This window comes from Lagopus leucura, unplaced genomic scaffold, assembly GCF_019238085.1.
Source record: "Lagopus leucura isolate 7727_CA_CO unplaced genomic scaffold, USGS_WTPT01 Super-Scaffold_797, whole genome shotgun sequence".
Lineage (NCBI taxonomy): Eukaryota > Metazoa > Chordata > Aves > Galliformes > Phasianidae > Lagopus > Lagopus leucura.
Window position 1 is genome coordinate 2,369,164 of NW_024962259.1, and position 141,636 is coordinate 2,510,799.

Sequence of the window (141,636 nt, forward strand, 5' to 3'; positions counted from 1 at the left end):
CATTGAGCAATTACAGGAATTACCTGCTTTGCTTTTGTACATAAACACTTTGAAGACTTTTTTAACTTACTTGAGACAATCAGTCATTTGTGGTTACCTTTCACAAGGCTTTAAATCTCAGACAGGTGCTTTTTTTGATTTTTCATCCGTACTTTTCTATCAGTGCTTGATAACAAAGGAAAGATTGGAAAGTAACTCAATATATTAACAGACATTGCTACGGGAAGAAACTCTTGTTTCTGTTAATGCAGTTCTATTTCAGTGTCAAGGCTGTCTGACACTGTCAGGGCTATCTGAATAAATGGTGCCATCTGCCCAATCCTTCATCCCTTCTTCCTCCTCTGCCTCCCTTTTTTCCTTTGGAAAATGTGTATGAACGTTTTCTGATCAGAAAGATTATCCCCCCTCAGTGTTGGCATCCTTAAATTATTTTGATCTACTCTTAAAACAGTTTTAACTCTGAAGACCACTGTGCAATGATCTAAAAGGTCTCTTTAGCTGTTTTGTTATTTCTGATGATCTCACCCTTACTTCATTACCGTAAAGAGGAAAAGTGTATGTATGCTTCTATTTGAGTTCTTGTGTTTTGTTCTTATACAGGATTAGAAAATTGATGGAAAAGAGTAATTTGGGTTAGTCAGTACTCTCTCTAGTATGAGGTCTTTGTGTGTCAGTGCCCTGGTCTTTGGGAGCTGTGTATATTTCTCAGGTGGAATCTGAGGACAGTGGCATTCTTCTGGTGTGCTTTCACAGAAAAGAAAACAGTCATTAATCAATTGACAAAGGGTATTACTTCTACGTCAGTCAATACTAAACAGTATTTGCCTTTAATTGCTTCCAAATAAAAGTGGGGAGCACATCTGATGTGCTAGATACCGATAAGGCATGTTGTGTGCAGCTGTGATGTCCAGACAAGAAAAAATTGTCATCTGTGCTTAGTGGCATCTGAATTCTCATCTCTGGATGGCAAATACCCAACAGCTTTTTCATTCAGTAGGACTGCAGGTGTCATTTAAGAGGTGGCATGTAATGTTGCAGTGGTTCCTTAAGATGAATTTTTGGGTGATACTGTGAGTGAGCGGTTTGCCAGACAATAGGATTTACTTAACCCTACACATCCAGGACTGTTCTCAGTAATGACCTGTGAGAAGTTGAGTTACTGAGAGAAGGTTTTCATGCTGCTTCAATAAGCCATTGTTGAAAGCAAAGCCAAACAGCATGTTGTGTAATGAAAGACCTTGTTCTGGGATTTCAGCTTTGTTTGGAGGGTGTAATACCAAGGGGTGTCCTGATTGCAGTTTGGCTTGGAGCAGTGCTGCAGATAGTATTTGAAGTGGATCCCTGATTGTATTCTATGTTCTTTATCTTGATTCAGATCTCTTAAGCGGTTTAGGTGTGCGCAAATCACATCATGCTCCTTTTGTAGGTCATTAGCCTATATTACCAGACTGATCTGTCTTTCTCCTTGCCTTTGATGCATATTTTAACCTTTAACTTCCTGTATTCACATTCAGCTTATAAAACAACTAGCTTTCATAAGCTTGTAATTCATTCTGAATTAATGATATAATCAGTTGGCAAAGAAGTGTTTTTTCTCTTTGGGTGAAGTGTGATGAGTGGATATATATATATATATATATATATATATATATTTTTAAAGTTTTGTCTTGACATTAAAATAAAATTATTATGACTGAAAAACTACAGCCTGTTGTTAATTTTTTAGGGCTTTGGATTGATTTGGAAATGTCTTACAATGGATCTTTTCTAATGACCCTGGAGACCAAGATGAATTTGACCAAACTTGGTAAAGAGCCTCTTGGCGAAGCACTGAAGGTTGGAGAGATTGGCAAGGAAGGGTAAGATATTGTAGTGATGGTGCAACTTGACTTTTCCTGGTGAAAAAGTTGAAATTTCTTTGTGCATAAGCAACTCAGACTCTGTAATAGATTGAAAGGAGATGGAGGGAGGTGTGTATGTATGAGTGCAGAGCTTCTTGTCTTTCTATGTAACTTTAATGTTGGACTACACTATTGATAACTGTCTTAATAGACAGCTTCTGTAGAGGAATCCTATTTTTTATAGTTCAGTAGGAATTTAAAATGTTGTGTGATTAAACATTGACCTTTGCCTTACACTTAATTTGGGATCCTAGCCAGTAAGAATGTCAGATGTACACACGTGCCAATACTACTGAACACTGCTATTATAAAGCATGTAACAGTAAATAACAGTAAATATTATGTGAAGACTTACACAGTACCTTTATTGTATCATGAGAAATAATCACACCCATTCTTTAGTCACTATTTTTCTCAACTTTCCGCTTCCTATTTACCTGTTACAGTTTTTCAAAAGATCCCTTTAATTATGTCCTCCAAAACGCTGGATTTAAAGATGGAAATATCTTTTCAAGTGGAATTCTTGTTTTTGTTCTCATCTCTACAGAATTTTCTTTGTGTATTTTTTTATACCTGTCCCTAATAGTGAACAGATGGATTTCATATTTAAAAATGACCATAATTTCTAAGTGAGCAATAGGCCTACAGCAAAGCAAATGTAAATGTCTGTAGCTAAGCAACCAATTACGTTAAGGTGGAACCATTCACTAATGCTGTATTGCATGTTTCATGCTCCCTCTTCTGATTCAAATGCCCAAGGCCAAATATCATGTCAGCTTTACCAGAAAAGAAGTTGGTTCTTTTTACTGGTTTTTAATTATCAATTGACAATTGTTTTGATAAACCAAACTGTTACAGATGGGTTTGTGTCTTGTACTGTCTATCCCACATGTTTGCTTTTGCTCAATTCTGTTACTCAAGAGCAGAACAAACAAAACTCAGGTAAGAAAGGCGTCTATTTCTCCAGAAAGAGAGGAGTAGAGGAGACTTGGCACTGAGTTTTTACTGTCCTTTCATATTGTCAGTATGAAATGAAACCAATGGTTCTGTATTGTAGTCCATTCTATCATTGCTGCTGCATTTCTGTTTGAAATAAAGTGTGCTGCAATACAGTTTAATAATTCTGTGGTGTGTGCTCTCAGGCAAATGCAGCTGTCACAAAGAAACACAAGAGAGGAGATTTAATTGCTAACTTTATAAAATGGATACAGTAGCAGGTTCTAACAAACCAGAGAGAAGGCAAGCACAGGCAGGCTAACCCAAAGTTACTGCAGTTTCATACCTTGTAAGTCCTTTCTTGCCTTAGTGTACCATGTGGAAAAAGAACTGCAAGTGGTAATTCAGAAAATATTGGGCAGTCTGCTCAGGAAAATTATTGCAGCTTCAAAGTGGTTTTCTGCTAGCATCTGTCTTGTATGGACAGTCCATTGTATGGATGGATGCCTTGAAATCTTACTAAAGCATATTTGTTGTTGCTTTGTTTAATGCGAGGAGACCTGTTCTCAGCCAGCAGGTATATGTGCTTCTGGAGTCACTTCAGAGGATCCTACACCTAGGCAAATAAGGTGCCTTCTTGTAAGAGTGGTATCACATGGACAGGAAAAGGAAGTCGGGTCGCACCCAGGTAGAAAATACATTGTTTGACCTAAAAACATGAGAAATAGCTCCAGCATTGCTATGTGAGCCAGTGACAGGACTCCCCTTTCTCCTTCCCAAGTCCTCAGGGAGGTGGTTCAGTTTGCTGTGCTGTTTTTCTTTTGCAGATCCAAATGCATCTCAGGGTAGAAGAGGCTTATTCCATTGCAGTTAGCTTAGGCATCACATCCTGTGCTGCAGAGAGGTCATGGGATTGCTGCTCTCATTCTTAAGTAGGCAGTTAGAAGGGAGTGCTGTGCACTGGTGAGCTGCATTTGATCTGTCCTTTTACATTAGGACTTCATGCAGTAACTGTTTGTTCTGTGCAAAGAATAGCAGACAGCAGCTTTGGTCCATGCATGCTCTGTGTGAGGTTATTAAACGTTTTAAGTCTCCTAGAGCATGCAAAAAAACCCAAACACACACACACAAAAATCCCCCAAAACTGAAAAACAACAAGATGCAGCAACACCTTGTATTCTGGGCAGGTTGTAGAGAATTTGAATGCTGAGTATAGTCCCTAGGGCCAAAAATGTGCTTTTGAAGCTTGTGTAACAGTTACAAGCTTTTGCATTAAGTGGAGATCTGTGAATACTGCATTCACTGTATCCTTCCTGGATTTTAATCCGTTTAAAAGATTTGAATTTGTGTGATTGTGTGCATAAATTCTTCCATAGCTGAAGCTCAGGAATTAGTTGCTACTGTGCTGTATTTTGTACCCTAAGAGCAGAACTTCTTTATTACTTACTTTACTACTTCCCTCTTCTCAATGTGACGTGGATGGCCTTATTCAATCTTGGATTCTATTCAAGAATAACTAATTTTTAATCCCACCTTAAATGAATAATAACAAATAAAAAAAGATGGGATTGGGTTGTGCTCTGCATGTGATACTGTTGCTGGAAGTGTGTCTACACTGCAAGAGCTGTGTGTGACTCGACAAAATGGAACTGATGAGCTTGGGTTGAAGGCGCTGTGACGATGAGGTGTGTGTGAGCAGCTCAGGTGGCATCTGAGAGATGCTGGGATTCGCTTGGTAGACATTGGCATGGGAAGCCAGAACCCTAGGTTTGCTTTTTGTAAGTGACAGACTTTCGTTCCCACCTTTCAGCTTATAAACATCTGTCAGTTTAAAAACAACCACCAAAAAACCACAGCCTGTCTGACCTACATACTGCGCCCCGTTTGTGGAAAGGCACAAGTAGCAGCAGAAATGTTTTCAGATGTATTTAAATAATTTCAAAACATTTAATTTGAATATGTAGATGTTCCCCTGCCATCTTTTTTTTTTTTTTTTTTAATGCAGGATTATATTCTGCTGGAAGAAAACAATTTTTTGTGTTTTGAAGCTAGTTAAGGCACTCTGCTTTCAGAGCATTTTACATTTTTTGATAGAGTTCATAGAAAGAAGAAAAGATATTTCAGAATCTGAGTATGCATAATAGCAGTCAGAGCTGTGCATGATGAATAGCTATTTAAGAATATTGGATTTGACCTGGAAATTGCATTCTTTCAGTTTCAGGCCAAGGGCATACTGTCTTGCAGACAGTGATGAGGAATCCTCCAGTGCTGGGTCATCAGAAGAGGACGATGCTCCTGAATTGGCAGGAGAGAAGCAGGTGACTCCTGGAGCAGAAGGGTGAGCTGTCTTCATAGTGTTTCTTGTTAATCCTTTTATTGCCCCTGCTCTGTTTCCAGATGCTTTACTATAACTATTGTCATGGTCCAGTCCCATAACATTCCTTGTGACAGAGGATGTCAGAGTGAGTGTATCCAAGCAATGAAACAAACAAAACTCAGCCATTTCTAGAGTAAAGAGCAGCAATCAAGCCATGTACACATCACAAATAAAAGCTGCTCTTGCCATGTGTTTTATCCTGCTGGGAGCCTTGTTCTCAATTCAGCACTTCTGCAGCATAAGCTGTGTGCTGTTCTGACACCTCCTGATTCCTTCACTGTTTGAATACAGAGAGAGCCAAGTCTTTGGTTCAGAGATCCTACAGGAAACTTCCCCAGCCTGTCCTGCTTGGAAGCAGAGTCTGAAATAGAATTTTGTTTATTAACTTGAAACACTTTTTGTGTACAGTGTCATATCCATACTGATCCTGTTGATGCCTTGTTTCCAGTGTCTTTTCTTTAAAAAGATATCAAACAATTGTTGTTCAAGCCAGGCTTTCTTGTTCCCTCCCACCTTCCCTTGTTGAATAGCATTAAGTATCTTCAGCTATGCAATGCTGCCCTCTAATGCTGCACAGGAGTTCTAAAGAAAATTTCCTCAAGTCAGTTTTGCCACGTCATCCCTTGCTTTGGTTGCTGTTCTGATTATTTTTTGATTATTATTTTTTTTTCTTTTTACATCTGATTGAAACAGTGGCTGCAGTGAGAAATCAGCAGCATGCCTGAAACGTCTGATAACCACATTTCCTACGTCTGAACACATCTCACTGATCTTTACAGTGAATATTCCAGGAGATTCCATGAGGCATTCAGAATGTTCTGAGCAGTTTTCTGAGTTTTGCTCATTAAACGTTTTGAAAAACTGCATGATGAATTACTGGGATGATTTCTGTGATCCATTTCATGGCTTTTAAAAATACGTAGATCATATGAAGAACTCTATATCAAAAAGTCAAAGGAGAACAACAAAAAACTCAAGTATGATGTTGAAGGAATTTCTTTACACCTTTCAGAAATCTGTATTATGTCTGCTATAGAATCTGGTGAGAGTGTAACCACTCTCTAGTTAGGAGGAGTGTGATTTTTATTTTTTGCAGGGCAGGGCTTTAGCAAGGCTCTCTCTGCTACGCAAGAGCCACAGTCAGGTATAATATAATATGGGAAAATACTACATCTTACTAGGACGTGTTTCAGAAATGCGATAGGTATGAAAAAAGACACTCAGTCCTTAAAGCATCTGTTCTAAAAAAAAACTAGGTTGCTGCATGGCATTGCCAGGAAAACTAGCAGGCATGGTTAACCATTTTGGAATATCATTCTGCACGCTGCCAGAATTGCCCTCCCTTTTTTCCAGCACCTTTATACTCCAGTGATTTCATAGGAAATCCTTTGACTCTAGCAAACAGTAGTTTGCCAAACTACCTTGGTGTAATTTTTTGTTTTCTATCTAAAGGTATGTTGGAGGACATCGGACAAGTAAGATCATGAGAATTGTGGATAAAATAACCAAGTCAAAATACTTTCAAAAGGCGACAGAGACTGAGTTTATAAAGAAGAAAATTGAAGAGGTCTCAAATACTCCATTGCTGCTAACAGTTGAAGTACAAGAGTGCAGAGGAACGCTAGTAATTAACATTCCACCTCCACCTACTGACAGAATATGGTAAGAGGAACTTAGCTGCAAGGTCTGTGCAGTGTTTCAGGTGTGTGCTACCTAAAGCTAAAATATAGCTGAAATGGGTTCTGGAAGATGTACAGTACAAGCTAGTATGAACTGCTGTTAGGAGTGTGTATTTAACACACTCAAGTGTGTTTTGTTGGAGTGTTGGTAATAAAACTGTCCTGTATACTGTCTCAAGGTATGGCTTTCGAAGACCTCCCTACCTGGAGTTAAAAGCTCGGCCAAAACTTGGTGAGAGAGAAGTCACTCTGGTTCATGTAACTGAATGGATAGAGAGGAAACTGGAACAAGAGTTTCAGGTGTGTTTCCTTAACGTTTTCCCTTCATTAATTATAGCTTTGGTGGGTTCTTAATTTTTCCCATGTTCCCTATTTTGTTCATGACTAGCAGGCACTGCTCCTGTTCAGTGGAATGCACTTTAAAAATTAATCTGACTTCTGGGGTAGTCCTAAGATTCTGTATAGGCCTGGATGGAAATCTGGTCAGCACTTGTCAGAATTATGTTAATCTGAACGTGACGTTTCTGTGAAATAGATGGCATGTCAGATTTTGTAACGTTGAAACAGAAGCATGGTGTGAGTTCTTAGCGGATGGAGGGTCAAGCTGTTTAAAATTAACACCTGAGGCAGTAAGGGCTCTCTTTACTACTTTCTTGAAGATGAAATAATACATTTCAAAGTAGCATATGAAATGTAACTTGATTTAACTGCATCTCTTTCACAGAAAATCTTTGTCATGCCAAACATGGATGATGTTTATATTCCTTTAATGCACTCAGCCATGGATCCCCGCTCCTCTACATACACTCCTAAAGATCTGGTCACGGAGGCCCCTGATCAGCCATGATGTGAAGACTTGCAGTTTACAGTATTATAAAGGTTATTCTCATGGTTTTATAAACTGTGCTGTAGTTATCATCAATTTGTGCCACTTTCCCCTCCCCAGGGTCTGCCTATAACCATACCTTTGTGCTCACTTGCCTGGTTATTGTTCTGTGTACTTCAGCGACATGGTTTCATTCCATTAAGCAGCTGATTTGTTTTTGTACTGGCTACCATCAGGATTTTAACTTGGAGGCTGAGATGACCTGTTCTTCGGGGGAGGGAGGGAGAACCTAACTATAACAGATCAAGGAGCTTGTTGACACAGCTGATGTTTTCATGCTATGTTGGTGTGCGTTAACACATTGAAAGGTTGTTTGGCAGCAAAGAAACTGCGTGCCAAATGAAAAAAAAATCCTAAATAAGGAACGAATTTATAAAAACTGGAAGAATATTTTTCTTTCTCAGGCAGTTGGAGGTGTAGAATGAACTGTTTTATGTTCTTTCACTTCTGCAGTCAATAGCTTGTGTCAAGCAATCAAAATATGAAATGCTTTCAGGATTAAAGAATGTAAATTGGGTGTATAGGTAATATTGTGATTCAGTGTGGTATATACATGTTACTTTTTTCATATAGGACTTGTGCTTTTTTTGGGGAAGCAACTAGCCATAAAACACAGTTATCAGTGAAAGTGGGACTGTTGTATTTTTGTAAATGAGGAGAAAAAAGTTGGTAAAGCCATGAGACCAAACTATAGCAAGCAGCCTTACAGTGAGGTACAATCACCTTGATTCATGATTAATTCTGAATGTTTATAAAGACGTGAGCACACACAGGAAATGTTTAATACTGCACATTACCAGAAGTACTTAGTTACCCTACTGTGTATAGAGCCTCTTGCTATGATGAAACAGTTCTTTCTTATAGGAGAATTTGTTGCTGTGACTCTTCCATTGCACTGTGTTTACATGCAAAGCACAGGACCAAATTTTCACATTACAGCTGTGCAAATCAGTCTCTTGATGTTTGTGAAACAGCTGTAATGGAAAGATTTGACCCCTATGCATTGTTCTTTTGGACTCTGAAATAGGAATTCAAGCTGATCGTGATCTAAAAGACTGTTTCTGCTACTTAACGGCCAAAACTAAGTGGGGGTGTGGGAAACTGCCTTTTATTTCTATCTGGTGTGATGACTCGAGTAAATGTACGCAGTAAATTCGGTATTTGAACACTACATATCCACTACTTAACACACACAATATTTTTCTGATACTTATTGTTGCCAACAGTTCATGGATGTCAGAAAACATTTTAGTTTACACAGGGTGAGTTCCAGCTCTCCTTTTATAACATGATTTGCTTTTTTTTTTTTTTTTTTAAGTAATTTTTTAAGAACTTTTTTGTACTTTGTGTTGTCACATTTGATGTAAATCAAAATTTCCATGTGTAACTTGATGATTTACCATCTTTAAATGAAGCTATTATATTGAAGGTTTTTTAAACAGCACCTTGCCTGAAACATAAAAGAAAACTAGCATTTAATATATTCAAAATTAATTCTATATTTGAACACCTATTTTGGTTACCTTTAATTAAAATATTAGTAGGTTATATTTGTTACCTGAACTCCTCCTTGACCATTCCAGGCTGTGTATATTCTGGGTTCTGCTCTGATTATGTAGGCACTATCTGCCTCTCATGAAGTCTGCATGTCTTGTACGCAGGTCTTTTATATGATTTAATTTTTATGTGCAATAACTAAAGTCAAAGGACTAGATGCACTAATGTGTAAACAGATTTAGATTATTATACGAGACTGTCATATTGCACTTCATAAACTGTGGGTAACTACAGTCTGCTTGCTTTGTTTTATTAAATAAATTTATCTCATCAATTATTCAGTTAATTTCCCACAGTGCTTGCCCCCTCCTTCTGCAGGCTTTCAAAAGTCATTAGAATGCAATTCACTACACTGACTTTTGTTTTTACACCCAAGTTGAGTATCTGAACAGGATAACTACAGCTTATGATTGGAGGGCTGACCCACTTGGAGCCTGCCTTTAGAAGCAGAAACTTGTTTTATCCTCTTGAAGTTCAGCACATCTCAACAGTCTCCTTCCCCCCCCCCCCCTCTTTCTTCACTCCCTGCTGTCAGCATTTACACCAAGACCACACCTTCACAATTTTGTTCTGCACTGAAAAGCCTGAACTGGCTCAGAATCGCAGGAGAGCAGGGGCAGGCGATACCCGCTGCAGTAATCTTGGTGTGTGACCTTAAGCTTCACCTTGTAGCCTTCTGTACCTCAGCAGCTCCTCAGCCTCCCGTGCTGCCCTCAGTGTGGCTGCACACATCGTTCTCCATCCTGCAGCCATGGCTCCAGCCTTGCTGCCTGCAGGACACCAAGCCCCCAGCTGTAACGCAGGGTAAGATGCAGGCCCTGAGAACAGCCGCAGCTTGGATCAAGGGATTCAAGTCTCCCTTTTGCTGTACGCGTAAAAAGAGACTCCAACAATCGGCTGCAGAGCACACAGAGCTGCGTCTTTCCAACTCGAGCGCTCGCCTTGGCTGCGGTGCTCTATTCCTGCTGCTGCAGGGGCTGGGCTCCCTGCTCTCATCACCGATCCGGACGCCATATCCTCCGTTCTCACCCCACCCCTCGCCCCCCCTTCGCGCATGCGCGCTGTGCATTGCTGTTAAAAGCGTCGCGCGGGGTGCGCCGCGCAGCGCCAGTTATGGAACAAGGGCTTCGCTCTGGCACTGCTGCTTGGCCGGCGGCGCCGCGCGAGGGCACTCCGCCGGGTCAAAGGCAGTGCGGGGAGAGGAGCGCGCACGAATTAGCAGGCAGACACATCTGAGGGGTCGCACAGCTTTATTGACCGCGCCGCTCGTCGTTCGGCCCCTGTAAGACACAGAGCGGAAAGGAGAGGTTACACGAGTGGTGCGGGGCAGCCGCGCCGCGGGATGCGCAACAGCCTGGGCGCTCAGATATCGGTTTACTTCATCCGTATCAGAAGTCTAACACGCGTCTAGAGACATCAGCGCCGCCCAGCCCCGGCCGCCCCGTCCCGTCCCCGTCCCCCTCCCCCTCCCCCTCCCCGACCGGCACTGGCAGCCAGCAGCGCTCACCTCCATGCCCTGCGCAGACGGAAAGGCCGCGCTGCCGCCTCGCGCCTCTTTATAGTGCTCCCATTTCGCCACGCCCGCCCCTTGCTCGTCTCGGCCAATAGGATTCAGAGCTCAGGGCACGTGCCGGGCCGGAGGAGGTGAGTGTCCAATAGGATTCAAACCCGGGGTCACGTGCGGAGCCGTTGGCGCTGAGTCGGCGGCGGGCGGAGCGGCGCTGCGCCACATGGCGGCCGAAGAGGGAGGCGCGGTGAGAAGGTAAGGCTCTGAGCGAGCCTGTGTTCGGTGCCCTGACCGCCGCCTGGGGACGTTCCGGAGAAGCAGAGCGCTTCTATCGAATGCAATCGTTTGGAGTTCTGGTGCTCGAACGCTTCGCTGTAGCTAAGCAGCAGCGCTTACCAGTGTAGGCCCCGCTCGGAGCCCCGGCGGTGGTTCCTCCGTCCCCGGAACCCCCGGCCGTACCCCCGTACCCCGCCCCGCCCCGGTCCTGGGTCTCCCCATGTAAATAACTGTGTTTCGTGGTGGTGCGAGCGCTGCGTGCGCGACGGGAGAAAAGCAGAGCCCTCATCCTTTAGCGCAGCGCTGTGCACGCCGCGCTTTGCGCTCACAGTGCCTTGCGGTTCTCCCATCCGCTGCGCGCGTGCAGGTCTGCTCATAGCAGCTCGGGCAGCGCTAATGGCCGAGGGAAGCGCGTCGTTGTATTGACTTCGGGCGCTACGCTACGCAGCAGCGACTGCCGGAGCCGTGCTGATAGCCGGGGCTCGATCTGCTCCACGGGGAAGGAGCACCGGGCTGAGACGCCGGCGGCCGCACGGCCCCGTCGAGCGCTCCTCCGGCGGCACGAGCCCTGCGCCAAAGCCGGCACCACCTGGGCGCGCCCCCGGCTGACGTCGTCGGCCCGAAGCCGGCGGCCCCGCCCCGCCGCGCGGGGAGCGCCGGACACGCCGCGGCCGGCAGGCAGCGCCGCGCTGGGGGAGCGGCCGCGGTGGCAGCCATGGAGCCGCTGCGCCGCCCGCCGCTCGGCCTGGCCGCGGTGCTGCTGCTGCTGGTACTCTCGCCGAGCCCCGGGGTAAGCGCGGCGCGGGCTGGGGCTGATGCCGGGCTTGGGAGGGCGGGCGGCTCGGCTCGCTGCGGGGCCGGCTGGGGAAAGGCCTTTTTCGGGCGGACCGGGCCCCGTCCCGGGCGGCAGGCGGAGTGACCCGCTGGGCTGCGACAAAAGTTGGCCGGAGCTGCCGCGGGTCCGAGCTTGGCCGCCTTCGGGAGGGACTGAGCTCGGCGCCGTGTGCCCGCCTCGCCCGCGGTGGCCGTCAGCGCTCCGTGCGGCTGTGCGCTGTGTGCGCGGACCTGAACGCCTAGCGCGTAAAATCCCTCGAAATATCCAAATGTGGTTAATTTTCTTTAAAGTTGCCGCTGACAGTAGGGTGAGTAAACTTTTGCATGCTGAAGCTTTGTAGGTGGGTAGTGGAACTTGGGAGGGTTCACTTCGTTGCTCCAATTGATACGGCTGTAACCGCACGGGTGGAGGGCCTTGTTTGCTTTGTGAGCAGAGCCCACCTGTGCTCGGGTTCAAATGCAAACGCCGGGGGAATGTGGCCCAATCCCAGCTTGGACACTTTGATCGTTCTCCTTCCAGAACAAAGGTAGCAGCGCGTGCTGAATTTGCAGGTGGTTGGTTGGTATTCAGCGGAGGCTGTAGTTCAGAATTCAGAGGTGAAAGACAAGCGTGCAAGTTGCTGCAACGCAGAACGTTTTAAGAAGTAACCAGTTTAGTTATAAGCTATTGCATGAAGCAGAAAGAGAAGGACCCGTAGCGAAGCCAACCCAAAGTGAATGGAACACTGAGCAGATTGCTGCGATGATTGTAAGCAGCGTACCTTAAAATGGGGGCTGTCTGTTGCATATAAAATCAGATGGTGTCCCACAGTACTGGTCTGAAAGATGTTTTGCTTTGTAAGTTCTTAGGATGGGGTCACAGCATGGAAGGCCAGCTGGCATTTACTGCTTCCATTGTATCTGAGCGCAGCCAGGTTTTACACTATGTTCCTTCCACTGTGTTCCTTGCTTATTGTTACTTGAACATACAGGTGTAATGCATGGGGTTACAGTTCTGGTTAAGCAAAGCTGCAGGCTTTGTTTTTCATCTAGGATATAGTAGCTCCACTCCCATTCTTTAGAAGTAAACACCCGTGGGTAATGGAGCTGTGTAATAGAGTTGTTACTTGAGCAAGAAACTGGGAAAAAAAAAAGTGTCAACAAAAATGACATGAAAATTGTTAGTGAAGAATGCTAATGGTTCTAGGTTACAATATTTTGCAGTGGGAACTCTCGTGCAATCCACAGTTTTAAAAATCGTACTCAATAAGAGTACTAAAAAGTATTTTAAAACTAACAATAATTTAAAAATCAACAGATTAAAACTAGGTTCTGTGTAGTTTTTATTTGCAGACACAAAAGCCTGGGTTTGGGCCCAGGCAGAGCTCTGCACTCCTGCTCTCTGGGTTTCCCTCCTCTCCCTGTCCCTCAGTCTGGTATCTGATCTGGGGTTCTCCTCTTCTCGCACGAGTCCTCGCCTTCATCCCTGGCTGAGATCGATTTCTGTCTGAATACATTTTCATTTCTTTGATTCTAGTCTCAGTTACTCATCATTAACACATTTCACTGGATCTGCTCATGTCACATGAGAGATAAATGCCCATGAAATAGGCTGACATACAATTCTTGGTATTGAGGGAGCGTGAAAAGCACGAGGCTGCCTAAAGATCTGTGCAGCTCGTGCTTTCTATTAATTTCTTTCAAGGCTACAGATGATGGTTTGCTGCTGCGTATTTTCTTTGATCAATGTACTTTATATCCTGGCTTTAATAGTGCTTTCTTTTACCTTACATGTTCCTTTAAGGGCTTTCTTTCCCATCTTTTCCTTGCAGTATGAAATCCCATCCCTTGCTATTGAAACGACAGACTGAACAGCTCTTGGAATTGCCCTGGCAATACGTGGGAACACGTTATAAAAGTGTGAAATCTCAGATGCAGCAATGAGAAGTGCAGTAGAGCCATTAGGAAATAAGCAGTCAGTATAAATGTTATATACTGCTGATTTACTGCTCTCTGTAATTTGGAAAAAAAAAACCAACAAACTTATTTCTGAGCCATGGAGTAATCATGATAGAAATGTTCACTCTTTCCTCATGGGTTGTGTTGCAGCCAGACATCCCAGACTTTTCCCATTTTCCAGCATGGAGTTGCTGCTGATCAGAAGTAGTAAACTCTCTGGAATGAATCTGTCACTTAGAGCACAGTGCTGCTCTGCCTTGCTGCCTCTGGGCTGGTGTCAGTGCTGTTACATGGGGAGGACAGGCAGCACGTGGGGCTGTGCTCAACATGGGAATAACCCCAGCCTTACCCAGGTGTCGTTTCTTCTAATGTGTTCCTTATCTCAGCCGGCGTTTGGCCAGTTAGCTGAAAGGTGTGAAAATCTATGCAGGACTACAGAAGGTTTCACTGAGGACATCTTCAAGAGTTAATTAATTCACATTAATATGTTCTGAATTGTGGGTCTCCTTGGTTGCTCACTAAAACCACTCGCATGCTGGGGTCGGTTGGTAGGTGGTTGAGGAATACAAACTCGCCTTGCACACCTAAAGCTCCAATGGCCAGCTCTGTCTTGAAGTAACAGATTAATATATTTATAGCCCTGTTCTACTCATTCTGATTGGTAGCATCTTGTGAAACTGAACTAAGCTTTGCTTTTACAGACTGATCCTTGTGTGAGCTTGGAGCTTACAGCGCAGGGCATCACTCAAGGTTCCGTCAAGTCAGAGGGCAGTTGTGAAGGACATCCCATAGTTCTGCATTTCCTCTTGTAGTTTCTTTGTTGGCAGCTTTCTTTCATACATTAACTATTTTACTGGAGAGCTTCCCCCGACAGTTCACTGACGGGGATGGTTTCTCCCTGGTGTGGTTTGTTATGCCTGCTGAGCTGCAGCCCGTAGGCTGGCAGTGCTGTCACAGGGTGGCTGTCCAGGGCTGATGGATCTTGGGCTGTCCCTGATGAATATGGCCATTGCGTGTGCCGTGCTGAGCTTGATAAGGGATTTACTGTGCCTCCGTGCTGGTTTGTCTGCTGTGCTTCCAGCAGCACAGCTGGTCTGGACCTCGTCTTGGAGAGGAGAGCATCTGGTGCTGTTCGTGCTGAAGCTGTTCCTTAGTAATTTTTTTAGTAAAATGCAAATGCACTGACTGATATATATTAGACTAATTATATATTGAGGAGTGTAGGCATTTTTTTCTTGAGAGAGTGCATACATCTCAGCTCTTTTGTTTGGTAGGCCAGGCATTAATGAGGAAGTTAGTAGAATTGAAATGGTGGGTAGCAAGTAATTGCATCCTTCATCTTCCATCAGACCAGACAAATTACACGTGGTGTGTATGTACTCCTTTAAGACTCAGAGAAGAACAACACTACCTGGTAACAGCACCCTGCTTTGTTTACTGGCAAGCACCGAAGTGTTCCTGTGAAATCAGTGTCAGTTCCCAGAGTTAGAAATCGAGCATCACATCCACTGTCGATGCAGTGTTTTTCTGTTCTGTGTTTGTGTGTGAGAAGCAGCCTCCTGTGCTGTCAGCCCCGGAGCAGACGTATTTCTGGGTTACACAGCGATCCCCTCCAGGAGCCCAGCAGCCTGCTTTTCTATCTGCTCTTACCCACAGGCTTCAGGGGAGGTTGTGCAAACTCAGTAACCTGCATTTCAGAAGGGCTGTTTTTAAGAAGATAAATTAATGGAAGAAATGACTCCTGTGGGGATCTGTTTTCTTCTGGCACAATAAAACAAATTAGGGCACTGCTGTGGTAAGCCTTGAAAACATGTGAAGTGCTGCAGTGAGTTCAGATACCATCTCTGACACTGAACTGTACCACAGGCCTACAAACACAGCCAAACTTGTTCTGCAGCTTTTGCTGTCCTTCGTTTCGCTCTTGGGTCATTCCGACTTGTTTGGAGTCATTTTGTTTCTTTGATTTCTAAACCACCATTTTATCTGAAGATGTGGTAGGCTTGGAGAGAGGGGAAGATCCTTGCTGTAGTCAGTTAGCTGGTATCTGTAGATAAATGCCCTCGTCAGTCCCGTGCTTCAGGCTCTTACAGATTCTTAGCAAACAGCGCTTTGGAACATTTGTCAAAGTTTAACTCAGTGAGCGCATAACTGTTATTAGAAATGTGTTCTGAATTAATTTATTTTAAAAAATCATTGAAAAGCAGTCTGCAGATAGTCTGAAAATCCTGCAAGTCCTTCTGATGTCACTGCTGTGGTGGAAGATTCTTATGAATACGGAATGTCAGAGCTCTGGAACTCACTGAATGCCAGAGAGGCTCCTCGGTACGGTTTCACACACAGTAACAGAAGAACTAAAAGAGGTTTTGTTTCTGCTTTGTGTTCTGTGCCCATGAAGTTGAGCTCTTTTTACTCAGCAAACTCACACCCTGCCACGTTCTTGCATTGAGCTGCATCTCCTCGGTGTAAAACAGCAATGTAAAGTCATTGCTCTCAAGGATTTGCACTGCAGCCCAAGTCAGACCCCATCTGCTGGGAGCACCAAGTCACAATGTCTGCACACTGGTATTTGTAAAGACTCTATCCCAGGACTGAGATTATTATGGGTTTTTTGGTTTTGGTTTGAAATGGTTCACACAAAAATGGCAGTTGGTTTGGCTTTTTACATACACATTTTTGTTGTTTTTCGTAATGGTGCTAAGTCCAGACTTCAGTTAATCCATTAATCAATCAATTGCAAAGTTTATCCTAAAAATAAAATCCATTCCATATTTGCAACCTTGGTACTGCAGTCTGATAAAAGAAAAGCCTGCTTTTATTCCCAAGTGAAATACAGGTAATTGCCTGTTCATTTTTGAGTTTTGTTTTATGCCACTTGTGTGAATAAAGCCTTGTTTCCATTCTATTGTGCTGGTTCCCTAAGTCTTTCTCAGGTGCTACTGGAGATATTTGACAGAAGAGATCAGCAATATTGCACTGAAAAGACCAAAAAAAGCCGTGATTTCAGATCTCAGTCCTACCTGGAAGGCTGCTGTGTGGCTCTGTTACGTGGGCAGCACTCAGGTGTTCATCTTGCTTTCTGCTGAAACTGAAAGGGAGAGCTGGCTGTGCTTGGCTGCAGCGTTCAGCGTGTTGATGTGCTGGAGGGGATTCCTGTGCCTGCAGAATGCACTCTGCACGTCCAGTGCATTGCCCTCAATCCCCAGAACCAGCAGCCTTTCCAAACATCGGTCATCTGGACAATAGTATTGATTACTGGTGTTTTGATGGGAGTTTCAGAGCTCACATTTAGTTCCATCGTCTTTATAACCTTGGTTCCAGCACAAGCAGCAATTCATATGCTCCCATGTTGAGTATTAGGACTGTGGAGCTGCAGCCAGTAGCGTGCCATACCTGCGTATGCACTAGATTTGGGATCTAACTGCACTCATTAGGGTCTTTGTTCTACAGATGGGTTTATTTGTGAAGAGGATGCAGACTTGTATTCTGTTCTCAATAGGAGAAAGGAAGTGAAAATGCTGAGAATATATTGATTCTGTAAGATAAAGAGACTTGTGCAGAGAGTACATGTTTTGCAAGTACCTCTGCAGTGAAAACAGGCATTTGTTTGGAAGGAGGGAGGTGCAGTGTGCTTTGTCAGAGGCCTGAGTAAAAAGCTGCATGCATTTTTTCTCCCAAATTTTGCATTTTGTTGTGATTTCTTCCTTGCACTCATGCAGATATGTAGTGAGCATTTTAACCAGCTGCCTTCTGTCTGGCATTGAACAACATCTGGCTGCTGTGGATGATGGTTAATTAGCTGTAATTAACCTGATGGGCCAATTTGTGCAAGTTGTTAAAGCAGAGCTGGAATATTCATTCAGTGGCTTTGGTTCATGTTCTTGTTCAGTTCCCATTTTGTAAGCAGTCAGCTTTGCTCAACTGTGGCTGTTGTTCCATTTCTTGCTTTCTGCCAACGGAAGAAATTAAACGTGTTACATCGTATCTAAACTGTGTGTGAGTTTAAAAGTGAGCCAGCTTTTCAACATTCTTAGGGATAGGATGAAGGAATTCCTTGTCTGTCATCAGTCACTGCTAACTGGGATTGTTTGGGATTGTTTCTAGTAAAATATGTTGCGATCTTCAGCTGCAAATTAATACGCAAGTCCAGAATGTTACTGCACAAAGGCTGATTTCCAACTAATTTTGAATACAGTCCATTCCTTCTGATTTTCATCATGATGCTGTTATCAGCACGTGTTGGAAATTCTGCTCTTCATTAATTGCTTGAATCCAGGATGATTAGGAATGAATGTGAATGTTTCTAGGAAGGCATTCAGCATTTATGCCTTCTTTCTTTCTGCCCTGTGTGCCCAGTTTCCACTCCAGCCTTTTCATTGTGGCTGGGAAGAATTGTGTGTAATGTTTGTAGGTGATTCTTCTAGTTCTGTGCTTTCCCTCAGTCTGATGCTTTAGCTGCAGTTTTCCAAAGAGGCTGTTACTGCAATACCCAGGAATCTTAATTTGCATTTTCTTTGCAATAATTCTAGCATGACTAGTAGTTTTTTTCAAAAATTTAAGTCATTTAAGACATTGCTGGTTATGTAAAATGCATACACTGTCATTTCATGAGCTACAGTGGGTTAAGAGTTATATTTAACAGTGAAACTTTCTAGTGGTGGCAGGTGGCACACAGACGAGCAGTGCACAAATTACTGCTTATTTGAGCAGTAACCTGGGACTCAGTAAATGGGAATGTGTCGGCCTTAGGGTGTGTAAGATCATCTTTAGGCAGGAAAAGCAAGCATGTGATTAATGTGGGTTTTTTTCCTGCTCTGTGTACTGAAACACCTTGGAGTTATCCTCACTGATCTCGCAACAGCTTCATAGTTCTGAGTCCTCAGTGTTGGGGTGATGTCCTTGTAATAAAATGGCATGCAATGTCCAGGCTCAAAAGCTGCCTGTGCTGTAGAAATAACAGCAGGCACCTAACAGCACTGTGCCTCAGTGTGAAGAATGGAGAGGCATTTCCCCAGTGGCAGAGCGATCAGAATGCCAGGTTAAGGCTTGAGTCCTGTAGCATGAATTACTTTCTAGGGCCTACAGATGTGATCATAGACGTGGATTTGCTTAATGCTGTTTGGGGCAGAAATGCATTAATTGGAGACCTGAGATGCAGTAACACGCTGAAGAGACCTTACTCCTCCTACCTTTATGCTTCAGTCCTAAGTGCTTAGTCCTTGCTCAGAGCTGGTCATGCAGCTCCAGCTCGTCCCTCGGCTGTTGCCAACCCTGCAGAGCAGTCTTGTTGTTTCCTATCCCACCTTTTACCCAGCCACGTTTTTCTTATCTTCTGGGGACTAAATCTTGGCAAAAATACGTTCTGTTAGCTTTGTAGTAGCATGGTTGTGACTTGAACACTTGCATTCCCTGTGCTGCTTTGGAGTTCCTTACCCTGGGTCTCTTCTCACATGGGCTTTGCTTTCTGTTTGTTTCCTAAGTTGTCCCTATCTGTGTTTTCTCCACAGCCTAGTGCAAGAAGGCTTTGATATCATATTGAATATGGAGTTGGGGATAGGTTACTCACTGCACGTTTGTCTGGGGGAGCAGAGTGCAGTTAGCAGTCCTGTGGTGGTCACAGAAAAAAATCCCTGAATTCAGAAGGACAGATTGTCCAGTCTGTGTGATGAAAATAAAGATGATGTTCTACAGAATTTACTGTCTGACAAGGCAGTAGTAAAAAACTGTAGTAAGCAGTGACATTCAGTGTATGGGTTTTTCTTTTCTAGAATACCAGCTCAGTAACTGTGCCTGAAACACTCTTGTTTGTTTCAACTCTTGATGGAAGTTTGCATGCTGTCAGCAAGCGGACGGGAGCGATCAAGTGGACTTTAAAAGAAGGTGAGGAGATGTCCTGGTGCTCTCTCTTTTCAGTGCTAGAATTGACAACTCAAACTGTTGTAGAGCCTGGTAAATACTGAAATACTGTTTGTTTATTTGCTTGTTTTTTCTTTCCTTTTTTTTTTTTTTTTTGCTTTTGCTCTTTCTCCAGACTCTGAATGAAGCTGGTGTTTCTGAAGTCGTGCTGAGCTTCGTATTTTGACTTGCAGGTCTTTTTCCACATTTGTGGTTTTCTTGTGCATGGTTTTGTTGTTTTTTTCCCCAGAACACTTCAGCTGTAGTGCTGTCACTGGCTAAGTAGGAATCACGTTATGCTATGTGAGAGTGAGTGCCGTGTAAGAATGCATAGAGAGAGCAGATGTCATCTCGTGGGACTGTCGGCAGAGGAAGCTTGATTTTTATCCCTGAAATCTCCAGCATGCAGTGGATGGGGTACACACATCGCATCCTTTTGTCTAGAAACAGCACAGGGTTTTACATGAAAGAGCTGCACTCGGGTACAGAAATTTAACATTGCTCAGAGACTGGAGGCGATTTTGTAATTTCAGTTATTTTGTAGAGAGCTCCTTTTGTCTGTGACAAATTCAGTGTTTAATACGAACTTGTTTTAGTGGGAATCTGATTACATTTAGTAGAAATGATAGCAGAACTTTCTCTTCGTGTCTGGAAATGAATGAGAAAGCAGGTCAGGTGGAAAGGAATCGCAGTGATTGCATAGTTCTGACCTGATGAAACCTCGTGTCAATTTAGTAGGTGAACTGAAATGGTGTGAAATGAATTGTGCATACTGGATGTATGCAATACAAACCAGTTATTCTTAGTTCTGAGACCACTGATATCTAGATACAATGTGGCTAGACAAAAAGTTAACTTCACTAAGGAGCAAAAATTGGTTTTGTAGCTATTCTTGGGGTAAAAAGGGGTAAGCACGTTCTTTCTTAAAGGATCTTTGTTGCTGGATGTGATTATATTTTCTCCCTGCTGTCTCCCCTTTTAAATTTAGACCTATCCTCCTCCTTTATTGTTGCTGTATAGGCTATTGTGGTTTTAACAGAAGCATTAGCTGGCTCTTACTTCTGCATTGGATGTACAGTGCATTGTCCTAAATCAGAAGGGTGTTGTAAGCAGCTTTTTTTTTTTTTTTTTGGCAGACAGCTTAGGAAGTGGCAGGAGATTTCTTGAGGAAGAAATAAAGGCACTTTTGTAGTGAGAAGGGCTTCAATCAAAGTGTGTTGCTCAAGGAAATTTTTTCTTTGAAGTGTTGCAAGGCTATTGTTCGTACAGTGGAATGACAAGACTGGATAATCTAGTTTTATAGGACTACCTGTTCTCTCTGTCACTGTGTTAAGTTCTGTACGCTGCCCACATCAGGTGTGTTAGGGTGCTTCATCACGTTATGTCCCTGGAGAAATGTAACAGTGCAGAATTCCATGTTAATGCCTGCACGCAGCCTCTGTGCGTCTCTTTGCCAGCAGCAGGAGCGCACTGTTGCATGGAATTAACAGAAGGGAAGCAGCACACACTGCAGGCCGAGTTCTTGCAGGTGCTGCTGTCCCTGGGCTGTCGGTGAGCCATGTGCTGTGCATCTCACGTGTGCAGAGGAGTTGTGGAGGTCACTGCAGGAAGAGGTTTTTATCAGCGCGCTTAGCAGCGGTATTTAACAAAGGGCAATTGTATGCATTTTGTTTTGATTGGGAGAAAAACCAAGGTGGTGCTCTTTATCAGACAGTGCTTAAACAAACACGGCAATCTTGCCATGTATGGTTAGTTTTAATGTAAGGCTGGAACTTATCATAGGTATGCAGAGCAAATGAACCGCTGGTTATCAGCACGATAATGTGTTTGGGTTTCCTGCCTTTGTGTAGTGCTGCCAAGAAGGGCAGTCAGAATGCTTGTTCTCCCCATAATGCAGGCAAAAATGGATTCAGTCAGTAGTTCAGAAGTACAGCTGTATTCCTTGCAGGGATATATAGGCAGGTTGTGGACTTGTTTGCTGAGGGTACAGGTATGAATGCCTTCATTTCCTGTTGGCTTCTGTGGGCCTTGCAGTCTGTCAGCTGTCAGGGCGTTGGTGGCTGCGTAACCAACTCATCCCTTGAGCTGTGGAATGGAGCTGGAGAATCTCCTCCTCCTTCATGTCAGATTTCATTTACAATTCTGGCATCAGTGGGAGTTTCAAGAATGTAATCTTAAGTCTGTACTTTTCTTTTGTGTCTTCTTAAAAATCATCCTGTGCTACTCTTTGTACTTCTGTACTTCGTTAACTCCAGAGTTAAGTTAATGAGCAGAATATTGAAATATGGTATTCAAAGTATGTAATATTTCAAACTGTACTTTCAGACCAAATATTTCTCTGTTCTTCTGTCAATCACAAACGTGTCTTTCTGAACTCTTCAGTTACCTGCTTCTTAAAAGGTTTTTCTCTAGGAACTGGTTCAAGGAAGAGCATAAAGTACATACAGATTTGGGTCTGGATTTAGAGTCTGCAGAAGCCTTATTATGAACTGCAGTTATCTTTAGCAATCAAAAAAATCTGTAGGCAACAAAAGTTGATTTAAAAGGTTTTGATCGGTGATACCTCACAACTTATTGACAACAGTGGACTGGTCACAGTAAGTCAGAGGTATAAAACCTTTATTCATCAATAGATGATATCCAATATGTAAATTTGAAAGGACTGCTCTGAGATCTGTAGGTCCTCTCTATTAGAAGAGCTTATTCCCAGCTGGGAAGAAATACTTTGTGCGTGACTGCTGACTAATAGTGACTGTCAGAACGATTGTAGAACGGTTCTCTTTCTATCACATTTCAGGATGGTGGGTTACTGTCTCTAACCTCATTTTCTGTAATTGCAACAGCAAGCAGAGATGACACGATTTTAAATTGGCCCGTTAGCCCAAATGCTATGGAAGGGCCTCAGGTCAGGAAATCGTTTCCTCCAGCTCATTCCACTGGGGCAGGAGTTTACTCGCTTGCTATTTCAGAATCTTCCACTTCTCCTTTTTCAGTTATTGGTTTTGCATGTTCTATCTAAGGCACATCACAGCGATGAAGATGTGCTGCTCTGTCTTGTGCATTAAAAAAGGCCCGTTCTTGACCTGGGTGAGGAGCAGATTTTGACTTGATCACGTTTGTGAAATATGGAACAAAGTCAAAGGGCCGTTGTTTCATGTTGTGGTTTCAAAAATTGTCTCTCTGGCTTTTTTCCATATATGTATGCAAAATATGGTTAGAATTGCAAGCAAGTAATATAGGCACAAATAATTTCTGGTCATAATGCAACCATGATTTTATAGGGGCATCTACTTGCCCAGGTCAGAATGTTCAGTTCAGTGGAGTATAGCTGAGCCCAGTAATTACCAAAACGTCTCTGACATAAATTACACCATCAAGTTTCCAGTAACTGCTTTGCTTTTGAACACAGTCTTAGAGCTCTAGAATAAATCTTTACAATTTAGAACCAGTCCTTTTGCTTTTTTTGAGTCTGTTTTTTTCAGTCTAACAATTTAAAATCGAAGCCTTTCAATTCTTAGCGAATAGTGACTTTGTAGTTTCATAATGACACAGAAAAAGGTACCAGCCATCTTAACAGTGCTGTTATTCTTCGCGTGCCCTTGAACTTCCTGTGCTTGGGGGGTGCTAATCTGCTAAATGAATTTGCTGAGTACTGCGTGGCAGTAATTTCACAAATGCATGTGTGCATTACCAGGTCTGAATGCCAAACCTAGGGTGTGTTGGTAGGATGTCAGTGCCGGAGTGGTTCACGTGCTCTGCCTTAGTGGAGTCTGCAGGGAAAAACAATTGGAAAACCATGGAAGTATCTGTAGAAATGTCAGTCTTTCATTGAGCACTGGAACACGTGCAGGATGGTGTCTTGCTTGCTACCTCATGGTTCCATACTTCATTTTGGTTTTGATGACTTTTTGTTGGGAAACAGAAAGCTTTGGGGTAAGTTGTGCCAAATGATTTATGTAGGTTATTGCAAGAAATTTGGTTTTCCTCTGTACAGGGAGTGGAACTGTAGGGAGGGGCAGATGGGTTTAATCAGTTTTATCACATTTTCTCTGTGAAGTTTTTGTTCTCATGTTGAATACTTGCCACCTTGTTGAGTGGCTGTTATCGTTTGTTGGTATTGGAACAGATTGGGGCAATTAGAATGAGTTACATAATTACAGGGTGCAGTTGTTGAGGGAGATTTGGAAAGCAGGGTATGTGATTCCAGTCTCAGCATGTTAACTCTTGATTGCTGAGCTGCTGAAGAGAAAAGAAGGCCTCTGAGTTCTGCAAGAGTGTCTTCCATTTGACTCAGTGTGGAGCAGAAGATGAGCTCAGTTCAAAGATGATTCACTGTGGCTTTTCACCAGTTGGTATTCAGGTGGATGAAAGCTATTGCAGGACCTGACAAAAAGTAAATTCACAAGTTTCTTTTATCTCTGAGTGAAATCTTATTTCAAAACAAACTTTGAAATAAAAGTGGAATAAGTCCCAGACCATGTGAAGGTGAACACGAGGACAGACATGAACTCCTCAGTGTCTCTGTAGGCCCCCACCCCGACTTCAAGATAATGTAAATGTGAAGAAAGTGAGAAAATGTGCATCACCCCTATAGCTGGGGCTGTAGGGAGGTGTCTTTCCAGTGAGCCTTTCCAGGTGGAAAGTGCCACTAGTGAAAATTTCAGTAACTTCAGAGAAAAAACTTCCTCCATCTGTGCTCATTCATTGCAAATTGTCCCTTCAGTGGAAATGAATCAGGACTGCGTGCCTGGATACAAAATGCTTTCCAGCAGTTCATATACAGCACTTAAATGTTGCAGGGAACCACAAGAGTCATCAGTGTTCTGAGTCCTGTGCCAGTAAATACTGCAGAATTGTTCTGCTGCTTCGTAGCAGTGGCTTAATCTGTTCCGTCTACACTTTATCGCTGCTGCTACATCCGGTTTCAGTTACTGAGAAAACAAAAAGGAAGATTTCAATTTTATTCCACTTCTGATGAAGCACCATTCTCGATACTGAAAACATGATACTAGAGAAGAAAAATGTAAGGACTGAAGTGAGCGTGATGCTTCTGTATGGGCACTCATTGAGCAGCTTGGAAGCCTTCATTTCATGTATTCTGATACACAGGAGTGTTCTGGGAAAGCTCGCTGCAGAAGCTGAAAAGACACCTGTGGATTTCTCTTATGATCACGTAGAACGCATTTGTTGGTGAAATTGTTGTGACTGACAATAAGCTATCTTCTTTTGCTTCGCCTAGGCTGACTGGAGGGCAGTGTATAAAGCAGTCTGCGTTTCTGTACTTGCAGAGTGCACACGTAGCCAGTTATCACTTCAGAAACAAGTTGTGCAGCTTTGTTATCGTGAGTGATCGCTGGCGATAGACCAAGTTGTGGAGGCACAGTTGGTGACGACTGTTGTTGTCATCCTCACCACAGGCAGTGGGTTACTTTTTCCAAGTGAGACATTCTCTGTGTAATCAGTTCATCGAGAGACTTGCAAAGTTTATTTGGCTTTTTACCTTTTGCAGCATCTGCAGCACTGGCATTAAATGTTACCCTAACTGAGGCAGGTGCCGTTTTCTGCTGATGTGTGGTGCTGTTTCTTTCAGGAAGCAGAGGATTTAACTTCCTATGAAGCACTTACGGTTACGAAACCCCTACCCTGTGGTCGTTAAGGTGTCTTTCTCACTTCAGCTCATTTCAGCTGGACTCATGGGTACTTGCTTCGGGTACTTGGACTGGGCTCATCTCCAGAGCTGAGCCCCTTTATGTAATGGTCATCTAATGCTTTTTCTTTCTTGCATTTCTTTAGTAGAGGAGAGATGATGCAAGTCACCATTTGCATTGCATTAGATATCCTAAAGCTTGTGGAATGCTTGAAGCAAACACAGAGAAATAATTGGCATATGATCAGCTGTAAGTTTGGATCCTCCAGCATACCCTGAAAACAGTTTCTTCCTGCAAGGGCTAGTAATGAATTGCGTGATGTAGATCAGTGGAGTAGTGTGATCTGTAGGGTAGATACAGGATGATAAACCCCTCAGCTTCTCTGAATGTTGGTAGTTGTTTGTAAGGACTTTTGATGTTTGCTTCTGTTTTCAATAAATTAAGTGGATTTCTTGATGTGATTTGGAGCTGTACACTTGCATATCATTCCCATCTTACATCAATAAACAGTGATAGCAGTAATAATTCATTATTGAAAGAAAAACTGTTCAAGATAGGTTGTGTGAATAGATATCAGGGCCTGGGATTGGTGATTGTACCAACTGGATTGTTTCAGCTTTTTGCTGCCCTATGCATGAGGCTTGGGTACAGCTGATGTGAGCAGGCTGTTTCTTCTGCCTCTTTTGGGGCCCACTGTAGGATTGGGGAAATGGTCCAAAGTCCACATGCACTGCTGAGGTGTGTGTTCTCCAGCACCAGAGGGCATTGGTTGGGATGTGGGGAGGGACTGCGCAGTATGCACAGCCTGTCTGCTAACTGTAGCTTGTGTTTAAGTAAAATAGGTTGCTGAAGGCTGTGTAATGACAGCAGTTTCTGCAAATTATGGTGAGCTGCCTCCTGGGCAACCAGTGCCCAGAAATCACACGTTGCTGACAGCAAGAGCTCTCATGAGTATTTATGCAAGCAGTTCTAACAGACTGTGCTCCAGCCAGGAGTGAAATAAGAAAGCTCAAAGTACGGCAGAGAACTGCTGTCTCATCTGCGTTTCCTTCCATCGGTAGCTGGGAAGTGGTGTGGATAAAAGTAAGCAAAGAACTTCAGGAGCTGTAAGCACTTCTCAGATGCTGGGCACTTTCCCATTTTACAAATGTGGTTACAACCAGGTTACAACCTCACTGAGGCTGCTGGGATGCTCCTTGCAAACTCAGTGCGTCAGCCATTCGACAAGCAGCAGAGTTGAAGGAACCAAATATCCAGTATTACGACTTTTCTTTCTTCTGTTTATGCAGATCCTGTCCTGCAGGTGCCAATACATGTGGAAGAGTAAGTCTGTTTCTTTTCTGTCATTTATTGCTTGTGGCATGTTGAGATTGGGTTTATTTTGAAACAAAATCCTGTGCGTTCTTGGAAGGTGTCATACCTTGTGCATGTGAACTTTAAGTTGTTGAAAGAGCTGATGCTGAAAGAATGTAATTAGCAGCATGCAGTTCTCATAACACTAAGGTGAAACCTCCTGTCTGTACATTGTTCTCTCTCAAGTCTTTGATCAGGTTTAGCAATTACGTGTCATCACTGCCAGAGTCTTACTGAGCAGCTTTGAAAGTGATAGAGACAGACAGCGAGCGATCTCTGGGTTTTGCACTTAATCTCTCCAAATAAAAGACTAAAAATAGTGAAGCACTGGAAACCCAAACCACAGCTGCTACCAGAATCTTCAGATGAAACCCTCGCACTGCTGCTTCACTCATTCCTCCAGCACAGCCGTCACGTTGCGATAGAAAATTTGATTTTATGTCTTTAATTTTATGTCTCTGTAGCGTGTGGTAAAATCCTTTTTATGTGTGTGTGGTTTTGTTTTTGAGTTTGCTCTTTTGGGTTGGTTTTTTTTTTGGTTTTTTTTTTGGGGGGGGGGGGGGGGGTGGGTGGGGGGGGAGTTTGCTATTTGGGTGAAGACTTTCATTTCCCTCTTAAAGTTACTGAGTTCTGACAGCTGTTCCGTATCCTTTATGCTCCCTGGTTTTGTTTGATTAGGTAATACGAAGTCAAAACATACAGTGTTAGAAGGAGTTAGATGAACTTCTCTGGAAAGCTGGTACTGACCACAGTTGCTTTCCTGTTCTCTGAGAAGAGCAGTACTTCTTTTTTTAATCATTTTTAATTGCTGCTTGAATCCTAGGCCAGCATTTCTTCCAGACCCAAACGATGGCAGTTTGTATACGCTTGGTGGCAAGAATAATGAAGGCCTGACTGTAAGTGTGTCCTTTGGAGATTCTCTCACAGTTCTCAGAGCAGTGCCAGTCAGACTCACACAAACCATCAGTCTCTGAAGGAACTTTCTGCTTCCTCAGCAGCGCTGGTTTTTATTGTTCAGTGGAGTTGTACCAGTCTTTTGGAAAACCTGGATCACAGCAAAGCCAAACGTCTGTCATATGTGCGAGTTTTTAGGCTGATCATACTCTCACGTTGTTTTGCTGTTGCTTTTGCTGAGCAGTAACATGCTTTCTGAGAATGGAACGTTCCCACCTTCCTTGTGACCGTCAGGAAATCCCTGTCACTTGAAAATACCAACAGCAGACATGTTTGTTTTGTCCACTCGTCCTGTTTAATTGAAACTTGCTAATGATGGTGACAGTTTACATGTCTGTGGTGTTATCCAAATAACAGGCCATCTCTTTACAGCCAGATGGGAAAGGTGTGCCCAAAGTGATACAAACTGGGTACAACTCTTTCACCTTAATACTTAATTTTCTAGAACCATCCAGCAGATAGGATTAATGTATGTTCTTTGCTGACACCTATAGAAGATGTGTTTTAGTAAGCAGACAAAAATGCTGACCCTTTCAGACACTCACCAATCTGTGTGACTCACAGATGTTGGCAAACCTTGGGCTTTTATTTTTAAATCTTGTGATGAAACTCATAAAATGTTTGGCTTTCCAGAGTTTTCCTTTCTCTGGAAGCTGATACAATTTCCTCTAAGAATTTAAATATTGTTAAATACTTTAGTATTTACTCACCACTCTCACTCCCCATAGTACAGCCAAATCATAACTTGCAGAATGAGCCCTGATTCTTTTCCTGGGCGAATCCAGGAAGCATCTTAACAAAGTTTCCTTTGTTCTGTTAATCTCCCTTCTTGAACTGAAGTAATCAAACTTCTATTTGGAATCACTGTTGTTACAAGTTTCACAAGCAAAAAAGGACTGATCTTTGTTATTAGTGTAGCTTGTCCATTACTCTTGTAGCCTCATCCTTATAAAAGTCTGTTAACAATAAGAATCTTCACCCATCTTCTGCCTGCAGTGCAGCCTTGGCAGTATCTCAGGAACTCTCTGGTCAGAGATTACTGCCTCACCCTGACGACAGTTTCACCTGTATGAAGTTATCTAGCCTTTACAGTTGTTACTGTAAGAGAAACATCTCACACCCCTTACATGTGAGGCAATTAGGCATAGTGTGCTGATGGTAGGCCTTAAAAAGAGTCTTTGCCTCCAAATCCCTCTGCTGCAGGTGGTCTCTTCATGCATTTCTCCTGCTGTAAGTCGCTGAGCCAGGCCTCTGGCTGTCGTGAGTTCTCAGAGGAGGGCCTTGACCTGAACTTTTGGGATATCACTGCAATAATACAAGCAAATAATTAAAAACTGTCATTTGAGATTTCCAAAGTTTTCCGGCTGCTCTTTTCTATGAACAAGAGCAAAGACTTACCACAGCGATGTAAAGAAGCTTTTATTGTTTTTCTCTTCCCCAGAAACTTCCATTTACCATCCCAGAGTTAGTGCAGGCATCTCCCTGCCGCAGTTCAGATGGGATCCTTTACATGGGTGAGCTCAAGTTAAAGCTTTTTTAAAATTGTCACATGTTCAGCAACCACAAAGTCCCCGGCAGACTACATGGGAATCTTTGACTCTGGGTATTAATTGTAGTTTTTCACAAACGTTTCTGATGACAGAAAATTGATTTGATATAAATTGAATTGCTGCAAATTGAAAAAACAACTTTTCCTGAGGGGGAGAACAGCTGTTCTGAGCAGTGAGCAGCCGATATGGTTGGGTTGTTTTTCCTCACTTCTATAGGTGCTCTCACAACAAAAAGGGATTTCTGCTTAGAGTCTTATGTTTGCAAATGTTATTGATTGTTTATAGTACAGTGATTGCATTAGGAATCTTACTGCAACAGGGTTGGACACATTCCACTACCCAAGATACAGTCAGGTCACTTGTATGTAATAACAATTTTGTGTCTGACTTGGCCTGTGTCATTCTAACTGCAGGTGGATTTGGGTTGAGGAAGGGAGGAGGAAGGGCAGTTTGTGTATGACAGCAGTAGATGTGTGAAGGATCAGGATGAACTCAGTGTTGCTTTTTAATTTGAAGATCCAGTGCCTACTTCTGGCTCTCCACTTTATGTTGCTCCATTAAAAGGGTGAAGAACGTCCACCTGAGCTTCTAAGCTAGACATGTCTGTGTTAAAGTTGAAGAACTACTTGTTGTTGTTCTTGTGTCTTAATAGGATTACAGTCCTTAATCAATTTGGAACATGTGGTCCCTCATCATTTCTTTCATCTGCTGTCCTTCCACCATAGCACCTCAGTGTCCTCTGCCAGCTCAGAGGGTTTTTTGCACTGAGAATTATCTTAGGAATTACATGGCCAGTTGTACTTACCTTTCTGAATACTGGATTCAGTTGTTGATGTCAGTGTTTGGAATTGGCCATCAGCTCTAAAAGCTGAACTGAAGCCTGACTGAAAGACACCGTTTTATTTAAATGCTCATTCATGCTGAGCTCATGAGCCTCCTAAAGAAAAAAGAATGAAAAACTTAACAGAAGTGCAGTTTTCCAACTGAAGAGTAACACTTAAATTGTGATTTCAGGCAAGAAGCAGGATATTTGGTATGTGATTGACCTCATGACTGGGGAGAAACAGCAAACCTTGACTTCTTCGTTTGCAGAAAGTCTTTGTCCATCAACATCCCTGCTGTATCTTGGGAGAACAGGTCAGATGCTGCTCTTTTCTGCAGCTCAGAATTTTTCCTTGTTGTTTTTGTTGCAATTTTTGACGATCAGAATGATAACAAATTACTTGTGATCGTGTTTTGAAGTTTACATCTTGAAATAAAGTCTGTAAATTACAATTTTAGATGATACTATCATTTATGATTTTAGACTGACATGAGTGTGTGCATGGATCGGGTGTTGTCTTCAGCCACTGTGGCTTCATGGTTCTTTATTAGGAGTGTGGGGAAAATGAAATGCAGAACACAGTGAGCAGCATGTGGTGTTCTGAGCTGTGTCTTGCATTTGCAATGATTGCTGCTATGCTCCAGAGGCTTTTTGGTTCACAAACTATGTATTTTTTAACAGAGTACACAATCACAATGTATGACACCAAGAAGAAGGAGCTGAGATGGAATGCCACCTATTTTGATTATGCAGCTACTATGCCTGATGAAGATGTAAAATATAGTAAGAATTTAACTGCAGTCTTTTCTTTTTCAGATATTGGCCACAGGCAATGTATACAGACAAAGCTTTTTTTTTTTTTCCATAATGAATAAGTTGACTGAATTTTGGAATTCATATCTATCAGTTTTTAGCCTTTGGCTTAATGTCTCAAGCCTGTTAGTTTCATGTCAACGCAACCTTTGAAGATATGACTCTTAAAGTGCAGTGGGAAATGGCAGGAGAGGAAGCAAACCTGAACTGCAGTGCACAGCCACTGAACAACTCTGTTGTTTTTGCCCAGAGTGTGGGACACTCACAGTTAGTTTGTCTTCCACAGTCGAGTTTACATTGAGGTTAATCAAATTGGAGTCTGCAAGGACTGCCTGTTTGCTCTCAGTCACAGAGCAGCTCTGCAGGGCTGTCTTCAGAATCCTGACACAGAACAAAGGATGGCAGAGCTTTCAGTCATTCAGTAAGAGACTTCTCAGTCGCTTCTCACCCATGAAAGCTCCCCTTTCGGCATATGCTGAAGACATGACCTGTGTGTTAGTTAATCTGCAGGTTTAGTGGTGAGGTCTAGGAGACTCGCTGTTGTACATGCTGAGGTGAGCTAAATGTGCTTTTCCTGCTGTCTGACTGAACCAAGCTTTTATCAGTGTACGTTTGACAGCTTTTCATTTCCAAGATGCAGTGAACTCCACAGTTATGCGAGGCTTGTTAATATGTGTTACTGAAATTGCATGTAAGCAGCAATCCAGATAATCTCCTATACATTTGTATATTGTAGAAATGTCCCACTTTGTGTCTAATGGAGATGGACTGGTGGTGACTGTAGACAGTGAGTCTGGGGACGTGCTGTGGATTCAGAATTACGCTTCTCCTGTGGTAGCTTTTTACATCTGGCAACGTGAAGGATTGCGGAAAGTTATGCACACAAATGTGGGGATAGAAACTCTGCGATACTTGACATTCATGTCTGGGGAGGTCGGACACATTACCAAGTGGAAATATCCTTTTCCAAAGGAAACAGAGACCAAGAGCAAATTAACGTGAGCATGAGTATTCCTGTTGTTCTCATTATCTATCAGTCAGGTTTTGACAGCGGCCCTCGCTCTCCAGCAGTGATTGTCTTTCATATTTGATCTTCTACTGTCTAAAGGCAGAGACACACAAAAAATCATCTACTTAGTAAATGTGTTCCTTATTTTTATCAGATGTTTAATGTTGACTTAATATTTTTGGATGTGGAGCCTTTCGTTTAGATGCTGAGCATTTGGCAAATATCGATTTCAGTAATTATAACAAATAAGAAATGAATAATTATGACAACTTTCATAAGTAAAATGGGTTGATCACAGCACTTCTGTCTATGAATCCGGGGTTTTCAAGAAGTAAATATTGATGATTTTGGAAATGGATGCATTGGTTGTGAATTAGGCTTTAGCTAACATGGTAAAACATCCATCTGTCTATTTCATTTTTACACACTACTTTCTTTCCAGACCAACTCTTTATGTAGGGAAATACTCCACGAGTTTGTATGCATCGCCATCGATGGTGCACGAAGGAGTAACGGTTGTGGTAAGTTGAGAGCTGCCAGAGATGAATGGCACCTGCTGGAAATTGCCTTTGCAGAATTAGTATTGCTCTAGGATGTAAAAAAACCAATTAAGTTGAAATTCAGTGCTTTGAGTAGAAAGACACTAGAGCATAATTTCAACAAAATGTACAGAAGTATTTTAAAGTGTGTTTTTCTCATTTTAAATGAGAAATAGCCTCCATATGTCTAAAACAAAGATATTTTGAATGGATCTGGAATTCTGAGATTGCTTCCATTAAAGCATGATGCACGTTCCTACATAAAATGGTTCTGCAAGAACCATTCTGTCCTGTAATGGAAGATCATGTGAACTGATGAAGTTTGTTCCAATATTGAAAAGGGCTCCATATTAAAATAAAAAATAATACTGATGGTTGTATGTTTGCAGAAATTAGGTTTTAAATTGCAAATTTGAATCGGTAAATACATGGCAAATTGAATATTTAATGAAACAATGGTAATAGGTGTTAGAATGCACGGCTGTCTTTCCAGAATAAGTTCAGATGCTGCAGAGATGTGACTGTAGTCATTGGGTCGTGTGCCAGGAGTCGGGCAGGAGTGAACCAGGGCCTGCTGTGCAGTATTGGTGCATCGTGGTTACTGTTAAAATTGTTGATTTTTTTTCTTCATCAAAATTACTCCCTCTTGATAGGAAGCTGCTCACAATGGCTGTCCAAACAGCAGATAAGGCTCCTGTTTCACTTTTCTAAAAAGAGAATAATCTCATCTCCTAGGCAACGTGTAGCTTAGAAGGTCTAATGTCCAAGGCTGCTGAAGCATTTGCTGAGGGCGTAAGGGGCAGTGTTTGCTCACGGCGACTTTGTGGCCAGTTTTTGCTTTCCCACCAATTCTGACCCTCCATTCTTTAATTTGCCTGCTGAAATATTCTGGAGATTCACTGCATTATTAATTGTAATGATAATCTCTCTTTCTAGCCCCGTGGCAGTGCCATACCCTTATTAGAGGGTCCAAAAACAGAAGGAGTCACAATTGAAGACAATGGCGAATGTGTTATCACTCCCAGTACGGATTTAAAGTTCTCAGGCAGACTGAAAGGAAAGAACAAACTCAGCTATTGGAACGACTTGCTGTTAATAGGTGAGGTCCCTAAGCCGTGTCTGCCTTTCAGGCAGGATCCACTGCCATCTGCTGGTGGCTGTCCTACTCCAAACCTTAGAGCTGTTCTCAACTGCTGTACTTCAGTCATGACTGCCTAAACTGAGACAGTTACTGAATTCTAGTAATAATTGGCACTTTGTTAGATATTTAGATGTTAGATGTTGCTTTGTGCCCTTAGAATATGCGTTGATGTTTTTAAGTAGACGTCTGGTTGTTGTTTTTTACAAGGCATCTGATCTGCTTCATTCAGTAAAGTGAACGAGGAGTGATCAGAAAGTTGTTTATTGCTTATTTTGCCCCTCATCCAGAGAGGGGTATAAGGCAGTTTATTGTCCCCATTGCTGTAAGTGCTGCATTCTGGTTCCTTCACATTTCTGTTCTCTTGTGCACAGTATTACTTTAATTCTCATTGTAGCCATCAGAGCATTGTCTGTCCCCCATTTCACAACTGTAAGACGTTGACGATCAGAATAACGAAGTGTCAGCCTATTTTGTGTGGCCCAGGTTCCAAAATTTCGGAGTTGACTTTCCAGGACACTTAAGAATTTTGCTTCAAAAAAAAAAAGCAAGCTGAATGGCAGAGTTCTTGAAGTGATACATGATTATAATCTGTAAATGCCGTAACTGACCTCTATGACAGGGACAGGAATGCAACTTCCAGCTGCCTTACCTGCTGCCTTTTCTTTCTGTGATGCTGTCCACTTCTCAGAGTATGTGAAGCAGCTCTTGTTGAACAGCTCTCATTTCTCCACTATGCTCTGCAGTGAATGATTTGTGCCCTCCATCTTTTCCCTTTCCTGCTCTATACATTATGAGGAATCTTCCTCTGTCTAATTGCAGATGTTAGCTCAGTAGATTCTTCCTCTTTGTACTTGGCTAACACGAGCCAAAGGAGTGTGAAGAGCAGTTGCAGTTGAGCACAGGATCAGTTCTTCTTCCCTTTTTCTGCAGTGTCATCCTTGGAACCATTTTAAATCTCAAATGTGATCTTTGCTCCAAGGCCAAATCACGAAGCAAAGCTAACTTGGGAAGGAGCCAGCTACGAGGCATTGTAATGTGTATTCCAGTTATGGTCACAGAGAAGCTCGTGAACTAAATGCACAGTCAGTGTTTGAGTAGAGACCTCTTAGTGACTGCATTCCTGTGCCTGTGACTGCAGGGGCAGAGCAGAGGAAAAAATGAGTTTTAAGCTCATCTTGTACTTTGATGTTCTCAGGTGTTTTGTATATCATCTTCCATCTACGGTCTTCATCAACATTTGAACACGTGTGTTTTATTTTAAGGGCACCATGAAACTCCTTTATCTGCCCCTACAAAGATCCTGGAGAAATTCCCAAGCAACTTACCTAGGAGGCCTGAAAATGTGATTCCAGCTGACTCTGATAAAGTCACTATTGAGAAGGTCTGTGATGAGGATAATCATCTTACTTTATGATTAAAGAATGTAGAGGAATAGAAGCCGTGGAGGGGCTTAGCAAAAAAGCATGTCAGTGTCCCAGTACCCACGAAGACACTGAACTAAAAGACCACTCTCTGCCTCGTAGGTTATTGACATCGTTGAAGGTTCTGCACCAGAAGTGCCTCCTGCTGTTCCAAAGGATATTGAGGAGAAACCTGCTCAGCCTGTTGCTCGGCCAGAAGCTCCTGTGGACTCTATGTTGAAAGACATGGCCACGATCATTCTCAGCACTTTCCTGCTCGTGGGCTGGGTGGCATTTATCATCGCCTATCCAATGGTAATGCTGACTTGTCTTGATGGGGTTTTCTGCTTTGGGAGGAGCAGTCGCATTTGAGAGCTAACCCCAAGAAGAGATACAGGAGTTAGGAAATACTGTAATTCTTTTTTTTTCCCCTCCTCACTTTAACTCCCAGATGTGCTGGGGGTTGCAAAGGCTAAATATCTGACAGAACAGTCTTTCCACTGCCATATGTGCCAATGCTGGAGATTATTTTTTTTCATTCTACAAATTCTGTTTTTTTGCATCTGTTAACTCTTTTTCACAGATATCGTCTTAACATCAGAGGCTTTACTCCCCATTTGCTCACTTGAACCTCTGTCATGTTTTCTGACTTGCACCTGCAGCAGGATAAAGGTGTTAAAAGACACCTAGTTAGCCTAAGTCAGCTTTTGCCACATTAACCAATCTGTTGTGATTGCGCAGCTTTGCTGTGAAAGCTGAGAGTGAAGATGAGAACATGAGGAAAAGCCCCTTTATTTCTCCAGCTCACTTAGCTGGCAGTGTTATAAGAAAGTTTTCCCCTGTCTCTTGGATGTATGTACTCTAATAGCTGAAGCGTTCCTTTTAAGTAAGGAATTTCAGTCTCTCACTTATGAACTGAGATCCTCTTTCAGAGTGTACATCAGCAGCAGCAAAGGCAGCATCAGCTGGAAGAGAAGATACAGCTCTTGCAACAACAGAAGCTGCCCTTCCGTGCTCCCAGTGATCTGCCACCAGAAGATTTCTTGGACACCTCCTATGGACAGACAGACAGCTCTGCTACCAGCACACCAAATATGTCGCCCAAAGCATCAAACCATTCTGCATATTCCAGCATCTCCACATCTGATGTTGGGAGCTGCCTTTCTACAGAGCAAGAAGAGGGAGGTAACGTAAATCTAGTGCGTTTGATTGTGAATGTCTGTGCTTCATATATAAAACAGCTGAAAAACGCCATCACCCTCATTTAGTCTGCCTGTGGCAAAACATCAGGCAGGTGTCCACGACTGACTTGGAGCAGAAATACTTGCTTTAGAAAAACATCCCGTTCAGAGTTGTCACTGGAGGGATTTTTGTTGTGCATGAGGATATATTATAAGCTGGAAGTGTTTCATATGAATAAAAATTATGTATGAACAATAGTCAAGGAATGAGTTCTGCAGTGTGCTCTGCCACCCCTGCCTCATCTTTCTACACAGTCTTTAGTCCCTCTGGAGGGCTGTGCAGGGAAACAACTACTAAATCCACTTCCTTTAATTATCACTGTGCAAATTCAACAGAACTTTCTAGAAAGATTTTATCTGCTGTCCAAGACATGATCTTTTCAGACTTACGTCAGGTGTTTTGTACTGAGTATGTTTGAAACTGTGAGTTGAATCACACACCAGGATTTCCCTACTCAGCACGAGTACCAAAATGCAGCTGTTCATTTCTTTTGATCATCTGTGTTGTGAATTTAATGTTTTTTTACTTCCAGCATTCTTCCAGCACAGTGCACAGTAGTACAGGGCTGGCTTGATCCATCCTAAAGCAGTCTTTCTGCTTCTTGTTTTCGTTTAGATGACGATACCAACAGAGTGATGGTTGGCAAGATTTCATTTAACCCAAAAGATGTACTGGGGCATGGAGCTGAAGGAACAATTGTTTACAGGTAAATGACTTGCATTCAGTATTTAACAGACCAATTTTTTATTGCATTATTTTTTAAAAAGCAAACAAACCCAACACCTATGGTGAACAAAAATACTTTAAAGTATTTTGCATGGTGTGTTTTCATGGTGTTTCTGCTCTAGCAAAAACTACTCCTCTCAGATATGTTTAAATGACCAAACGTATCTGCGTCCAGCGTGAAAAATACTTCAGTATGCCTTTGTGAAATGCCCTGTGTTGTCATTCGTTTTGTACCTTGTCCACGTTAGCCTTGTTCTAATAATTGGTTGAGGTGGCTTTCCTGTCTGCAGGGGGACGTTTGATAACCGTGATGTTGCAGTGAAAAGAATTCTTCCCGAGTGCTTCAGCTTTGCAGACCGTGAAGTGCAGCTGCTGCGAGAGTCGGATGAGCACCCGAATGTGATCCGCTATTTCTGCACGGAGAAGGACCGGCAGTTCCAGTACATCGCTATCGAGCTGTGCGCCGCCACCTTGCAGGAGGTGCTGAGTCTCCTGCAAACCTAAATGACTTTGAGTCTTCTCGCTGGAAGGCCTTCAGTTTCCCTTAGCTTCTGCAGCAGATGTCCCAGTTATTCTTGCCATCTGTGAAAGTTAAACGTTCCTAAAACAGGAATATTCTTAGAACTCCAGGAGTATCTCCAACCTGTACTGACCTAAGGGAAGTTGTTGTCCTTTGATACTCCTGCAAATCACTCTGTTTTAGGCATCCCTCTCCTACCATCTGGACCCTCAAAACTTGCTCCTGGAAAAACAGTGCTGTGCAGAATTCTAAGTCTGAATGATTTTATACAGCTCATCACCTTCAGACAGAAAGGCTAGTGCATGTGTATTCCCAGCTAGCATTAGACTGCCCACAGTTTCCTGTTGGTTTTTTTTTTTTGCATATTATCTATGCAGAAACTTACTGATTTGATGGCTCTATCTTCCATTTTTCTGTTGTCATGTACAGTATGTTGAACAAAAGGCCTTCAGTCACCATGGCTTACAACCTATTACCCTCCTGCAACAGACGACATCTGGTCTCGCTTACCTGCACTCCCTCAGTATTGGTAAGAATGACTTTATTTTCAGTACGGGATACAGACTGATACATTTTCTTAACTATGAAGAAGGAACTGGTCTGGTGCTGACCTGTGAAGTGATTGGCTTCCCCTAGTGCTGGCAGCACGCAGTATGGTCTGTCCTAGCACTAGACTGATTCTTATGTTCTGCCTTCAAAATTCTGCTGCATTTAGGGTAGCCATTACCTTTTGTTCAGAGCACTGCATGTTTTTGGAGAGAAGACATGCAAAGTGTGTCTGCAGAACAGTGACTTGTGATGGAATTAAAAAACGTGCCATTGACAGTAGTTTGATGTAATAAGCAGTGGTTCAGCCTTGTGAAAAATGTACAGTGCAAATTTACAAATTGTGTTGGGATTGCCTGGAGTGCATCAACAGGTGTCTGTTACAGTGCACAGGGACCTGAAGCCCCATAACATCCTCATCTCAATGCCTAATGCCCATGGGAAAGTCAAAGCGATGATCTCAGACTTTGGCCTGTGCAAGAAGCTGGCAGTGGGCAGACACAGCTTTAGCAGACGGTCGGGGGTGCCGGGAACAGAAGGGTGGATTGCCCCAGAGATGCTGAGTGAAGACTGCAAAGAGAACCCTGTAAGTGTTTGTCTTCCCTTCAGACCTCCCTGCGAGAAGGCAGCACAACCAGCAGGTTGCACAGCTGCAGACAGACCTTAAGATGTGCAGTGCTGGATGCCTCAGCACTCATGCTGACGTACATTAGCACTACCTTTTTTAAACTCTACTTCTCTCTCTCACCGTATGTCTGTAAGTATTTATTTATATGTAGCCATTTCTTTCAATTAGTAACAAGTCTTAAATAGCAAGATGTGATTCTGAGTTGTATGCAAATAACCACCTGATGATGAGACTCACATTCTCCACAGGAAAAATCTTGTTGCTTTTAATTAAATAATAAACAATTATTATTAATTAAATAATAAATTATTGCTTATTTGCAGACGTACACCGTGGACATCTTTTCAGCAGGCTGTGTCTTTTACTATGTGGTATCTGAGGGCAGCCACCCCTTTGGCAAATCTCTACAGCGACAAGCCAACATTCTGCTGGGTGCATACAGCCTGGAATTGTTGGATGCAGGGAGGCACGGTAAGAAAGGCAAACAAAGATCACTGCTGAACTCAGTGAGTATCCAGTGGGTGCTAAAATTGTCATAGAAAAGGCAAAACTGAAACCCACAGTGAAACCCACTTGGCAATGGTGAAAGCTGTACTCCTGCAGTGAAGCTCCTGAAGTTCTTAGTATTCTTCTCCAAAAGCATCTCAGTTAGTTGGAAAAATCTAGATTCCTGCAAGCTTGACAGTAGAGTTTAAAGGGTAGGAAAGATCTTCCTAATTGCATTGATGCAATGTAACCTTCTGTTGGTTGCCTACAGTATCTGTGAGGGTGTCATTTGAGCTCTTGCTTGGGATTGCATAGGAGGAAATAGGAAATTTAACCATTTTCATACAGAATATTAGCTTTCCCTGCAGCTTCTGAATGCTCACCCTTTTCCTTGCAGAAGACATAGTGGCTCGTGATTTAATAGAGCAAATGATAAACATGGACCCTCAGAAACGTCCATCTGCCAGCTGTGTGCTAAAACACCCATTCTTTTGGAGTTTAGAAAAGCAGCTCCGGTTTTTTCAGGTTTGTCTCGACCATCAGATCTTGAATTCACTGTTCTCATCCCTATTTTGTGCATGTTTGAGGTGACACAATGCAGGATAACATGTTGCCAAGCCAGTTTTTATGAACAGAGTAGACTGCTGTGGTGAATGTGTGTATTAAGCATGGGGTGGGAACTGCGTGAGGACTTGAGGTTCTTTCCAGTCTTTTCTATTCAGTGATTAAAAAGAAATACAGCTTTTGGCAGATAGTCCTCTGTGACTGTATTTCACCATCTTCATCCCAAGCATTATTCCTTGCATAGTATTTGTCCCAAAGTAGAATCACCTCCAATAGCAGGAGGCCAGAAGCTGTAATTTGAAATAACTGGGAAATGCTTAGGAATACCACTGAAAATAACTGGAGTGTCTCTTCCAGGATGTCAGTGACCGGATAGAGAAAGAAGCTTTAGATGGTCCAATAGTCAAGCAGTTAGAAAGAGGAGGAAGAGAGGTGGTGAAGATGGACTGGAGGGAGCACATCACTGTTCCTCTTCAGACAGGTAACAAATGGTGTCTTGTCAGAACGGCAGGGAGTTCTCTGTTATCCCCGGTTTGCACGGACAAGAAAGTAAGGACAGGGTCTCAGTTCTGGCAGTTTTTCCTTGTCACCACAGCATTTATTCAAATCATGTGATGTGTCTCACTCAGTATATGAACATCTCATAAACATACATTTCTTTTGAGGCCAGCAACTACAACTGCCAGCATCAAAACAAACGTTAATTTCTTTGGCAGATCTTCGAAAATTCAGATCGTATAAAGGAGGCTCAGTTCGGGACCTTCTGAGGGCGATGAGAAATAAGGTAAACAGTTTCTGCATATGTAAACCCAACAGACTAACAGGTTACTTGTGCATGAAAATACACCTTGTACAGGCAGACTGGAAGACTCCACCTGAGCTTTTCCCTGTTGCTTTGTTTCTTACAGAAGCACCATTACAGAGAACTGCCTCCTGAGGTGCAGGAGACCCTGGGCTCCATCCCAGATGATTTTGTACATTACTTCACAGCTCGTTTCCCTCACCTGCTCTTACATACCTACCATGCAATGCATATCTGCTGCCACGAAAGACTGTTTCAGCACTACTATGATCAGGACTCTGCAGAGAAGAGCATTGCAGGAGATGCTGTTTGAGAGCAGAGCAAGCTTTCTTCTCTGGAACCAACATTCCAAGCACAAGGCTTTGAAACAGGCCTACCTTTTGCAGGGAAAAGCAGGATCAAAGAGCTGATTGTCTCTTTGAGGAAACCAAGCTTCCAAGAAGTGCCTTGTACTGTGCCTGCACTGGATCAGGAGATAGTAGGAGACCAAGGAGCAATGAAGCTGCAAAAGCAATGAACCCTGGTGCTGGAGTTATCCCAAGGAAGGTCTCAGGATAAGCGAAGAGGGAGAGCAAAAGCTAGATATAACCATCATCCACTATCCCTATACTGTACTTGATGTTATGTTTTACTGCAAAGAATCAAAATACAGTAACTGAAATTATAGAATTACTAGGGGGTGGGACCCGCAAAAGGAACCTTTTAGTTGCAGCAAATCAGAGCCTGCCATTGCACTACTGCCACACTGCATTAGGCACACTGCAGTGAGGGGAGAGGGAATTGTTTTTAGTGAGGCAAAACCTCTAAAAAGACTCACCCTTGTTAAATCAGCATTACCTGGAAACAGAACCTCCTATTGGAGCAGATGAAGTTAGAAAACTTGAAAAAAGTTAAAGGCTTCGCAAACCTCACTGTTTTAATGTCAGCCAGTATTCACAGGAGAGCTAGAGCAGTACTTGACTTAAACCAGCATCTGCGCAAGTAACTTCAGGAGATACGCTGATGTCAGCAAGGAACTGCTCCTGAAATGGTAATGATTCACCCACTGCAAGCATTCCTTCCTTTCTTCTAAGGAAAAGGAGTGGCAGCTGCAGAGCCAGAGGTAAGAAATGAGTCCTGGGTAAAAGAAGCTGAATGGGAACTGAGACGTATCAAGCAGTGAATTGATAGGAGGAAGAAAGCTGCAAAGTTACCTCATTTTCTGCTTTATGTCCATGGGAACCTGTGTTTCTAAAGATGCAGTATTTCTCTTCTTTGGCCCTAAAGCTGTGACACAAAGCATCAAATGTGTGCGAAGAAATGCTGATTTCTAATTTGACAGAGGTGGGTGTGTGGTGTGCAATGTATTTATTTAACATATTTATATTTATTTAATAACTGTTTTGATACCACTTCCTAGTAAAAAGTGGTACGAGTACAAAGCATGCCAAATCTTCCTTAATCATTTTTGTGTTTATATTTAATCATATTATAACAACTGGAAAAGTTATACTGCATCTTTCAAAAAATTCATTAGCTAGAGGAAAAGTGGAGATTGATCTGGTTGTGCCATTGTGTCTCCAACTAATAAATCATGGACTGTTCTGTGTGTGAGCGATTGGGCACTTACAGTGACTGTACTGGAACACTTCACTGTAAGGTTTTTCCTAGTTTTACAGTGTATGAGAGCAATTTACTATTTCTACAGCCTAAAGAAAAAAAGTACTTTTAACTAAGGAGATTTAAAGCCTATTTCCTATTTTTGTATTTCTCATGTAAAGATCTTTTATAATTCTACTAAATAAAGACTTGTACTCTCATAAAATGACTTCAGTGATGATGTGTGCCTGGGGAAGTGAGCTACACTGCTAGCACACATGGATTAATGCAGGTTTCAGAACCAGGGCTGGAGAAGGTGCAAGGGAAGGGGAGCAGCACAGTCACACCAACCTCAGGTTCATATTTCAGCATAAAAAACCCCCCTTCCTGCAATTCAAAGCTACAGCTGTGGTGCAGGACAGGAGGAAGGGGGGCAGGGGGGAGAAGCAACAAGAAATAAAGGAATGCATATAAACATATATATACATATATAAATGTCCACACCACTACAGACTTGAAAGTCTTCCTTCTAACACACAAGGAGTCTTTCTTTTCAAAGGCACTCATCCTTACCTCTTAGAAACACAAGGGCCTTGATTCAAACTCTGCTTCACTGTATTACAAAGATAAATTACTATCTGACTTCCTCCAAACTAACAAACAGAAAAGCCAAGAGAGAAAAACCATACACCTGCACTCAGGGTGGCCCTGCTTTATTTACAAAACAGGAGTCATGGGGCAGATTAAATCCAGGCTCATCCTTTACATGCTCACAGTCAAATACCCCAACAATCTGACTACTGAATCAAATTTGGGAGAGCTTTAACAAGCCAGGTGACAAAGCTCCTGTCTTGGCCCCCCTGTAGGCCATCAGAGCACACCTGAAATAGTCTCAGACACTGCTGAAATGGCCTGAGGACAAACACTGCATCATGTCACACAGTACTGAAAATCCAGGATTTAATATTTCAGTATCTCAAGAAATTAACCTGTGAGTCCAATGAGTACGATTAAATGAGACCAACCTGCCTAGCAGTTATCCATGCAGGAGAGCTGCAAGGACAAACATCCTCATTTCTCCAGTGCTTTGCTGTTTAGAACAGACAGACCACTTAATGTCCCCTCCACTAGGTTTCATGAAAATGCTATTAGACACTTTCCCCCCAACATTCCCCTCCCTCTCCAACGTAATCTAATTTCTCTGTACAATCAGTTCAGAAAAAGGACAGTGGATAAACACCAAAAGTTAAATATTAAAAAAGATTCACTTACTTCTCATCTCCAGGTACAGACTGCTAAGTTCCTGAATGGTTTACAGAGAACGAGTCAAGAGTTATGGTTTAAATAACATGAGGGAAAGTGGGTTTCATAAACACTGTGAAACAGCTAACATTTCTTGCATTAATTTAAATAGGTCTCAAGATGAGAAAGAAAAATACACAGAAGCAGTGTTTTACTTATATTTAATCAGAGACTGTTTCAAAGCAGTTTGTATACATACATACGCGCAGTTATCTATGCCTGAAATACAGTTCACAGAAGGTTCCCAAGGGATGCCAATGATGTTTGCTCCATATTTTCTTTGAATCTTCTTTGTAAACTGAATGCTATAAAAATTAAGCTACAATTATTGGTGCCTGCATGCACTAAAGCAATGCACATACTTACCAGTCCTTCTGAAATCAAATTCAACATCAATATTTTGCCCTTGATCAAAGATCACTGATCGCATCCCCTTCATACCACTTACACAAGAGCTGCATCAAGTTACAAGAACATTCCTGACATACTGGCATCTGTAGCTGGGCTACTGCAGAGAGGGACACATTTCAATAATGTGCTTCACCTGAGGAAGGTAAACAGGAGGTCTGAGTTTGCTGCACAGTAACTAAAGTCTCCGAATGGGCAACCTGAAGTCATTAAGCAGAAGTCTGAATCAAAGTGTGAACTGGCTCCCTGTTCCCCACTTACTGCTTCAGAACTGCATCAGACTGTACAGCTGCTGTAACTGCATCAGAAGGTGAGCTACGTCTTAAGACTGCCCACTTGAATATGAAAGCTCAGATTCCTCCTGTTTTGTCCCATCTCAAAAGAAAATAAACTTAATTCTACCAAAAAATACTTCAACTGCCATAAAGTTTCACAGAGAGATAACACTGCAGTTCACACTAGGATCTATCCCAAAGAAATACAGTTTGTTGATGAAAAAGTAAAGAACCTCATTCATTGCCAAGCTGGGGTGCAAGTAGTGCAGGTCAGCATTCACCCATGGGCAGAACTGAGTTTTCAAATAGTAATCCAGCAGCCAAAAGCAATCCGTTACTTATTCTTACTTACAATAATTATTACAGTGCTCAGTAAATGAGGATCAACTACACAAGGCAGAAGGAAGAGGCACAGTCTGTTAAGATAACAGCCTCACAGCGAGGAATTCCTATTAAACATGCCATGAAGTTGTAGGAGACAGAGGCAAAGATAAGCTACAAAATTTATTATGCAACTCTTGTTTTCCTCTAGGGAAAAACACCCAAGCAAAATTATTGAAGTTTACACATCACTACTTTTGCAAAGCAATTCAGTGCGAATGCCTGAAAACCAACACAAAGATGCTGGGAGATGGGCTGTGTCCAACTATTACAAGCACTGGGAATCCCCTTGAAACCTCACCTTTCTTTGATGAGACCTGCAACATTACATACAAGTTCAAAACCCCCAAACAAGCAATACTGCTGAAGTGTCACTTCACTCTTAACTAGTGAAAAGCATTACGTGAGCCAGTGAAACGTCTGTCTGGGTTCTGCACTGCTACATCCTTGTGTAATTATCCACCAATGGTTTCCAAGAGCCCCTCAAATTCACTGTGTGATAATTCACTTACCAAGTGTAAGTTAAGGCACAGAGTTTCACAGCTTATCCAGCAGTGAACCTATCCTATGTGCCACAGCACAGAAGACTTTCATCTCCCACAGTGATGTGTGGAGATGAAGCATACGAGGCTTAACTAGAAGTGGGCCATAAGTGAAAGAACAAGCAGCTCCTGGCATACCAACTATACAGAGCAAAATTCTATTGGTAGCAACAATAATTAACAACTAAAGAAAAGTTACAGTACAGCTACAAATTCTTACAAACTGAACTGCTTATTCCCCAGCACAAGTATCCTGTAATTGGCTCACTGATAAAACTGCCTTCTGCAATAGGCAATGAATGGAGAACTGGCTGACTTTAAAACACCAAAGGCAGCCTGGCTTGCACATAGTACCTAATCCACAGGCACAGTTAAAATCATTAGAGACCTTCAAAAGATTATCTAGGTATTCACTCACTACTGAGCACAGCAGTAGGTAACAAAGACACAGTGACATTACAGAGATCAAAATTCCCTTTGTATTTAAAAGGTATCATTTGAACATATTATTTCAAATAGGAACATCAGGTACTTACAGATTAAACTAACCTGTACTGGCAGTGCTGTAGGATATTTCTTCTCTACCAGTAAGTAGCAAATGCTGAAATTCTGCTGCTAGTTGACAAAAACACAAATTGTATTAAACCAAGGAGTTCAACCCGTAATTTAGTTTTTCAATTAAAAAAGCTGCCGAACTTCAATTACTACAATTTGTCACTTATGAAAAGCATATGAAGCGAAGGCAACTATAAAATTACTTTCAATTTGCCTTTACGTTTCTGTTATTTTGATAACAAGCCAGAAGTTTAACAAGGTAACCCCACTGCCTAACACAAATAGAAAGGAAATCACAATACTTACATTGCCAGGGTCCTTCATTAAATACTCTCATAAAGTGTTTTCTTATTCTAGACTTTACAAATGAAAGAGCAAAATGTATTTTCTTCGACTAGAAGCTAAAGAAGTCAGTGCCTGCATGTATCACACACTTCTACAACACAATGGGGGGACAAAGAGAAAGAAAGAAGCTTTGCATGACATCTTTATTTCACAGCATTATATACTTCCCTAAGCTGGGACACTGAAACAGTTTCCATAGTTGTATGGCATAGTTTTTGGGTAATTCTAAGTTGCTACCATCCAAAACCATTTATAGATACCGATTACTTAAGGCAGCGGAAGTTGAAATTCAACACCTACCCTCTTTGAAAAGAACCTGGGAATGTGGTTAAGATGTAGGGAAGATTTAAGATAAAATTTGAGACGTGAGAAACCTGGATCTGCTGCAATGTAGTTACCTAACACACTGTAATGCCAACATGTGGATCATCTGCTTGTGGTTAACATGCTGCTTGCACTCAATCTCTACTGTTTTCTCAGGATGTTTCAGCTTCCCTGAGAAACACGAGCATTAAGGTATGCTCAGGACTTATCTGCAGAGAAGCTCAGTTCATCGTTATGAAGCGGCAGTGCTGCTGCCTGGTACTACTGCAGGTGAGCCTAAAGCAATAGAACAAGTCAGCATAAACTTGTTCAGAAGAGACAAGGTGCGTTATTACTCACAACAGAGGTCCGGTGCACAAATGTAAGTCCTCACCGACAGCCAGCACAGACTCATCAGGACGCTGAGAGCAAAGGAGTGAAGGAACCAGCCAGGAGCACACAGCTCAGGACGGGATGCTGCTGGCTGCAGAGGCGGCACGCCGAGGCGCCTGGCTCCCTCACACCTCCCAAGAACTTCCACGGAGCAAAAGAGCATTCACTATACAACAGAATCTCTGAGTTCTGCACTAGAACTGTATTTTCTTCCAGTAGAGCCTGAATAAAAATCTGCATTTCTCTGATAATCAAAAGATTGCATAAAGCTGCTGTTTAAAGGAGAATACAAGAAAATTATCAGAAAGTTTTTTTCAGAACTTCCCAAACAAATCAGCTCCATACGTAACACTTCAGCCACTCAATGAACACTCACTCCATCCCCTGCAGGGCTGCCTCTGAGACTTCTCACTCCCAAACTCCTGTTTACCTCACTTAGTTCTGACTGAAAATCGCAGCAGTCACTGTCACTGCATTTCTGAAGCAACTGCCAGCATTTCCTGGTAATGCTGCCTTGACTGCAGGTACATATGTACTTTTAAAAGGTAAGTTTGGAGATGGCCTGCCCTCACAGTACTACGGCTCACAGCAGTTATCAGGCATGGCACAGAATAGTTCTAAAGCCAGCCAGAACTCCTGCTGTGCTACGTACTTTTCTACGTCTCTCCTTCACTCCTCAGCACCAGTGGGCATTCCTAATGTTTAAGAAGAGTTATGTAGCACTCCACAATCTTAAAAACCAAGCTCTCCAAAACCTGCCTCCACTACTGCCTATGAAAGTCAATTCACTAAAATATGACAGTCATTAGAAATGAAATTCCACAGTGCATTATACAGCTTTATGACACTGCTGCAATACTGACAGCACGCACTGGAGTGCCAGTAAAAATGCTGCCAACCTTCCAAATCAATAAATTCCATTTACAGTGTAAGTTTCTTTTGGTACTACCCTCCTTAGATCCACGAGGCATGAAGGAGGTCACCAACAAAGATCCACCAAAAGAATAAGATGTGAACCCTTTGCCATCTATGGGAACTTTTCAGGTTGTTTTAAAGAGACGACAGGGCAGCTATTCTGACAGCTGAGCAGATACCTGCACCTTGTCAGCATGCCATCCTTTGGACTAGAAAGACAGCAGTACTCTGCACACATACCTTTTAGGACGAGGCACAAAGCAAACGGAAAATGCACATCATTAGTTGCTGTAAATTTAAGCACAAACATTAGTCTGTGGTAACAGGTCAGAGTAACACGGATATAGCCTGCTAAAAACACCAACACCCAAACAGGGAACAGGTTGGTCCTGTCCAATCCATGGAGACTTAAAGAAAAGGACAGCGATGTAAAGGGTAGAAGCAAAGAATGTTTGAACAACAGGAAAAACCTGGAGCAAAAAGCCTCAGTTCATAAGGTATTGTCATGGAATAGCAGTACATGGAATTATCCTGGAGTCAAATGCATCTTTCAGAAGCAGTGTGAAATTCATTTTCTTGAAATTTTCCAAAAGCTTTAAGAAAAAAAAAAAAAAAAAAAAAATCCATAGCATTGTGATGCTATGAAGTGTCACGTGGTGTGTGAAATCATGCAAAAAATACAAAGAAATGGCTCATCTGCTTTGAAGCATCAGTACACACAGCTTGATCAACAACAAGGGAGACAGGAACTGCATCCCTGGCACATACTTTCCATGAACATGTAAACCTACTTAGCTCCAATAAAAACAGAAGTTTGCTTTGAGAATGTTCAGCTCTCACCAGAATATCAATGTACTGAGGTAGCCCAAGTGGATTTAAGTAGGGCACTTCATTTACAGACAATGAAGCACTTGTGTGAACTTCAGCTACATGTTTGTGACACAAGCTAAATACAAGTAGCTGCATAAAAACTACCCCATGCTGCATCATTCTTACATGAAAACTGATGACAAAATTCAACACAATCCATCCAAAATTTGTTGGTTTTTTTTCCCCATCTGGAGTCTTTCAGAGATTCAGCTACTTAAAGAAGTACAAGTCATGCTGAATACTTAGTTAAATGGCTTCTTTAGATACTCTGGGGAAATAAGAACTAAGCCAAATGCTCCTAGAGACTGAGTAAGTGAAATAATGACCAGTTGTGCTGGTGTATCTTAAAGCACTGTTCCTAAGTGTAGCACCACAGTAAGGAAATGAGCAATTACTCTGAAACAGTAAGCAGAGGACACGGCAACTTCCAGTCAGAGACTACTTGGGCCCCCCATGAGAAATCCACTCCTTATCCTTCAATGCCACTTACTGAAAATCTCCAAGTGCGTCATTACTGATCCCACTCCTGGAGAAATGAAATACAGATTGTGCTCCACAAAAACATTAACAACTTCCTTGGACAAAACTTGCTCTTCTGAAGCTCTCTTTAAGCCACCTCAAGCATTCAAAATCAGCATACTCCAAGTGAGCAGCACCAGTTTGTCTTCACAAAGGGTGGAAGCTATTCTGCAAAAGTAGTAAATTCAGATAGCCATAACCTTCAGCAAATTTTGGATATGCAACAAGCCCACGTGGTTTCAAGAAAGTAAGATGATTTTTTTCCCAGTACACTGATGCAACAAATTACTGTGAAGTTCAGTGTATTTAAGTGATCAATGAAAAGGTTTTCCTGAAAGTGACAAGCTGAAAGAACTTCAGCTTTCTTTTCTCATTCTTCCATCGACTGGAATCTCTAGTTCTTTACAGGGCACTACACCAACATTTGCTGTGGGGCAGCTTACAAATACAGCAGTCAATGTCCTCCTCCATAGCAACTGTAATTTAGGCTGCAAGTCTGTGTGACAAGGGATGTCACTTAGTTAAAGCCTAAGTATTTCAAGCACTTTGTTAAATACATCTTCCCAGAAGAAAAATTAGTAATTAATCTGTAGTTTTTGAACCAGCAGCATGTATAAAAAGTCACATTGTCAAAAGCAGAACAAATACAGCACAAATAAAACACAGGGGAAGGGGGCAGGGGTACAGTGTGGCTGAAGGACTCCCTGACCAGTCACAAAGGAAATGTTCCATAAGTGAAACAGTACCCAAACCTCTCAAAACACGTTCCCTCCCCGAGACTCTTAAAAAAAAACAGTGATAATAAAAAGATTAATATTAATATAGAGCCCATCTACCAAAAGAGAATTAAAAACCTAAATTAAAATAAAAGTAGGGGCCTTCACCAAACTTGCTGCAAGTTTGGGGACATAAATATCCAACAGCCATAAAGCTGTGAAAGCCCCCAGAACGAATAAAATAAATCCCACTTGCCTCAGACTGAACAGGGCAACACTGAGACTCTGCCTCAGCCTGTCCTATGGCAGGGCTATAGGAAGAAGAAAAATTGGAGTTTTAGAAAAAACATGACCCAATTAAGTGAAAGACATGCATTCAAAGTTAACAAAATTCCAGTGATCAAGCAAACCAAAGGAAATGACTGCTACATCACCTATTTTGGCAGGCTCACGCAACCGTTTGTAGCTATTTCTCACCTGGACAGTTTGTTTTGTTTTGTAACTTGATCAGTGGAACAAAGCCAATTGTTTTGGGGCGATTCTCCCCTAACTGACAGTACTGAGTGCTCCAGTTCACCAAAAGAAGAGGGAAAGACTCCATCAGCCACTGAATGTGTTCACACTCACCTTAATTTTTATGTAGAAGCTAGACCAGTACAATTATTAAGACATTTACTATTATTTTTAAATAGTATTAATTTTTAAATTGCAGCCCCAGCTCACAGACCAGATATCAGTCTCAGCTTAACTGAAGAGCCAGAATGCCCTTCTTGCTGTTTAGAAAACTGAGTATTTAATTTTCCATCTCGTATTCCGAATGCTTTGATTCTGCAAAGTAACTCCAGGTTACAGATTCAATTTTAGCCAAGCTTTAAGAGAGCAAGTGACATAGCTGTATTTAGGTATCACTCAGTAAGTCCATATGGAAAACAACAGCAGAAACCATAGAAGGCAGATGCAGCTGAATGTCCTTCTAGAAGCTTGCTTTTGTTCTCTTATGCATGCACAGAGCAAGGAACAGTAATCCACTGAAATTATTATATATACATCCCAGCCTCAAATGTATTATCAGCACCTAAAAATCTCATCTCTAGAAGGAAAAAAACAAACTCCAAGCATTTTACAAAATAAAGACTTTCTGGTCCATATACACAAGATCAATTTTCAGGAATTTATTTAAAGCAGACTTTGTCAAAGTAGAAAGGTATCCTAAGGACAGAAGAAAACAATCCCAGCAAGCCTTCTGATGAACTAGTCTGAACTCCTCTGAGATTTCCTCATGTCAGTATCAGACATCCAGCTCTAAAATTCAGCAAATGTAACAAGATAAGCCTCTCTCTCATAATGGTATTGAGAGACCATGTATAAACTGTTCAGAACTTCAAGATATTCCTACCTTGCCTTAACATCTTTTACATCTTTTCCCCACTTTGTTCAGAGCTTTTTCCTTTTTTTTTTCCCCTCTAATTCAACACTGGCACAGCGTTCAAATTTAACTGAAGATTTTGACCCAACTGCAACATCTCGTTTTGCTATGAGAGCTGCGACAAGTTCAGACAACAAGGAAAAAACAAAGCTTCTGCCTATAGTTCTGTCATCACGGTTCCGTAACACAAGATATGTAGTCCTGAACACTGCTGCAATCTCCTTCTAGGGAAAGATGAACTAAAGCAAAAAAACTGCATGCTTGCGCTCTATCAGCAATTTTGCATGCACAGCTTTGTTGTAACTTTGTACTGTAGAGTTTTTATACAAGCAATTATTCAAAGCTGTTTTACCCTTTTTGGGAAGGGCACCATAAATCCAACTCTCTGAACGTTAAGAAGCAGTATCCAAAGAAATGAAGGCAGGGACCAACAGACAACAAACGCACAGAAGTACCTGCCTGTTTTCAAAGAGTACACCAGAGACACAACAGTAACTGCAGACAGCTACATTGCAGCTCTTACAGCACAGAAAGGACAGGAGCAAAGGGAGTATCCAAGGGAAGATCACAAAGAAAAAAACTTTCAACTGCTTGTTGCATATTATTAGGGTACAACATGAGTAATACATGGCAGAGCTCAGCTGAGGGTTTGTAACAGCATTACTACTGAGGAAAGCTCCATTTTAAGATGTGTTCACACTCTAAGCCTAGGTACTATTAGCTACTGAATGATTCTATTATTGGAAAAAATAACACATTTATTATTTGATGGGGGGAACTCCTGGTGAAGACAACTTGCAGAATAAGCTACGTTCACAGTACATGCAGTACTCCTCTCAACTACATTCCCAGGAAAAGTAGGAATCTGAAAATAACATACCAAAGGGTTACAGAAAGCCACCAGAGGGAGAAGGCATTTACTTTACTAGGGGCAGGAAGGCTAAGCATTCTTACAACAGCAATACAACCTTCAGAAAAAGCAAGAATTTGCAAAGTTCTAAAAGCAGAAGTTAAGATCAACGTATAATGTAAGAATTCTATGTGCAATATTACAAGAGATAAATAAAACACATTAAAGATCTCTCTAGTGCTTTGCTCCAGGTATCCCTATTAGATAAACAGAAGAAAACCAAGTAGTAAACTAAGGTAAACCAGAATATAAAAGTACTGTGTAAGCGTAAGTTCTGTTAGACTTATGCATAAAGCAAGATGAAAAGCTAACAGAAGATCAGACATCAAGGCCCACTCAGCACATCTGCAAGCCAAATGCTGCACATCTGACAGGTGAGCGGCAGGCAGCAGTGATCAGAGAGAACTGCTTCTCAACAGAGGCTTGGAGTTATGGGCTGAAAACAACACTTCAGGAAAAGCATGACAATTCTTCATGGTTCTACAAAGGCCGTTAGCTGGCATCAGTACTGGATGTGTCAGTGCCTTTATGACGTGTTGTGACACAAAAAATTTGATGCTGAGAGACTATGTAGTATTCTAACCACACTGTACTTCTGAATGACTGCAGGAAGCACTCATTAAAGCCACGTGGAGTACTTAAGTTTAGATAAAAATCCCTCAAGTCTTTCAAGTAAAAGAGCCACAATGCTCAGGATTGAGTGGGAAAAAAATATCCATCAATAACAGAAACACTGTGGAACTTACACTGACACAAAAATGCTGACATTCCTTCTAGCACACCCTAACAGAGACAATCCCACAAATTAAATTGCACGGATAAGGCTTGAGGCTGGAACATGTATTTAAAGTTGACCTGCAAATGGAAAATTCACCACTCTCTACTTGCTGTGAAGAGACCAGGAACGCTCTTCTCACTTCTCTTCCCTCCAGAACATCGCCCTCTGCCTTCTCCTTCTCATCAGAAACACAAAATGCTAACACAGCCATGTCAAACATGCAGAGAACTACAATCTGGGTGGCCTTCTATAACTTTACTTATAAACAGATAAATAATTTTTATGGATAAGACTTCTCTTTTATAACTGTAAGTAGGAGCACTGATGAGGAGGCCACTTCCATTAATTGCCTCAGGAAACTTGCGTTGTATCACATCAGAGTACAAAATGGACAGTTCATCCCAAGGAATGATGAAATTTGAAGTTCTGAGTATTGTGGAAGTGGAAATACAGCACACATTATTCTAGACCCCCCTGTCTCCTTCACACACCCTGAGATGAAGCTCTTTTTTCTCTTTTGCAGGTCAACTTCAATACAAAAACTGGAAGTCACTCACCCATGTGACATGCACCTAAGCTTCTAGAAATCTCCACCTAAAAGGCTCTTGAAACGGGTATCCTTTTGAACATTAAAAAGCATCAGATGAAGAATGACCTAACAGGACAAGTCTGGCACTAGGATGCACCTTGCAGCAACTGCTTTTACATCCTGCAAGTAAACGCCAGGCTAGAAATCATTTAAAATTTACTGAGGACAAGAAAGCACGGCTAACGAGACATATGCCATTGGGAGAAATTACAACCAAGATCGAAGATGTGCCTCCTGCACTCTCATTTTTCAATAGTCAGTTAATAAGTGTACAGGTCTTGCCTACTCAGACGTGCACCTAAACAACTTTTGTAACAACAAATTCAGCTTCATGAAAACAGCACCAGTGTGTTCAGTACACCAACAGCTACCATGGCATGCATCTGTACAAACCTTTCAGGCAGTTGTCCGCAGCTGGTCATGAATAAAAAGGCATATAAATTTTTATCTTCTTTTATTACAATGAAGTTTATAACAGTACAGAAAAGTCACACGACCTTAGTGGGTCAGTTTACTTGAACCCTGAAACAGGAGGAATTCTAAATACATTAAATATCGTTACATGTTCAGACTTAAATGTACAAGTAGTTGGGAACAGTTACAGCCCTCACCAAACTATGTTGGGGACACGAAGTCCAACAGCACCTGAAGTGCTGTGAAGGCATCATTTCACAAATAGCAACATAATGTTACAGAACTTGCCTTTAAGGTGGTATGTTCATGTAATTCCAGCGCCTTCACAATTTAACGAACCATATTTACTATACTTCACTTCTAAAAACCTAGATGAAACATGAAAAAGAAGCCATACAGTATAAATTGCAACATCAGGAAAAGTTCCTGTTAATATTCCAAATAAATTTTCCCATGTAAAATAAGAATGTCCAATAGTTCCTAGTTGCCTTGCATGTGGGGAAGATACTTTTTTTTTTTTTTTTTTTTTTTTTTTTTTAAGTCACAATGAAGCTTTAATTGACGGAAGCTTGGCTATATTAACAGCACTAGATGAGAAAAGGTTTAATCTCCAAACCTATTAGAGCGTGTGTAGTAGCATCAGTAGCGGCCACCTTGCGACATGACAGGAGGTCTCATTCCCATTGGAGGTCGAGGAGGTCCACTTTGGTACGGGGGCACCATCGGAGGTCCCTGACCATAAGGAGGCATTGCTCCAGGAAGGTAGCCTGGCATGCCCTGGTGATGAGCACCATACTGACCTACAAACAAAACATTTAAGATGCAAAGTATTCTTTTTTTTTTTTTTTTTTTTTTTTTTTAAATGGGCACAGCTGCATTTGTGAAAAGCTGTTTTTCACAGCACCTGACATTTCAAAATTAAAAAAAAGATGGCAAATAAATCTTTCAAAGAGAAGAAAATGCAGAGATGTCTAATTACCGTGTGGTGGCATTGGAGGCCTCATTCCTTGTTGCTGCGGAGGAATTCCAGGCTGTGGTGGCATCATACCTCCAATTGGTCCAACAGGTGGATTACCCAGGGAAGCTTGTCCCGGACGAGGAAGATTACGCTGATACTTGGGCAACTGAGCCCTTCTCTCTTCCTAAAATGAGGACAGACAAGCATAACACACTCTAAGACTAAAACTCTGCAAAAACAAAGTGAATAAATGTAATAAAGTAGATTAAAGGCACTGAATTATCATCATTTTAGAAATTTAAGATTGCTACTAGTGAACATTCCATGGTAACATCTGGATTTTTAACATCTCCCTTCCCTCAAAGTTACTGCACTAACACTGATCATTCAAGTACGTAACACAAGTTCTCTGAAGACTGTCCTTTCCTCACAACGTGAGACAAAAGCAAATCTGGAGATACATGAACTGAATTGAAGGTTTGCTTGTTTTACCCATAGTCTTGATTCCTGACTGCTGTAATAGCATCAAGATAACTTCAAAACGTTAAGCCTTTTGTTTGACACTCACCAGCTGTACTTAGCTAAATTCAAGCTTAAGCCACATGAAATGAAGTCCAAGTTACATTTTGGGTTAAGCAATTCCTTATCACCAGAAGTAAGACTTCTGACTGCAGGATCAATGCAATATACCAGTCACTACTTGTCAACCAAGGATGTTTCATCAAAGCATAATTCTTTTAATTCTGCACGTTTTGTTGTCTCACCTTTACTAAAACCGTTGCACAGAGTATATTCTAATTAAGTCAACCATATCAGCATAAATAGCATTTTCAGCAAGATAATGAAAATATGTTGACTTACCAGTGATATATCCTCATCTGGATGGATCAACTTACTGGTTGCACTGGTTGTGGTAAGGGTAGCAGGCTTACTTGTTATAGATGTAGCTGGTTTAGCTGCAGTACTGTTTGTGGTGCTAGTGGTTGAGGTTGTAGACTGTGTGTAAGCAGGGAATGTAGGTTTGGGGGGCTCTGTTGTTGCTGCTGTAGAATTCAAAGGTTTGAAATCAGTACCAACCGGACCTTGAACAGCTGCTGCAGCCTGTGAAGCACAGAGATGGATCAATATTTATTTCCTAAAGCATAAGAAAACTTAAATTACATCTGTTAGACCTTTGAAACCTTCCAGTGAAATACATATTTAAAATAAGCTTGACAAAAGTAAAGTTCAGCCTTATCACATACTAAAGCAACTGAAAACAAGACAAAATAAAACCCAGTATATACATACATACAAACATACACACACAGGAAAGTCTAGAATTCGCAGGTCAAAAGCCACAACTAGAAAAAAGGAACAACAAAAAATCCTACCAAAGTTTTCACCTCAAGTACTGAGGTCGGTAAATGCCTAAATCCTTCCTAAATTACAGTTTTATTAACAGCTGTAAGCATAAAAATCACAATTTTCTCAATAAACTAGCATACTTTAGCAACCATTAGTTTAGAGTACAGCTCAGAGTGTTAGCATTCATTAAAATTAGGTACTTAAAAATGTTGTTATTGAACATTAAGAAAACTACTGTGTCAGGTCTTTCGTTGTAAGCATTCTCTCTGAAAGTACTGCAGTGTTCTTTAAAGAACTATGTCTCTCTACAGATCTTCAATATCATTTCTAAGTAAAGAATCAACTCAAAGCACACAAGGTCCACTAAGATCACAGCATCTACGCTTTCCTACGTTGCTCTTAATTGAAAGTTTTAGAAGAAAAATCGGCTTTATCAGGCTGAAGATGCAACAATCCTCAAAACAAGCCTTAGTTACGAGAGAATGCTTTTGCTTCTGGTCACTGGATGCTTACAATACTTTGCTGAACTTTCTAATAAAAATAACTCCATTTTTGCACATAATGCATCTCACAAAATCCCCTACATTCTGACATACTGTATTAAACATCGAACTAAAAAGCCTTCACCATGCATCAAGCTAACCACTGCCACTAAAATGCATTTAACTGCTTTCATGCTTTTTTAACCCTTTAGAACCAGGACATAGCATTTCATACTTGCACGCTGTCTAAGAAAAATTGGGCACTTCAACATGCTTATTTCCACTAAGATGCAACTCACAGTTAAGGACTCTGCAATTTTACCAGCTAAACATAATCAGGAATGTAAGAAATGATCTGAAGATGTTTAGTCCATTTTAGATTTTACAGAACGGTCCAAAGGGTTAAGTTGCAAAGCAATTTGTTTTTAACTGTGACTTCCTGCGTACTTGTGCTGTGCTAGGAAACAGAGCGTTAGAAGACGCTGACAGACTTTCTGAATTGGAGGAAGCTGTACTTGAGCTTGTGACAGGTGTCCCCATCTGTAGCATAAAAGAAAGGAAACAGTGAAAAGTCTCCAAACAAATGGGTGGAAAGTATCCAGATGAAAGGGTTTCTTATGCTAAGGGCTGTGTTTTTGTAAATGAGTACCTTCCCTGTAGAAGTCCAAAATGCAAATAGGACACCATGAAGGTTAAATACTTAAGGACTTACACATAGCAAGAGAAACCAAAATACAGAGGTCACAAGCCATTCTGTCAATTCCCACTTCCCTTCCCAAAACATTTAAACAGCATTACTGCCTTAGTTAAATCATTCAGACAATGCTTAATCCAGTCTGAACAGAATGATAGAATTAATTACGCCTTCTGCTAGCAAATAACCCCTTATTATGAGAACAAAAGAGACGAAGTCTTGTCAAGATTTACACTTAAGCAGTTTTAGGTTAAGTTCTAAGCAATCAGATTCCTACAGCTGACTGATGCCTCCCTTCACCCACCCAAAGAGCCCAAATAAAATGCAAACTAAAGGGATTAATGAAAGAACTGTTTTGCCTACTACTTTCTTCCCCACTGCTTACAGAACTTCTGTCTGGTTTCATGGCTGTTGCAAGACAAACAAAACAATCTTTTAAAATTCATTCAAACGCTACAGTGGATTAAACTTAATAATCAACACAAGCAAGAAGTGTAACCAGTCATTTCTTGTCTCCTAATAACAGAGGAAACTGACACACAGTAATTTGAAAACTATACCCATCGATTCCAGGCTGAAACACCTTACCTGCCCTGCACTTGGGAAGAGTGGTTTAGTAACTGGAGGCTGCGGGGTGGGTGCTGATGCAGCAGGAGCTGGAGGTCTGTTAAGAATGCCCGGTGCTGTAGCAGGCTGTGCTTGTGTCATAGGAGGCATCCCAGGACGAGGACCAACAGGTGGTGGCATACCTACAAACCACAAAGAACCTGTAAGGTCTCAGGCTCAAGAACAGAAGCATCCCGTTACAGGATTCTGTTCCAAGTATTCCTTATGACAAAGCCTTCCTAGGGAGATACACTTTTAAGCCAACAGGTCTAGCCTGCACTCACCATACACAGCAACTAGATCAGAGCTCACAGGCTCATGTCAAGACTGTTAATTCTCCATGTCCCTCTCTAGAACATTCAAACAAAGCTTTACTACCTTAATTTACTGTTGGTCACCAACAAAGGTCCATGTGTAGGCAGTTACCTGAAACACTTCAGAGCAATACTGAATCAAGTTGTACGTTTCCATTACAGCTTCAATAAGAGAAGCTTACACTCCCAAATAAATCAATGCAATCAGCACAGCCTCTGCTTCCAGAACACTGTCTCTATGCTATTGTGACTGTAGCTAAGATTGTTACAAAATCTAAAAAAGGGAGCTGCTGTGAATGGTATCAGTACTTTGAAACACTCTGCTGGGGACCTTCAGCACAGCAGACGGTGACACAGGAATTAGCATTCCTCATTCCTTTGACTAAAAGGCCCTCAAGCTAGCATGCGAGTTAGCTGAAAATAAGTTAAAATTTTTGTGTAGCCTATCATTGCAAAACATGTACTTTGTATGTGGGGGGGTCTAGGAGAGGTCCAGAGACAGAACTTAACAGCACACAAAGGTTCCATCACACACTGTACAGCAGAACCAGCACGACTGTCCCACTGGCTCGTCTTCTCCAGTGAGAAAATTGGGCAAACCAGTGACTCAAGTCATCACTACCAGAACATAAGGCTGCTCAACAAGTTGAGAAGCTCAAGAAGTAGCTCTGTTGTAGCTACATAAGCAATCAGAAGTCAAGACATCTTTATCTGAGCGTCATCAAGACTGTTTCTCATTCTCCACAATATTTTCTATTTTTGTATTATATGCATTATATATGTATTTACATTATAAAACAGACACTAGAATAAGCGAGTGGAGATGGACCAGGCAATAAAAAAGCCAGATGAACAACAATAGGAAGAATAAATTTGCATTCAATTTTTTTTTTTAACCTGCACAGCAGTATGCATAACAATGACTTATCGTAGTCAAAAGCCAGAAATAACCACTTCACCTCTGCACAAGAGTGGCTTCTGCAGCAACTGAACTGCAAAAAGCTGGCAGTGAACATCTGCACACTCTTTACATAAATCCTAAATCTCAGCGTAAGTAAACATCATTTAGCTCTCACCACAATATCTGTCTGACAGCCCTGACTTACCTGGTGGCATACCAGGCATAAGAGGTGGTATTCCTGGCCCAGGAGGCATCATTCCACCCATTGGCATCATCCTATTGAGTAAAGTGTTCATTAGAACAAACACACGCAATAGACCACTAAAACAATGGCACATTACCTGTATTAGATAAATAACACAGCAAATAATTTCAGGAAGCAATCAATAACCAGCTCACTGCAGCTATGTGTTTTTCAACAAAGAAATAAAAACATTTAAACTCCAAATACATCTCACTTGAATTTTCATTCCCCAAGCATTCACTTCCTCTGCTATCAGATTCCAGAACTAGTGTTCCTCGTGATATACACTTCAGAATACTTCCAGACACTTGAAGCTGGATTACAGGAAGCAGAACGAAGGAACATCTATTATCTTATTTTGGAAACTGAACAGTTTTGTAGCAGCCAATATGTGCCAAATCATCACTATGAAGCAATTTCTATTCTACATAGCAAAACCAAGAAACATTTACTGTTCCCGTTTCAAAATCAAAATGAATCATCAGGAGGTGAGTCTTCATTCTCCTATCTTCTCAACCTGCCTACTAAGGGAACAACAGTGCAGAAGCACAGCTGGGAACACACTACTACCACTCCATTTCTGGATTAAAGTCTGGACAAGGCAGTCAGTCTTGCTATCTGTTTGGACAACTGTCAAACCTAGAAGTTGCTGCTGCTGCCACCAGAAATGTAACTGCCTGAAAAACTGCAGATAGCGAGTTGTTGGCAAATTGATTTGCTTCTTTTACTACACATTACATTCATCTGCAATTAACAAAGACCTTAAGGAGAACTAAACACCAGCAAGCTTGATAAAATTCTGTTCAGTTTCCACCCAGAAAAGCTGCAATCATGAACATCCACAAAGATGTCTGACAAAGACGTTATTTTTACATTTGAAGACTGTTAAAAGAATACCAGTGTTTCAGAAAAGAACAGCTTTACACAAAAACAAATCTCCTGCATTAAGTCCTACAAGTAAAGGACTAAGCACATGGAGCTGTTTGCACTCTGACACAAGGAAGGATATAAATCCCAAAGTTCCTATTTAATTAATATTCTGCAGGATGTGCTTCCTGCAACGTGTAGTTTTGTAACAAGCAATTAGATAAAGAATAAAAGCTTCATGATACAACAAAACATAGCTAGACATTTTCCCCAAATGCTTCAGCAAAATTCAGATGCTTTCAAGTAAGACAACTTTCAATCTTATCAAATATACAACATAAAATGGCATAATGAATGTACCTATAATTACATTAATGAGATGCTTACATGTTTCCACCACAAAATGACTGCATGTATTTTCTTTGTTGATGTAATCTGTGAAAATTTATGACAAAATCAAAAATCTAACTGTGATTTTTCCAAACACATTATGATAGGGTACGGTGTAAATCCCAAACAAACATCAATACCAACAACTTACTCTTGCCCAAAACACAAGAATTTTATTCTCATATTTAAAGAACTTTAAACTATCCAGTATTTTTTCTGGATAGGTTGGATGACTGACAGCCAGATGGTACAAGATGTGCCATACACAAACCAGAGCTTCACATAAGGCTTTAAACCAACACAACACATTTTAAAACCATTATGAAATTACTAAATAAGATCAAGAAAAAGGCAACATACTTTACACATAGATTCAGAGTTGGGCTGTATTTTTAATGTTGGTTTATAGCCATCCAGATTTTTGCTGTATCTTAACATTAAGGTTACAGAGTTCACAGGTTCCTGCACGTTATTTCCAATTAGCTTTACTCTTTCTGTGACAGTTTAAAACACAAAGCATGGAAACATCACTGTAAATCTTTCTAGCTACTCACCCAGGTGGCATTCCAGGCATAACGGGAGGCATTCCAGGCATCATAGGTGGGACACCTGCCATTAATGGTGGTATACCTTAAAAAAAGGAAAATAAATTTTAAGCACCAACAACGTATATTCATCACCAAACCTATTCAATGCAGGAAACTGTAAAATACTTGTTTTTGAAATAATGCCACTTACAAATAATGAGATATAAAAGGTAATCTACAAATCTGACTTTGATCCACTGCTCCCAAACTCTGCAAGACACCCATTGTAACCTTTCTTAGCAGAATCTCTAAAGAGCATGCCTCAACACTGCAGAAAACATCAGAAAGGGCAGTTTTCACTGCCACTAATTGGAATGCTTTTTGCAAGTTTAGTTGCAATTAAAAAAATAATAAAGTTGTATGTATTCTGCGCATAAACTCTCCATCCTCTGTTAGCACAAACCCAGGGTATCCCTTCAGCCTTCTATTTCTAAAACCTTGTTACGAAGTATCACAAAGTAGATCTATGTTTAAACTGCTGATCTGTCTTAGTATCACACTGACAGTTTTTCTACTCAGATGCAAACATTAGCTATTTTCATCTGCTTTACTGAGGAACATGTGCACCCCCTGCATCAGGGGCAGGAAGAACCTGAAGAACTGTTCACATGCACTTCACTAAACTATTTTCAGAGCACAAATCCACTGCACTGGAGAATACCAATTAGCAGATGATAATTCCAAGTAGAGATCTGTATTCCTACTCAGCCTTTCAATAACTAGTTCAAAAACAGCACCCTTACCAGGAGGCATCCCTGGAGCACCCGGCACAGGAGGCAAACCTGGTTGTGCCATTGGGGGAATGTACCCCTGCTGTGGCTGAACTTGTTGGGGCTGAAATGAAGTGGAAGCTGCAGATTCATCATCTTCATATTCATCAGAATCATCCTGTTGCTTCTTCTTCTGGCTCTCTGCTGAATCATACAATGCACATGGTCAGAAGAAAGTAAACAATTTCTATGAAATTAATTTTTATCTGGAGTATTGTAGCTGGAATGACAATCAAGTCTTATCAGCATGTTCAAAAATTCACATGATTAGAGAAGAGAAACTGTGTGTCTACTATTATATGTACAGAAAATAAAGGGAAGTGACTCACACTACAGCAACTCTCAGTGTAACAGGGGTCTACCTTCACGTAAGCCTCTGGCTGGAGAGAATAAGCCAGAACAACTCAAAGGCATAATTCCAGAACAAAGAAGATTTAAGTATTCCTACCCTGTCAGACCAACGTAATTCCTGGTCAATACAAAACAAACAAACAAAACCCTAAATTCATCATCCCCGTAAGCTGAATGCTTTCTTTCTGAACAGGAAAAAAAAAGAAGCATCATCACTTGTCTTTCTACATGATAGGCCATGTCAAGGGTTGCAGTTAGGGCAATGTAGTCAGTTCTTACTCTCTTAAGGAGGGAGATCTGTATCACACAGGGCCAAAACACCACAAATCAATTTTCAAATCCAAAAACAGACGAGGGAAACTCCCCTACTCCTCAAAAAAGCACTCATCCCAAAACATCAATACAGCTTTCTTCCCAAAGCCTACAAATAACGTCCTGAGAGGCAGGCAAAACACATCAGAACAATAAAAATATCGACCTGTGATTTCAAGACAAAGCAATACTGTGTGCTGAAGACACACTATTCAACGTGGACAGTGCATGCAAAGAATACAGATCAAACAATTTAAGCAAAGCGCCATGGAGATGACAGATAACCAGCTAGATCACACTTTACCCTGAGTTTTTTGTTCAAGTAACCTCCTCCGTTCCTCCATGTCTTTTTCTGGAATGCCCTCCATGCCATAGATTTCCAGTTCAATATCTGTTCTCCCAGGAATAGCATTTGGAACAGCGTCTATTGTTTCTTTATGTACCTAAGAAGGGAAGGAAAAAAACCTCCTGATCAAAACTCAGGTTAGATTTAGGTTTGCCTGCACTAGTTTAATTTCAAAAGACAAACAAAACATCCTTAAAGGGAAGCATATCTCTAGTCAGCCATTTTCTGGATACTCCTCTAGTCGCTGTAACTACTATTAACTTCTAAAACTAGTTTCTAAACTCTGATCACCAAGACAACGCAATTCATCCACTCCTACATTCAAAAACTGACCACACATTTCTCTGCTGCATACCCACCACACAAACTGCTGGCACATCAGGAGACCTGCTCGTGAAGCTTAACACTACTGACTTTCTCTTATCATTTTCCAGGGTTGTGGAAACCCCAAGAGAACACATTTTTTTAAGCTGATTATTCCAATTTTAGACACTGTCAAAAAAGTTTTCTGCAAGACAACAAGGCTTCTTACCTGCATGCAATGTATAGCTAAACCAGGTCCCGTATACAATTTCTTATGACATATATGGCATTTAAAGTGCTTTGCTTTTTGATGCTGTATAAGGATTTTTTCATCATCAAAATCCCTGTTACAATACCTATTGAGGATGTTAAGGAAATATTTTCACGCTGAAAGTGAGCTAATTAGTATTGTTGCTTTTTTCTTCCTAAAGGAAACTGAAAGCACAGAAAGCAACCCTGAGTTTTCAGAGCACCAGTATTTCATCCATATCTGAAACCAAACCTCCCTCCACACATCACCCAGTAACAACAACCAGAGAACAGCAAGATGTGCCCATGCAACCATAATCATAGCATTCTGATAGATGCTTTTTTAAGTCACAGTTTTTTCTAAGTGGATTCCTCTTCCTCCTTTACATATTTTCAAATGTAAATTTTAAATATTATTAAAACGTTGCTAGAGCAGCAAAGGAGAAAGGTGAGAGATCCACAAATGGGAAGCAACACCAAATACTCTGAAACACCCAACTAATAACATATTAGCAGCTAACGTTTATGGAAGAAAAAAAATACAGTTTTAATGGAGAACTCCCTTTTCAGCCACCCAACTGACCAAAACCTTAAGACATCACAAGATTCACTGCAATCATAACAGAACTTTATGTTTCTAAACTGAAACATCTGAAGAACTTTTCGAGCTGTTGCGTAATGAGAGGCAAATGGCCGTTTCTTTTGTGCAGCTCAGCTCGAAGGCTTCAGCAGGCACTGCAGCCATCCTGCTAAGCAGGAGAGCTACACTGGGTACAACCTGCTCCTCGTTAACAGCGTGTCCTTCACTTTCAACAAAGCCTGGTAAACAAATTCCAAGCGGATTATAAATTCCTTTATTAAAGACTAATAAAAAAAACAGGAGAGAAGTATGCTTGCAATCACTCTTCGACAAAAAGCAGATTACAAAAGGGCTAACTCGTGAAAAACCCATTGGTATTTTTACATGCCGAGATGTTTTGACGCAGCAAATACAAGTTTTATATTCTAAAATGAGCTTTCCAACAGCTCTCACTCCTGCAGCCACTCCTGCCTCGCTGATTAGCGCCCAGCACGGCGCTGCTCACAGAGATGCGATGCCCTCGTGGGGAACAACGGCCGCTCCGGGCCCAGCGCAGGGCGAGCGGGCAGGCCGGGCCAGCGGGGGGTGGGGAAGGATTAGATAGGAAGGACACGGAGTAGGCCGGGCCAGGATGAGAGCACAGAGAGGGAGTGAGCACGAAGCCAACGGGAAAAAGAAGAAAAAAAGAAGAAAAAAACCCACAAAATTAACAACAAAAAGATCGGCGCTCACAGGGCAGCGCGGAGCTCCGCAGACACCGGAGGAAAACCCTGCGCCCCTCCCCCACCCCGCCCCACACAGTGCAAGGATACCAGCACCAAGGCTTCAGCTGCTTCTTCTTCTTACGGCCCATAACGACGGAAGACGCGACCTACGCAGAAAAAAAAAAAATTAATAATAAAAATAATTAAAAAAAAAAGACCAGCCGACCTTCTTCCCCGCCGAGCCGCAGCGCCCGCAACTGCCGCCGCGCAGACCGAGGCAGGCACAAAATGGCCGCCACGCACCTCCTGGCACTGCCGCCCCCGAGCTCCCAGAGCGCACCGCGCGGCGGCGGGAAGGGGGGCCGCTCACGTGACCAGCTCCGTCCCGGCATGCCTGTGGGCGGGAGCGGCCATTTTGTGTAAGCCTGAGGGGCGGGCTGCAGGCGGTGCTGTGGGTTGAGCGGTGCGGATTCTGTAACGTCCATCGCGTCTTTCAATAAATCACGTGAGCGGTGGTTGCGGCTGCGCGAGCTGTCTCGCTTTGCTCACTTGCTCCTTCAGTCCTGCACTGGGTACCGCTGCGCGCACCGATAGATCCGGCCCGCCCCCGAGCTGCGGGCTCTGCACCGCCCTCACCCCGCGAGGGGGCGGCGCGCACCGCACAGTCGCGGGAGGCGCTGAGGCGCAGCCTGCCCGGCCCTCGGGGCTGAGAACCGGGTGGGGGCATAGCGGCGCGGCTGGGCGGCGGGGGCGGTGATGCTGGCGGCGCTGCCGGACGGCGATGAGCGGGAGCTGGAAAGCAGCGAGGAGGGCGGCGGCGGTGCGGGAGACGAGCGGCGGCCGGAGCGGCACGGCAGCACCTACCACAGCCTGTACGGCTACTGGAGCCGCAGGTGAGGGGCCTCGTGGGCGGACGTTCCGAGGCCCTGCGCGTTGCCAGCCGCTCGATTCTTCTTTTATTTTCACCTTTCTGTAAAGACTCTTGTTTTTTTTTTTTTCTCCTGTAACGTTCTGATTTCCTGCTCTATATCACCCTTGGGCCGTACCTTTTCCCAGCGCCCGTTCTGCCTGCAAACAAAGGCGTGCTAAGAGCTCCTTGCCTTCAGGTCATCGCGGCGGGGAGCGGATGGCGGCGATGGCGGCGCGGCGCCTGGGAGCCCCCCCGGCCGGGACTTCAGGTACGGCGCTCCGCTCCGCGCCCCGTCCCCTCAGGACGCCGTTGCTGCAGCACAACTGCAGGCTCTGCTGTGGTGGGCAAACTGCTGACTGCACTGATGGGCCTGAAGGCACAGGGAGAAACCACAGTGCTCCTCCTTTCAGAGCGTGACGGCATGCAGGCGTTTCTGCTCTTCTTCAGAAGCAAAACATTTGTTACTTGCTAATGCTTTCATCTTGCTTTTTAAAGCCTCTCTTTGCTGGACACAAACTTACCAGCTGAAGCAGAAACCGAACTGCGTGGTTTTATTGCTAAACGCCTGGCCAAAGGAGCTGTTTTCGAAGGGATGGGGAATGTAGCAACTGTGGATTTGAGGTAAGATACGCTTTTAAAAATTACTTGTGAATGAAAAGGTCTGAGAAACATTGGTAGCATGGCACACCTTGCCATCACCTAGCTTTAAACCTGCTGTGATTGCATGCTCCCGGTCTGTTGCTGCTGTTAATAACAGCTGTAAGTGAACAACACTTTCCACGTTAACTTACAGTAATATCTTTAACAACTTTTTTCTTTTTTGCACAGTATACCAGAATGTAAAGTTGGTTGTTATTACTGTCTTTTCCAACAAGAAAGTCTTCTAGAAACAGCAACGCTGGAATCGGAAATCAGTGCTCCAGAATATGTAGTTTGTTTCCTAGGTGGCTCAGAGAAAGGTCTGGAACTATATCCTTACCTTTATCTTTCCATATCTGTATGGAGAGGGAGATGATGGAAAAACGATACTCTCTTTTTGTCCGTGTTCTCCTTGAAATCAGCGCACTTATGCATATGTTCCACTATGTATGTAACTTAAAATATCAGAAACAAGCATATACTGAAAGCACAAAATGTGGATCTTAATTGATGCATCTTATTTTCCTTAAGAAGATACTTTCAGACTTGAATTGGACAAATACGTTCAAAGTCTGAAGCTAAGCCTTGACTTGGAGGTAAGATCTAACTTTTTACATTTGTTAAGTGGTGAAAATGACATTTTAAACACGCGTGTTACTCAAGCAAACCAGAAGATTTAGTGTATAGAAAACAAACACTCAGAGATGGATACTGGCTTCGCTGTAGAGACAGTAAATGTCTAGAGTACTGTTAACCACAAAAGTCAAGAGGGAAAAAAAGGGGGACTTCTTTGTGCCAGTCATGAATCTCTTAGAGGTTACTTGCAGTTAGCTTCAAAGAGAAAAATGACTAAGAAAATGTAATAATCTGCAGGAAGGGTCTCTGTGTCTACCAAGAGCCCTGCCAGTTCTGAACAGCAAGGAAGGATTTCTACTGGTGGCCCTGTCACCAGTATATTTTATGTTTCTGTTTCATCTTGCATGCTACAGCAGACTCTTTGCTGAGTATGCATCATAATGTGATATAATGTTTTGTATCATATATTACAGTTCTTTCCCTTCATAGCTTACACTTCAAAAAGCATGGCTTTAAATGTCAAACTCATTATTTTGATCTAGCATGGTTTGCAATGAAAAACTACTTGACATCTAAATATTTTAGGTTTCTATTTGTGTAGAAATTAAACCTGTGGCTAAAAGGTTTCATGTTTTAATGTTTTACAGCAGAAAACGTTGGAGACTTGTGTTAACCCCTACTTAAGAAGCTGGTTTGAGAATTCCATATGCCCAATTCAGAGAGTAGTACAGCTCTTCCAGGAGAAACTGGCCTTCTTGTTACACGCTGTATGTGTATTCTTAACTAACTAAATAGAAGAGCTTCAGCAGCTATTTCCACAACTCTAATATGTTTAAAATGCTGCTTACGTTTCCTTTCTCAAACAGGTGTAAATTAGAAACATCTTCTGCAATATTTTTGTTTGTTTATTGTTGCTTGTTTTGGCTTTGGATGGAATAGCTAGTTAAGTATAATCACTGTATTCTGAATGCAAAGCCAGCTGCAATGTCTATAATGTGGAATATTCCCTTGGCTTCTTCTCTTACTCTGAAAAGAGCAAAATTAATATGCTTTGTATTTCTTGCTAGTAAGTACAGTACAGCAATAGAAGTAATATCCTAACTTCTAAACTTTTTTGTTTGTTTTAAGGCACTGAGTTATACTCCTGTGGAAGTAAAAAATGCAGATGAAAGAACAGAAAAAGACATTAGCAGGTAAGGATGTTATGAGACAGAGGAACCTGAGAGTAACTGCTTTTGTGTGTGATACCTTCCTCTTCTCACTCAGGCACTATGTAGAAACAGCAGCTCACAATAGTTTTTGTGTTAGGTTTCTGGCAGCTGCTAGCCTCCAAGGCCTTGTTCAGGAAGGCACAATGACCTCCTTGTGCATTGCCATGACTGAGGAACAGCACAAGTCAATGGTTGTAGACTGTACTGGAGCCCAGCTTCAGCTGCACAATGCAGGTGAGATTACAGTTGTTAACACCCCTGTATTCCTCAGGGCTGCTGAGACTCCTTGGTTTTAGAGGTATTTGAGGATGTTCAGCAGCTCATAGGTTCATGCCCATGTAGTCTGGATTCTGTTTGGAAACTAAAACGCTGCTTTTCCTATCAGGTAGTAATTTGTTTTACCAGTTCTAGTTTGTGGACTCTAAAACTATAATGTATACACTTCTGGGAAGCTGAATTTTTTTTTTCTCCCCAATTGGATTTTTGACAATTGTGAATTCAACAATCAGAGCAGGATTTCATGCAACCACTGTAGCTGTGTTCGCTTTTCCATGTGTATTTTTTTCCTTTAGGCTTAATTCCTGGCTCAGATATTACCAGCTGTATGAAACAAGGTGAATGCAGCTGTGTATCCATATTGAGCTGGTTTACTTTTTGCTCACGCCTTCTCTGTGTTCCTGAACACTTAACAGGAAGCAACAGATTCTGTGAGGACTGGATGCATGCTTTTGTAAATGGTGCTGAAGGTGGAAATCCATTTCTGTTCCGGCAAGTTTTGGAAAACTTTAAATTGAAGGTAATGGTTGGTGTGTGGTAAAGACACATCACTCAATTCTTACGTCAATTCATTTGTCTCTATTCTTCCTTCACTTTTCCACATCATATTTCCTTTCCACGTACAAAGATAAGAAAATGTTCTATAACTGTCATTCCAGGCAATACAGGACATTAACAACCTGAAGAGGTTTATTCGACAGGCTGAAATGAACCACTACGCCTTGTTCAAGTGTTACATGTTCTTAAAGAACTGCGGCAGTGGAGACATCCTTTTGAAGATAGTTAAAGTAGAACATGCAGAAATGCCAGAAGCCAGAAACGTAGTGACTGTCCTTGAGGAATTCATGAAAGAAACAGCAGTGGCTTAAAATTATCTTAATTATCCTACAGTTGTTGGAGAGTATTGTATAAATCATTAATTTCTTCTGCGCAGCTTAGTTTCAGTACTGCAGAAAGTTTTCTTTTAAAAGCATTACCTGAGTCAAACCTAAGTGGCAATTTCAGCTCCTTCTCTCCCTTTAGAGAGAAAGCAGCATGAGCTTTTTTTAATGTGTAAATATCAGATCTTAAACACTACTTTCACTGCTTAACATTCTCCAACTGATGTGTTCATCTTGTGAGAAAATCATTACATTTGTGGGTTTTGTTTTGTTTTGCTTTTTTAAAGCGTTGGCATGACAAAGAGAAGTATTTTAAATATTTTAAGTATATTTAAAATTATCATGTCTAATAATTAAGATCCGTTTACTTGTTTTAGTAGAAAAAGAAGCACAAACATTTAGATAAATGACAGTAAATGAGTTCATCTTTCTTCATGTGAGAGAACATGTCTGTAGCTAGTTTCTACTTCCTACTTTCAAATCAACAGTTTTGTTCTTCTATGATTGAAGAAACAAGTTGTTTACTGACAGGAGATAGAAAGCCTGGGCAGGGTTTTAGGACTCAACTTGTACGTGCTTCAGTCTGTTCATATATGTGCTGGGCAGGCATGTTAAATTCCCAGACTAGATTATGAATCCAATCCATTTGTTTATATTCTTGTGACCAAGATCTTCTTTGTACATTCCTAACATCGCTTTTGTATAATGAAAATAATTGTATGTAGTGAAGAATTAATCGTGAAGATTTTCTAGAGTCAATATTAACTTCATAAAACTTCTTCATAAATTGAAATAAACTGTCCAAAAAAAGAATTGAAAACACTTCCTTGTGTTGGCATAATCCTAGTAAAAATCATACTTTAAATAGAAAAGAAGAAACAAAAAGCCTAATAAATAACACACAAGCAGCTAGTTTAGTTGGATACATGCCTGGAGGGTGTGACACACAACTGTCTCCAGCAATCAACTATGGAAAGCTGAGGAAGAAGCGCACCCATGCTTAGAAGATGCTGAGATGTGCGCTTAGTCTGCAGCCCTTCCGTCCCAGGGAAAAGTTTTAAGCAGTCTGATGTAATTGGTCTTCGTTCCCCTCAGTTCTGAGATCACTGCTGCCGTGGAGCTTCAGCTGTTACGTGGTGGGACAAGATGTGTGTCTGAATGCCACTCAGAAGCCATGTCTGTCCTTGTTTAACTCGTGGAGAAATACAGCAGCGATTCACTTTCTCCTTTATCAGACAGCTTTCGAAACATAAAAATGAACCATCGATGTCATTATTAGAAGATGACATCTCGGCTCTCACAACCGACTGCCCTTTGGTTAAATACTGTAATTGTAGACAAACTTACAAAACTGACTGTGGAAGATTTTCCTTGGATGATTTTTGGCGTGTGATGGAAGACAGCTCTGTTTCATAGGGGGAAAAAAATCCACCAACAAAAATTTAATGGATTCTGCGCTCAAATAATATTGTTACAACAAAAATATACAGAATGTACACAATACAAAAATATTTGAAAACATACCATAGTGTATTACCTTGCAAATATTTTGTTTTACTAGCCCTTAACGGGAAAGTATCATTTGCTCAGTATTTTAAGGCAGAAAATTACATTGTTTAGTGCTTTGTGTTTAACGTTTGGATATGTTGTTAGGTTAGTAGTGTAAGCAAAAGAAAAGCTGAGCAACTAGCTTTATTTGCCAATTAATGAGACACTGAGGGAGTCAGACAGTGACTAACATATCTATTAAGCTCATTAGAAATTAAAGATGTTGCTACTTGAATCAGGCCCGGGGAATATTTTGTGCTCTGTATTGTCAAGTACCCTGAAACATAAATTTTCTGAACTACTACTACTGGCATTTCAGGAATATCTCATTAGAAAACTTTTTCCAATTAAGTGCTGTTGATTAATGATGACATTAAAAGTACATTTACCTTTGAACGGGCTTGGTTTCTGTCTTTAGTGCAGTTCTTTACAGAGCTGCAAAATGCACTGCTTTCCTTTACAACCAGCTCTTGGCATCACTGACCGCAGGAGGAATGTTTTGAGTCACAGTACAGAGCAGTGGGAAGCAGCCCCTGCTATAAAGGAAACAGAACAGCAGTGATATTCGGAGAGGCTACAATCCCAGAGGTGTTTCTGTTCTCTGGATCCTGGTTTGCCTCCAGAGGTTGCTGGTGTTGAACTGCATTCATGTTTTCTAGTTCCACCTCAGGTAAAGCCAGTGGGGTTTCCAAAGTGGAACTTAAACTCTGTGCAGTTACACAGACTCAAGTTTTCTTTACTCACTGATGTGTGAAGACCCTCTGTGATCCTGTAAGCCTAAATGTTGGCACAAAACAGCAGCAGCCACATAAGGCCAGCAGATAGCTGTTATTTTTGTATCAGCTCTAAATGTGCCAGACTCCATCCTTCACACCCGGTTCAAAATGAAGCTATATAATTGACTTAAAAAACAAGGGCAGTGTAATGCAGCAGGAGCAAGGTCTTGGGACACAGAATCCTTAAGCTTTATGTCTAGTCCAGCAGCTGCAGGCAATAAGTTCTCCACCCTCCCCTGTCCCCACTGACAAGATACTTCCTTCTGCTGAAAGAGCAAGCAGTGTAGAAACACAATGTGCCACAGAAGTGCCCAGCTGCCCCACTGACTAATGGGGGGAAAAAAAGAAAGGTGTTGGCTTAGAAACTTAGCAGAAGTGAATTCAGCATTTTTACTCCTCTCTACCTCAGTCAGCGATGGTTCCTGGTAAGCACCGCTCCCACCCATCCTCTCCTTCCTCCTCCTGTTATTACTGATGTGTGCAAAATTAATCTCCACCTGCATCCAAGAATCGAGGAATAACAGGCGCAGTCTGCAAGCCGCGTGGACTTTGCTCTCCCAGGTTGTCTTCCACACCGCCAGAGCTGTCCGAGCTGCTGCTCCCAGCTCGGATGGGCCGAGCCGAGGGCTCAGCGCGGCTCTGCGCTGTGTCGGTGCGGCCGGCAGGTGTCCCCGAAGGAGCTGCAGAGCCGCCCTGCGGTGCTGCCTGACCGGCAATCCCACACGGAACGGCTGCTTGGCCTGCGCTGTGTCCTCACTCAAGGACGCGGGCATGAAATAAACTCCTCCAACATGCGTTATCTCGACTCTGTGCACTGCTAACAGTCCTTGTCTGCCGTTCTGGAGCTGCACATTCACACGAAAGACTTTTTATCTTTTTATCTGACCAATGTAAAATCTTGGCAGCATCTGGACTAAAACCGAAGCGACCACCAAAACCAGTTGTCAGCGGATGGTTCCTTCAGGAACACACTGCCACTGATCAGCTGGAACCACAAGTGAGCAGGATGGAGAATAGCAAAGCTCTGCCATAAGCCAGCAGCATCAAGGACATCTGGAGGTAAAAGCAAAGCCTGTTTGCTGTTAGCTCTCTGGCACTGCAGCGCTGTGGCACTTCTGGGTGCATTAAAAAACATTGTTAACTGGCTTTCCTGATACTCTGTAAAAATATAACAAGTTTTCACAGTATACTTTCAGTGATATAAACATAATTATAAAAAACTTCAGCACTTCACAATGCTCCTGACTCCATAAGCTGATATTCTTAATAGAGAACAGGCTATGCATACGATCTGCTCTATACATGGGGAGATATTTCAGCTCTGCTGAGCAGGAATGAAAGAAGCTTTCATTTCTTCACCCACAAAAATCCAGTACTGCTAGAGTCTGACCTCTCTGATCCCCAGGGCTGCTTCAGATTTGCTCAGACAGCAGATGGGAACACAGGAATGGAAGCTGGAAAGATGAACAACTCACAAGTTCAGTGAGAGGTTTTTCGGAAAAAATTACTTTGTGTTCACTATGTTCATTTATGGATGAAGGACCAAGGAAGGGCACCTAGACTGCTCTGTGCAGCTCCTATCTGGCAATTCCCATTTCCTGCTCACCTCTGGTTTAAAGGCATCTGTATTCAGAAAGGCTTAACAATTGGTGAAGAAAGAATGGCATTAGCCATGCTTTTCTCTGCATTCTAGTTCCCCCCTCCTGCTTGTCTATGGCTCTCCAGGGAGACAATCTCCATCAGCATGGAACTCGCTGACCAGCTCCTGACCTGAAGCAATGCACATAAAGTTTTGTGACCGCTCTGACCTGGACCCAATCTGCTGAGATTAAATAGCACAGGGAATGAGCCCATTTCTTCAGACAGAATAGAGCTCTGACCCTTGTCCCTCGATCTGAGGGCCACAAACATGCCAGTCATGCAGAAAGGTGCCCTCTGAGATTCCATTTCTGTGCAGAAACAGCAAAACTTGGTTCTTTTGCACATAACGCTTATTCCCAGCTGTAGAGACACTTTTCCTTCTCCCCCTTCTCTTTCCCTGAGGCAACAGGATTTTTACTAGCAGATACCACAGGAGCAGAACTTCTACCTTCTGGAGAGATTTCTCCTATAAAGGCAAATAAGGGAACTACAGTTGATGATTTCTTGGGAACGTCCCCTCTAGAAACACAGGCTCCCACCAGTTTGTGGTTTCACCTGGCAGTACCAATTACACAACTGAGAGAATAAAGCCTACGATACAAAAACACTTAGCCACAGAGAAAAGCCAGCTGCTGCTCTGCCCACAAGATGTGCCATGGAAAGCTGGCAGTGGCTGGGCACCAACCTGCAAAGAAAAAGGAAAAAAGGAGCTCGTCTACAAAGGCTCCCATTTCTGCTTTATACAAGGTACCAAACCAGGTGGGCAAAGGGGAGAGAAAAGAAAGGCATCCAAGTTCCTCAACTGTAGTTTGGCAGCTCTCCAAAGTGAGAAGCAAAACTGAATATGCACCTTACACAGACACACACTCTGCAGACATTGCAGTCTGGTCCCCCAGGTTCACTCAGGCAGCACGCGTCGTGTGGCTGTATGGACTGTGTTTCAAACCAGATTACTAAAATCTGGGTTTGACCTATGCTAAGCAAAAAGGCATCAGTGCAACTGACTGTTGCTTTCTCTGAACTTCCATTGCCTCAGAAAGACTTGCCATCCTCAGATTTTAGCAGCCATTTGAAAACCAGTTTTATGAACTTCACAACATTCACTATAACACTTCTTTCCACTTCAGGAGGAAGCCAGACACACACCCTGATTTAACCCCACTACCTTCAGTGGACAAAGTTGGCTTCAAACAGACTGGATGTCTCTAAAGCTGGAGCCTGTTGGAAGAGTTGAGATCCCTGCTTAGATATCACTGCAGGCCAGGCATTAAATCAATACAGCCCCAAATAAAGTGAGAAGAAAACCCCATTGTCAACTGACAAAATCAAAACTGAACACTTGCCTTCCTCTCCTCCATCTCTCAAAAAGAAACCCCAGCCACAAGCTGTAGCCACAACAGGCTGGGAAAAAAAGTATAAATCAAGTAAATCATGCATGGTAAATTCACCTCTAGCCCAGTATCCACATCACTCTAAAGAGTTTCCAAGGTTTATAGTGCAAATTCATTTGACCTGTAGTTGAAAGACCAGTCTCCATCACTTTGGGTGACAAAGTTCTGCTGATCCCTTTCAAAGGTGCATAAAACAAGTTCCACCAAAGGCTTAAAATTTTAAGGAACCATTCAAGTAATTAGACAGTGGCACTGGTATGGCTGAACAGTCAAATGTATCTGTAGAAACCAAACCCAGTCTGCCTTGGGAGTGTCATGCAGGTCTCTAGTTAGTAACTGACTGCTCTTTTTCCATCTTGTGTTTAGTAATATTGAGGAGATTCATTCAACAATTGGCTGTAATTCCAGCACTGACCAGGAAAATGCAAATATCCCATACAGAATATTGATGTGTGCTAACAAACCATGTGATAAATGTCCAAGTTCAAGGTGCCCAATGGAAGCCCTAGCAGTGAAGAAACTGCAGGGCCCAGGCCAGCCAGCATTACAGTACCTGCTAGATTTAATAACAAACTGATCAGTCCATTCACTTGTGAGATCTTTAAGCATCTTCTTCCACACACGGTTGTGTTCAAAATAATCATCCTCCCCTAAGTTAAATATAAAAATAGAACCTCCATCTTCTCTCGTATAATGCAGCTGGCAGACCGCTTCTGCTCTCCAGAGTCTCCTGTCCTGTGCATTCAAGGAGGGGGAGGTAGCTTCAAATCCAACAGGCTGTAGGCAAAAATGTTCCAGAAGATGGCAAACAACACAAAGATTAGATAAATAGAAAGGAAGATCCACCATAAAGTCTGATCTTGAAGTCTCTGCTCATAGTTCCTCAAGATAATGACACCGAGGGTGATCCCAACCATCACCCCTCCCAGGTGAGCCATGAAGCTGGGATGTGGGCATGGAGGGTAGGCGGAGGGGTGGAATCTCAGCCACACAGCTCTTCCAAATTCAAAGCTCACTGGAACAACAAGGACAAAATAAATTAATAGTTTAAGTCTATCCCTTCTCAACTCCACCTTGCAAGGCAGCACCACATCTTCTGAAGAGGCAAAAAGAGTGAAAAAAAAACTGCCTTGTATAGAGAGCACAGGGAGGCTGGGAAGCCATGGTTATGTAAGGCACACAGAGATGAGATCTCCCCTGCGGTCTGGGCTTGTCAGAGTGTAGACAGGCAAAGGAACATTTCTCTTTCAAAGTTTATATCAAAAATAAGGAAAAAAAAATCAGAATTTGAAGACAATTTTCTGTTGATAATACACAATCCGGTTTCTCTCATCAGGGCACCCTGGGGATGTGTCTGGAAGATAATTCAATGATGTATGTACAATGGTGTTGTACATACAGCAAGTGCTCCAGGAAGCCTAAACATGAGCATTATGAAAGTACTGTTTGTTTGTGAATTCAGAGAGGAGATGCTTAAATCCCAGATCTTCACAATTCCATATGCTACAGATGCTGGTTAACAACAAATCCTCATTTAAAAATGCTTATGCTGAAAACCAAAATCAGCATTTGAGAGTGATGTGACTTCTGCATGCGGAAGTTCCAGCTGCAAGTTCCTACCAAAACTGCTGCAAAGTCAGAACTCCCTGTGTCAGCACAAACCCTTAGGACAAAGACAAATGAGACAGGATTGCTTGTTCACCAGGTATTGCACGATACTTACTACAGATCAAGGCAACAGCCATGCGTAGCAGTTTGAATTGGCACTTCATTCCAGACCAATTCTGGAAAAGAGACAAAGAAAACAAAGTGATGCTGCATGGATATCTGGATTTTACATTCAAATCTGTACTGGAAGAGCATCTTCTAGGCTTGATAAAAGTACCACAACACATGCACGTGTTTTCCAGAGCACATACATCAAACCCTCTGTCATTGCCGCATCCAGCTCACATTATCATCTCACACAGATCCCACTGGGAGCTAAATTACCATTATTCTTATGGTTGTTCTGCTCTGACACTGCTAGCAAAGGACAGATGCGTGTTCCTGTACCACCACACAGCAATCTGAACCATGTGAAAAAAAGCATTCTCAGCAAAACCATTGCTGTCCAGTGGTAAGCTCAGGGCTTGCACAGGCAGACATGTTGGCTTTGCCACAGCCCTTGTAAGGACCCTGGATGAGCTGCTGTTTCTAGATCTTCCAGAAATTACAGTGCTGATATTCACTGACCTTTATGAAGTACTTCATGAGGTGAAACAGCTAAAAGACAGCAACGCTGTTATGATCAGAATTCAGTGTCAGTTTGAGTTTTATGAAAGGGAATAAGGGATATTCTACAAAGAATCCAACAAATAAAAAATTTCTTTAGGTACTTCCTAACATGATATGACACACTGCAGACAGAAACAGCTCCGCAACTATTGAGCAAGAATGCTCCCTGAATGACCAACAGCTCGGTCAGGCCCTCTTCCCAATCCCAGAGGTGCTCACCTTCAAAGAGGTTGGAAAGGCATTCTGCTACTCACCATGACTATATTGGCCAAGTGAGCCGAGACAAGGGCATACACGCCTCCAGAGGAGCCAACCACAGGTGCTGTCATATCAGCCACTGACACTGCCAGCGACCCTGGGAATTAGAACAAGGCTTTGTCAGAATTATCAGCCAAATAAAATCACTTTTCTACAATAACCACTATTTCTGCATCATCTGCTACAGGTCAGCAATACAGAGATAAATAAAAGGAAGGGGGAAAGGAGAAATCAATCCAATTCTTTTGTACCTACTTAAAAAGACTACGAGCCAGCACGAGGGAGCAATGCATCTTTGAAGCTATGCTGCAAAAAGTATATATATATATAGTATATACACTCTGCTTAAAAAAAACAAACAAACAAGGAAGATGGACAAGTGTCTTCATCCTGTTCATCACCAAAGGATAAAATAGAAGTTGCTCTTGCGCTGACAAGATAAATATTTGCAAACTTTAAAAGACTGGGGACTGATCACTTAAACCCAGGACTTTGATCAATGCTCAGCCTGTTACTTATAAAACTGCAGAGTAAAGCTTCCTAAAAATATCCTGAATGAAAGCAGTCACCATGAGATGGCAAAATGTCAGTTCAATCACATAAAGGTACTGCTAATAGAAATACTTTCAAACATAGACACTGCTTCTCTTTATCCCAATTAGAGGCCTGGATCTCCTCAAAGCTCCGATATAGCAAACTTTAGAGGTAACTGAAAAGATAAAGGGAGACAAAGGCAGACTTTGTGCACAAAGCAGGGATAATGAAGACGTTTGTGATGAGCAGAAATGGGGAAAAATCACAATGACTACTCTGGAGAGAGTCATCAGTAGTACAGAATCTTCCAATAGGCTTCTTGGCTAATTGTTTAGGTGATTATGGTCAAAAAAGAGCTGAGGTTCCACCAGCATATAGCTCCCTTCTTCACCATTGGGACCTGAAACTTCTCAGCTCTTAAGCAATGCCATTAAGGGACACGTTAATCAGAAGTTAAGAAAGGAGTAATCAGAATCCGTGCGCTCATTGCAGGACCCAAGCACTTAACTGCATCTCTCCATCTACACTTCCACATATCCTTTTGTCAAAGGGAAAAACAAATGAGAAAAACACAAAAGTAGGGAGTGGCTACTGCAGCATGTATCCACATTTTACTATTTATTCCTGATTGTTTAGGAGCTGCATTATCTTTATATTGCCATATCCTCAGGCTCCTTCCTCCATCTCCTGACATACGTCAAAGAACAAAGCACATTTAATAACTGGCTAACAACAGAAAGAGACAGAGGTATTATGCTTATGTAATGCTTCTTTGGGGTTGTCCAACCACATTCATAGTTCCAACCTGCACTGAGAATTTTCCCTGCCATCAACTTGCAGCGCTCACCTGGGCTCAATCATAGCAGGTTCAGTGCTTGTTTGCTTTGCTTACCTGGCACAGATATACAGTGTGTATGTACAAATTAAGCCCCATGACTTTGCAGACTGATCTATGTAGAAAACTTTGTGCCTGGAAAGTTGCAGACTGGGAACCACTTTAATGCTTATTAAAATAATAGGAAAGAAACTCCAGAGCTGGTCTGCTCACTTCTCTCTCTGCATTAATGAGATGCTGCTTGTACCATGCCTTGTCCTGTGCCCTAATCCAATTATTCTTTTTCACAGCCTCTTCCAGGAATGCAGTCTATCTTACAATGCTTTTATCTGCTCATTATTGAAAAAAACCAAATTATGGTGATTTTTTTCCCAGTTACATAGATCTTGAACTGTGGCAGTCAATTCTTTGTTCCAGGTTCCACTGTGAAACCCTCTGTTGTTCTCACACTCTCCTCCTGTTTTAATTAGATGTTGATCTATTGTCAGCTAACTTTCATCACCTCCAAAGTGCTGGAAATGCCAAACATAAATAAAAGAAGTACAGCACAAACTAAACATCAATCAAAACCTATGGCTTCACGATCAAATTAATTTCCAGATTCCTTTGCACTGATCACAACATACAACCAAATACTTCTTTCTTAGGCTGTAGAAACCAGACAGTGCAGGACAAATGGAAGAGCTGGCGCAGGACCTGGGGGCAGGGTGGGGTGGGACAAAGGTTCTTCATGCAGGAGGACGATGGAAGCCTGTGATGCCACATTTCTGCTAGCCTTCTACAGGTTGCAAGGAATGTACAGTGGGGCCACAAGTGTCCTAAACACAGATCAGACTGCTCTTCTCCTCTACACAAATGTCACAAAACATTTCTTCTTTGCAAAAGTCATCCCAGACTACTTTCAGATGCCTCTCTGTCTAGGGCATGCAGAGGTGTAACCTACCTGCCACAACTCCAGCAACGTACACAAAGCTGATCCTCGCAGCTCCATGCACCATTTCCAGGGGAACCCCAACCAAGAGCTGAAGGACAACATTGAGACCAAGGTGTTCTATCCTGCAGTGAGGAAAAACAACAGTTGCACTCTTTTCTAACTCTGTCTCCCTTCTCCCTTGTGACAGAGATATCTCAGAATGAGATCAGATAGCATCTGTTCCATGAAGGGAGATTGTAACACCAGGACTGACTGTTTACGAAGCAGGTAGATTTAAATGACACCACGGCACATCCTCAACACACAATACTAGCACCTTCTGTGGGAAAAAGCACAAAGTAGCTAATGCACTGTGAGTTTATGTCATATTTCATACAAGAAACGGATTGCTTGCAGCCAGACCCAGCAATACTTGGTTCAAGTTCTATGAATTTTCACTGTTTTGGACTTTCTTCGTGTTACCATAGCAATTTCCCATACACATCAGAAAAAAATGCTGATGATAAAATGCACTAATGATAGAACTGTCTCATGAAGGAGAATTTGAAGTTGGACCAGAAAAAGCTGCTAGAAATGACACTGCAGAAAAATGACCTTTCCAGATATCTTAATGAGTTTGTTATCACTTAATTTTTCTCTAAGAGTAAATTTCTCTCTGTGCACGGGATGCTCAGCACCATAATTCACCATCACTGGGAATTATGGAAAGTAACCAAGTATGTTGATCATCTTGCTCTTGAAGCCATTGGGCATGGGTGCATTCTGGCACTCGTTCCAATCCTGGTTGTTCACAGAACTTGGGAATTAAATTAGGAACAATGAGCAAAGGTCAAACAGAGATCACAGAAAGGAGTCAAAGCACCCAAATGCCCTTTTACACGGGGAGGAAAGAAGCTTCAGCTGGCAGCCAGTGTCACGAGGCGGTGCCTGACATTTTCTCACAAAGCACTGGCTCTTATTTTTCAAAGGCAGCTTTTGTATGGGCTCAGCAAAGTTTATCCCCAACCCGAAAGTGACTGCCCCGAATCACAGCTGTTCTTAAAAGACTGTGCAGGAGCGATCCTATTCACTCTTCCTCCTCATCACGCTAATAGCATTGAAGGCTCCATAGTCAATAAGCACCCATAAAATATAATTAGCCTTTGCTGGTGCTGAATGCGTCATTCTTGAAATGACAATTTCCCTGATTTATTAAAGACTTTCTCCTTCCCTGGGACCAAACAAACGGGACTGGGAATCAATGCAAGTCATTAGTTATGGCAGTGTTACAAATGTGTGGGCCTCAGATAATCAACGTCAGCTTTCCATGAAAGCAAAGGGCAGAATTTACAACTTTGCCTGGCTTTTCAGCTCTCGACAAAGCTCCCTGCACCAGGACCATCACAAAGTCCATGCATTTTTGGGATCTTTCTAGAGAAACAGCCAGCCAAGCCTTAGCAACTGCCGCCTTTTTGGACACCTTCTGACTTCAGTGCACAGACCAAGTGCACTAAATTAAGCAACAGTCCATATTACCATCTTAAAGTCTCAGCTGGAAACAAGACAACAATAAACCCCATGACATTGTCTTAACCTCTCCTTTGAAAAACAAGAGAGTGATGGACTTCCACTACAAGCATTATTATCTTTCTAAGATTTATCCCCCCTCTTGATACGAAAGGAGATTTACACGTTATGTGTTAGCCATAAACGAGCAGTTAGCCTAACTCCAGATACTGCAAATAAGTCACGGGGTTTATTATTCCAGCAGGACTCATCCTTGTTTTGAAGGCTGCAACAGCTGGAGAATTTGGAATCCATCACAGAAGCAATGAGACTTTTGCACAACAATTTCACCACTGCTCGTGGCAAAGCCAGCCACAGGTGTGAAGTAAAGCTAATGTATTTTTCAGACAGTAAGTGTGGAGAATGCCAGGGCACTGCCTGCTATAGGTTAGGGCAACTTTGCACAGATAGGAAAGAATGCCACAGGGGACACAGGGAGATATTTAAGTGCTGCAAAATTATAATTGTGCAGGTGCTTCTCTTAAACGAATTCCTGAGCAATCTGTGGTTACAGAAGTGAAACAGTAGGACTACAGCAGAAACAGAATGAAAATCAGATACAAATTAGTTTGCGTGAGTTAAAATCGTGTTCCTTCTTTTCTACAAACCCACTTTTCCTCACCTTTCTAATTCTCATTTTACATAACCAGCCTCACATTTAAGCACAACAGTCTGCACTTGTAGACTGATGCCTCTGTAATCAAATTTACCGGAGGAATGTAGAATGCAGAGTACAGATGTCACCACATTTAGAAGTTTCCTCTATAATTTTTGTTCTACTCTCCTTGGGTCAAGTCTGCCCTACTCCAACCATAATTTTTATTCAGAAATCTGGGGCACATCTTGTGCTTATGGGCAGTTACGCACAGGTTGGAATTCCATGGCAGAGAAGGGACATCAGCTTCCTGGTGGAAAAAGGAAAAGGTCTGCTTGATCTTTTTGGCCTTTTAAAGGAGACCATTGATTGATGGGAATATAAGCTTTCTATTTAAGAACAAAGGATCTTCATTCAGTTTCAAATTATAAACCATTGCTAAAAAACTTGTTGCTCTGATTCTTCAATGACAAAATTAAAGAAAATTGCAATTATCTGCCAGGAATGTGTAAGGATAACGATCTGAGAAAGCACGTTGAGGGGGTAGAGTGTTTTGTACAGAGGTGAACTTTTCTGTGACATTCACTCGTCACCATGGCATCACAAACGTCACATAATTAAGTCTCTGAATCCTGAGAGGACCAGCACAGTCCACAAGCACAGAATTAGAATCCCCATGCCTTGTGTTCTCTTCATTCTGCTACATACCTCCCATGGGATCAAGGACAATATATTTTATTTTATTGCACCTTCATTTTACATTAGATGGACTATTCTCTGTCCATCTGTCCAGATGAGACTGTCAGCTCTTAAGGAACTTAAGGAACACTGCTGTTAGTACAGTTTGTACAAAATGGGAGTCCAGCTTTGTCTCAGATTTCTAGGCATTATCCCAGCCCCTACAGAAGAGACAGCATTACTAAGCGATGACACTGAGTAGGCATGGGAAATTTCATCCACTTCTCCAACCTTAACTAGAAAGTCTACCAAAAACACAATATCTAGTTCTTAAATATCAGTCTAGCATCTTTTCAGACTCAATACATCACTTGCACATCTCCTCTAGACAGACAATGGGCTTCAGCTTTAGGTCAGTTTTAGAAAGCACAGGAAAGTGCATACTAAGAGGTTGGTGTGATCCCAAAAGTGCAGGGACAGGAGCAGCATCTATTAAGTTCCTTACATTGTTTCCTCCCTTTAGACAGCTGTGAAGGTTTGCCTCTCATTGCCCAACACTCCACAACAGCTTCAGATTTTAATACATAATTTAGGGTTGGTTTTGTTTGTGTGTTCTCCGTTTTTTTCCCAATTGATTTCTGAGTTGATTCAGTCCCTTTTCTCCTCCCACTCTCTGAGGAACCTGAACTGCCTCTGGAAAATCTCTGCAGTTTGTAAGTACTCACCCTGCGTGCATGAATATGTAGGTTAGGTACCTCCAAGCCTGAGCACGGAGTTGAGGATGGTAAAGTAATGCATTTTTCAGGTATAAGGGATGGGTGACTTGCAGCACAAATCTGTCTAGCACCACTCCATTGTAAAGAAAAAAGGCAACCTAGAAGAGCAGGAAGATTCCTTGGTTAGCAAATGCCTTCTCTCAGTGAAAAGCACTTTGCAAACTCAAAATCATGAAAGGATGTCAACTGAAAAACAAATTTTTCTACCACCTGACAGCTATGCAGCATGTATGCTCCCTGTTCTGAGAAACCTGCAACACATCAGCCTAACTCCGTATGTGGCTTTCCATTACGGATCAGTCACCAAGTTAGAGGAGCTCAGCACCCTTAGAGTGCCATAGGATATCCTTCTCTATTTATTCCAAAGCACCACTTAACTACTGCACAAAGCTCTTCTGTGAGCAAGAAATGAGCAGGTCAGAATTTTTAGTCCAGTTCTGCTCCCTCCAATTTCTCCCCATTCAAAGAGCAGAGGTAACCATACAAGAGTTTATTTCTAATTCTATTATTTGAGCTACCCCTTAAACTGTCCAGATATTCACTTCTCAAAAAATTTAGCTTTACTTTCCCAAATTCTGTAGTTTCATATACAAGTTGCTTCAATGACTAATAACCACACATGAAGACAGACAGGAACACAGCCTCCATTTACATAATCTACATATACACGTAGGTAAGTCAAAAGAGCCATTTCAGCCTCATGCTCATCCTTGTCTGGATCCAGACCAGCCCCACAATGGCCTTTGTTCAGCCCACATCAAAACCTCGGCAGTGTGAGGTGCATTCCTCAAATCAGGGCATTAAATAAGGTACTTGCCTCTACGATGGTGATGGTAATCATGAACCAGGGTGGAGGGCAGCAGGTATAGCTGTCGTAGTACCACTTGCGGTCTATCTCTCGCGGCAGGGTCTCATATGCGACGTGTCGGATCAGCCTCTGTGACAGGCTCAGCCCTGTTTCCTCCAGCAGCGCCTTGCTGCACAGCCTCCTGTTGCCCTGAAGGATGGCTTGGCGGAAACTATTCGACCTTTTGTTGCTCATCTGTGTAAAAAGAAAAACAGGAAACCATGAGGACGAAGGAAGGCCTGGCTCAACCTTCAGGGAGTTTAGTACCAATCTGGCAGCACCAGACCCATGCGGTCAGGAGAACCGCCATCGGGCTCGAGCTGTAGGAACCAAGCCTCAGTCTGATCACAAAGTGACCTACGCAGGGTGCAAGAACAAACAGTTGCAGGACTCACTATTTTGGGACCAGTAAATGAGGTCAGAGTAGAACACTGGCAAAGCAGAGCAGAGGCTGCTGATGTACCCAGCTGAACTCTCCAGCCCATTCACCAGCCTCCTTCCCTTGGCTTCCCCTGATGCACTGAACTTCCCTGTACCTTCCATCAACAGGGGCAGGAAATTTCTTGAATGCAGCAGTAGGTACATTCACAGCATCTAACCTGTATGTTCTGATCCTCGTTGGCAAAGTTTAGCTCTGCTCAAGGAAAATTATCCCCTTAAAACCAAAACAACTGCAATGAGCAGTACCAACAGAACACACACTGAAGTGTTGAGCAGGCTGTTTTAGCTGCTCGTAAACTTGCAAGAAGAAAGGATCCATTTTCTGGTAAGTTATACTCAGAACAGGCAGATTTTGAGAAGGTGCAGACTTCAGAGGATATGGCCAATTTGTTTTGCATTATCACGAGAAGTGCACAGAATTAACGATCTTTTGAGTATACACTTTCCCAGTTTGGATGCATAATTAAAGCAATTGAGTTTGCAAATGAGGCAGATGGAATTTTATGCTAGCCTGCCTGGGAGGAAAAAAAAAAAATCTGGTCTGAAAGTGCTTGCTCCAAAATTCGCTTAATTGCTAATTAGCCCTGATGTCAAACAAACCTACTGCACCACAATCACTGTCTGGACTGGCTGAACATTTGGTAGAGAAGGCTTAACAAGATAAAACCACTAACTATGCTTCCTGTATTACTGCTAATGTTGCTCAAAGAACTCCAACACTAGTCAGAGCAGTGAGAGTTCATCTGGGTGATGTTCCTGAAGGCATTCCTCAAGGTAATAACCATGCAGAAGGGAAAGGCCTTGTTACTTTTGACAAGAGAAGGATATTGCAGGATCACTGTGGATCTCACACAAATGAAGCCTGGCTCCTCAGAGGAGGTGAGCAGCTGGACCTCACATTGCTAAGTGACCTGTCCAAGGCCACAGATTAGAGTCAGTGGAAGAATCCAGGTTGCAAGATTTCTGTGTTTACTAGGCTGCACTGACTTCAAGCCCTTCTGTTCAGTAGTTCTACCTTTCTCTTCTAAGGCAGGGAAATAAAGCACAGGACTGTCTAATGATAAAATGGAAGCTTACGACAATGATTTCCTCCACGGAATGATGAAAGACAGCTGTAGCTTTGTTCTTTCAACTACCTGTTCTCACACTCAATCATTTTTACAAGGTGTTCCATCTTGGTTGTTTCTGGTCACATCTGGATGATAAAACACTAAGAGTTATTTTAACTGGTAACGATGAGAGAGCAGTAAACGTTGATGTTACAAGAGAAAGGGAAATCCTTGGGCAACATGCTGGCAGCTCTGTGGGGAACAAATGTGATTGCTGAAGAAAGACCTTGCATGCCTCAAACACAAACAAGGTTACTTCTGCGCACCATAAGGCATTGTCCAATTGGTATCCTGTCCAAACAACAGAACAGATGCATCGCATCAACTACACTCATGGCTAATTTAGACATGAGGCAATAGGATCAGAGCGTTTAGAGATAGAGAAGACATTTGAAACCAACTTCTTAGGTGGCTAAACAGGGGGTGTGCTGGGAATTCATCAGCTCTTAGCAAACAGGCAGTGACAAAACTGCCCGCAAATGAAATGGAGAAAGTCTTGAGTCGCTGCAGTCTCTTGCAAAGCATGTGAAAAAATCCAGCACCAAGTGTGTTCTTCCCAGATTACAACTCACACCATGATCCTCAGAGGGAACACGACTGGCAATGAGTAAGAAAGAGATTCCCTGTGTCTACCAACAGCAGGTGCTGTGTCAGTAGGAGCCAGGTTTCAATTTACCTAGAAAATCAAAAGCCTTTGGTAATTACAACTAACTCTTCAGAGCCCTTAAGAGATCTAGCTAAACATCCTGCCACCTCAGGTAGAAACACACACAAAAAAAATTGTCAGATCTCCTTCTGAGCAAAGGCTATGGGAAGAAGGCCAGGTTCTCTACAAAGCTTCATAGCCTTGGCATGGTTTTACACCCAAATTAGGCAGGGACACAGAGTATCAGAAACACATGCTCAAAAGCACCCACAATCCTTAAGATACGAGTGACTGGATGTACTCCCCTTGTTAAAATTAGGCTCACAGTAAAAGCACATCCTGCCAGCCCCCACCTGCACCCACTGACCACCGTGCCAACAGGGAAAGGAGCTCCAAGAGGCAGCACAGCTGAGTGCTGGACCTCAAGCAAACACAACAGCCCTGGCCCTACTCGTGTAACTCCATAGGCCTTAGGATCATGCTTTTATTCTCAAGCTAGGTGATGAGAAACCAAGGCATAAGGAAAAGACAGAGGATTCTCTCACTACCACTACTCTCACCAACTCTTAATAAGGAGCCTATTTTGTTCCACAGACTGACTTTAAAATATCCAAATCTTCCCAAAGTCTCCCATATGGTCACAATTTGCTGACTTAATTTTGGCTCATAAATACCAATATTATGTAATTCCAAGTATTTAATCATCAGCTGTAAGAACACTAGCCCATTGTTGGTCTGCATGTTATTACAAGCCCAGAAGCTCAGGGCAGCCCACCCCACTTCTCTTCATACAATTGATGTGGGACTTCTTTAATGAGCATGATATTAAAGTTGCAGGCAGATGGGTAGAGAAAATAGTATGTCGGGAATTAGGAGAAAGGAAACAGCACATTCCCTTTGTCTTTCATGCCTGCAAATAGTTATTATGCAAAGAGACATTTCTCTTGCAAAACAGCCAGTTTGACATGACCTGTAACCATGCTCTGCCATCTCTGCCCTTGCTATTAACATACCAAAACAAAAGAAGGCTTAGCTCTGCTCAAAGGGTGTCTTTGATGCGCTGATAGGAAGGATAATTTTTTGCCCACTTAGACATGAATCTGTTTTCCATATTTAAACTGTTAAAATTTAGGATGAGTCCCTAGAGCCTAGTGTGGGACAGCGGAAACTTATAGGAGCACAAAGTCTTGCTTCTGTTCAGGATATATCAGTCTAGAATCAATCTCAAATAATCTATAACTTGTAACACAATCTGGTTATTCCCACTGGCAGATCAATTTCTCTGGGTTTCTTGGCTATCTGTACCACTGTTGCTGCTGCAGCACAAGAGTATGATAATTAATAACCAAATCATACAGTATTTCCCCACCCCAGTTGCACAGTTTGTGTGGGGCACCGTACCCTCTTTACGGGTTTTATTCAGCCCTATTCATGAGGCTTAGAGAACCATGGACTTCTGCCCACCAGGTATTGGCATCTTTGAGGTTGGTCTACAGCTATTTTTAAACACATCCAAGACCATGACAAGGCAAGGCATTCAGCACTCCAGCTCTGCTCCTCCAAGAGGCAGAAAACTAAAATCAGAAGTGAGCACATGCTTTTTAAAAGCCTCTGTCAGCTCCAGTTTTATAACCCACTTTACTCACAAATGCAGCTTTTCCAATCAATTCTGCTTTCAAGATTCACATTTATTTCCTTCCCCCACTACTCACTTCTCTGAAATGCTAATGTGGTTAAAGACTGCTTTGCCCAAAACACATAGCTCAGCGTTAAGTTTATCTGTCACAGATGTTCATATCCTCTGCATCAACCTGGTAGCACTCTCCTTTCCCAAAAAGTATCAAATGGAAACTAGAGGAAACAACATCCTGATTTTCTCTGACCAAGCAGTGGTTTCCTCTGGGAATTCATGGAAAGTCAGAGGCAGGGGAAGCCAAATAAGTTATTGTTGTTCCTGCAGGAGTATTCCCTGCTCAACGTTTTGCTCATCCCAGGCTTCCAGCTCTTCCATTAGAAAAGATAAGCTGTGTTTGTATTTCAAGTTAAGCACAGGAGCACTTGCAGAAGACTAACTTACTGTTTCAAATCAGTTGTGTTCTGTCAAAACGCAGCAAACTTTGAAACCTCAAAACCCTGACACACGTTCCATTTTTTTCATTGGTCCTAGAAGGAATTCTGCATCTGAAGTGAAATCCAGATTTTATTTTCTGAAGCATTTTTATTTTAAAATGCCTTTATAATATTTCCCATTCACTTCTGTTCGTTAGATAGATACACAATTAAAATGACCATTTAAGTTGACATCGTGTTTCTCAAGTTTCAAATGCACTTGATTGGAAACAGATGAGGAATCATGGCTAAGGATAGAAATTTCTGTGCTAAGTTTCACTTCAGTTGGCATAGCAATTATTTGCCATACGAGTTCACTTGGAAGAAAGCTCTTTCTTCTGCTGCTACATGCAGGCAGTACCTAATGGACTCAGATCAATGCATAAGGAGAACAGATTCCAAAAGCAGCTCTTCCATGCCAGTTATTCAGTTTCAAGATACTCACCTGACCATCTGATACCTTTTTCCCCTCAGGAGATGCACGTGGCCCCTGGAGTGCTACAAATGACACAACCCTCACTTTCCTCCAAAATGGGAAGGAAAATACCACAAAGGTAGTGTGAGGTACATTTGTGAGGAGGGTATCTGGTTCCTGGATGTGCTCCATGGAGTAAGAACTTTGCACCCCAGTAAGGGCTTTGACACACAGGGAGGTAAGGGATGGACAGGGACACGATCAGATGACCATTACTTTGCAGAACCATCTGTCTATTAAGAAAACATGCTTCTTACTCGGCATAGCATAATATTAGATCAAATAGAGAAGTAAGAGATTTTAAAACCCTTTTAAAATTAAATGTTTATTACATCTCTGAAGTAAGGCCAAGATAAGAACTCAAGAATCCTATAGTTTCAGTCAGGACAGTGTGAATTAAGGCAGAGAAATCACTTAAATGGGTGCCCCACTGGACACTGAAGGAAAAACTGATGTCAGTGATGGGAGTCATCTTGATGTTTGTCACAGTATTTGCTTCAATTGTGCAGCTAATGGGAAGCACAAAGAAGCTGAGAAGGAGACACAAAATCTGCACAAAACCTGTTTTCCTGTAACAGGACTTTTCAGGTTAGCAACAGTGTTTAGTGTTTATAATTATATTCTCATCAGACAAGGCCACTAGAATTGAAGGCTGGGATTATTTTGCAACAGAGAGCTTAAAAACTCACTAGAAAGTGAATAAGAACTTAGCAGGAATAGGAGATATTCATTCAGGCAGACTTTTGTCTTACTGAAGATTCCCCTGAGAATCAGAGATTTAGGGTTTATTGCTCATTTTCCCAGTGACTCAGGTAATAATTCTATGCAGTTTCTGCAAAGCATTGTTCAGCTAAGCCTTCAATGCAAGTTGTCAGCTGGTTCAGTAAAGGACAAGGAAAGACACTGGAAGTGGAATTTATAGCTGTTCTGTGACTGTACTATGAAGTAATTCTAAGCACCATTAGAAAAAAAAAAAAGTTTTAAAGGACCTCTCTCAACCCCTATTATCTGGGGAAAAAATACAATGTATAACTTCTTAAAAGCTCACCTCCACAAAGATAAGAAAGCCCTCCTGATGCTATCACATGCACACTAACAAAGCAAGAGAAAATTCAATGTTAAAAGTTCTTCTTTTCCCAGCAACAACTCGCTTTCCCCTCTTTCTTCTCATTTCAGCTCAAGCCAAGTTGGAGGAAGTACCCCCAAGTAAAACTGCTACCATTACAAGCACTGGAACTGCAAGGAGCTAGAGTTACTTTCCTTTCAAAGCAGAAAGGATAGCCACAAAAATCTAAAGGCACACACACAGAATCCTCACAGGGGACAGACCAAGCTCTGCTTTTATCACCAGAGTGCCTGAAATGAGCAAATGGCTTCAACCATACAATACTGGCAAATGTCTTCAGCTACAAGCAGCCACATTTGAAGACTTAAAAAGCAATAGAAAAGGAGGCAGCAGCTTGAGCAAGAGGGTAAAGAGAGCTGAGGGAACAGCAGGAGGGATTCAGCACCTTGCAGAACTGATCCTTCTGACATGACTGGCTACTGCCTATTAAATCCTGTGTCCAGCTGGGGATATTGCCCCACCTTCACTCTGTTAAGATAAAACAGTATGTTGAGAGTTTGCAGAAAAGTTCTTTGACAGACACAAATTATGTGAACTTTTCATTTTGCAACTGCTGGCAGTAAGGCTGTGCTCCAAGTTATCTGCAAAAAGAAAACTCTCAAGTCCGAGAAGCTGCCTTAAAGTCCTCTTTTAGCAGCACACTTGGCCAGCAGAAGGTCTACAGAGCAACGGCCAAAAACACATACACAAAAGCAACAACAAAACATCACATCATCAGACAGAAGTAGCTGCAAAACTCTAAGACAACATATATTTTAATGGTGACACAGCTACCAGTTCTGAGTTTCTTATGTCAGTTTAAAATCTCATTGAAGTTTATTGGTTACTTATTGAAAAAGAAAAAAAAAAGAAAACACAACCTCTACTTCCTATTACAGTCAGTAGGTCGAAATGATCCCTGTTTGATGACATCATCAATGACGTTTTAGAGATTTGATCCTTAGCAAGAAACAAAGATGACTGATCATTATCAAGCACAAAGCTTGTACTTAACCTCACTACACATCATTGCCTGTACCAAGACTGACAGCTATAAAGGGAATCAGGACTGCTCCCCCAATTTCGCAGTACCATTTCTGTCTGCTTCAACTGTGATGTTGCTTTCTATCAGGAAGTTCACAAGGAAGGTTTTGCAGCAGAAAACTAGGGAAAGAAGAAGCCCTACAAGTTTTAGATGTTGGAAATCGATAACAACTGGAGGAAGAGAGAGAAAAGAGATGCCACTTGTAAGTAACGTTCTGGCATTTGCTTTACCTATTGATTAGCAAGGGCAACAAATGCAGATGAGGAGGATAGAAGAGCTGATGACAGAAAATCAATGGCTTCTTTACAGGAGACACTCAATAGAGTGAAGGAAATTTGCCATTCTGCAGAAATCACTTCAGGTGGATGTGGACTGTTACTGTCTCCCATTTCCCAAAGAAGGAGAATGCTGCTGCCCATGTCTTTCACTTCCCACCTACCTCTCATTAGCTTGCACAGCTCTGAGCTCTGTGGAGTAAGAAGAGAGAAAAAGCCCAGCACTACTCATGAGCCTGCTGCCAACACACTGATTGGCCTTGGGCCATCATTTCTGTAAAATAACTCAGAAGATACCTCTTCCCACCACCTAAGTGCTGTGCTGCTAATGCTTACGTGGTGTTTTGAATATACCAAAGAGTAGAACAAGCAGCTGTTACTATAAATTCACAACTGACCACACTTTATTAAGCTGGAACTGAGGGAAACCTCAAACTCACTGCGATCTATTTGATAATTCCTTCATTTATTTTTCTGTATACATAAACACATGCAGGGGGCTAAGACACTTTAGTTAGATCCAGTAGATCTATTTTATGTCATTATATCACCATAATTTCATCTTCATACTGACACTGCTTGATTGAGTCTGTAACCTGGATCCATGACGGCTGTGCCCTGCCAGCCAGAGCACTCACCAGGTTGACGAAGTCCTGGTAGCAGATCCGCCCCTCTGAGTTGCTGTCTGCCAGGGCCAAGAGGACCTCCAGCTTGTGGGGGTCCAGCTCTGAGCCGTGTCTCTGGAGAAGGGAACGAAACTTCTCCGTGCTGATATAGCCGGTGTTGTCAGGATCAAACTGGAATAGGAAGGGAAAGCGTCAGGATTAACCATTCCATGTTATATAAAACTCTGACCTCCTATGTATTCGTTATGTGCTGCAAACCTACAGGCATCCTGAGGGCTGCTGGATGCTCCAGTGATCTTCGGCTTCTTTGTACTGCCAAGGAAACTACAGAGCACCCTGTTGCAGAGATGAGCCAATCCATGTGTCATTATCCCACTTCCACACAAGCTTCAGGTAAGTTGTCTCTCCTCACCCTCCCTCCCTCCCTCCCTATCAATTCTCTTGGCAATTTTTTATACCCTACCCTATCTGGACTATCAAGCAGATGGGAGATGAAGCCTGTGAGACAAAGCATACTGGAATGAGTTTTACACCTATCTTTCCTAACACAATTTCAACACAGGAACATCATCCCTGCTCATGTACTTTCTGTTCAGTCTTCATGATAACTTTCCAGATCATCTCTAACTTCAACATTTAAGTGCTTTCAATGCTGAAGAGCTCTTTAGAGATGAATTGGAACAAGACTTTGGACAGAAGCAAAGCATTAAGCCAAACTATAAATAGCAAGGCAGCCACATGCCTATTTCAGAATATAAATGAAACTCATTAGAAAGAAAGTCCCAGGTGAGATTTAGAGGGAATCCCACTCTGACCAAAAAAGTCACTGTTTTCTGTCAGTCCAAATGGTTCATCTCCTGAAAGTGACACTGAACAAAAGGAGACAGCTTTGCAAAGTTGTCTGAACTTAGAACTGCTTCCAGCCCCTAACTGGCATGGAGCTCCCCAGGGCACTCAGCCAAGGGCTGCCAGCGCTCCGCCAGGCACACTGCCCCAGCAAAGCCTGCCCTGGCACCACGCTGAGCATGTTTGTTTCTTCTGTCTTTGAAACTGAGCGCATGCAAGCGGCCAGACGATCCAGCACTGGCCGTGGTGCAGTCTGAGCTCTGCCAGCTCTTCGTTGCTGGGAGATTTGCCTTTGATTTCCCAAACTTGGCTCTGAGCAGCCTGGTGCTTACTGGCCTCCTTTTGTAGATAATGATATCGAGCTTGTTGGCTAGACTGAATGGCTGTCAGGGGCAGGGTGGTCAGGAGAGAGTCTTTTCATGGTAACATTTGGGACATAAAGAGCCTTGGCAGAGCCCTAAAGTTCCTGACAATCCTCACTCTTTCCTATCAAAACAAAAGCTGAGCAGGCGCCAGGCCTTCAATCAGACACAGTGGAGTAAAGGCTGCCTTGGCAAGGGAGCGGGTGAGCAGAGCGATGTGGCAGAGGATGCAGCCTGCCAGCAGCAGGGCTGGCACCGCTCTGCCATCAGCAGAACAGCTAAAGTAATATCCTCGAGCACAGGCAGCTTGTTTAGAGGCTGCAGCACCACGTGTGAGGACTTGAAGGACTTGGCGCCGGTTCCTTCTGGCTTAAGCCAAGTACTTTTCTCCCACCGGTGACTGCTACCACTGGCTGCTTTGTAGAGAAGGAGCTGCCTAAATGGAGCCGGGAAGATCACAGTCCCTTGCTGGAACAAGATATTTTGTCAGAAGCTGCTGGGGGAATTGGATTACACAAAACAAGACAAACCAAATGACCAGCAGGCAGTCAGATCTGGGTACTCGCTATCTGCAAAGGGTTGTTCTGTCCTTGTGAGGTGGCCTGGATGTATGCTTCCTGACAGTTGGCACCCAGAGCCAAAGGTGGATTTCATCAGCTGTTTACTGTTAAACAAGGGCTTAGTATTAATCCCTGGACAAGTTTGGCTCCACTACTTCAGTCACCCCAATTTAATGCTTTGAATTAAACTGAATCTTAAAACCAATTCAAATGTTAGGGCTTCTCCACAAGGCTCAGCTCTGATACTTTCTGGCTCTTGCTGGGAAGTTGCAGGCAGCTGACTTTTGCGATTCCTAATCCCAGAAGCAAATAAAGGAAATAAGTATTATTAGCATAATACCTGAGATGACCTTTCTCAAGGGAATCAGCAGAAGCAGAGAGATGGCTCATTCAGTGAATGGAACTAACACCTGCTATCCCACAGGCTGTACTGTTTTCATCCTCGTTTCCTAAAAACGTTTGGCCCAACCACAGCTCTACTTAAGTATATCTGGGCATTTAGAATGTATCTTGTCTAGGATAAAACCTTTTGCTCTTTGAAGGCTTAAATGCCTCCCAGCTTGAGGGCCAGGGTCAGTAAGAGAAGAGTGGGAATCTCCCCCATGCTGTGCGCTCACTTTTTGACTTTGTAGAAAGACCAATGGCCACAGCAGTGGGAAACATCGATATTCCTTCAAAGGTCAAAAGAGATACAAGTGCTGAAGCATGCAGGCTCCCAAAGCACACAGAGCTACTCAGATCACAAAACACTTTCCCCAGACTTTGTTCTGCTTTAAAGCCTGCTGAAAAGAGACACTTAGTGACCAGGAACAGAGATTACATAAGCAGTTCCGAACTTCGAACCAGCCCACAAGGACACAAGGTTCTGCTGCTTCTCTCACCAACACGGCGTCAGACATCAACACGCTGTCGCTGCCTTAGGCAGCATGTTTCCCTCTTTCACATTACTATGTGTAATTTTCATTTTGGCTAAGCTAATGATAACAGTTAGAAGTAAGTTGGAAATAAAACTTCGGATTTGGGCAGCATGAAAGAGAACAGTAAATAAGTGGCATCTGAACTGAAAATGTCTGCCTCAGAACAGGACTAGAATGCAGCTTCCATTGACAACCTGGAACAGAATGTTTTACTGTAAACCCCATCTGTAAGGGAATTCTCTTATTTTTAAGTATTTTTTCTATCAAATCAAATAAAGACACTTTAAACTCATCTGTCTCCACAACACTCAAAATCCATCCCAACACAGCAAACCACCTCAAACCTGCTTCTGATATTGCAGCTAAACACAGAAATCGAGGAGTTGAGCCAGTCCTGCAGAACAAGCCTCTCCATGCACAGCAAAAGCAAGCTGTGACAGCACACTCACAACAATTGGGTCCATCAATTAAAAAAAAAGAGGCAACTGACCTTTGCTAGGCGCTTCATGTATTTATCCATGATGATCCACTTCTCCCACAAGCTCAGTCAAGCACCTTTGTCTCAGAGAGGCTGCACTGAGCCCCAGCCCCACAGGGCTGAGCCTCCCAGCACCAAGGCAGCCCAGTGGCTTCCTCAAGCTTGGTTACTTCTGCCTCTGCTAAACGTACACGTACTTGGACAGACAAGTGCAACCCAACCACTGCAGGGCTAAGGAAGGCCGACTGCCCCCCTCTACTCCCAAACAATGGGATACTAACGGCAATTTCATGCAAGGTTTCCTCCAGATTTCAATGACAATCACTCTTAACTCCCTTGATCCTCAACCAGGCTCTTAAGCAAAAATGTAAATATGTTAATGACTGTAGCAGCCATCTGACCCAAGATCTTAATTCCCTAGCCCAAACAACATGGTTTTTTTTGTTTGTTTTCCTATTTCTTATTTTAGAGCAAATAGTTCATAAAAGTAAGGACACCACTGCAAGACAAAAATAAGAGGAGGGGGCTCAAAACCTGAATAGAAGTAGGAAACCAGATTAGGAAAGAAAATAATCCCACATTGTTCCTCCTCTTTAATTAAAGACACATCAGCCACGGCTGAGTGAGCAAGTAGGGTGGAGGCTGATGCTGCAGACAGACAATTGGTGTCTTGGGAAAAGGCAGGCACTTCACACAGCACGGCCAGCTGCTTCTCTGCTCCGTGGCAAACAGCCCTCTGGGGCATCAGTGCAGCTGGAGAGTCAACAGCTGAACTGGGCATAATGTGAGGGTGCTTGGCTGGGTTTGGAGTTGCAGATCTGACCCAGGAGCAGAGAATTTCCTACCAACCGTGGTTTCTCACATTGAGGGGCTTTGTCTTGGCATGGAGAGAATATGTCACTCCAATCATAAGTTCTCTTCATAATGGGCAAGGCTCCAAGAAATTTATCTAATTTGGATGTTAGCTGGGGATTGAATTACTCCCTTCAAAATAGAATTGTTCCATGGTTCAGCAATGCCTTCACTTGTGGAAGAGACCAGCCTGGCTGTCAGGCCTCCTGGCACTGCCCCCAGCTCTGCTCTGCACTAAGAGGCAGGTTCCGAAAAGAAATTGCCCCGAGTTTTAGCCGCTCCTCTTGAGACACAGAAATGGCAACTGCTGCTTTATCTTCCACCACAAAGGAGCTGTCAATAGAAGGCCTGCTTCTTGCTCACATGTAGGCTTCTTCCCATGACTGGCACTAGAAAGGAGAGCCAACTGTGTTAAGTTTTTTCATCTCTGATGGGTTCAGAAAGAACTCAGAGTTTGCTGGCTTTGAACTTCAGACCATTATACAGCACAGTCTCTGCAATCTACAGATGCTAACGTGCACTGGGAACTCAGACCACATCCAGCCTCAAGGGCCATGCTGTAGTAAAAGCAACAGACCCCGAGTCAACACGTGAATTTGACAGACTCCACGTCCAGGCTGTGAAAAGATATGCAGGATTGGCATTGAAGATCTCCTGAAGATAAATTAGATATCTTACCAGAGCAGCTCACTCGCTATCTTTCCACAGTCTCTGGAGTCATGCTGGGAGCTCACTTTTTTTTTTTTTAAAAAAAAACATGCAAGGATATGTAGCATTTCATGCTTCGATGAAAATTAAAGGAATGACAAGGCAGAAGGTGGAACTGCCTCATAATATCCAGGGGAGGGCAGGAGAAAGGTCTGCTTTAACAGTTTCATCACTATCTGGTGGCAATGACTTTCCCAACAACTTAATGATCCTGCTGTCTCTTCTAACAGGATGAAGTGCACATGTGAGGAGGAACCCTAATCCAGAAGAGATGAAGGCTAATGTATACGCTTTCACCTCAAAATTAATCTTTTCACCAAGTCACCAAATCCGAGTCTCATGAACATGTGTGGCAAAATGTTAGTGCTGGCTTCAGTGATGTACACTCTCTTCCTTTGTTAATAATGAATTCAACCACCACTGCTCAGTCAATATGAAGTGCTTACGGGCTGTCCAGCTGTACTTTTAACACATGCTAGATTGCTTTGACCTGAGGTGAACTTGAGGGCTGGAAACATCACCCGGCTCCCAAAAGCCAGATTATATTTAAGCACAAAAGAAATAACCTCACTAACTCACCAGACAGGGCCCCTAGACATCACCCACTCCATAGGAGAGCTGCCGTAAGAGAGCAAAATACTTTCCAGCTCAGCATTTGTGGTGCCTGCAGAACACACAGCTCATCACCTGGATGTGTGTAACCATTCCTCTGTGTGCAGCACATGGCAAAGTGGAAATGGAGGGAGCTGGTCTAAGATGCCCTTTTCTTTGGAGATTCAGGAATGCACCACTGTAGAGTTATTAAGCAAACAGGAAAGAAGGTTTGGGAAGGTTTGATCCTTGGTGTTGCAGACTTCTGGAGTGAGCCAACAAGTCTCTCAGAGCGCCTTGACTTCCCTGTCTACAAGGCAAAAGCGATGTAGCTGTGCCTTCATGGCCCTGCACAGTGAGTGCTGGGTAGCAGTCACAGAGCATGACAGGGTGATAACTACAACAACAAAGTGCAATTAGCAAGCCACAAGGCCAAGCAGTACAGGGAGAACGTGAACACAGATGGCCTTCTGCCAAGGTTTCACATAGAGAAACTAATCAGCCTTTCCAAAACCAAAGCCAGTGACGACTGGGACAAGGGCCCATCAGCCAGACACCACAAAGAACTCCTGCCCTTACCTCCCTGACTGTAGAATTTCAGATCCTGGTCCAAGCAACTACCGATATACAGCAGACTAAGCAAAGCCTGCATTCAGAGACCCCAGGAAATTCTTTCCCTGCTGGGAAAGCCTATCATGCTCAGGCAAGTACCCAAAATCCACGTTTCCACCACCAAGAACATTTTTAAATGCAGCTCTCTTCCTTCTCCTTCCTATGTCTGTGGGATTCTGAATGCAAGTCCTCCAGAGACACAGAGAGGAGAGAGCCAAGATGCACTCACAGGGCCTGCTGAATCAGCTTTCAGTCTTCTGCTGCCTCAAAGACCCACCACTCTGAGCAACCCTGTTGCCGTGCTCCAGATCAGCCTCCTGGCAGAACACGCACAGGAATCAGCCTCCAGCCTGAGCTGGGAAATTACAAAGCCTTCAAGCCACCCAGAACTAAATTATTCAAAATAGGCCACTGTGCTGGCTTTGAAACCAAAGCCACACCCTAAAAAGAAGCCAGGGTAAACAGAAGCTCCATTATCAGCAACACTGATGAGGAAGACGACGTAGCACTAAAAGTGAGGGAGATAATTACATGATTAATGAGATGGCACGGATGGCAGGAGATGCCCTCCATTCTGCCACAAGACTTCATGCAGAAAGATGTGTTTATAGACTCAGCCTTCTCCAGCTCTGCTTCTTCCTCTTCTATTATTTATGTAACTGCATTAAGACTAATGGAAAGAAGCCGAGGCACTCTGAAACAATTTTATTTATTTATTTTTAGATGGAAATATGGTTTTTAATCTTGACCCTGGGCTGGTCATATTGCACATTTTGTTGGATAGACATCCTCAACCAATGCAACAGGCCAGGCAAGCAGGGCAGCTTACAGCTCAGTCTTGAAAGTCATAAATCTTACATCACCAGTCCAGCCCTGCTGACTAACTGGACAACCACAGGCCAAATCTCCACATAGCTTTGTCTTTGCATGCTTTGCTGGTCTAGGTTCTAACATTTCCAACAACAACAAACAGCCCAAATACAGACTTTAGAAGAAATAAGCAAAGATACAGGTTAACAACCATAATTAGAGAGCTAGCGTAATTGAGAGAATAGAAGTCACATTCCTCAGCAATAGAAAACTTAAAGTGACTCAACTCCCCAACCCCAGAACTACAACAGCTGAAAACAAAGGAGAAAACAAGGCAGGATGGAGAGACAGGAAAACCAGACTGAAAATGACATTTAGGACATGGCAATACTTCTCTGATTCATGCATCATTCTTGCAACGCTGGGAAGTGGGAAGAGCCTTCTCACCTGCAAGAGAGAAATCTTCCTCAAACAGTCCCACTGGGGATTAATTAGCCCACCAAGAGAGATGAACTTCTAGCAGACCATCCTCATAGAGCTTGCTGCAGACTGCTGCAGATTGGATGGTCACAGAAAAAGGAGAGCACAGACACAAAAGGAGGACTGGGGAAGAGGCAGGAGGAGAGGGCAGCCCAGGCAGGCTGAGAGGAAGCCCAGATGAATGGAGAAAGCAGGCAGGGATGTGAATGAGCAAAAAGGTGATGAATGGTAAGGAAGGCACAGAGCTTTACATAGGGCAGAGAGCAAAGACAGGCCTGAATGGAAAGAGTGAAAGATGCTGCTTGAATGGAAGGGGGAAGAGGGAGGAGAAATGAGGCAGAGAGAGAGCAGAGCAGCACACAGTTAAACACTGCAAACAGAATAGCTTCCCACACAGACTTGACAAGGCCTTAAAGAGAGGGAGACAAGTAACACAGCATGAACTTTAATCCAGGAGCAGAAAAGCTGCCTGGAGCAGACAGTGTTACCATCGTCTACCCCTGCATAATCCCTCCACCATCAGACACCTTCTTTGCCCCCAGTCAGCAGATTCTCATGAACCCAGCACAACTCAAACAGCAGCCACCAAAGGCCAAACAGCCCCCATCAAAAGGGGCTGTAGCAAAACTGAGCCACTGACGTGGAAATAGCTGGTGGGATAAAGCAGCAAGATAATTACAAGGATCAACCCAACAGATGCAAGTGTAACGCTATCCAACTACATACAGTTTGCATGTGCAACACAGAAACACTGCTTATCATCTGTGTTGTCTACAGAGCTTCCCACCAATTTCTAACACCAGAATAATGTTTTCAAAACAAAACTTTTCCAGGTAAAATTTGGAGATTTCAGTCATGCCAAGACTTTCCCGTGAATCTGCCTTAGCTTTCAACACTGATCATTTGGAGGGAATTCCCTCAAATTCCATAAGGTCAATATAGTGGGCAATACCATTTTTAAAGTTTTTCATTAGAAAATTGTCATTTGTGTTTAGGTAATGTGAACCCAGGGCAGTGGCCTAATTCACCCAAGGATGCAGGAGACTTAAAACATGACTGTAGATGAAATGAGTTGTTTCTGCTCCAGCCACCGCCATGTAGCACTCCTACCTAGTAACAGACTAGTAAAAATTGGAAATTGCCAAACATTCATGGGGGGATTTTTAAGTAGGGTTTAAAACAGACAAAAGGTCAAAGCACTCCCAGGAAGTACATTGAGGTTGATGATATCTACAAATGAGATGTCCAAGTGAGTCTCTTGGAAACAGCAGGGACGTGAGGCTGATGTGTGTTTGCACAGGAATACACAAGCATACAGCAGTGCAAGAGTTTGTAGAAAGGATGCTCTGGCAAGCTTTGAACATTGCAGCTTCACAGGACAGTTGAGCCCATGAAGAAATGTAATTGCGAACAGAAGAGTGTCTTAGTTTTCTATCTATTAGCCTGGGTACTAGCACATCACATTACATACAGCACTAGGCAGGAGGGTGAGAAAATATGAATAATTCTCAATTTAATGAAAGGAATGTGAGCTGCGCAGCTGCTGCAGTTCAAGCAAGCTCTAACAGCACCAGCCATTGCTTTGGGTCAAAAGATCATACCAGTTCAGCCTGCTTCCTGATTTGCACTCCATCCCAGCTGCCTTCCTCTCCCTTTAGTGCCTGCCTGCAGGAACGGCTAGCTCTCTGGAAGAAATCCAAACACAGGCAGGAGAGGTTACAAGTACTGTGGGGAATGACAACACAAGGCAGTTCACTATTTAGTCTAGAAGCATTCAAACAGGGTCAGCATCTACTAAAAACAAATGCTTACATACATAAATACTATGCAGAAGAAAGATTTCTTAGTTGGGACATTCAGGAGCTCAGGCATGCTGGAGGTTGCTGGAATCTACATCTCTGGGAAGTTGCAGCTGTTACCTCTGAATCAGACAGACTTTGCTGCCAGCAGCTAGTGACTGACAAGTCATTCCCTTCCAGAAAGGGCTGCTGCAGCATCCATGAAGGAAGGAACCAAACTGCCCCCCTCCCCCCAACCCACATCCAGATGGAATTCTAGCTCTTTCCTGCTCCCCAGATCTAAGTGTCCCATATCAGACAGCCAAGGCAAAAACACTACCACAGGCTAGTCAATCCTTTTACAGGACAATTAACTCAGGACAGTTGCAATGACTCCCTGACAATGTTGGTCTTTGTATAAGTCAACAGTAAATACAGACTGAGATGTTTTGTAAGGGTGGAGGGCAAGAGAAGGGCTGAGAGGACAGTGATGATAGTCCTGTCTAAAAGCAGTAATGCTCTTGGAAGTGCGGAGCTGATGGGCAAGGAAGGAGGCAGATACTGCAAATAAAAATCATTGATTGGAAGTCTGAAAAATACTCAGGGAAGCATAGCCATACAACAGATCCATGGAGCTGTCTCCCCACTTTACAACCTTCATTCTACAAAAAGAGAAACTTTCGTAGCGTTTATCCAGCTAAGGCTCTCAGTCCACAGAGTTCGGGCATCTCAGAAGAGCTTCTGCAGAGCCAAATCTGGACATGACACAAACACCTCACCCAGAGCATCCACACACCCAGCCCTGCAATGACAGCTCTGGGTTACCTCAGCGCTTTTCAGCCTCACGAATCTCATACAAGCGCTCTATTGTTGTAGCCTTCCAGGGCCCGTGTAGCAGCCACGGAAGAAACCTAAACAAAAAGTCATCAGCCCCTGAAATCCTGTCATACAAACAAGACTCTTCCCACCCACTGCCACAGAGACTGAAAGGAGAGGGACTGAACCCCCCTGCCCACCCCTGCCTGGTGGTCTTTTTGTTCCGTGACCTTCCCCTGCACAAACACAACCCCACAACAATCAGACAGGCAACAGAATGCGGCAGTGCCGGCTTTCCCAGCCCTTCAAGGCAAGCTGAGGAGGGAAAGGAGGGAGAGCTGGGGAAAGCCGAAAGGACACGGGGATGAAGAACACCTGGGCAATGAAATAACAAAAAGTGTTACAATTCCTACTTCACAGTTCGGTAAGAACACCTTTAATGAAAGAAATAAAAGAGACGCTATCTCAAAGAGCTTAAAATGACAGAGGAATACAAGCCAGTGGGATTTTCATATAATAATAATAATAATTCAACATTTCTAAACTCTGTGTATAACTTTCAACATTACCCCCAAGAAGCCCTAAAAATTGAGCCCCTTGTTGCAAACTCTGCTGGTTTTACTCATTTGTCTTTGAGATTTAAATTTACAGATGTATTAGACGTAAGGTGCCTTCAGGCCCCACAGTGTCCTTGCAAGGAAACAGATTCAGTCTGCTTAATGGTAGGACATACATCCCCTTTGGGAAAGGACAAGAGATCCCAAGGCCTGGTTAGGAGCAGATCAGAAAACCAACAGAGCAAGAGGAAAGCTCCTATCTTCTGAAATGTCAGCGGATTCACCCAGCATTTTGTGCGTGTAAAGGAAAAGGCAGACTCCACAGGAAAGCAAACCAAATAAAGCAAAAAGAAATATATTCTCTCAAGGCTTGGATTCAATGAGCTTAGTGGGGCCTTCAGCTGTGCTTCAGGGCATTGGAAATAAAGGCTAAGTACTTTTAGAAGTGCAGGAGCCTGTGCTTTCTGAGATCCTGGCAGCCAAAGTGGTAACAGAAAGCAAGCAAAGCTGCAGGAAAGCACTTGTGTGATTCACAGACATATTGCCCCCTAGGGAGCATGTTACAGTAAGAAATGACATCTCAACTACTGCCCCTGCCCCACAGTGCTGTTATCATTACCCACATCCTTGATCAAAGCACTGCAATTGCACAGTAGAAAACCACCCAATGATGCAGGTATGACAACACTTCCATGGGGTGATGCAGCTGAAGTAAAGAGAGTCTTGTAGAGCCACACAGCTGCTGCACGAGGCCACATCTCAGCAGCTGGCTGCAGTGAGGGGAGTGGAGCTGCAACCAGTTCTTGCCTGTGACCTAATGTGAACTGGAGTAACTGGAAGAGCAGCAGCAATGAGCCTGCACACAACTGGCAAACTGCCCTCTGCAAGGAGACCGCCCCTCGTCAATCCAGTCCAGCCTTAATCCCCTGTGGAAGCGCCCCATCAGCACCATGCTAAGAGGCAATCTTTCAAGCCAGATGCTAACAATTAACGATAGCAAAGATGAGGAATGAGAGGATGGATGGAAAATGAATACAACCAGGTTCTGCTCATCACAGTGAAAGTCTTGGAGGAGCTGGACAGGAGACGTACATGTAAGATTTTTCGTGTTGTTTAGCCCCACAGTAACCACTACATATAGACATGCACTGGACAGTAACTACACTGCACCTGCAGCAACAGATGTGAGGCAGTGACAGTCTCACTATTTCTTCTCATTTGAAAGGAAGTACCATGGCCCAGCTGTACAGCTGCTCTGGGATCTGCATTACTTCTGTCCCACACAGGATAAACACAACCCTGCCACTGGTACGAGATGTGAACTGTGAGTCTGAGTATTTCCCCATCAGAGAGGGAAGAAGTGTGCTTTTCATTCAGCTCTTCCTATGTACAGATATTTCAGCAGAAGCCATCTTCAAAAATAGGGTTACTCAGGCAATAGCAGAACTTCAGCACAGTTACCATGCAATCTACCACAGCTACCAACCCATAGCAGACTGCAAATCCCTGCTGCCTCCACCCAAAGCTTGGTGCTTCGCTAATTAAAATAACCATAGAAACCATGGGGAAAAAGGAATATCCAGACTTGAATGATCTTTCCCCTTGCCACAGCTCTGCAGTGCAGATCACAACATTCTCTGCATATTTGCTGCTTCCAATCCTCGTCCCAGGTTGGCAATAAGAGATGAAGAGCTGAAGTGTTTGTGTCTCAGAGCTCAGGGAAAAGCGAGAAGCAGCAATGATTTCAGAGTGCACCTCTCAACATCACCACATTATTCACGTGCTTGAAAACTGAAATTTATCACATAAACACTTTCCCAGTGTTGGCGTATGCTGTGTTTGCTTTAATAAAATCCTCAAAAGAAAACAAATATTTCCACACCTTCACGCTTAAAGAAACACTAAAAAAAATAAAATAAAATCAGGAAAAGTCCTTACCCTTCTGAAATTAGTAATGAAATCAGCACGGGGCCCAAAGGAAGCAAAGGGGCAGCCCTTCAGAAGGGCCGTGATTTTGTCTTGTGTTTAAAACCCCACAGTGGCAGATCCATAAAGACCAACAGAATCCTTTCAGTCACGTACATCCCACCATGGAAGCATAAAACTTGTCTTTTCCTGAAGAACGGTTTATGAACACATGAACACATCTCCAAGGACTTATTCCTATGGACACCATGAATCTGAACTGCGATGCTCTGTTTTCAAATATTGGGTTTCACATTTTCACAGCTTCTTTGGAATGACATTTGATACACAAACGGTGTAAGTGATACTCACAGATACAACAGCCACTCCTCTATAACCATATGGCCTCTCTATCAGCATTGCTTTCATAGCAAATATAGCCTGAGCCACTGAATCCAAACAAGAGATATTTAGGCTACTTAAAAATTCAAGCATGCCATTGCCATGCAACATTAAATGCATTCATTTCTACAAGCATCAAATTCTACCTATTAATGGATCAGCCATCCTTTGCAGCTCCCAATTTACATATCCAGCCTGCAAGCTGCTGAGGGGCCACTGGGTGTGAAATACATTAATACATTAAATCAGAAAAGAAGAAACTAAGCTCATCATAATTCAACTTAATGGTCACATTTTCTTCATATGAAGCACCACCAAGTCCATGACTTACAAACACACAGCCCATGAAGGCACCCCAGATGCAATGGGAGACTGAACACCCCAGAGATTGTAAATGCAATACATGCAGTACACAACCGAAATGCATCCAAGTTCCATGCATCCTACATCCACCAGGTCACTAAAGCTTATGCCACTGCATACTAAAGAAGACAGTTTACCTGGACATATTTTACAACCCTAGACAAACTCTCAGCTCTTTTGCCAAACCAGACATTATCATCCTTAACATAACAGCTCTTTTAATCTTGCAACAGCTAAAGTAGTGCTGGTACATCTATTCTTTGTCATGGTTCAGAGCAGTGATCTGATATCACACCTACAATTCACTTATTTTTTTTTGTGCACAGCTATATGGAAACAGATGAAAGAGCAGCACACGCACCTTCTATCATCCTACATAGGTGAATGAGCCTCTCCAGTGTCCAACTCAAGGCAATTACAGCTACAGCAAAAAGAAAGATTTCTATTTCAAGTCTGTTGAAATAAAAGTCAGCAGAGGGATGGACATGGGATAAACGTCATGTAAAAACATTCTCCTTTTTCTTAACTGGGCACCATGCAGTTATGCAGCACCTGGGGGAGTGAGGGGCAATCACAAATCCAGCCTCTTGTTAGGTCTGTAGCAGCCTGTCCTCCACTGTAACAGGATACGATCAGTGATCTTATTCTCTGCTCCAACTTGTGAAACTAATTGAACTGACACTGGAGAATGAGCTCTGAAGTCCTTGAAGGAGGCCCACTGCAGTGCTGAATAAGGACAATTCCCAACAGCCCACAGCCACTGCTACGATACAAGCAAAAACAAAAGCAAAATCAAAAAATGTACAGTGCAGAATAATCAAGCCCTGATTTGTAACTAAAATGTTCAGAGAAAGGAAACTGAATATGGAAGGTTAATGCAGAGTTTCATCAGGAGTCTTTCCCAAAAGTGACAGAACTGCAGCCAGCAATCAGGTGCTCCTTGGTCCAGCACCCAGGCTGCTGGGTGAGACCCACATCTTGTTCACTCAGGCAATCTCACAGGCATCAGCTACAGAAAATCTGCAGAAAGGAAGGGCAGAATTAGGTGAGCAGTGGGAAGAAGCAAACACCACTCATTCATTCATAGGCCTTCCTACTCTAATTTGTTGCCTGCCTCAGACGTCACAGCGATAAGCACCTGTTTCAGAAAACAGCAAAAAAAACTCTGCATGTAATCCAATCAAGACACACAATAAAGTCACAGAGGTTGATCAGATCTGAGACATTAGGTCTCTTTCTGTTACTTCTGAGAGACATATCTGGTGTGCAATACCAGTGAGATGAAGATCAGGCTGAAACACCCACTTGATCTAATGAGCCCCAAAATCCCAACGTTTTCCCTTCCTATAGGAAGTTTTCTCCTTCCTATAGGTATGGAGTTTTACAGCAATCAGCCAAGAAGCCTGTCAGGAGAAAACTACATTTAATACTCTGGGTTTGAAACAGAACATTTCTGAGTAAAAATAGCTCCCTTTTTCACTGTCTGCCAGATCTGGGAGGGAGGTGAAAATCTACAGGGACTTGATTTGATGTGTGAAAAAGCAGTATTCTATAGCAGTGAGTATGCACACACTTCTTTTAGGTCAAATAATAGCTCTGCAATAACACTCAGCTTGGAGGAGAAAACCAAAGCTTGGGATAGATGCACGCTATCTGGCACTGAGTGCCATGACAATCCAAATGCATCCATCAGAAAAAGAAGGGAAAGCTTGTAAATATTTTTTAAACTCTCATCACCTCCCAGTTTTTTCTTTGAGATGCATTCTTTCAAATTCCATGTATCTGCTCCGGGATTGGCAATCGTGACAATTATCTTACCAAAACATGAGAAAAAGATGTTCTGTCAGTATGAGATCTAGACACAGAACTGGCCAGCACACAACTCCTTCCCCCAGGAAGGGAGAAACCACCTTCACCCAGGTAGATGCAGACAGACCCCCTCATCCACACCTGTGTAGGGGTGCAGCAGAGAGATGCTGTACTTCACACACCATACTACATGCTTGGTCATTAAATACAGGTTTGTAAGCCTATAAAGTCACTGTTGCTTGCAAGTGCAGAGTAATTTTTTGCATGAACTAGCTTGTTTTGTGGTAGGCCCAAAATTTAATTAGTTTTCTCAGTTTTATTACTCCACATGGTCAAATAACAGCCTGGAGCTACCAGTCAGCTGGAACTGCATAAGGTCCAGAAAATTCTTACTTTGCTTTTCAGGACTGTTTACTATAGCCATAAATCAGCAGCTAGCAAATGACTTTTTGCTCCAGCTCTTCTTGGCCACCAGCACCAATCCTAAATGATCCCATAAATCAATGCAGCAAGGGCAACTCTCAGCTCTGGGGCCACAGAGGGAATAAGGTTGGAAGATCTGTTTCAAACACACTGCTATCCTTTGAGAGATAGTCCAGCTATCATCACCTTGGGAGAAGCCACCCCGTGCTGTGGAAGGCAGTTACTGCAGCAGAAGGCTCCAGTCAGGTGAAGAACACACAGACCAGCCAGCACAGCACAGCCTTTGGGCAGGTTGACTGAACAGCACTGCAGTAGTCACCCTGAAGGTGGGATGTCCAACAATTCCTTCAGAGGCCTGGGACCCTTCTCACACTTGTTTCCAAGTGCTCCACTAGACCAATTCAGAGCACACAGGGTGAAGTTTTCCAGTAGTTTTTGTCAAACTTCCCATTTTCCACCTCAGAGCACATTGATCCTTGCTCTATCAAGCAGTAAGCATGGAGGAAATGGCTCACTGGCTGCAGGCTGCCATCAGCAAGCAGTTCCACCACAATTAAACATCACAAACAAGCATGTTACACAAAACAAGGCCTTCATCATCACTGCTGCCTAATTGTGAAGGATCACAGAAGGTTCTTCCTTGGAGAACAGCTCCTTGAAGAAGTGTGTAAGGTGTGATGGCAGTCACAAACAGCTTTGCTTCCAACCACCTCGCTTATTTTTCCCTCGTGCAACTCAGGGAACTCCAGGGTATGCACTGCTTACAGAGGATGTCAAGTATCAAAGAACACGAAGAACAGCTCCTAGGGGGAAGATTGATCTTGCTTGTTTAACATCAGTTTCATACATCATTACTCTTCTCACCAGCAACACAGGGTCACTGCAGACAGCTGTTCCTAAGCAACAGGAACATATACTAAGAATACATACATCCTCTGCATCTTGCCAGTGCTGGGAATTTAATATTTAGAGCTGAACGAACTCCAGGTCCACGTGAGATTTCTGTGCATTCTATTTGTAATTGCACAGCACTGAGAACAACCTACTGGCTCTGTTAATTAGTATCTGCTAAACAAGGTCACGTCCAGAGATCTACAACTCTTCACTGCTTTGTGTTTTTCAAACACGGAAGACAAGTTGCTATCGGGAAGTTCTGTGTTGATCCCGGAGCAGCTGATGAGACAGCAGCAGCAGCCTTTGCATAAGACAGCCCAAGGCAAAATGTCACTCTCAAGGCAGCTCTACTCCGACAGAACACGCCATAAGTAAATAAATAAGATCAAATCCACTCAAATACACACACACACAAACGCTTTACTGACTCAGAATTACCAGGTAGCTGCTGGAAGGATGCAGCATGCAGGACACACATGTAGGAGACAAGGGTATCCAAAGGAGCTTCAGGGAGCTGAGCAGCCACATTCCAGGGAGAGCTTTGGAAGAGCTCAGCCCATCACTGGACTTTAGCTATTTGGTTTCAAGGTGTGTTGGCACCAAGATGATTTCAGGCCAACACATTGTAGGATACCTAATAAGGTGACAGAGAGAGATCACAGCTTCCTTGGCTGCTGCCAAACTCAAACATGCTCAATGCTGCATTTAATTTGCAAGTGTGCCCAGGTATATTTGTGCTCACTGCAAATAAACGAAGGTAACAAGAACATCATACTTCCTACCACACACTTTCCAGGTCTGGTAGAGAGTAAGTTTAAAAGGCCTGTAAATGCCAAGGCATAAATGCTGATGGCTTGGAAAAGCACCTCCAAACTGTTTCAACTTGCTGGGCAGCTGGGTTTGTTCCTCAGGAGACAGGATGATCTCTTCCTCCTCTCTCCCTTCCATCATAACAGAGCACATAGCTAGAGCACAATGCACCAGCTGATTTGCAGAAAGGCATCAATCCAGTCTGTGTTTACAGTTTTTTTTACCCTCCTTTCCTTTTAAACACGAAGGCTTAAATGTTCTGTTTGCTTCAGTGATTTTCTGTGTGCAACACAGGATTGGAGAACAATGCATTAGCAAAGATCTATGTGCCTAAAACCCATCCAGCACATTCAGCTGGAATGGCAAAACGCAGCTACCGCAGCCTCTCACTGCAGCTGGGATCAGGGATACAACAGCCTGAATGCAGCTTGCTGTGCCCCTCAGATGCTACTCTCCAACACACAGGTTTTCAGGAAGCTCAGACAGCAAAGGTACACAAATGTGTAATGAGTAGGAAACCTCCGAGGCTTTTACAAATCTAGAGACATCAAGCTGCCAGTAACTCACGAGCTGCGTAAGACTGACTCAGCCTCCATGTGCTTTTCAGTGTGTTTCTAAAGACTCCTTAAAACATTTCAGGAGGTGCCTCATTCTACCAACACAAGCCTCACTGTGCTGCATTTCCTGCACTGCTGATGTCTGGTTCACACTGATGGCTTTCACTTCCAGCTTCATGCTCAAGGCTATCAAGCAAAGCCAGCTGTCAGCATACAGGCTGGTGGGGACTGCAGAGAGGAGTATCCCAGCAGCCAGGGAAAGGGGAGGTGGTGTGGCTGATCACAAACCATTCATGCTGCAGGGATTACTACCAAGCTCAGGGGCTGGCTGGTGTTCACTGTGCAGTGGTATTGGAACACGAAGCAGGAAGTTGGGGAATTTTTGCTGCTCACCCTGCGAGAAGTGGGAAGATTAATGATCTCCAGGTAGCTTTCTCATGCTGAGCAATCACTCCAGGCTATCATGGCTAAAAGCCAGATCTTGGCATGAGCCCCGAAGTGTTGGGAGATTGCCATCCATCGTAACAACACTGGGGACAGAAACAGGCTGATCTAGATAGGGTAAAATACAAAGCATTACTCAGCAGAAGTATTCACTGCTCAGTGCCTCAGTTTCTCTCCTTGACTGAAGGGAAGGTAAGTTCCCATCTCCCCTTTCCTGGGGACTGTTGCATTCAAAACAGCAGAAGGCAGCAAGGGGCAGACAATCCAGACAGCATCAGCAAACCAATCTCCTTCAGCACAACCAGATCCTCTATTACCAGCCCATTCTACCCTTCAAGTCTGTCCATAAGGCAATGAATTTGAAGGGAATCTTTTTTTTCCTAACCCCATAACCCAAAATGAAGGAGTCAAAGGGTTAATGCTGCATGACAAAGGTCAGCGCAGTTTGGGGAGGGAGGAGAAAGGCAAGCATTGTGGTCACAGACAGCAGCTCCCTGCACCCTAAATGCCACTTGAGAAATGTAAAGTGATGGCATTGCTCAGAAAAGAAGGGCCTGAGAGCCCCTGCCTAAATCCCAGGGCTTTATCATTCATAAAAGCCCAGCCCCTTGAGCCATTAATCGTGTGCTCCATGGCTGGCCCCTCAAAGAGCAGCAGATGACACATGCCCAGCTGCCATTGCAGCCCCTCCTCAAGGTAGCAGGGCAGAGGCAGGTGCACCCCAGCGCCCTCTGCTCGAGACTAATCTATTCTCCCTCCTTGTCCTCTGCCTTTCATCTCCTCCAGCAGCCCACGCTGACAACTGTAAATGAGATTAGACTTCAAGGCGTGGGGCAGATGCAGAACCCCCTCTGTGCATTGCCAAGAGACCCTTGTAAAGTGTCTTTCCCCTTTACAATGCACAGCTTGGTGGAGGGGGGAAAAGGGAGAAAGCTTCTAGTCACATTCATAGACATGTCCAATAAGCAGACAAGGCAGACCCTGGTGCTAATCTGTTGTCATACTGTACAGTCTTTCCATCAGCACCTCTGATTCTCCCATCCATATTAGAGTCAAAGTTTATTACTTTGTCTCATTTCCTATTTCTAGTTCCTGTAACCTCCTCTTTGCAGCACCATGCTGCTCAGATGCAGACAATGATGGGCTCAAATCTAGAGAGCAGAAGTCCAAAATCCAGGTAACGACTTGAAGGTAGCACATGACTCCCACCCACACTGCTGCTCACACAGACATCGTTTCCTATTCCCCATCTTGCAGTTTCTCCTCTGCCTGCTCCCAGTGAGCCACACCAACCAGCAAAGCAAAAGAAAGTGGTAAAATCACCAGGCACAAACCTACAGGGAGCTTCCAGCCTCAGCCACAGCCCTCAGCCTGCAACAGCAGCCAGGGAAACTCCTCAAAGGGAAGTGGGATGTTTAGTTCAACAGCGTCCCAGTAAACAAGCTGGAATTTCTTTCATAGCATGGGAAATAGTTCAGCTGTGTTAAAGACTATCCTGAGAAAAGGGGCATGGTTAAAATAAAAGATCATCAAGTTCAACATCATTCCCTTTCTTAGTTACCACCAACCACAATCACAGCTGGCCTGGTTTTATGGATTGCTTTTTGCAATTTCAGTCATGCAGGAACCAGCCCTGGATTTAAGGAGGCTGCAAAGGCAGCGTATTTTCAAGAACATTTTAATGCTTTAGAGGCTGTGACAGAGCAGGTTCAGCTGCACCCACTGCTGGTAGTGTCAGCAACTGAACCTTTCCTGACAAGCACACGCCTGGTCCAGAATCATGCAGCTTCATTTCTGAGCTCAACTTTTCCATTAGCTGCCCACACAGACTGGGTAACTTGGCATCTCTCTGCATTCCCCATAAACTCTGTTCATCTGTTGCCATCACACCCACGTGCAAGTCTCAGGACATAATCCAGGATTCCTAAAGCAGCTGCAACAAAAACACAGCCTGGATTGACAAGCAGTAGAATCAAGGTGCTGTGCCAGAGAGGAGGGTCTTTAGGGAGAGCTGCGTGTGGGGCTATTTAAAACAAGTTTGTTGTCATGACTACATGCCAAGGTACGGGTGAGAAGAAGTGAGAACTCCAAGATGAGGGCTGATAATATAAATTCACCCTTGAAGTCACAGCAACCATGGGGATGAGACAGAGATGACAAGAGCTCTTGGCATCTAAAGCAGCTAAAAGCCACCTCTAGAAGGCAGTTTGGTCCTAATAAGGAACACCATCATCTCAGATAGTCCCTTTTACCCAGTATGGCCAAAGGCTGCATAATACCAATTAGCTACAGTATTCTCTAAAGCAGGGACACCGGGGGACACAGAGTCAAAGCAGGGCACCCAAGGCCTTAGAAAGGACATAGCAAAGCAGGAGCAATCACCCAGCTTGGATTCAAACAGGACATGCATGCAAGGGAATTAACGAGGGATCTTAGTAGCGCACAGAAGTATGAAACTGCCAGGACCAGCTACTGGGATTGTCTCACTTTTGAGATTATCTGAAGATGAGCAAAAGAGAACGTCTTTGGCCACTGAAGAATGCAATACAAGTGGCCGTGGAGAACAGAGAAAGGCAATGCCTTGCTCTGCTCAGAGCCTGGATTCCACACAGACTGTGGTGTGCTCAGTGACAGTGCAGGCTCTGCAGAAGGCAGCAGATGCAGAGTTAATGTGTGTGTGGGGGTGGAGGGTGTTTATGAGCACAATAAATAAATGTATGAAACCCTATAAAAGTTCCCATATAAAAGTGAGTTAGAGCTGCTCGAGGGCCATGGCCTCATAATAAAAAATGCATCTCTTCAGCATGGCACGAAGCAGCAGCTGTACTGTAACCTTCCGGCTGCAGCACTGGAAAGCTGCCTGCCTGCCAGCTCTCAAACTCCTGGGTGAAGTCTTGGCCCCCCCCCCCCCCCCCCCCCCAAAGGCTCTGAATTCTGTTCTGGGGAGGGCTTCTTTGAACATCAAAGCTCAGGAAGCAGAGCTGGACCTGCCAGTTTGCTAAATCTTAGTTTTTACTTCTTAAAAAGATGCAACCTGGCAGGAGATTGTGGCTTCAGTCACTGACAGCTCCCAGTGTGACAGAACAGAACTGGATCAAAACAAATAGAAAAATTCTTCCAGAAGTCAGTGTCTTTTGCTTCCCCTCCAAAACAAATAGGGAAAAGCACAGCTTTAAGGCTGAGCAGCAATATTCACCCAAAAGTTCTGAGTTTTTAATTGAAGATGATGAGAGGGGAGGGTCAAAACCACCACCAAAATCCTTTACGTTTTATATGTCTAAACAGAAAACTACTTTTTTGTAAAGTAATTTGTAAAAAAAAAATAAAAAGCTGTAATAGTAATTTCATTCTCACCGCTGTCAAGAGCAAGGACAGGGAATTGCTGACCTCTCCTTTGCACTGTTTACCATCACACGAAATCATCCTGGAAACAAGAGACTTGCAGACTCCCAGCCTGAGCATTCCCAACTGCTCCAGCACTTTGCCCAGGGTCTTCTCTTGTTCTGCTGGGAGGTGCTGAATGCAGAAGCCCCACCTGAACAGGTGACTTAAACTGTGGTCCCAGCCCACAAGTCACACTTGCACAGGGCACATAAATCTTTGGCCATTCCTTTCCACCCGAAACACATTTAAGGCCAGGCTACATCTCCCAGCAGAGCCGCAACAAGACTGTCCTCATGTTTCACACAGATGCCAGTTAGAGCTAAACAAAACATTCTCCTCTCCTACCATCACAGAGCTGCTGAGATAGCAACCTTGTTCCACGACAAACAGCATCCTGTAATTCACTGCAGGGCTAATTGCATTGCAGAGCTGATATTGCTCTCCAGGAAGACGTCAGCTCCTCGGCTTTGCCCATGGGCAACAAGGACCTTATTGATGCATTCAGGACTCACAACCAGCAGTCACAGGTTGCATTCTCTTTGGTAACAAAGCCTTACAGACAAGGCTTAGAATTCCACTGCAGTCCTAATTGAAACATAGCTAATTATCAGAGTCCTGTCTTTGCAACCCAAAAAAAAAAAAAAAAGACATCTACTATTCAGACAAGTCCAGGGGGAAATTACCCATTCCTTCCTTTGAGCCTGAGGTAGGTACCAGCCAAGATCCCCATCCCACAAGGACTCAATGACTTCAAAGGATGCTTGTAGAATCAGACTCCAAATTAGGTCCAACTCTAGAGACAGGAGAGAATTCCAAGTGGCTGCAGCAAACATTCAGCTCAGATCACAAACAGTTTGTCTCGAACCCACGTTTGGAGTAGCAGCATTTCCTACGAGCCCCGGCAAATTCAAATACACCACACAACTTAGGTGTGAACAACAATTATAGCAACCTAATTCCTCACTGCCAGTTGCTTGAATGAGCAACATCAAATGTGCTGCAGTCCAGATGCATGGATTAGCAGCTGGTCACAGCTAAGCAGATACAAACACGCACTCACCAGAACTAGTTTCTGGCTGGATGATAACAAGACCCCCAAGGAACCAAGAACATTCTTTTGCAGAGACTGCACGGCAGCCTTCAGCTCTGTAGTTCAGCCATACAGAAGCAAGATTGCTGCCTTTTAATGCAGGGACAAAAACCCATCAGAACTTCAGCAATGCCAGGACAATGCCAGCATCACAGTAAGTTCACTTACAGAAGACCACAGAAGTTTATGACACCCAGAGTGTGCTGCAGTTTAGAAGCGAGTCAACCCTAGAAAAATCCTTCAGTTTATAGCTGCTTCACATTTCAGCCTGGCAGATGGAAGGAACACCAGAAAGCAAACATGTCAGTTAAAGCAGCTAAAAGCATAATTTACAAACTGGAATCTGCAGCCCAAATTCTCAGCAGCTCTAACTCAGAGCTCTGCAGAGCTGTGTGCATTTCACATGGCTGCAGGTTGGAGCCACAGTACTTATCTGATATGACCACAGCCTTTGGTAGAAAAGCAGATATTTTGTTTATCCTGTAGAAGTTAAAAGTAGCAGGTCCTTCACTGGAACAAATAGATGTAATCCTGCACGAGTCAATTTAGAAACTAGGGAACCTTTTTAAATAATAAAGTGCTGATTTTACAGCACTGGTCCCTGTTTGCCAGTCTCAAAGAGAGGAGATCCTTTCACCCAGTGAGCAAAGTGAGTGCAATGCTCAGAGCACCTGCTGCAGCAGCTCTGCTCAGAGCTGTGCTGAGAGGGTGGTCAGGCTGGGCCCACTTCTGTAGCTGGCAGCTCTGATGAGGAACAGAGAGGAAGGCCCAAAGCAGTAATGATGATAATGACTTGCATGCTGGGAACTGGGAACACGGAGCTCCTAGACGGTATGTTAAAAGCACACAAAATCTAGTACAGAGGAAATTAAGTGAGGGTTACACTCTTTGCTCACAAGACAGAGACAATACATCAGTTGTTCACATACCTGATCAAACAGAGCTTTCCAGTGCTGAGAGGCAAAGCATAAAGGGAGGAAAAAGAACAAAAAGGTATAAGAGCAACGACATTAATATGCAGTAAACTGTAGAAATATATTCTCCAGAGAAATAACCTAATGATTTAGTGCCATTTCCAATATCCTTCTTCATCCCAGAACCACCTACCCTTCCGGGGGGAGGAGGCAGGGGAATCTACCAACCACAGGGAGTAGAGTTTTCATTTACAAATCCAAATTAAGAAGAACTCAGAACATTCATGTGTTAATTCTGTTTTCTTCTGCTTTGTCTACTTGCAAGCAAGTAAGGAATAAAAGGCTTTTTATCCACCAGGATCAAGACAGCTTGGTGTATGCTGAGGGGAGGGAGGAGTCGGCAATGCTTTTACAGATCCCTGTGGCCCAGCACTGACCCTCAGACTGCCCCGTCTGGTTCTGAGCCTCGTCCTCTGCCTGCTGCTAACTCTGGCAAGGATTTGCTGCAAGGCCTTTGACAACCCATCAGGTCTCAGAATAACATCTGTGCACATCAAAAAATAGGTAATACTTCTAGTACAAGGTGGAAGGGCAGAAGGATGGAGAGAATCTATTACACAGATTTATCCCCATAGCTTCTGGACCAGATCTGTCTTAAAGGCTGTGCGTAGCAAGAAGATCCATTTCAATGCAGACTACTATGTGAACACTCCACAAGTTCTCTTCACTAGGGAACAGAAAGAACAAGCTGATGACTGGCTCCACTTTATGCACTGCACAAAGACCAGTGCCACACCACCTCCTACCCCATCACTGCTGCCTCACAGTGCCAGGAATACAGGAAATTCCTAGTGAAGTGCTTAACGCTTATCTCCTGGATTTTCATTCTATGACTCTATGATTTGGGGTCAGAAGAGAAAACATTCCATGGAGCAAGTGACCTGGGTAACTGCTGGTTTGTATTCCCCACAAACCTGCGTGTTCTCAGTTCTCCTTGCCTGAAGTGCTGTTCAGCACAACACTTTGTTGCTGCCTCACTCAGCTTCCCAGAAAACCAAAATGAGAAAATTAACAAACATGAGACTCACATAAGCAAATCTCCTCACTAGGATACATGCAACACAAAGCTGTGGTGAGAGTGGTATCCAGTTCTCTTAAGAATATTTTCTTTCCCTTGGTAGGCTGATCTAAAGCAGAACTGGCTGGAGAGACAGTGGGGTATCAGGACACTGAATTCCATTTAATCAGTTCAGCTGTTGGCTCCCACCTTCCCCATATCCCCATCCCTTTATAAACTCCCATTCATCATCATAAATCAGCCCAGCACTTTAAAGAGAACATTTTGGGACTGCTTGAATCCTGGCCTTGTGAAATGCTGCTCTGAGAGCTGTAATGACATCACAGCTGAGCTCTCACATGCTGTCAAGGCTGTAACAGCCAAACATCCACTGTGTAATATTTCTGTGGCTAACAACACACAAAGAGCCAACCTTGTGTCAGCAAGGCCAAGCAGAAGAGCTCACATCAAAGTCTCAAATGTAATAACAGAAAATCAGCCCCAAGTCAGGTCTCAGGGAAGCACACTCCCAGCACAGAGCAGTCTGAATTTTCAGGGATGATGCTCTGCAGCCTGCTTGTTTCAGCAGGAAATCCTTGGCTGTGGAGAAGGAGGGCATTTACACCGCTTCCTGCTCTTCTGACTTGCAGATGATACACGATACCTCAAGTTTCTGCCATATCATCTATTGCCAGGTCTCAGCAGCTTCCCACAAGCAATGCAACTGCAGGCTCTAGCTATGCTTCCTGCAGTCAACAAAATAAGGTACAAGAGTCAAATAACAATGCAGATCCCAAAGTAAGTAACACTGCGAACTGGATCAGACCCAAGCAGTCCTACCTCAAGGTCAAGCAGCATGTCAGCAGCAGAACTAGGATGACAATCTAGATTTCACTGAGGAGAGCTCGCAGCCTACTGAGCCAGGACCCCAATCCTGCCAGGCTCTCAACCCTTCACTTCTCCTGGACACAAAAGCACAACAGTTCTCATAGAATAAAAGGTCACAAGAATCAGGATTTGGAAACATGTTCATTGAAAGCTTCTCGAAAGCCATCCTTCCCTATGAAAACGACATATTCCCTTGATCAGGCATGCTCCACTGCCAGCTGTCTGGCAGTTCTGTAGCAGAGGACAAACTGCAGTACGTTTTCTTCTGAACGTTCAGCACTAAGAAATACAGCCTGGGGAAAGCAGCTCCAGCAGGCAAGTGTACTTCCTCTGCTGCCCTCTGGGAGGAAAATTCAGCAACCAAATTCTAAGGGGCTGGGGGATCAGGAGTCAGCACTGCCCCTAACAGCTCCATGCGGGTTCCACTAGCAACATCATAAAAGTAGAGGGAAAAGAAGATGTGCCATTGCCGGAAGCTTAAATTACAAGCGTTGCTTTCACCCAATGCAAGGTCCTAGAGACAGCCCACCAGAAAGACATGCAGTATCACTGCCTCATCCTCCTGTAGGCAGGCACAGAGCCTGAGCTTATCTCTGCAGGCTGAGCAGACACTTGCCAGAGTTTGCTGGGAGGGAGAGCTGCAAACAGTCCTAGGATGCACCAGGAATGCAGGATCTGTTCACATACGTGTTCCCCCTCTCTCCCCCCTCCCCCCCAGACAGGTGCAGAGCGAGCTCCTGCCTCTGGCAGATGCAGAACGACCAGCTCAGCTCTGCAGGCTCTGCTGCTCTGCCCGGCAGGAGCTGATTCAAAGCATGCAGAAGTACTCGGTGTCCTTCTAGGCTGGGTGAGCAGAGACAGAATGGTACCAAATTAACCCATCTTCAGGTGCAATCGGAGCCCTGAGGGTGAAGGGAGGTTGTCGAATTGGGGGAAAAACTTCCTTCTCTGTTGCTGGGGAGCTGGAAGAGGAAACGGGGAGTGCTCACATCAGTCACCTCCGAGAGGCTGAGACTCTGAAAAAGCCCTCCGTGCCCAGGAAGCCCCTCAAGCCAAGGCAGCAGCCCCTCTCCTGCCTCCAGAGACGCCTCCGCGTGCAGCCCCGCTCCCCCTGCCCGCAGCCCGGCAGCCGCAGCTCACTCGGGGCTGCGTCTCCCACCGGCGCGGCTCCGGGCGGGCGGGGGGTCCGGGCGGCCAGGACACCGCAGCCGGGGCTTTCCGGGCCGGACGGGGAGGAGGAGGACGGCTTTCCATGACGGGGACGATTGCCGGAGTCCGCATTCGCCGGCGGCGAGGGGAGAACGGGGCAGGGAGCGGCGGGGATGGAGCCGGCGTCTTTACCTTGCCCTAGAGGGTCACCGGCCCTATTCCTCCCCCCGGCCCGGACTTCATTTATAAATAGCTTGAGCCGATTAGCCGGGCCCGGAGGAAAGGGGTGAAGACATTGAGCAAAGGAAACTTACATCCTCTGCGGCCATAGGTAGGACATCCTCGGAGTCGAGCACCTCGATTTCTTCCGCTTCTGAGCCGGCAGCCACAGCAGGGGAAGAGCTGGCGTGAGGTTCCGGCAGCCTGTCTCCCATGCTTGGAAACGGTCCCCCTCCAGCCCCCGCCTCCCCCCTTCTCCTCGGATCCTTAAAGAAATTAAACCTAGCTGCCGCTTGGCAAACTTTCAAGCGCAGCCGAGCCTGCCTTCATGACTCCCGCAGCCGGGAGGGGAGGAAATCCTCCATCCAGGGAACATCCAATTAGAGCGGGCAGAACGGGCAGGCGGCATCCCGGCGGCCGGCTCCGGACGGGGCAGGTGGTGACCCCTCCCCGCGCCGACTTGACCGGCTCGCCTCCTCCCGCCCCCGCGGCCGGGCGCCGTCCCCAGCCCCGGGCACGGCCCCGCGGAGCGACCGGGGGGAGCCGCGCGGCGCCGGGGGCTTCGAGAGGCAGAGCCCGGGAGCGCGGCGGAGGACGCGGGCGGGGCGGCGGCGAGGAGGAGGAGGAGGAGGAGGAGGAGGAGAGGTACGGGAGCACCGCGGGGAGCCCCGCCGGTCCCGTTTCCAGATGCCGGCCGGGCGGCTCCGTGCGCCCTCGGTCTCGCTGAGCAAGTGCGGGCAGGCGGCGAGGCGTGCGGGGTTACGGCGGCTTTTTAAACCTAACTTCTGCTGCCCGGGGATGCTCGCGATTCGGGCTCGGTGCGGCTTTTTTAATCCTTCACCGTAATTATTTGTCCCTATACGTTAAGATGGGCGTCTTAATCATCTGGAGCCTGGATGAGGAACTTGAGGAATGCCCTGACGGAAGGCAGAAATACAGCAGTTTTAGCTTCTTCCAATCGAGCACGGGAATAGCAGGTTGGTGGGGGCAGGGCGGCAAGCCGGGCTGATGCTGCCGCTGCTTTGCGCCGTGCTGGCAGGCAGAGGAGCACGGGGCCGAGGGGAGAGGATCCAGAGCCTCAGGCCAACACTGTGTGACACGGGAGTTCTAATAGCAGGTCGCACAGACCTCAGCCACAAGGACAGAACCAAGTGAGAATTCCTTCTTTTCTTTACAGATTTGTTTAGAAGGCAGCCAGCAACAAGAAAAGCTAAATAATAATGAGTGAATGCAGATAGAATACCTCTAGAGGTGCAATAGGATCTTCCATCCAGCAGCAGCACACAGCAGAGATTCCCTCTTCCGTCCACAGCTGCCAAAAGCTCCATGCTGTGTATCACTTTTGATCTAGGTCAAATTAGTCCCACGCTGTGATGGGAAACCCAGCAGGCCTGGGTGCTCAGCTGTGAGCCACGGCACCCAAACCACGCAGCAGGGAGGAGCACAACCCTGCAGAAGGCAAAGGCCCAGCTGGGCTGATGCTGCTGGGCAGCTGTCCAGAGCCCCTCCAATCTGCCCTCCAAAATCTAAGGGCAGGCCACCAAACCCAGCACTTGAGAAGCACCAGCCCTCGTAAAACACCATCCCTGCCAAAATATTCCAGGCCATGAACAGCTATTATAAAGACAATCTCTTTTTGATTAAAAACTTAAACCTCATCAAAACTCCAAAACAGATGGATGGGAAAAAAAAATGCACTATGCCAGCAGAAAGAAGCAGCAATCATTTAAAGATGTCTTTAGGGAGGAAGGAGGAGAGTTTTAGAAGTAAAGAGAATAAATGAGATGTATTTCAGGGGTAACAGGTTCCACGCAGCTGGGACTGCCGTGTCAAGAGCCCTCTATTCCAGGAGCTAGCAGGAAAACACTAACCATGAGATCTAACATAAACACAGTAAACAGCAGGGAGAGCTGCAAAAGCCTTACCTTAACACCAACTTCCCATTAAATTGGAAAACTGCTTCGAAATTATAAGTTCATTTTTCTTCTGTAAGGAATGTTTCATTCTAGTGCCAATGAATGCTTTGGGTTTTTTGGTTGTTGTTTTTTTTTTTTTTTGTCTTTTTTTTTTTTTCTTCCCAGGGAAATATCTCTGCACACTGCACATACGAGCCGGTGCTGTGCTATAATTGTCACAGAAAGGAAATTAACAGTATTCTAATGAGGAGTTTTGTTACAGACAAATGATCGTCTTCCAAGTCTGTGCGAGCCTCTTAATTTAGACTGTCATTTCTCCCCACTGCATACCCTGGTGATTCTACCTTGGAAAACAGTAATTGCTAGAGACACCAGGGAGCTGTGGGCCAACACAGAGCAGATGCAAACAACACAGAAGGGTTACAGAAGGAATTCAGAGAGACGAAGCTTGAGATAATAGACCTCAGTACATGATCATATTCAGTTATATGGGCAATCCTTGATATGCCTCATACTGCAAACAAAATGTAGATACGGGTCCTTCCTGCATGGGAAGTGGCTAAAAAGGTCAACTAATGAATATGCAATGTGAAAGCCCTCAAAGGGTCGAGCCAACATCTGCCAGCCAAGCCTCCCAAAACAAATCAAAACAGTTGGTTCATGGGTCCTTTTTCCACCCAAAGAAGCCCCAAAGGGCTTTTACAAAACTGCACAGCTCTCGCAGTTGAAAACAAATGGAGGAATCTATGCAGCTTGAGGACTGCATCGGAGCTCAGACAGAGACCTAAACCTGGGAGGCTACTTCTGAAGCAAAATGCACTATTTAGGATCAGAAGCCAAAAGCACTGCACCCGAGCAAGAAGGTAGATAGCACTTACGGAGTTACAGCTGGATCGAGCCAGTCAGATTAACACATTCAGACTCATGAGGATCTATAAGGACCACAGGCTGTATGAACTGTGCCCAGAAGGTAACAGGGACAGAGGGTGCTTTGATTGAGGACATCAGCCTCACATTTTAGGGTTAATGTGAATCAGACCATATGACCTGACTTACAGCATCTGCCTCATTCGTGAATGCCTTCCCTCCTGAAGAAACAGTGAGCAAAAACGAGCTCCAGTCCCTTCTATCAGATCAGCCCCACAGTGTTTAAGATGTCTTTGCACCTCTTGGGATCACAACACACACAGATGGCTTCATTCCAAATTAAAACAACTGCTTGAAATGAGACCAATCAGTAACTCAGGGTTAATTTTCACCATAAAATCAAGCCATGCTTACAATTAATCCAGAACTGGCAAACTTTCAGGCAGGAGGCCGAAGCTGAGGGGTGAAGGATGGTCTCCAAGGATGGTGAACCAAGATCGTTGTTCTCTCAATGCCTTTGCACCAAGGCCAGGCGATTCACGTCGCAGGTTGAACGGGAAGTGGAGATGGAGTTTGTTTTAAGGGGAAAAAATAATTTGAAAACGTTGACAGGATGAAAGAAAACTGACAAGGAAAAAACACTGCTAAGAGAGCGTGAGTGAAAGGAGCAGCAAATGGGCTGCTGCTCTTCCTCCCAACCAACCAGCATCGAACAGCAGCAGTTCAACTTTTAAGACTTTCATTACGTACTGAGTGGAACACTTTCACGTCAGTGGCTGTAATTCTCAAGGGCTGCAGGAGGTTGTGGCTTGTGAGCATTGTAATTCTTAACTAGGCGCCATAATTACAGAGCATTTCAGAGGCAAAATGAGCCCCTCGGTGTCCGCTGCAGCAGCACAGCCCTTGTGGGCTTCAGGAAATGGCTGCAAGGGGCTTGAGGGGAATTCTCTCCTGTGAGCAGAAATGCATCGGCGTTCCTGAGCACGGCAGAGGCTCCGGGGTCTGAACATGAAGCTGATGGCGCACTGTGCCTGATGCACGTTTACACGTGCTGGATGCCACAGAAGGTGTCCGTGAGCCTCTTGTGCAGCTCACAGCAGCCAGAGATCCTCATGAGCTTCCCTGCCCTGACCGAAGGGTTTAGCAGCCGCGGGACACCTCCAGCCTTGCAATGGCACGTCCTCGTTGCTCGGCTGTCCGGCTGTTGCAAACAAAGCATGCCCAATGGCGCGCACAGGTCTGCCTCCAGTCCCTCTTTACTTCTGCACGCGGCTCAGAATGTTCCCGAAGCTCTGCCAGTTGCAGGCAGGGTCCTGTGCAATGCCTGCACCTTCCGTGTGAGCCAGGACCTGAGCGGGGCTGAGCTCAGCTCCGAGCCGTTCGCTGCTCGGGGACTCACTTAAAATAACGGGATTTCTTACAATTCCCTCAGGATAGCGCCTTAAAGACGTGCTTGTGAGCTTCCGTCCTGACACCACCAGCCTCCTTCCCGAAGGATTTCGGGAATCACAGCGTAAAACAGACGCGGCCCCCGCCGCTGTGGCACAGATCGCCTCAGCGCTTTTCCTCAGGAGCGGCTGACATCGCGCCGCGCTCCGCACCCGCCCGCCGCTCCGCGCGGGCCCATGGCGCCCCCTGGCGGCCGCTCCGAACAAACGCCTCGAGGACGCAGCGCGAGGTTTTATAGGCGTCACTTTTCAGGGCGGAGGGGAAAATAAAGGCTCAAGACCAACACAGTACACAGTTATTTTATTGAAATAGTTGAAAAGGCCAGCAATGGAAAAATAAGTTTGTCACGAGGGCGGAATTAATATTTACTCGATTGTTAGAAAAGCTGTGTCTACAGGTAACTCTAGCCAGGTACAGAATGCACTGTGAACCATGCAACTAAGAGACTACAGCAGATAGGCACTGTGTACTATTTCGGTTCTATCTGATGCACAGCTGTTGTCAGGTACAACTGACACCCGTGAGAAACTGAACAGCAGCACTTCTCGAGTTATTAACATTTATAATGTACAAATGTTCTCACCTGATTGATAAGGGATATAAAACACAGCGTAGTGGAAAATGAGTAACAGCTGCACACAGCATGTGAAGTTGGTCTGGCAGTCATTGAAGTTTACGTTTTTCCTTTTAAAAGAAATAACTGAGTGCTAAGCATGGCGCTGGTCATACAGCATACAAAACCAAAGGCCAGGGCTCGTTCTGGAAATACATTACAGGGGGGAAGGTTGGCTGTTAGAAAGAAATTTCACAATTTCTGGTTGAGTTTGGAGTCCAAAACGATGCAGTCACTTCAAATCAAAGTGAAATAAATAAGCAATCCTTCAGGAAGTACGATCCTCGAGTTGAACCTACTCTATGGAAAACGAAGTTCAGCTATACAGCAGGATGTCACTGTGGTGAAAGCCCTCAGAACAGCATTCTGAATAACTCCTTGGGAAGCAATGCTGTCCTGCTCTCCTATGTACAGGTTATTTACAACAAGTTCCCTTTTGGCCTCACCCGTCAAGCCCCTGGAGCTGGCTGCTTAGAAGTGATTCCTCCCTCCCCCCCACCCCCCCATTTTGCAATACTGCAGTTAGAACTATAATTTAAAATAATCTTATGCATGAATTACAAATATTAATAAAGTAACTCTGCATATATAAATATTTCTAGCGGAATTTAAAGCATTCAGAATGTACATAAAAGTTTATTTCCATTTGGTAGGGCCAGATGTGCTTCTTCTCAGATCACCGCTGCTTTATTAATGCTTTGTACATAGCGAAACCCAGAAATGCAAAGACAGTAGCACCAAAACTTGCTCGGAGCCAAAACGTGGAGCTCTTGAGGTCCGCTTGTGTCACGTGCCTGAAATTTGACACACAAAAAAACACAAATTATTTGCAGGACAAGAATATCAGCCAAGTCGTGCTAAGCAACTCTGCTTTTGGAAATTCATCACTACACTTGTCACAGGCAAGGAGCATACACTTCTGCCCTGTGTATACTTTAGCAGTCATTCTGTTTCTCTTTTAAAGCTTAGGGTTTGATCTGCAGCCATGATCACACGAGTAAACTTCTAAAGTCAGGGCTCACACAGCTGAGGGTGGATACAGGAGGAGGCCATTAATCAGCAGTGAGTATGGGGAAGGCAGCCATCTTAGAGCACCAACTAACACCCAGCAAATAAAAACAGCATAATAATCCATAATGAGAACAAAGTCCATCGCTGCAAAACAGAACTTTACTCAAATTTGAGTTTGCAGACTTTTTGCTTCTCCTCGCAAAACTTTCCAGTCCTGTTCAATATCTACTTATGTTACTCCCCCCAACAGAAGGTTACTGACAAGTAGCAAGTAATATTTTTCCAAAAGCTCGAAGCAAAAAAACTGGCAGTCTGTAAACCCCTTTCTTCCCAAACAATCACAAGAATGGCAATAGAAACAGTCATCCAATACCAAGCTGAGAGCTAAGAGATTGTGCTGGTGAAACAGGCAGTGACAATGGAGTCAGCAAAAAAAGGCAAAATCCAACAGCAGTATGAAGATGACACAAAAAGCCACACTTTGCATGACAGCACACAGCCAATGGCCCAAGTCTCCAAACGCTGCAGAGTTTGTGAGCATGCTCAGTTAAACACTGCCAGGCATCCTCAAAGTAGTCTCAAGTATGACAGCTTACCATAAAGCAGGAACTACCATTTAAGTTATCATAAAGGTATCATAATTCAAAGCACAAGAAGTTCCTAAATAATAGTAGTTTGTTTGTTTTTAAGATAGAAAATAGCTTCACTCGCCTATCTGTTTTAGCCTGCTTTTATCATCACAGGTTACTCAGTGAAAACTGCAGGAATATCAAAGTCCAAGGAGCATACAGGATTGTGCAGGGATCCTAAGCACACACAGTGCACAAGGAAGTTGATGTAGTGTGAACTGCAGAGCTGTCATTGAGAAGCTGTTTAGTAAAGCAGGAACTGCACTTACTATCAAAATACACAAAACCAGTTCAGGATAGTATTTAGTAGACACTTGCAGAAGCAATATAAGCCATCCAGGTAATCCGTGTGCAGTAATAACACAAGCTAAAGAACAGGCACAAATTCTCTGGTGCATTAACAGCAAAACAGTTGTTGGCTAAAAATTACTGATCTTAGTTAAAAACATCTTGCTGGGTTATGGAATCAGATTCAGGAATTCCTACAAGCATTAGTTCTACAGCTGCTTTTGACAGACTCTCTGCAAACTACGTGTCAAGTAGACTGCTGAGGGAAAGACAGGGAAAAGGCAATGGCAAGGTCACCTCGGTTTGGCTGCTGTTACCTGTCTTCAAGCAAACGTGGACCAAGAGATGACTCCATGAAGATGGAATCTTCTACAAAGCTGACGGCGTGCACCTGATGCATAATACTGCTCTCCTCGTCTGCTAACAGCATGGCACCCAACTCATCTATGTGGGGTCTTAACCTTTTTACACACATGCACAGTTTGCAGTTCACAGTGTGGCTCAACATTAGTAAGTATCTCAAATAAGAGCAAATGTCAAAGCCCAAAGAATTCATCATTTTTACCCATCTAACTTCTGATTCTCGTGCAGCTGTTAAAAACTGACTGCTTGGGAGAAAACAGAAATAAATAAATGGCTTTGTATTTTTTGAGGAGCAAAGTAAAATGCACGACTTTCTGTAACAAAATGCTACTGCTTTAAGGACAAGGAAAACTGTTTAAGAGACCAAATCTCTTCCTCCTCCATCCCCAAAGCATCAACTTCCACGTACCCACAAGCTATGCATGAATGAGAGCTCCTGTGCTCTACAGAATGACTCTTAACACATCAGCCCTACGACTGACACGATCTCATTACTGTTGATAATTCAAATCAAGACTGTATTTTGTCACTATCAACAGCTTTGGCATCTGTGCTTTTTTTCCTTTTTTTTTTTTTTTTTTTTTTTTTTTTTTAAATAAAAGACTATAAAACTCAATTTGTAATTTATAAAAACTCATGTAAAATAAGTCATTTGCACGTGACAGGATGTTAACAGGTTACATGACAAGCTCAGGATATTTGTGTCACGATCCCCAAGATCACTTTGGTTAATTCAAATGCCCAACTGTTTATAAAACCACCCTGTTGGCAGTGCACACCACTGTTTAAATTGCACACGAGTGCTTTTGCATTGCCCTGTAAAGTACTCATATCCAGATTTTCTGATTCCTATCTCTGATTTGTTTTGACTTCTGCACATGTCCATATTTAACTTGCTGAGTATACTTCATCCTTTCAGAAACAATTAACGTATTATCAGTCATTATAAAATCCTCTTCTAAAGGGAGAGTAAATTGACCCTGATCCCTTCTCCAAGTTACAGATTCTTTCATTTAAAGGAAGAAAGTAAACCAAGGCAGGGATTTGCTTTATAACCTCGTAGAAAACAACAGTTTGAGCCCTCTGAACATCTCAGCCCAAGTGCTGAAGGTCCAAATATACTAAAATTCAGTTCTTCACCCCTTCAAAAATAAATCCAATTTTTCTTACTTCAGTGTTCCTGAGAATAAATTCCATTTTTGCAACATCAATCCCTAATACTGATCAACTTACATTAAGAAAAGAAATCTGAAATACTTAAAAAGACTGATGGTTGTTTTGGGCACAGGTTCTCTGGTTTGAATGCATCTGTAATGCACAAACATTGCTCAATTCATGAAAATCCTGCCTCTTCAGTAAATACTGTAAATACATTTTATTTCAGTAGTTGTGTTCGTGGCAAGAATTTTCACCAGTGGTAGAAATTATTGCTGCCTTGCTAATAAAAGACATCTGACACTTTCATTAGCTCAAAACTAGAAAAATTACCCTCCCCAGAGGAAAAATAAACACTTGTGAATGTGCAGTAGTTAGGGCTCCATCATTTATGTTGTATTCAAAATTCTTGATGATGAGAAATCAGCTTTCAAACTTTTAAAGCAGACGTGTATGTACGTCATCACACAAATATTTCTGTATATAAAGGGAGTCTAAACGTGGAGCCCGTGCCTCTGTCAGAAGATCCAGATTTTAATGCACATTTTGGAAAAAGATGACATTTTCACTCAGCCCTTTGGAAAGGGTTAAGTAAGCTGTTGAATGGGATCTTGGAGATCCATACAGTCCTTCTTTCAAGAGGCTTTAATAACTCAAGCAGTCTGCAGCATGCACTGACCAAGCAGGTAACTGAGCATGCTTATCATGGGTAACACAGAAAACCAGCGAGTTCTGGGCCAATGTCAGCACTTCTCCCCACGTCAGCAGAAGAATCCCAAGTCTGGGGAGGTTTAATCTTAACTATTTAAATTCAAGAACATTTCCATATGAACTACAAATGCATTTTAAAAGCACAGTGTTGAGGCCAACATCCAAGTCACACGGCTAGTCACACCAGAATTATAAGCAAGTTAATGCAGTCAGCAAGTAGCAGCAGCCTGCTCTGACAGAATGTAGGTTCTAAGTATAAAATATAAGCAACTAAACTCCAAAAACATTACACAACATATACAAGCTGCTGCAGCTTCCCTTCAGGCATTTATTTTCCTAATGCCAGCAGTTAGTTTCCCCCATGCATTAGTTAAGCAACACGTGAGAAGTGCCAAGCACGTCTTATCATATACAGCACCTAAAAAGAATGCAAAATGTCCATTTAATATGTCTATTTGGAAAGAAGCAGAGGACACAGCTCTGCAAAACTCTGAGTATGGTCTACTGAACAGCTGAGAGAAGGAAGAGCAGAGGTGAGAAAATATTGTTATATTCTCCTGATTTTAGGGACACCCGGGTGAAGGGACAGATGTCTGCAATCAGGTTGAATGGTGATACGTTCCTACAGTTTGAACCAGTTATCTGCTCATAGCATGCATACTGAAAAATGAAACCTGGGTTATATTCTTACAGCTTTCCCACTGTTATAAAGAAATGGGACTATTGCTTGCGTTTCATTTCACAGAAGGAAGGTTTTTATAGAAATCTTATAATTCCCAAATCAATTATGCTTTTATATGGAAGTAGAACATTGCTTTCATTTCATAGTATTTAAAACTTTAAAAGGAAGAAAATAAAACGGTCTGAGAAGCCTCCCTCACTGAACAACACAATTATCATGCGTAACAATTATTTTGAAATGAAGTCAGCAGAAAAACATCACTGATATATGAGGAAAATGCAGCAAGTAAGGACTTCAAACCAAGAGAGCAGAAAAAAACCCACACAAAATCCATGCTCTGGAATTAGAGAATGGAAAAAAGAAGCAAAAAAAAAAAAGCTGGTAATTAAAGAAGGGGTCAGAATGACATGCACAGAAGCCTTGCTTTTAAAAAACAAGGTAGGAAGGAGAGATTAAATGCCAGCCAGCCAAATACAATGAACACCTAAAGGAAAGAACAAAAACACAAAAATACCAGAGCAGTCACAAGTCTCATGCACACACGTACAGCACTCTGAATGCAGTGCTTTCTTCCTCAAAGCAGCAATGAAGTGTGATCCTGGGTAGTTCAAACCAACAATCCTGTTTCAGCAGAGCAAGCATCTCCAAACTGAACATCCACGTTTGTTCAACTTGCCTATAAGGCCTCAGGAGAGTCTTGGAAGTTTGTCCACAAAAGAGAAACTAAAGGTGGGCATGAACAGCTTTTTCAGCTGCATTCATTCTTCCTCTAACTGGAAATGTTCTAATGCACTCCTATATTTTTGCTTTGGGAACAGTGTTTAAGCACTACTTAGCAACAATACAGGAAGGAATCTAACTGTAAAGATTTCACATTACCTACTTCTACTACCTAGAGCCTCAGAATAGGAGGAGATCAGAATAACTTTTGAGGAGCCTCTTTTGCCCATTTTTCACCTAACCTTTGCTGAATTTCCTCACTTAATGGTAAATATCTGTAAGAGCAAAGTTTAAGAAGTCATATAAATTAGCTACATCAGACAATCCTGCTTGATTCAAATGCTTTCTCTAGCGAAAAATCATTAAAATGCTTCTAAAAAGTTAACATTTCTAAAGAAGAAAACTACCTTAACCCTCCCAGGTTTACAGTTAGAGGTCATTCCTTGTTGTTTACACCTATCTCAGCTCCCTTCTATATATTCTTTCCTATACATACAGTTGTTTACACAGTGAATGGTGAATAACCTGCCACAATGTCCTCCATAAGAGAGAAATCCTGATCAGGTAACTAGGAAGCAAGTAGAAAAGACAAAAGACATTAGCCTGGTGGAAAACAAACCTCAGCAACTAACATAGTGACTGCAGACAAAGATTCTGGGAAATAATCCTCCTTTCTGTAGGATCAGTGCAGGAAGCAGTGAGGAATTCTCTTCACCTTGAATTACAGACTTCTAGCTGGTAGTAGATTCATATATTTATTCCATACTATTTAGTGACAAAGTGAGGAAAAACAGCATCCCAGGGCTTCTCAAACAAAGGTTTCAGTGCCTCCCAGCCTCAGAGGAGCAAAGTACAGTGTCTAATGCAGAGCTCAAAGAAACAAAACAACACAAACAAGCCCACACAAGAGAGAAACATGCCACAATAGTTAGCGCAGCAATCCATAACCATTCCAAAAAGCAAGGATGGGACACACAGGTGGCTTCAGCCTCCATTACGAGGACTTGGGATTTCCTAGTAGTAACTGCTGAATGAAGTTTTAGACTGATAATCTGCAAAGAGATTTATTTTGCAAGGGATTTTTGGCTAAGGGCAGAGCTGTACCCTAAGCTGTAGAGATGCAGTATGAAGAGTTTCACTTACATTCATCATATTTTCCTGAGCTAATGAACTTTTCCCTCTTCTCTAAATTCTCCCTCTGTGGTTACAACATGCATCTCAGATTAAAGCAGTATTTCACAAAGGTACTCATACTGTAAATGGGCACACTGTTAGGCCTACTCTGTACATGTAATTTGCATTCTGAAGGAAACACCCACTTTTATTTGGAGGATCTACATCTAAAACCAGTAACGAGAAGTAATACAGACCAGATCTACTGAGGATACATCAGCATGTTGTAAGCAAGGCCTTCACATAAACATGTTTATCACAATCTGTGACTCCAGCGAACACAAAAATTGCTTGGTTTGAACTCCCATCTGCTGGGTCAAGGCGACAAGTGCTGAGCTGTTAGTACACCACGTGTCAAAAGCAAGGTGTTTTGTAAGTGTGCAGTACACAAGACAAGATATAGCACTGTTTTCAATGCTGAAAACCAGTTCTTTTTACCCTTTGCTTTTTCCAAAATATCTGCAAATGGAAATGGTTAACTGTTTGCCATTTCTTACATATTGCATTTTATTCAGAGGAATTGGATGTTCAAAGCTCCAGATTTTTACACAACTTACCCACTCTATATAAACCAGACATAACATACACACAGAAATTCTATCAGCTCCCAAAAATAGCAAACTAGCAGTTATAAACATGTCATATGTTATACAGTGTTGCTACAGTCAAGCTGTGTCTTTTCCTACACTATTTAAATGAAAGTAATTTTATAATTGATAAGAGGTACTAACTCAGATCAATACTAAACAAACCTATAAAGCCTCATGTGAGACATTACAGAGATGTATATGCATTACTTGTTGTCCATTACTAGCTCCCTGAAAAACACAGTTCCAATTCCTCCACTGCATTTTTGTAATCAGAGTGCCTGAGTTGACCACCAAGTTGGTAATGTTTCATAGAAATCAATGGACTGAGCTCAAAAGAACCAAAAGCACCCTTAAGTTAAATAGATCAAAGCTTGACAATTTTATGACAATTACTAAAATAGTACCTGCCTACTCAGTGGATATGGAGTGAGAAATCTGTAGCACAGAAGGTTACCAACTGCTTTAAAAAAAAAAAAAAAAAAAAAAGCAAGAAAAACCTTTTATTTTAAGAGCACACCTGGTACCTAATAAATAAAGTTAAGGACCTGTTAAGAACTGCAGTGAAGAGTTTGTTCTTTACAGATTGCAGCAAGTCTGAGTTGAGGAAGTTCTGACAGATGCAAAATGTACACCTGTTGCAGGCGCACATACAGCGTAACCGGGCATGGCTGCGAAAACACACAGAAGGACAGGAGTTGAAATCTTGCTCACATAATCAGGTGCACAATAGGACTGTGCCACAAGAGAGATTCAGGAATAAAAGGTACATTGGAATGAGTAAGGAGAGGAGAAAAAAATACACTGGGGAAGCGAGGGTAACACTACAGCTGTGCAGAATTTTAGGGCTAGATGTTGTACATGTTGTACATTTTAGCATTACCACCACACATAGCTCTTAGTAGGAAGCACAAATATGAATGAAAACATCTGCTGAATTTATTTACGTTTGTAAGGAAAACATCTAAAGGCTGAGTACCTCTGCACAGCAATAGATAACACCCCTTTTTCAAAGGAAAGTAAGCCACATTTTCTATCGGTTTGAATGCACACTTTACAGTGACAGCAACCTCTACTTTTCCCACCCTAACAAACACACATGCTTCAGAACTAAGGGAGAAGCAGGAATACTGAGACAACATTTGGTTGGTGCTACGCTTTTTGTGGTTTCCAGTACTCCAGCATAACAAAATAAGAGAACAAAAACTAAATTAAAACTTTACAAATCTAATTAGATTTGGTTTCAAATATATAACTTTAAAAAATCCTAGACCTTGGGTGAAAGTGACATTAGTTCTATTTACTTTAAAGCAAATGTCAGCTGTCATACTAGACTCCATCTGCTGTAATATTTATTTAGCTCATCACTGTATTAAAAGTTCCACCCACCAAAAAAAAGAGATGCAAACTAAGCTTAGCAACAGTGAGATATGCCATGAAAAAGAATGCAAGCTTAAAAATATAGCATCTGAAACCTTTATACAGAAGTTTTATTAAAAAAGAAATATCTAAGATCTGTCAGATTCCCAAAGCAAACAGTAAGCACCCTCAAAACAAAAAGCTTCAAGCACTGCTTTGGGGGAAACTGTTATTGTTTAGAGTGTCATTAATTGTAATCAACTGTGAAGTTGAACTATTTGCAAAAGTGACAGTACAACTTGTATACAATTATCTTAAAACATCAAGATATGAATAATGAGATACAAAGTGATGCCTTCACAACAGAACTCTACACATTAATTGAACAGATATGCCCAAAAAGTAACACGAGCTGAATAAATTAGTGCAGTCTTTAAAAAATAGCTTACACAACAGCTGGCACTGTTTCATCTGTTGGATTGATACCAACTTTCTCCATCTGAAATCATTGGAAGGTAAACACAAGTCGCTTCTGTCTCTCTCTGTTGCTAAACCTCAGTGAGGCAGTTCCATCCTCATGGTTAACAGTGGCATGCAGTGCTACAGTGCGTAGTTCATGCAGTGTGAAAAACACAGTGGTTCGAGTACTTACGGATACATTGCCATAGTTGTCAGTTTAACAAAGATATCCTTACTCGGCATATCAACAGTATTACAGGTAAAGGCTTGAGGTGGAGGCATTTTGTGTTTTTTGCAGAATTCAGCAGGAGAAATACTATATTCTTGTCTAACTTCATGCAAGTCAGACTTTGCAGCTACCACTAAGCAGGGTATTCTGCTATCCATGAAGTGTTGCTGCAAAGTTGAAGAAAAAGTGAAAGAGACATTACATGATATGTACAATCTGGAAAAGCCTAAGTGTTACTGGTTGTAGCATATTAATATATATGCACTGCACTCAAGTCAGACATTTCTAGAAGCAGAATATTTTATATAGGTCTTACTTTTATATAAATTGCAAAATGGCTTTTTTAATGCATCAGCCACATATAACCTGTACTCATAAATAAAAGGAATTGTAAACACTGGAGCTTGACGTATGGGCCAGTAATTGATAGTTTATATCTATGTGTGTGTGTGGCACACACACTGACAAAGTGTGTATATATATATACACATACACACACATACATATATATATATATTTTTCTTTTACATATACATTTAAAAAAATACACAAACCTTAAAAATCCTGACACAGTACTCAAAGGACTTAGGGTTACTGACATCATACACCAGGCAGACAACGTCGCATACAGTCTCAGCATCAGTCAAAAATTCTGAGTCACTGACATCATGTAGCTGGAAAAACAGACCATAGGAAAGGGAGAAAAGCTTTGTTATCACGTACTTAAAGGAATTTTATAACTTTATTTTTCTTGTTACAACTCATTGTTATGCATCTTAGAACTAATGGACAACTCATTGTTATGCATCTTAGAACTAATGGACTGACAATAGGCAGAATTAATGAAAAACTATTAAGAGAAATTAATCAACACAGCCAACATATGTGAACTGTTAACATCTGCAGGTGATCACAGTCTCAACAGGAAAAGTTACATTTACTTCTAAACACACACCAAAAAAAAGGCATTCATTCTACAGAGGAAAATTGCAGAGCAGAGGACTGGGAGCTGGGAAACCAATGGAAGATATTATATCATAAAGGAAAACTACAGTGGAGTAAGCCATTGAAGAAAGTATTTCAGCCACTGAAGATCAACTATGGCCATTCTAATCAACCCACCTGACAGATGTGTGCTTTCTAGGCAGGTAGGATGGCTTAATGAAGCGTTGACATTTAGAAAGAAGAGACATCAAGACAAATTCCTTCTATTTGTCTGCAGAAGGCTTTTTAATAGTTCACTGAATTTTAAGGTTAACTAGTCTCACGTATGCAACAATGAAGCAATCTTACCAGCAAGTATTTTTCTTGTCCATACACATAGACTGTGTTTATGGCGTAGTAAGATTTGTGTTCTGCACGTATTTGCCTCTGTCTCTAAAAATGCAGAATTTCATGTTAGATTACAGCAACTTTTGCCATCCAAGTAGATTTGAACAGCTGTTTTACTCCAATTATTATGAATGAATATTATGGTTACCTGTGGTTTATTTTTATTTATTATTAATCCAAGATATACAAGTAAATATGCAATATCCATTTGTCTATTTGCTACTCTTAACAAAAATTCAACCTCCAAATTCAGTAGCAATGAGTACAATTCTAATGTTGTCTAAAATAAACTCAAAGACATTTGCATATGAGTATAAGCAAGAGCCTTCTTACCATTAGATTTCTTCCAAGAAGAGCCTGAAGAACTCCACTTTTCCCACAGCCCTTCATTCCAACAACATTGCATCGGAACACATTTCTCTGAGTCTGTTTTTTCTGGAGATCTATCTTTTTATCTCGTGTTACTTTTGGAAGAAAAAAAACCAAATATTTTTCAAAAGATGCATATTAATGTATATATAAACACATGAACTAATTGTCCATTTACATCACAATGCACACAAAATATTATTTCTCAAAAATATTAAATCAAGACTTTTGCAGAAATTAAAGGAGTGGAAGAAGACAGATACTTATTTAAGAAATTTATTCTTGGGCAGATTTCTTAAGTTTAAATTCCTAAATTGAAATGAATCTATTTCTTTTTAATTACCTGTAATTGCTGATGCTTGAGATTCTTGTTCTGCAAGTATCGAGTAGCCTAAATAGCCCAGGTACTCCAGGCAACGCTGTACATCCAAGTACGTGGTCAGTCTAGCAGAGGGAACAAAAAGGAGTTTCAAAACAGATTCCACAAATCCAATTCTATCAACTAATGAAACAATCTTGTCATACTCAAGTTCTCACCCACCAAAATGCAATGGAGCACACTTACGTCCACTGAGAGAGAAACCCCTGGTAGGTAATCCATCCCCTTTCATTTGTACAAACAGTGTTGTTAACATCAGGCCCCCATGGCATATAAGGAAAGACTTTGAACAAATCTTTCAGTTCATCAGTAGACAAAGCACAATCTCTGTCCTGAAAACAAGAACAAGGTATCAGAAATAAATAAATCCTTAATTCACACCTAATCTGAAGCGACACATTTTTGCTCTACAGTTGCAAAGTTCAATAAACGGTCTACCAAAAAAAAACCAAAAACAATGGAGCTTTATCTCTCTCAATATGTGTTTTGTTTTGTTTTTTAATTTAAAACAAGACCAAATATATAAGGAAGTTAAAAAACAAAACAAAGCACAACTTTAGTCTGTTATTTGAGTTGAGGGTAATGGTTGTACCACCATTTTTTACTACATGGCTTAATCCAGACAGTTTCTGAATGAAATGACATAAACATGCTTTCTGTTAGCAAAACTGCTAGCAAAGTAAGTATATACACACTCAAATTAGAAGCTTACCAAATCATGCTTATCAAAAATGCTTTGAAGAAACAAGTATGCATGATGATTTAATTCTGTCGTGCAGTCTGGAGGAATTCTTAGCCTATTTACCAAAAAGAAAAACAAGAAGTGTTAAGTCTGCAACATACAGGATGCTGTAATTCAAAACAACAAATTCCACAGTTGAAGCATTTGGCATTTGACCTCTCATTTGGTTTTCATAATCTCCAAGGAGATCAAAGGTCCATGCTTTTTTTGTTTTAGGAATGCTATGAGTGGCTGTATTTATATTACACTATATTCAGTCAGTGCTGAATGGGGAGGAGGCTGCTGTTAAGAAAACAGAGATGGCAGTACACAATTTGGCACTCTAAGACAGGAGCTCTTCCTCTGTAATTTTCATACATAGATTCTAGCTGATAGGTCATAAACTAAGAACGATCATTAATGTACCAATAAGACAACACTACAACCACAGAGCAGCATAAATTAAACGTGCATAAGCTAAAGAGAGCTCAACGAGGCGATACTTACAGAGGAAACAAGTACTCTGGGGTAAGCTCTAAGTCATCATCATAACCAAAGCGACGCAGAACAGTCCATGTTGTTTCATGCCTTCCTCGCTGAATGAAAAGTGTGTGTAGAAAAAGAAAACCTAAAATCAAATGACAAAAATTCATCTGCTCGAGGTAGTTTCATAGTAACAGACTGAAAACAAGGAATACACATCTGACTTTAAACCATAATATTACATAATGATCTGTTACAGACTGTGGGCTCACAATCTGTAATACTTTAAAAAGTATTTTTCAAACAACTTTTTACTTAAAATAATACACTTAGTTTCCCGCTGCTGTTTGGCCTTTCAGTACCAGCATTTTAGAGTAACTTAGCTATATAAAAATAAAACCCATGGTATTTTCAAGAGTTCAAAACAGTAACACACTTAGCAGGAAGCTTGGAGAGCAGCCTCATGGAAGAGTGTCTTTAATTTTCCTACACACACAGAAAAAATGAGTAGGATTTTGGCTTTGCACTTTCCAGAGCTTAACGAACACTGAGATTTCACTGCTTAGTAAGGCTATGCCTTAGGATTCCCTCTCTTGAAAATTTCTCACTAGTTCTATCACACGTAAGCTCCACAAGCAAAGGGGACAAAATGATGCTCAGAAAACATTTTTTCTCCTTTCATTTCTGCCATATGCTCTGAGCAAATCTGTATAACGGAGCGTTTAAAATTCTGACAGAAACCACACCTTGCTGACAAGCATTGCAACCAGTAAGCCTGGAATTATGTAGGAGAATATCTCCTTTGAATCACTATCATCATTTTGGAGTTCGGATTCTGAACTTCTGTAACAAGAAGAAACCATATTTTTATCCATGTCCATGATTCCAGAGTTGAATCACTTTTTGACATCATACTGAGACTCTCAGCCCTTTTCTAAAAGAAAAGATCATATTCCCAAAGACTTGCTTGTTTTTTGTTCTGTTTTGTTTGTTTTGTTTTTATTTTTACATTAGATGACTGTCAACTTTACCAGAAGACTCTTGCCCACAGCTAAGTAAGGCTTACCTTTTAAGGTTAATCCATTATCAGCAACTCCATCGCTGACGTTTTTCCTAACTACATTCTTTACATCTTCCAAAGCTTGAGGAGCCAATGGTGTATTAAAACAAATTCTCTAACAAAAACCAAAAGAACATGTTAGGACCACAGCTACTAAGCCAGTCAAACATCATGTCCAGTGTAAAATGCAGCCTTAGAAGTTCTGATAAGCTAGGATAGTGCAACCCAATTAGTGAAAATAAAGGAAAAGAAACACTTTACATTTTGTTTTTAAATACAAGCACATTTAAATAGTTGTGGGTTGTTTTTTTGTTTTTTGTTTTTTGCTATAGAACTAAAGCTTGAACTATGGTTAGAAATAAAATCAAGACTATTTCAATTTTCATTAATATGCTCTTTTATGCCAGACCCAAGATTTCTAATTTTCAGGTTTGATTTCCTTGTGGTTCACTTCACTGCTGTTCCCTGAAAAAGAAATGTTTGCTTTTCTAGCATTATCAGAGTTCAATCATTAAGCACAGTGAGAGAAAAAGCAAAACAGTCACCTGAAAGAAGTTGAGCTCTGCATCATTGAGAGTACCGTCGTTATCCTGATCAGAGATTCTAAAAATGCGAGTGAGTGCTTTAATACAGGCAGGTTTCATCTAAGGAATAAAACAAAGTTCAGTATATAAAAAGTACACTGAATGACCCCAGGCAGCTCAAATACATTAAAATAAATACTAGCCTTCATTCTATTTTTTTTTTTTAATTAGACATTCAAACACACAGGCACAAAAATAAGAGGAAACAAAACTGTGACCTAAAGAATTTATATGCAAAAATTTAAAGCAGTCATTGCACAATAAATGTTTCCATATTCAATTATTCAAGCTGAAGGTGGCAACAGTTAATTTAAAAACACTATCAGTTTAAGTTCAGTTATACTGCTACAGAAAGCTTTAACAATGGTGGATTTTCTTTCTTCTTTTTGTGTGTGTGTGTGTAGAAAGGCCTGGCTATCCCAGTGCCCTGCAAAAGCAAACAGCTCTAGAACTACAGCCTACTCTTTCTAATTGAGCAAAATATCTATATTCATCATTTCAACTAAGACTTCAGAAAGCTTCAGACATCAAACACTGTAGATTTTCAGAGTTTATTAATCTACCAGGCAAAGCACTGATGATATGGACTGCCACTATGACAGAAGAACTGCTGGGATACCTTCCATGTGAAGGAAAACAGACAGTGGTAATTCTCTCCCAGCAACTAGTGTGATGATGGACTCTTCTCTTCATAGAGGTCACAGATATTGCATAGAGATTGGTTTTCAAAAAACCAAAAATATTTCAGCACAATTTTATCACATTACTAACACATACAGATGATTCTGATGGAAGAAATCAAAAGTTATTCTCTCATTCTCAACAAAGAATTTATGACTGAGACAACTTTCCTACTGCCCAGTAATGCAAGAGGGTGGGGATTAAGTTCATAGCTTATTTATAATTGATATGAAATTAATGTGTTAAAAAAAAGAACAAAAAACAACCATACTCCTCCATAATATGCTAACTACCTACAGTATTTTCAAACAGCCACATCACTTGTTTTTGATCCCTTTTGCCAAAGCCTCACAAGATGCTCAGAAACCTTCCTTCCCTTAAATCAGGGTAAGACTGGAGCACATTCCCTGAAACAAATGGAATTATTGTGTAACAAAGGTCTAAAGGAGAAATGAATTGAATGCATGATTTTTTTCACCATTACTTTTGACTTAAAACTTATCCTATAACCAAAGCTTATCATTTTAATGATCAGCTCAGATGGAAAACAAAAACCTGTCCTCTTTGTTTTAAAGAAAGAAGGAGGATGGAATTAATACAACACAAAGCAGTAACCGGGTTCTGGAATCCAATATCTGACATTTGGGGGAGGACAAGCAAGAGAAAGGGAAGACAAAACACAAAAAACTTCAAAATTCACTGAGGAAAACAAAACAGTAGTCATCTTTTTTTCCCCACATTATTTATTTTTAAAAATATGTGTAAATACCTCTTTCTCCTCTGGGCAATAAAGAGGACCTGTAGGATGCAGAACAGCTTTCTGTGCGTAATAGAATAGCTCAGATATATTCTTCAAGTTTTTAGCTGAACACTGAAAGAGAAATTCTTAAGATTTATTTGATAGTTTTTGACTATGTGATCTGTGTTGAAGCATACGTAAGAATCAAGCTTTTAAAGTTCTGGCCTCCTCTTGTAGCACCCTGCAGCTTTCAAAAACCATCCCCCAGCCCCTGTGTATGTTCAGTAATTAATATTGACCATGTCGTATCAGTAAAAAAAAAAGCTGTATCCATTTAATATAAAAAAAAGCCCCAAACATATCCTAAGATCTCCATTCCATTTTAATACTTTGCAAATATGTTGCTGGCTTAATGCTGTTTTTAAAACACTTTCTTAAGGAAAAGATCTGAAAAGGCTCTAAATATTAGAGCATTTAATTTATTTAATCAAAAGCACAATCTTTATTCTCAAAAAAACAAAGAGCACACAAACTCACTGTGAGAATAATTATTCTATTTGAAATAAGTATTTATTTTGATCAACAACAACAAAATCACTATTTCTATTACATGCTGCCATGTATGTTTGGCAAGAAGGTATTTTTTGGTACTCATTCTAATATAGGATTACATACCTCTACACATGTTTCTATCTCTGTATATTGATTCATAATGGGAAGAATAGTTTCCATACTGCTGTACTCCACTAGATCAGACTTGTTTCCAACTAATATAAGAGGCAGCCTGAAAAGAAAAAGAAAAAAAAAAAGGATTAGGCTTTAAAAACAGGAACAGAGAGATAGAAATATCTATCTTAATTTAACATTCTTCCTCCCACCAGAAGCCATTGCACTACTTTCATGATGTAACTAAGTAGCACTGACAGCCAGTAGGCAAAATGAGATGACAGCAGTAAATTAATCTGAAATACAATCAAACAGAAATGTACTGATTGTTGTTATTTCAAAAAACCCCACACTATTAAACACAAGCCATATTAGAATAAACAGCATCAGTAGAAAACATTTACAGACCATGCAGTCAAAACAAGTTACATCATTGCAAACATAGACACACCTGGTAAAAGCTGCCAATGCAACTCAAAATAAATAGCTTTGCTGAAATGTACAACAGACCTACATACTTTAAATCCCTTGTTGCTTGAACTTCTTACATCAACTTTTAAGTTTAGTATTTGATTTTCTTAATTAACATCCTCAACACTGTCCACTGATACCCATCGCTGTGAAGCCTAATTCACACTTCTTATCTTTATTTATGCACCTGCTATCTTTATCTGTCCTTTCATTGATGAGAGGAATCCATCGACTTGTTACCTGAAGTGGGGTTAAAAAAAGGAAGACACAAAAAACACAGGTTTAAATTTCATCAGACTGAGCTGTGCACAGAGTCGACTATAAATGCTACCTCTTTCCAAGAGGTCACACATTTACTCACAAAAAAAAAAAAGAAATAAAACCTGGAGTTGCTTAATGAGCAATTTTTAAGATGACTGAAAGGACTGAAAACCCACATACTGAAACGGGCCAGAAGCGAACGAATGCACAAGTGTATTTTATTAACAACCTGACCTCTTATGCATTTTAAATGCCTAACACAGCTTTCACCATGCCTAAAAATTAACACTCATATCAACCAATAATTAGATAAAATGTGTTAGCATACCTTATCAATGGAATTCTTGTTGTTAACAGCATATACTATACAAATCACGTTCGCCTGAAATGAAGAAAACATGGAAATTCACTGCTAAGAATTTTTTGGAGAAACAAAGATTAAAAACATGACAAAGAAAAAGAGCACTTCCAACATTAGTCAAAAGCTGTATCTCTGACTCGCTTAAGGCCCAAACAATAGTTGAAAACTCTTGAAGTAAAGGAAACAAAAGAGAAAAAGACAACTTGTGAATTCCTTGGATTCCTGATTAAGAGCTATTTCAGCTCTGACCTGTCCCTTGGAAGTGCAAAGCTTAAGCTCAATTCACCAAAGCAGAGGTTGTACCCACCCTTCTCACTTGGAGCAGAGGTTGCTGTAACTCAAGGCTCCAAACAATAATAAATGAAATGCCAAGAAATAGCAAGATAATTTTTCTAACAGTAGAAAAATTAAATGGAAAACATTCCTTTGAAAGCAGATTTTTTACTGAACGTTAAAATACACTCACCTGTGAGATTTCATGATAGAGTTGTTCATCATTTTGTTCTGCTTCTGCAATTCAACAGAACAAGATGATCATTAACCCTAATTTCACAATGCTCATTAGATGGTCCTGTTGCTTAAATGGCTTTTTATAAAATGCACTAAGAATTGATTCTACCATAACAATAATGAAAAAGATCCACTAACTCATGAGGCAGAAATGGCCTGTCGCACAAGAGGCTTCTCAGCAGGTACTTTAAAGAGGAATCCTGACATTTGAAGACAGGTTCTCTCTGGAATGAGTCAGTTTGCATCCCCTACGATCACCAGCAGCACCACCTGTGCTACCTCTACCACAACATACAACACATTAATTTTATTGTGGAGACAGTGAACATCTTCACTGAGAGCAAGCAGGGAAGCCATCATCATCTGACGTAGTTTTATCTCATCAGTTGATATTTTAATCCAGACTTTTCCTACACTTACATC

General features: G+C 42.5%; 6 protein-coding genes, 1 long non-coding RNA gene and 2 other non-coding genes across 26 annotated transcripts in view; 3 read left to right on the forward strand and 6 right to left on the reverse strand.

Moving 5' to 3' along the window:
- The window catches only part of TEX2 (testis expressed 2), a 41,096-nt gene extending 31,479 nt beyond the window's left edge, over positions 1–9,617 (forward strand). For all 4 annotated transcript variants that reach the window (XM_042865136.1, XM_042865135.1, XM_042865133.1 and 1 more), the window contains exons 8-12: positions 1,727–1,859; positions 5,053–5,175; positions 6,667–6,876; positions 7,073–7,193; positions 7,618–9,617. In XM_042865136.1, the coding sequence (XP_042721070.1) occupies positions 1,727–1,859; positions 5,053–5,175; positions 6,667–6,876; positions 7,073–7,193; positions 7,618–7,740 (710 nt within the window). In that variant the 3' untranslated portion in view covers positions 7,741–9,617. The remainder of the gene's footprint in view (positions 1–1,726; positions 1,860–5,052; positions 5,176–6,666; positions 6,877–7,072; positions 7,194–7,617) is intronic.
- Positions 9,618–10,395: 778 nt separating this feature from the next.
- LOC122176650 lies at positions 10,396–10,530 on the reverse strand. Its single transcript, XR_006177795.1, has one exon. It is a non-coding gene; the product is annotated as a small nucleolar RNA SNORA76 (small nucleolar RNA).
- Positions 10,531–10,696: 166 nt separating this feature from the next.
- LOC122176649 lies at positions 10,697–10,759 on the reverse strand. The gene has a single exon (XR_006177794.1). It is a non-coding gene; the product is annotated as a small nucleolar RNA SNORD104 (small nucleolar RNA).
- Positions 10,760–11,034: 275 nt separating this feature from the next.
- On the forward strand, positions 11,035–40,928 carry ERN1 (endoplasmic reticulum to nucleus signaling 1). Of its 2 annotated transcripts, XM_042865035.1 has the most exons (22): positions 11,827–11,909; positions 19,657–19,768; positions 26,721–26,754; positions 27,608–27,680; positions 29,180–29,252; positions 30,303–30,425; positions 30,793–30,894; positions 31,661–31,922; positions 32,376–32,454; positions 33,409–33,571; positions 34,876–34,994; positions 35,137–35,328; positions 35,946–36,198; positions 36,871–36,961; positions 37,272–37,461; positions 37,931–38,030; positions 38,434–38,633; positions 38,999–39,146; positions 39,559–39,686; positions 40,083–40,206; positions 40,442–40,509; positions 40,634–40,928. In XM_042865035.1, exons 1-22 carry the CDS (start codon positions 11,835–11,837, stop codon positions 40,838–40,840), a joined length of 2,916 nt encoding a protein of 971 aa, XP_042720969.1. In that variant the 5' UTR covers positions 11,827–11,834; the 3' UTR covers positions 40,841–40,928. The 2 variants fall into 2 exon arrangements, with proteins under 2 accessions (XP_042720970.1, XP_042720969.1); XM_042865036.1 differs by lacking the exons at positions 11,827–11,909; positions 19,657–19,768; positions 29,180–29,252 and adding an exon at positions 11,035–11,098.
- LOC122176492 lies at positions 38,917–49,878 on the reverse strand. Its single transcript, XR_006177752.1, has 2 exons — positions 40,748–49,878; positions 38,917–40,244 (listed from the first exon to the last, which is right to left on the reverse strand). It is a non-coding gene; the product is annotated as an uncharacterized LOC122176492 (long non-coding RNA).
- A 3,891-nt stretch (positions 49,879–53,769) lies between these two features.
- ZNF207 (zinc finger protein 207) lies at positions 53,770–65,086 on the reverse strand. Of its 7 annotated transcripts, none has more exons than XM_042865037.1 (12): positions 65,055–65,086; positions 64,860–64,918; positions 63,448–63,574; positions 62,874–63,012; positions 61,880–62,050; positions 61,104–61,179; positions 60,547–60,594; positions 59,254–59,324; positions 57,816–57,976; positions 55,566–55,805; positions 54,726–54,888; positions 53,770–54,546 (listed from the first exon to the last, which is right to left on the reverse strand). In XM_042865037.1, exons 2-12 carry the CDS (start codon positions 64,898–64,900, stop codon positions 54,386–54,388), a joined length of 1,398 nt encoding a protein of 465 aa, XP_042720971.1. In that variant the 5' UTR covers positions 64,901–64,918; positions 65,055–65,086; the 3' UTR covers positions 53,770–54,385. The 7 variants fall into 7 exon arrangements, with proteins under 7 accessions (XP_042720971.1, XP_042720978.1, XP_042720972.1 ...); XM_042865044.1 differs by lacking the exon at positions 65,055–65,086 and adding an exon at positions 56,981–57,073 and having other exon boundaries at positions 61,880–62,047; positions 64,860–65,045; XM_042865038.1 differs by lacking the exon at positions 65,055–65,086 and having other exon boundaries at positions 53,770–54,114; positions 54,363–54,546; positions 64,860–65,044.
- A 421-nt stretch (positions 65,087–65,507) lies between these two features.
- On the forward strand, positions 65,508–71,185 carry CUNH17orf75 (chromosome unknown C17orf75 homolog). Of its 3 annotated transcripts, none has more exons than XM_042865282.1 (10): positions 65,508–65,644; positions 65,858–65,929; positions 66,157–66,282; positions 66,490–66,630; positions 66,839–66,896; positions 67,524–67,643; positions 68,005–68,069; positions 68,185–68,321; positions 68,780–68,883; positions 69,023–71,185. In XM_042865282.1, exons 1-10 carry the CDS (start codon positions 65,508–65,510, stop codon positions 69,230–69,232), a joined length of 1,170 nt encoding a protein of 389 aa, XP_042721216.1. In that variant the 3' UTR covers positions 69,233–71,185. The 3 variants fall into 3 exon arrangements, with proteins under 3 accessions (XP_042721216.1, XP_042721217.1, XP_042721218.1); XM_042865283.1 differs by having other exon boundaries at positions 67,527–67,643; XM_042865284.1 differs by having other exon boundaries at positions 66,490–66,620; positions 66,835–66,896.
- Positions 71,186–74,237: 3,052 nt separating this feature from the next.
- RHBDL3 (rhomboid like 3) lies at positions 74,238–118,600 on the reverse strand. Its single transcript, XM_042865339.1, has 9 exons — positions 118,481–118,600; positions 115,088–115,111; positions 91,723–91,881; positions 83,850–84,074; positions 82,982–83,130; positions 79,448–79,560; positions 77,132–77,232; positions 76,324–76,384; positions 74,238–75,615 (listed from the first exon to the last, which is right to left on the reverse strand). The coding sequence occupies exons 1-9, from the start codon at positions 118,598–118,600 to the stop codon at positions 75,344–75,346; spliced, it is 1,224 nt and encodes a 407-aa protein (XP_042721273.1). The 3' UTR covers positions 74,238–75,343.
- A 4,300-nt stretch (positions 118,601–122,900) lies between these two features.
- The window catches only part of RHOT1 (ras homolog family member T1), a 23,013-nt gene continuing 4,277 nt past the window's right edge, over positions 122,901–141,636 (reverse strand). Inside the window, exons 4-22 of one of the 6 annotated variants that reach the window (XM_042865115.1) lie at positions 141,170–141,213; positions 140,671–140,724; positions 140,269–140,321; positions 139,620–139,728; positions 138,975–139,076; positions 137,486–137,584; positions 136,947–137,055; positions 135,905–136,025; positions 135,389–135,473; positions 134,863–135,008; positions 134,641–134,741; positions 134,262–134,392; positions 133,890–133,973; positions 133,151–133,270; positions 132,561–132,763; positions 131,098–131,220; positions 130,401–130,421; positions 125,476–125,619; positions 122,901–124,024 (exon numbers count right to left, since the gene is read on the reverse strand). In XM_042865115.1, coding sequence (XP_042721049.1) covers positions 123,907–124,024; positions 125,476–125,619; positions 130,401–130,421; positions 131,098–131,220; positions 132,561–132,763; positions 133,151–133,270; positions 133,890–133,973; positions 134,262–134,392; positions 134,641–134,741; positions 134,863–135,008; positions 135,389–135,473; positions 135,905–136,025; positions 136,947–137,055; positions 137,486–137,584; positions 138,975–139,076; positions 139,620–139,728; positions 140,269–140,321; positions 140,671–140,724; positions 141,170–141,213 — 1,967 coding nt within the window. In that variant the 3' untranslated portion in view covers positions 122,901–123,906. Of the gene's footprint in view, positions 124,025–125,475; positions 125,764–130,400; positions 130,422–131,076; positions 131,221–132,560; positions 132,764–133,150; positions 133,271–133,889; positions 133,974–134,261; positions 134,393–134,640; positions 134,742–134,862; positions 135,009–135,388; positions 135,474–135,904; positions 136,026–136,946; positions 137,056–137,485; positions 137,585–138,974; positions 139,077–139,619; positions 139,729–140,268; positions 140,322–140,670; positions 140,725–141,169; positions 141,214–141,636 lie in introns of all 6 variants that reach the window. The other 5 variants (XM_042865117.1, XM_042865114.1, XM_042865116.1 and 2 more) reach the window with 5 other exon arrangements.

What these genes read in the sequence shown, in the direction of transcription:
- ERN1 (XM_042865035.1), top strand. Translation starts at nt 11,835, where the DNA reads ATGGAGCCGCTGCGCCGCCCGCCGCTCGGCCTGGCCGCGGTGCTGCTG. An exon ending in TTATCATCGCCTATCCAATG is followed by an intron (nt 35,329 to 35,945) that starts GTAATGCTGACT and finishes ATCCTCTTTCAG; the next exon opens with AGTGTACATCAGCAGCAGCA. An exon ending in GTTGGATGCAGGGAGGCACG is followed by an intron (nt 39,147 to 39,558) that starts GTAAGAAAGGCA and finishes TTTTCCTTGCAG; the next exon opens with AAGACATAGTGGCTCGTGAT.
- ZNF207 (XM_042865044.1), bottom strand. Translation starts at nt 64,900, where the DNA reads ATGGGCCGTAAGAAGAAGAAGCAGCTGAAGCCTTGGTGCTG. An exon ending in TATGCCTGGTATGCCACCAG is followed by an intron (nt 57,977 to 59,253) that starts GTAAGTCAGGGC and finishes TGTGGTTTGTAG; the next exon opens with GTATGCCACCACCTGTTGGT. An exon ending in CAGATGAGGATATATCACTG is followed by an intron (nt 54,889 to 55,565) that starts GTAAGTCAACAT and finishes TCCTCATTTTAG; the next exon opens with GAAGAGAGAAGGGCTCAGTT.
- CUNH17orf75 (XM_042865282.1), top strand. Translation starts at nt 65,508, where the DNA reads ATGCTGGCGGCGCTGCCGGACGGCGATGAGCGGGAGCTGGAAAGCAGC. An exon ending in CCCCCCGGCCGGGACTTCAG is followed by an intron (nt 65,930 to 66,156) that starts GTACGGCGCTCC and finishes TGCTTTTTAAAG; the next exon opens with CCTCTCTTTGCTGGACACAA. An exon ending in GTAGCAACTGTGGATTTGAG is followed by an intron (nt 66,283 to 66,489) that starts GTAAGATACGCT and finishes TTTTTTGCACAG; the next exon opens with TATACCAGAATGTAAAGTTG.
- RHBDL3 (XM_042865339.1), bottom strand. Translation starts at nt 118,600, where the DNA reads ATGGGAGACAGGCTGCCGGAACCTCACGCCAGCTCTTCCCCTGCTGTG. An exon ending in GGAAAGCTCTGTTTGATCAG is followed by an intron (nt 91,882 to 115,087) that starts GTATGTGAACAA and finishes TTCCTATTCCAG; the next exon opens with TTTGATCCTGACAACACCGG. An exon ending in TACATATTCATGCACGCAGG is followed by an intron (nt 79,561 to 82,981) that starts GTGAGTACTTAC and finishes TCCTCACTGCAG; the next exon opens with GATAGAACACCTTGGTCTCA.